The sequence below is a fragment of the Elaeis guineensis genome, chromosome 10 (genome assembly GCF_000442705.2).
Source record: "Elaeis guineensis isolate ETL-2024a chromosome 10, EG11, whole genome shotgun sequence".
In the NCBI taxonomy this organism is placed as follows: Eukaryota; Viridiplantae; Streptophyta; class Magnoliopsida; order Arecales; family Arecaceae; genus Elaeis; species Elaeis guineensis.
The window spans coordinates 26659955-26792157 of NC_026002.2; the positions used below are offsets into that span (position 1 = coordinate 26659955).

Consider the following 132203-nt stretch of genomic DNA (forward strand, 5'->3'; position numbering starts at 1 on the left):
AGATCTGCATCGACTACACCGACTTGAACCGGGCCTGTCTGAAGGACAGTTTTCCACTCCCGAAGATTGACCAGCTGGTGGATGCGACGTCCGAATTTTGACTGCTCAGCTTCATGGATGCCTTCGCCGGATACAACCAGATTCGGATGGCACCTAAAGACGAGGAGCACACCACTTTCATGACCCCCAAGGGCCTCTACTGCTACCGAGTAATATCCTTCGGACTGAAGAATGCCAGCGCCACCTACCAGCGACTTGTCAACAAGGTCTTTAAAGACCAGATCGGGCGCAACATGGAAGTATATGTCGACGATATGCTGGTGAAGAGTTTGCGGATTCTGAATCATATTCGGGATCTCGAAGAAACTTTCCGCACTCTACGACGACACCGGATAAAGCTGAACCCGACTAAGTGCGTCTTCGGGGTGACCTCGGGGAAGTTTCTCGGATTCCTCATCTCGCAACGGAGAATCGAGGCCAACCTCGAGAAGATCAAGGCCATCGTCGACATGCGCCATCCGAACACCAAGAAAGAAGTCCAGCAGTTGAATGGAAAAATCGTCGCCCTCAACTGGTTCATCTCTCGATCGGCTGAAAGGTGCCTCCCGTTCTTCAAGACTCTGAGGCAGGCAAGGGGCTTCTCTTGGTCGGACGAGTGCCGGCGGGCCTTCGAGGACTTGAAGGGGTACCTGGCTTCCCCGCTGTTGCTTGTGAAGCCGGAAGTCGGAGAGACGCTGTATCTCTATTTGGCCACCTCTCCCGAAGCAGTTAGTTCGGTCCTCGTCCGAGAGAATGAGAGTCGAATTCATCAACCTATATACTACACCAGCAAAGTGCTTCATGGTGCTGAAGCTTGATACTCAGAGACAAAAAAGATGATTTTTGCCTTGACCATCTCCGCACAACGACTCCGACCATACTTCTAGGCGCATGCCATAGTGGTCCTCACCAACCAGCCCCTGAGGGCGATATTGCGCCGACCTGACACATCGGGACGATTGGCAAAGTGGACGATGAAGCTCAGCGAGTTTGACATACAGTACCGACCGCGACCTGCCTTGAAGGCCCAGGTCCTCGCCGACTTCATCGCAGAGTGCCCGACGACCGACCAAAGATCGGAAGGCGAGAACCCCGAAGGAGCTGCGGTCTCCGAGCCTGACCTGGTGTCCACCTGGGTACTGCACATCGACGGAGCCTCAAACGTCCAGGGGAGCGGGGCTGGTTTCCTGCTCACCAACTCGGAGGGAGTGGTTACCGAACACGCCCTCCGATTCAACTTCAAGGCCTCCAACAATCAGGCCGAATATGAGGCGCTCGTCGCAGGATTAAGGTTGGCGCTGGAGCTCGGGGTCGACCGGCTCAAAGTCTTCTCTGACTCTCAACTGATCGTTGGACAAATCCAAGGCGAGTTCGAGGCGCGGGATCCGACCATGGCCAAATACCACCAAAAAGTAAAAGATCTCGTGGCACCCCTCAAGTACTTCGAGATCTTCCATATCCCCAGGTCGGAGAACGCCCGGGCCGACGCACTTTTTAGACTGGCGACTTCAGCTTACGACGCTTTGGGCCGGACGCTTGTGGAGAATCTCGAGCAGTCGAGCATCAACAAGGTCGAAGGAGTGCTGCAACTAACGACCGAACCAAGTTGGATGAATCCGATCGTTCGGTACCTGACCGACGGGATCAGTCCTGAAGATCCCGCGGAGGCCAGGCGGCTCCGATGGTCGGCCACCCAATACGTTATAATGGATGGCCGACTCTACAAAAGGTCTTTCTCCCTTCCCTTGCTCAGGTGTTTGGGACCGACCGACTCAGACTACGCACTCAGAGAAGTGCACGAGGGGATCTGCGGGAGTCACTTGGGGGGCAGATCCTTGGCCTACAAGGTCCTGCGGCAAGGCTACTACGGGCCCACCATGAGGAAGGATGCGGATGAGCTGGTCCGAAAGTGTGAACCATGCCAAAAGTACGCCAACGTGCAACACCAGCCAGCCAGCCAAATCGCTCCCGTTGTCGCCCCGTGGCCCTTCGCCTAGTGGGAGATCGACATACTCGGACCCTTCCTCCGGCATCCGGACAACGAAAGTTCATCGTCATCGTGATTGATTACTTTACCAAGTGGGTGAAGGCCGAACCCCTGGCACAGATTACTTAGCGAAAGATGGAGGACTTCATCCAGAAGTCCATCATCTTCAGGTTCGGATTGCTGCATACCATTGTCACCGACAATGGGCGATAATTTGACAACCAGGACTTCAGAGACTTCTGCACGAGGTTTCACATCACGCACCGACTGACTTCTGTCGGACACCCACAGTCCAACGGTGAAGTCGAGGTGACCAACCAGACCATACTACACGGGCTCAAAACCCGACTGAACAAAGCCAAGGGCCTCTGGGTCGAGGAGCTGAACTCCATCCTATGGGCGTACCGGATGACACCCCGGGTCCCGATCGGGGAATCGCCTTTCAGCCTGACCTACGGAACGGAGGCCATGATCCCACTGGAGATCGGGCTACCATCAACTAGGGTCGAGCAGTATCAAGAGCCGAACAACTCCGAGTGCCGGAAAGCCGACCTAGACCTCCTCCCCGAGCTTCGGGACGAGGCTCAACTTCGCATGGCTTCTTACCGACAGAAAGTAGCCCGATATTACAATGCCAGAGTGAAGCCGAAGCTCTTCCGACCCGAAGACCTGGTCTTGAGAAAGACGGAGGTCTCGAAACCCCAAGACCGGGGGAAGTTGTCCCCAAACTGGGAGGGACCCTACAAGGTAGCCGACACCTACAAACCGAGAGCTTACCGGTTGGAGACCCTAGAAGGGACGACCATCCCACGGACTTGGAACACTAACAATCTAAGGATGTACTATCAGTGAACTCTGTATCCCCCTCACTTGGAATACGAACTCAGTTTTTAAACTTCGGAGTCTGGAATGCCGACTCTTCGACTGTTGTTCGGCGCTCACCAAGGGATGCGAGTCCCCAGTGTCCCAACTCAGACTTGACGATCCACTACGAACCGACGGACCGACCGCCAACGATGCCTCGAACGCTTAAAGGACCGACGCATCTGCGGCGACGGGAGCTACACTCCTTCTACATCTAAAATTTCCGACCAAAATGATTGAACGAAACGATCGGCCGACTCACCGGCCCCGCTCCGACCGGGAAGGGTAAAGCGCCCTAGCAACCAACGTCGCATTCGCGACTGGCCAACCGGGTCGAGACCGATCGAAGGGTATTCGGCTTACCTCCGTTTATCACACGACGCGATGCAAGTACCCGATCTAAGTCTGGGTAGCGGGAACTCGACTTGCCATCGCTTTCCCGACCAAACCCGTCGACTGCATAGGATGATGTACCAGATGCAGTCCGATCGATCGCATCGAACGACATTCGGGTCATCGAGGGGCACCCGAAGGTCGGTCGACTTTCGTCCCCCCGAATGACCTTCGACTCCGCTGGCACGACCGACTCAACAGACTCGTGCCTGGAAGTCGGTCGACCCCCGACTCATGCCAGGACGATGTACGTTCGACTCTGGCATTCGGTTTACGACCTAACGACGGACGTCCGGTCCAGGTCTAAGGACGGACGATTAATGGTCGGGGTACGTCTTGCTTACCCTATGACGCACTACCGACTATCTCGACTGACAACTCGGGATATCGTAGGGTGCCCTAATGCGGTACGTTGGGACTGCGTCTCTCCGACCTTATGACCCCACGACTACAAGTATATCCTGACAGGCAAAGAAAAAAAGTCGAAAAGGAAATCAGAAATTTCTTAAGTCCTTTTAAGTCTATAAAATCGGGTCGAAGCCCGGTTACAAGTGCGCAAAGAAAAACAAAAAACAACAAAGGAGGACAAGGCCGCGATCATCCTTCAGAGTCGATCTCTTCGATTGATGAAAGCTCAGGGATGACCGACGTATCTACAATGATCGGCACTGGGTCGGTGGCCGGCGCTGGGTCGGCGGACGGCGCTGGATTGACGGTCGGCGTCGGGTCGACGGTCCGCGTTGGATCATGGGCCAGAGCTCGGTCTGGAGTCAGGACCGTCTCTCTTTCGACAACCTGCTCCGGGACAGCCTCTCCCACCGCAGCGACGTCCCCCGACAACGAGTCGGCCATCTCTTCCGTGGCTTGGTCCTCGACCCCCGGTGGAATAATACCGCTGAGGTTCAGCTTCGGGTACAGAGCTTGGACTGCATCCCGACCGTCTTCGTACCCCACCCGGTACGATGCAAAGCCGGTCTCCAGCAGCTCCTCCCGATACCTGTCGGAGCCACGAAAGTCGTCCACCACCCGACTCAGTGACTCCTTCGCCGACCTCGCCTCCGCTTCCGCCCGATCGAGAGAGTCCTTCGCCGACTCCGCCTCTGCCTTCGCTATATCGGCATCGGCCTGGGCAATCGACAAGTCCTCCTCAGCCTTGGCGAGGTTCTCCAGGCTGACCCGGAGCTGCTCGCGTTCGGCCTCGAGCTCGGTGGCAACGCCGTCCCGTTCGCGCCGCAGACGGTGCGCAGTCCGACCCTTGCGCTTGGCCTTCTTTCGGGCCAACTTGAGTTCGGACTCGAGACGAGAGACCTCGTCCTCCAGCCTTGCCTCCCGATCGATCGACTGCTTTAGGTGTTCGACCAGCGCCGCCTTGTCAGCTTCGACGGCCGTCGCCCTATCCTTCCAAGCCGCCCGGATGTTCCCGAACCTCCGATATCCGACCTCAAGTTCGGACATGGTATAAATTAGCTGCAAACATGGATGCTGCGTCAGGAAAGCGAAATAATGAGAACAGTAAGAAGGGAAGAGACGAAGTGGGACTTACCCCGACCATGGTCGGGTAGAACGAAGATAGCATCTCAGTCACCTGCCGAGACCTCAGGACCTCCACGTCGGCTGGGAGAAGGATCCCCTGACATAGCCTCCTAGCCAAGTTATGGTCGGCCAAAGTCGACAATCCTTCGGGGGCCTGAGCGCCAGGTGACGCGTCGGTACTCCCCGACCTTGGGTCATCGGCGGGGGCCATCAGGGCTTTCCCCCGATCGGTCGCCCCGGCCCGTAGATCGGGTGGGGAAGGGATGCTCGAGCTTGACTGAGCACCCCCCGTTGCAGCTCCAGACGCCGTCGGATGACGTTCGGTTCCCGAACGGCGTCCGACGCCACTCTCATCGGTGAGGCCGCCGATGTTCCTTCAGTCACTTCCCCCGTCGGCCGCTCCACCGGTTGCACCATCGGAGCCGAGAGTGCGATCACCGGCTCTGACTGTTCGGTCCCCGACGCTGCGACGATCGGCACCGCTGTTGAGGGTTTCTTCGGCGGTCGTGAGGGTCCGACCCCGGACGCCGGCCTCTTCCTTGCCGCATATTGTCTGACTTCAACGTCGGTTGGCCTCATTCTCGACGCTGTCCCTGCGATTCCGACAAAAGGATCAGTATATGCTCGAGAACAAATGCCAAATAAAAAGACAATCGAGGGATCGGGCGGTACCTAGGCGGGGGATCAGCCTCAGGCCAGCATCATAGAGGGCTTGTTCGGTAACAAGTTTTCTCTGCTTCGGGACCGACATGTCCTTGAGTCGGTGGAAGTCCTCCCGGTCATCCGCCTCAACCCGGCTGTTCTCGTTTGCCTCGGTTCGGGGCACGCCCCAATGAGAAGAGAAGCCCCAGGGAGAAGAAGAAGAAACAAAGAAAAACTGGTTCTTCCACCCGTGAATGGATGATGGAAGGCCAGTGATGAAGGAAAGACCCTTCCGGAGGTTGAAGAACCACCACCCTCGGGCCTTAGGGTGGGGTCGGAGGATAAAAAATGCCCGAAAAAGAGAGATCCGAGGGTTGGTCGGCAGGAGCTGACACAATAGGGCGAAGCTGATTATCAGCCGAATCGAGTTCGGCGCCAGTTGCACCGGACAGAGTCCATAATAATCTAGCAGATTTCGAATGAACTCCGAAATCGGAAGTCGAAGACCAGTCCGGAGGTCCTCGACGTACAATGCCACCTAGCCCGCGGGCGGGTTGTTAACCCGACCGCCGGCCCCTGGGGTGGAAAGTCGGAACTGCTCTGGGATATGATACTGATCCCGAAGCCGATCAACATTCAGCCCCGAAAGCGAGAAAACCTCAACTTTCGGAGTCGACCGAAGGTCATCGATCGGATTTTCCGACCGAGCCTCCTGAGGTGAGGTTCTGGCCATAACACCAGAACCAAGAAGAAGACAAGACCGAAGAAGAGGGAGAAGGAAAAGAAAGGGTTTTAAGGAAAACTAGAGCAAAACAGAAGAGGGGACGGACCCCGAACGAACCCCTGCGAGAGTGGGGGTGGGCGCAGCTGCCGTCGACGACGGAGAGACCGCTTGGACAGAGTCTCCGCAGCAAAACCGTCAGAAATAGAGCTTCGAGTACAAGTGGCCCCATATATATAGGGCTGTTCGACGGTCGAGATGACGCCGCACCGACCAAGACTTCTCGGATGAGCGACACGTGGCGGCATCCGGGCCCCCTTCCGATCCGGCGGTTCGACGCACCCATCCCAGAAGGGCCACATCGCCTTCATTAAATACGAAGGACATCGGCCCAACAACCCCTGACGCGTGGCGAAAAGGCCACGATTCGGAATTAAATCGCCTGCGGCAATTCGCATCCCCGATGGGATGCCTGACAGCGACCCGCGCTCCCAAAACCGGCGCCGGATGGCGGTTTGCATTCCCCAAAAGGCGCCGGACACCCGATCGCCTGACACCGGATCGTCCGGCACTCGATCATCTGACACCCGATCGCCTGACATCGGATCGTCCGGCACTCGATCGTCTGACACCCGATCGCCTGACACCGGATCGTCCGATACTCGATCGTCTGACACCCGATCGCCTGACACCAGATTGTTTGACGTCGCATCATCGAACAACGAGACACCTGACGTCGACTTGCCCGGATCATCCCTCCGTGAGATCAGCAAACTCGGTTCAGGACGCAGCAAAGAATCCACTCCTCTCGCCGCCCAACGTCCCACCCGCGTGGAGACGCGGGCCAATGCGACATCAGGCTCAGGAGTGGGAGGGCAACTGTTGGGATATACCGACCGCCTCCATCCGACCGACCAACTCCATCCGACCGACCGACTCCATCCGACCGACCGACTCCATCCGACCGACCGACTCCGCCCGACCGATGGCGGGCGACACCGACAGCGACTACCAATTGTGCCCTGACCGGAGTGGATCGGCCTAACGACCCTACGTCACCTCCGATCGCCTGAGGGCCGACCCCCCGTCACCGACTTCCTATCGGATGGGACACCGACGACTCACCATCAGTTTGGATGACTGACGTCCCACCTCTACAGACCCTCCTAGACGCCGAATGAGCGGCGTGGGCTGCGGTCCCATCAAGTAAACGCCGTACGAACGTTAGGAGGCATTATCCTGTCAGAAAGCCTGGGGCGCTGTCCTGCTAAGGACGAGAATTAATTCTTAGGACCTGTCAACTTTGTCAACGGCGTGACAACCTCCGACAATTTGACAACTCTCCAGTTGTCTACATCACCGACGGCGAAGCCATACCACCTCCTACTATAAATCGGGGAGGGCAACAGTGCTAGCGGGGGGGGGGCTCTAGAGAAAAAAATGCTCAGGCTCTCCCTCTCTCTCTCTCCCCCCGCAGAGCTTCTTGTCTCCTTTTTACTGTTGCCTAGTCTTCTCTCTGACTTGACCGTCGGAGGGTCCCCGCCGGAGCTGCCTCCGATCAGCGTGGACTTTCTTTTGCAGGCGCTCGTTCCCGGCGACCAGGCGACGAGGAAATTGGCCGCAACAGATATATACTTCATAAAACTAATAATAAACTTTGCTTATTTTAATAGCAAAAATTAAAGTAATAAAATCTAAATGTTACCGCCATAGCTCAAAACATAAGGTAGAAAACTAACATTGTGTAACTCAATCATTCATTTTTGCTTGCATGATATAATTTACAATCAAACTAAACAATGATTCATCTGATATAAAACATATAAGAAGAACTATGTTCAAGTTATTCATTTCATGACAAAGTTAAACTACACCTATGCTTGACTGCATCTCTCCCATAAAATTTCAGGCAAAATGAAACAACATGATGCATTCTTTATTGGACCAGATTTTGATTATATCATCTATGCAACTCATTAAATATATTTTCACTTCTAAAAGGTGCAAATATTATGCATTTCTAATCTAAGATGAGAATTAACTTAAAGAATTGTATAATAAAATCCAAGAATAAATATATACAACACATCAAAAGCGAATACATGTAATGCAAAAAGTTTCATATCATTCGTGGGAAGACCAAATGCAAAGCGGTTGCACCCATATTCAACATGCATCAATGACTCTAGAACATCCATTCTCAAGAATCAATTTCTCCAGCCATGCAACCTTTACCAAATAAAAATGAGGGCAGGAACCCCTTATTTTGGATCCTATATATATATATATTTGGGGTGGGGGGTGTTGTGTGGAGTTTTGCATCTATTATATATATATATATATATATATATATAGAGAGAGAGAGAGAGAGAGAGAGAGATTAATTGCAAACAAAAACGGTTCTACATGCATTTGTAGATAGACATTTCTTATTCTAGAAATTCTCTAATAGGAATCCAACAATTTTTTTCATCAATCGTAGCAAACAACCCTCTTTTTACTTGACCTTTGAAGCTTCTAACTACTTTGCTATCATTCTTCTCTATATCATTGCCTTCAAATTCAAGATATACAGAATAGTAGCGATAATGATACCAAATCTAACAACAATAGCATCAAAATACATGAATGGCTCACTAATTAGAAACTCGAAGAGCAAAGTTTTTCAGTGACAGCAAGGGAAAGCGGAGGCTTCTCAACCATGTGGGAACCAGGAATTTTGGAGACAGAGAAGGTGGATACCAACAGGGGGGAAGTCACCCGCTTCTCGATCGCGGGCACCATGCCTTCTTTCGTCTTCAACCCAATTGCTGTCGACCCTAATTGACAAAGATTAAAGAAAACAACGTACGCATATTAAAAATTTTCAATGAAATTAGACCCGATGAAAACCAAAAGATGGGGGAAATGTGCTACCTTAATAGCCTCGATAGCGTACTCGACCTGGAATAACCTTCCCTCCAGCAAGAAAGTGTTGACTCATCGGTCATACTCAGTCCTTAAATCAAAAAAATAAAAAAGAGATCAGTAGTTTGATCAGAAATATACGAAGATTTACCAAAGAAATGGGTACAATTCGAGTAAAGAGGGCTTACCTGATGAGGAACATCTCGAAGAAAGGATTGGAAGTGCGAATCCTAGAGATGGATCGAGGGAGGGGGAGAGAGAAAGAGGAGGAGCAGTGAGGGGGTTTTTTTTGATCCACCGCGCAATATGAAGGTGGGCTGCTGCTCATAGGGGCAAACCGATGAGGAGTTCGATGGTAGTGGAATGCAGATCGAGAGTGTTTTTGTCAATATGAAAAATGGAGGGAACATCGAAAAAATCAAGAAGATATGGGGCAAAGGAGAATAGAAAGATCGGAGGGGTTCCTTATCAGAGATATGTGGCGAAGGAGATTAATTTGTTATTGAGTATACGTGTTTTTGTGTGAGTTGTAGCAGTGTGAGCAAAAGAGGGTCGAGGGAAGCCATGCCGCGGTTGGCCAAGGCGATGAGGAGGCAGAGGGCGTCAGGAACGTGGTTAGCATGGGGAGGCCTGGAAGCATGTGAGGATCATATGTGTGACATCGTCTGAGATGTCCTTGCTGATGTCGGCATCATCACCGACCTTTGCGACTACGTCGGGCAGATCCTTAGGCCTTCTTCTCGTGGGGAGGACGGCAATGGTGGTGGTGGAAAGGAAGTAGCAGAGCTCGTGGGAGGAGGTGCTGCAGGGGTTGGAGAAAGTTCGAGAGAGGGAGAGAGAGGGACGGGGGGAAGGAAAAAAATGGAGAGGAGAGGAGGAAAATTCGGGGACCCCCTCACCCGTAGGGACAAATAAATGTGTGTGCGGGGTGGCAGTATGTGATGTTCATGGATGTTGGGAAGGAGGAGAGAGAAAAATAAAATATATCAAACATATTTATTATTCTTGAAATGAAGAGTCTAAAGGGTCGGAAATAATTTTTTTAATAAAAAAAATTAGAGAGATTTACAAATATTATAATTATAAAAAGATTATTAAAATAATTTAATCTAATCAATATCTAAGCCAAGGTGGATGTAGGGGAAGGTGGAAGAGGGGGAGTGCAGGGGTTTGAATTCTGGAGAGGAGCTATCATCCTCGAACATCGGCCAGTTGTTTTTGCTCGTGTTTGGAAATGACGTGTCGAGGAATATACTGGTGTAATGGAGCAATCAGAATATCAGATGAGTCTGACCGATCTATCTATTGAAATTTTTCAGTCTTTTATTTTTTTCTACTCAAACAAGATTTTTTTTTGCACGTTTGATTATATTTTTTATAGCTTTTTGATTCTTCCAGCAGTTTTTCATTAACCAGAATCATACATACGAAAGTTTTTTTATTTTATTTTATTTTTATTCATATTTTTACACTGTCGTTGGTGTTAAAAATTAAGCCTAAAGGGCCATTGTCTATACTATGAACATTTCGAAGTTATAGATTTTTATGATGTCGCCGAACTAAAGTTCACATTCTGTTGGAAGGCTTTCGAGTGAAAGAAAAATGATGATGGATGACCATAGCTTCTGCTGTCTATATGTATTATCGAGAAATTCATAAATTAAAGAGATTCTTTGATAATTTTAAATGAATTTATCATGGTATAGTAATAGCTGATTATGGACTTCTCATGAACTTTGCAACTGCTCATGATGAATAGTGAATGGTTTAACTCAATATGAATATCTGTTTCCTAACTTCAGTTCTTTAAATTTAAAATAAATAGTACATCAATCTATATCGACTATCCATCAGTAAATATAGGATACTTAGCTCCCTTTGGATTGGCTAGCTTTTATAAAGTGTTGAAGATGAGGGGACTTGGATATGCTACAAACTCCGAACCAGACAAAAAGATGTGTATCTAAATTTATGTTTTTACTTAGAATATTTGATATCATCTATGATATCTTTTATGTTACGTTGAAGTTTTAATTTATAAAAATATTATTTGAGAAAATAATTATATAGGTTCTAAGCTAGTTACATGTTATTGTTCCAACTAGGTGCTATCTACAAAGATTTGAACAATGCTTATTTTAATGCATAAAAAATAAAAACATCCTGGGGATTTTAATGGTCAGATAAAGTTGATTTGTTCTCATCCAACCACGAAGAGTCTAAATGGTCGGAAATAATTTTTTTAATAAAAAAGTTAGAAAAATTTATAAATATTATAATTATAAAAATATTATTAAAATAATTTAGCCAAGGTGGGTACTCCGCAGTAGGGGAAGATGAAAGAGGGGGAGCGCAGGGGTTTAGATTCTGGAGAGGAGCTATCGTCCTCGAACGTCAGCCAGCTGTTTTTGCTCGTGTTTGGGAATGGCATGTCGAGGAATGTACTGGTGCAATGGAGCAATCAGAATATCAGGTGAGTCTGATCGATCTATCTATTGAAATTTTTCAGTCTTTTATTTTTTTCTACTCAAATAAGATTTTTTTTTGCACGTTTGATTATATTTTTCATGACTTTTTGATTCTTCCAGAAGTTTTTCATTAACCAGAATCATACATACGAAAGTTTTTTTATTTTATTTTATTATATTTTTACACTATCGTTGGTGTTAAAAATGAAATCTAAAGGGCCATTGTCTGTACTATGAACATTTCAAAGTTATAGATTTTTATGATGTCGCCGAACTAAAGTCCACATTCTGTTGGAAGGCTTTCGAGTGAAAAAAAAATGATGATGGATGACCTTAGCTTCTGCTATCTATATGTATTATTGAAAAATTCATAAATTAAAGAGATTCTTTGAGGATTTTAAATAAATTTATCATGGCATAGTAATAGTTGATTATGGACTTCTCATGAACTTTGCAACTGCTCATGATGAATAGTGAATGGTTTAACTCAATATGAATATCTATTTCCTAACTTCAGTTCTTTAAAATTAAAATAAATAGTACATCAATCTATATCGACTATCCATCAGTAAATATAGGATACTTAGCTCCCTTTGGATTGGCTAGCTCTTATAAAGTGTTGAAGATTAGAAAACTTGGATATGCTACAAACTCTGAACCAGACAAAAAGATATGTGTATCTAAATTTATGTTTTTATTTAGAATATTTAATATCATCTGTGATGTCTTTTATGTTACATTGAAGTTTTAATTTATAAAAATATTATTTGAGAAAATAATTATATAGGTTCTAAGCTAGTTACATGTTATTGTTCCAACTAGGTGCTATCTACAAAGATTTGAACAATGCTTATTTTAATGCATAAAAAATGAAAACATCCTGGGGATTTTAACGGTCAAATAAAGTTGATTTGTCCTCGTCCAACCATGAAGAGTCTAAAAGGTCGGAAATAAATTTTTTTAATAAAAAAGTTAGAAAAATATACAAATATTATAATTATAAAAAAATTATTAAAATAATTTAATCTAATCATTTGTCCTCATCCAACCACGAAGAGTCTAAAAGGTCGGAAATAATTTTTTTAATAAAAAATTTAGAAATATATATAAATATTATAATTATAAAAATATTATTAAAATAATTTAATCTAATCAATATCTAAACCAAGGTGGGTACTCCGCAGTAGGGGAAGATGGAAGAGGGGGAGCGCAGGGGTTTGGATTATGGAGAGGAGCTATCGTCCTCGAACGTCAGCCAGCTGTTTTTGCTCGTGTTTGAGAATGGCATGTCGAAAAATGTACTGGTGCAATGGAGCAATTAGAATATCAGGTGAATTTGATCGATCTATCTATTGGAATTTTTCAGTCTTTTATTTCTTTCTACTCAAATAAGATTTTTTTTTGCACGTTTGATTACATTTTTTCATGGCTTTTTGATTCTTCCAGCAGTTTTTCATTAACCAGAATCATACATACGAAAATTTTTTTATTTTATTTTATTTTATTCATATTTTTACACTGTCGTTGGTGTTAAAAATGAAATCTAAAGGGCCATTTATGAACATTTCAAAGTTATAGATTTTTATGATGTCGCCGAACTAAAGTCCACATTCTGTTGGAAGGCTTTCGAGTGAAAAAAAAATGATGATGGATGACCTTAGCTTCTGCTATCTATATGTATTATTGAGAAATTCATAAATTAAAGAGATTCTTTGAGGATTTTAAATGAATTTATCATGGCATAGTAATAGTTGATTATGGACTTCTTATGAACTTTGCAACTGCTCATGATGAATAGTGAATGATTTAACTCAATATGAATATTTGTTTCTTAACTTCAGTTCTTTAAATTTAAAATAAATAGTATATCAATCTATATCGACTATCCATCAGTAAATATAGGATACTTAGCTCCCTTTGGATTGGCTAGCTCTTATAAAGTATTGAAGATTAGGGGACTTGGATATGCTACAAACTCTGAATCAGACAAAAAGATATGTGTATCTAAATTTATGTTTTTATTTAGAATATTTGATATCATCTATGATGTCTTTTATATTACATTGAAGTTTTAATTTATAAAAATATTATTTGAAAAAATAATTATATAGGTTCTAAGCTAGTTACATGTTATTGTTCCAACTAGGTGCTATCTACAAAGATTTGAACAATGCTTATTTTAATGCATAAAAAATAAAAACATCCTAGGGATTTTAACGGTCAAATAAAGTTGATTTGTCCTCGTCCAACCACGAAGAGTCTAAAAGGTCGGGAATAATTTTTTTAATAAAAAAGTTAAAAAAATTTACAAATATTATAATTATAAAATATTATTAAAATAATTTAATCTAATCATTTGTCCTCATCCAACCACGAAGAGTCTAAAAGGTCGGGAATAATTTTTTTAATAAAAAAGTTAAAAAAATATATAAATATTATAATTATAAAAATATTATTAAAATAATTTAATCTAATCAATATCTAAGCCAAGGTGGGTGCTCTGCATTAGGGGAAGGTGGAAGAGGGGGAGCGTAGGGGTTTGGATTCTGGAGAGGAGCTATCGTTCTCGAACATCAGCCAGCTATTTTTGCTCGTGTTTGAGAATGGCGTGTCGAGGAATGTACTGATATAATGGAGCAATCAGAATATGAGGTGAGTCTGATCGATTCATCTATTGAAAATTTTCAATCTTTTATTTCTTTCTACTCAAACAAGATTTTTTTTTTTACATGTTTGATTATATTTTTCATGGCTTTTTGATTCTTCCAGCAGTTTTTTATTAACCAGAATCATACATACGAAAGTTTTTTTATTTTATTTTATTTTTATTCATATTTTTACACTGTCGTTGGTGTCAAAAATAAAACCTAAAGGACTATTGTTTGTACTATGAACATTTCAAAGTTATAGATTTTTATGATGTCGCCGAACTAAAGTCCACATTTTGTTGTAAGGCTTTTGAGTGAAAAAAAAAATGATGATGGATGACCTTAGCTTCTGCTGTCTATATGTATTGTTGAGAAATTCATAAATTAAAGAGATTCTTTGATGATTTTAAATAAATTTATCATGGCATAGTAATAGCTGATTATGGACTTCTCATGAACTTTGCAACTGCTTACGATGAATAGTGAATGGCTTAACTCAATATGAATATCTATTTCTTAACTTCAATTTTTTAAATTTAAACTAAATAGTATATCAATCTATATCGACTGTCCATTAGTAAATATAGGATATTTAGTTCTCTTTGGATTGCCTAGCTCTCATGGAGTGTTGAAGATGAGAAGATTTGGATATGCTACAAACTTTGAACTAGATAAAAAGATGTGTGTATCTAAATTTATATTTTTATTTAAAATATTTAATATTATTTATAATATTTTTATATTATGTTAAAATTTTAATTTATAAAAATATTATTTAAAAAATTAATTATATAGATTCTACGCTACTTACATGTTATTGTTTCAACTAGGTGCTGTCTGCAAAGGGTTGGATAATGCTTATTTTAATGCATAAAAAAAAAAAAACATCCTGCGAACTTTAACGGTCAGATAAAGCTGATTTGTCCTCATCCAACCACGAAGAGCGTATATTAATGCAGAAATAGAAGGGAACGGACTCCACCCCCCTCCGCGGGCCGCGGCAAAACCGAGTTCGTCGTACGCGGCCAAGCGAGAGAGTCCCAGCGAGGCGCCCCCTCGACCTCGCGAGCGGGGCGGCGCGCGAGGTGGAGAGCGAGCGACGAACAAAGAAAGAACGGACCGGTGGTTCAGAAAGCCGGGTGTTTGCTCGCTTTCCGTCGAACGAGGAGGAGGGAAAATAAAGGAAAGTGGAGTGGAAGGGAAAGAACCGAAGAAACCCTAATCGAGGGCGAAAGGTACGTCTCTTTCTTGCGATCGGTTCGATCTCTGGTATTAAATTTCCAGGTGAGCTTTCGGTTATTGATTTCGATTATGGACGAGTTGCAAAAAAAAAAAGAAAAAAGAAAATCTTGATTGATCGACGCTGTTTGAGATAAGAATAATCCGATGGAGATGGGGAGACAGAAAGGTTTCTATTTTTGAATGTTGAATTGGAGAATTTGAGAATTTGGATGGAGAGATAGCCTAAGCCATAATGTAGTTGGTAAGAAGCATGGAAACCAAGAAACAGATATCTGTGACCCGAAATATGAACACAATATCTTTGTCTCCGAGTTTTTATGTGGTTTTTATTTATTTATTTATTTATAAGTATTTGGAAATGATGTATGTTTTGTTTGTTTGGATTACTCTATTTGATTTGATATGTTGGAAACATTCGGAGAGTTGGTCTTTGATGTGATTTTTTTTTGACTTCATCGAAGAGGGGGTGCGATGCAGAGGAGGGAGGAGGAAGCTCCAAGTGCAGTGATGACATGCGGCACAGCTGATGCTCTCTTTCTCTCTCAGTAGCTGGAAATTTCTGCCTCGTAGTGTACCCACTTCCGAGGGTGTGATCGCCCTTCAGGAACTCATCCTTGTAATCTAATCCTTGTAGTGTACCTACTTCCGAGGCATTCCCCCGTTCTTTATATGTTTGAGAGTCCCGCTTCCTTGTAACGACATCCGCATCCACTCCTGTTTTTGGTCCCTCGCCCCCACCCCCCCTCCTCTCTCTCTCTCGGTCGCTCTCGTTACTTGACTAGGTTTGGAAACTCTACTGATAAGCCAACCTGTCCATGAAGGGGTGGGGCTTGAGTTGACCTGAATTTGTCAGATGAGAGTAACTGTGAATTGGACCTGTTCTTTCAAGAGGGGGTTTCTGCAGGTTTGTGGGTTAAGATGAGAATTGCAAACCTTACTACTCATAAGATACCATAATTAAATAGATATAAACCATAACAAGCTAAAGAATTCTTCTGAATTAGAAATTCAAGTTGAAGCTTTCGTCTTTGTTCATTAAAAATCATTTCATTCAAGCTGAAACTTGTTTACTCCCACAGACCTCTATTTGCACTGTTTTACTTGCTGAATGCAATATCAACTTGATGCAGCATCAAATATTTTCAATCGATAACAATCACATGATTAAAAGAAAAATCATTTCGTGGGCATCATTCCACACTTATTCAGCAGCATTCTACAATATGATGTTACTGCTGACATGCGGTTTCATGTTGTTCCACAACCACGTAAGAACTTTAGTTTTGCTTGCTGTTTTTTTCACAAGGATTTGAATTAGATGCTCCAACTTGCCATTGCAACTAAAAGTCTTCCAAAAAGAGATAATCTATCATTCAGCTTCAGATAGATGATTAACATGGGTTCGCTTCTGTTGCGGTGCTTAGGATCATTTGCTTTACTCCAGTAGTCCAGTTGAGATTAGCCCTGAGAAATATTTCAAAAGGGGTTATGATACATATTTGAAGACTATAAATCTATGAATAAGTGTCTAAATATGTTAATAAATGGCCTTCCCAAAAATTTTTCTTACAATGATCACCTACATATTCTTCTTGCAACTTATGAAGGCCACATATAAGTACTGATAGTATGACTTTCCTACTAGAAACATTTAACTGGACTTCCAACTGATCTTTTTTCTCGCTCTTATGTCACTAAGATAGGGCATAATTAATTGGAGTCACATCATTTTTCGCTCAACTACGCTGATTGCTGCCCTTGGTGAATGTTTTGATATGGTCTTTTGGCTTTCCTCTCAAAAGAAGATACTGTTTTCTAATTCAAACTTCCAAAATACTGGAAAGGTCTTGATCCAATCTTTTATTCATTGGAATGTGCAAATCTAAGTGAAATACATTCAAATCTAATACGACCTGTCTTAAGAAATTTTAAAGGGATGCTGCTGCTAGAAAGAGAAGAAAAAAAGGAGAAAGAAAAAAGAGTGGAATGTTCAAATTTATGTATATTATTCAATCTAAATTTTGGCTTTTTATAGTGGCTGTTGGATTTTTTCTAACACGTGTGTGTTCCATCAGTACTGATTGGGATGTGTGAAAAAAGCCTTTTTTCTTTTCCTTATTTGCTTCTCTCTCTTTTTGTATATGTCTTCAGGAAAAAAACCCCTATTCCGAAGAATTGAAGAGGAGCTTTCTACCAGTATATCCTCTCAATAAAAGAGAAAATATTACAGGAGAAGGGAGAAAGAGAGGAAGAAGAGGGGAGAGAGAGATCTCAGAGCATGGGCACCATAAACCCAACAGCAAATTGGTGCTAATACCAGTACCAACACCATAAATCCAGTCATTGGAAACAACAGAAAACTTACCTAATCCTAAATTATGAAAAAAAAAAGAATCCAAAACCCCTCTAAATGATCATTAAAAACAAGAAACAGCAGAAAGAAAATTTGATGTTCCAGTGAATTATCAGGACACGAGTCTATCCCAACCTGGTCCCTAGTTGATACTGGGTTTGGGACTGTGATTTAGGGCCTTGGCCACCACAAGTGAAAATCCTACTAAATTCAGAAAAATTCAAGGAGTACTTAGAATTAAGAAAGATGAAAGGGGTAGTAATGGTTCTTTCACTTTGTTAAATCGGCAAAACAGCTAAAAGATAAATCTCATGCAGTTATCACAGAGTCTGACAATTTTTATGCTACCAAAATTTTATAATTTTTTAAAATCAATCATTCGTGTAAATGTTGAAGAGTCAAGATATTATTCCTACATGCATTGTTCAGCCAATGTTCTATCAGTGGATCATACAGGCTTAGTATAATACAATATTTTATGCTTGAAGATGCAACCATCAAAATCTTTTCAGAATGTCAAGATCTATCAGTTTGACGTAAAGATATAAGTTACTTTCAGACTTAATAAAAATAACAGAATAAAGCTGATACATGGGCCTTCTCATTTACCTAAAGTATAAATTTTTGTTAAGGGGAACTGATGTAGAGAGATTTATGCATAAAAATAATACTTTCTACCCGAACATGTCGTTGTACATAAATAATTTTGTAGCAGATATTATGTGGCATTTCATCTTAGGGGCACATATCAAATTGCTCTGCATGGAATATTATGTAATTTGTTGGTCTCTTATTTAGGTTGCTTATTCCAATGGTATGCAAGACTGGTTGTGGGAGAATGGCTGCCATCATGAGGCTTCTCACGGTTGGAAGTTGTCCAGAAGTTATGACAGGTATTTCTAATGTTCATGGGGTGTGTTTTTTTTTTTTTCTTGGGTTATTCACATGTTCCTTAGTCAAGAATCTTAAGAATAATTGGAAGCATGCCTAGAACCCTTTCTTGATTAGCTTATTTGAGCCATTATGGGAACTAGCTTGAAATCCCAATTGGAATTAAATAAGCTGCCCAATAGTAAGAAAACACAGAACTGCCATGCAACCAAATGCAATATTATTACTACTACTATTATTATTATTATTTTGACGAAGGGGCACTTTTGTCCTATTTAAAGGCTTGTACAATAACTTGACTTAATGCACATCCACATTAGGGTGAGGAATAGAAAAAAGGATTAAAAAATGGAAGTCCTAAGAAAATTTCGGTATTCGTCATTGAACCTATGAATCCAAAATTCAAACAGCTAAATGTCGCTACTTCGTCCACTTCATGCCTTATTTGATGTCCTTCACAAATTTGTCCCATTTCTGCATTATCCTATAAGAATCTGCATATCAAATTCTTTCTAACTATTTAGGGAAAAAAAAATCTTGGGGCATAGTATCCAATTTGATCTTCTTTCATCCCTAATTCACAAAGCCTGAATAAATTATCCGAATTTACATAAATGTTAACATTTGACGAAAATCATTTAAGTTCCTTTGTAATAGGACAGCAGCAAGAGGTTTATGCCATGTTCATTTTTCAATAAAAAGCTTGGGAAATAAAAAAAGGAGCCAATTGCTTCTCTTTTAGAGTTTACCACATGCAGACATATTTCTTGGGGCCATGATACTAGGTGAACACCTGCATTTTTAAGGTTAAGCTTTCACTCCTGCTTCATGAGATTGAAATATGATTCTCATTATCGATGAGAGCAAGGTTTTAAATCCCATGGGATAGAGATGTCTCAGTTTCTCTATAGAATGGGTCGCCCCACAGTCCTATCCCGTCCCGTCCCGGCAGCAGTCCTGGCCATGTGTCTCAATAGATATCCTCCATCTCTCTCCTCTTTTTCTTTTCAATCTTTCTTTTCGGTCCCTTTCCTCCTTCCTTTTCTTTACTTTTCTTTTTTTCATTCTTTTCTTACCCTTTCCTTTCTTTCTTTTTTCCTTTTTCTTCTTCTTTTTCTTTCTTTCTTTCTTTTTCCTTCCGTTCTTTTTCTTCTCCCTTCATTTCTTTCATATTTCTTCTTCTTCTTCTTCTTTCCTTTCACTTTTTTATTTTCTTCATTTTTCCTTCATTTCTTTTCTCTTTCTTTTTCTCTCCTCATGTGGACGGGTTTCGGAGTTCCAACCCCATCCCGATCCCATTTTCTCACAGAAACAGGCTAGGATGGTTGGGATGCCTCCGGTCATGCCGGGACGTAAAACCTTGGATGAGAGAAATCTTTGCATTTTTCTTTTACTATGAAACGAAAGGAAAAGAAAAAAATAAATGTTATCCATGGAAAAGTAATTGAGTAAACTGAGAATGTCACATTAGTTTTGATAAATGTTATCTAGCATTCGAAAGAATGAAAAAGGAAACTGAAAAGATTTGGAAAGGCAATTCGTGATCAAGAGTGCTGACCCACCTGAAAAGTGAAAATATTAAGGGAGATCTCTTTTTCCATTGTTTAAATGAAAGTACGAATGTTCCATAACCATAATTCATGCCCTGTCCCCAGATCTTGGGGTCAGTTTAATGGACCCCTCTTCAGTAGTCATGCAAGCTTAGGCCTTCCCTCTCCTTTTGATATCATTTGACAGATGCTCAAATATTTCTTCTTAGTGTGTCCTCCTTGGATCCTTGTTGCACACTCTCCGCCAGTATCTCAATCAGTACTCACTTATTTTTTCCTCAATTTTCAGAGTGTACCTCCTTTGATATATTTCTTCCTCACAATTCTTTTGTAACTACAACAACCATAACCATGACCATCTTTCGTTACGTAGTTCCTTTTTTTTTAGTTCATTGCTTTCTCATGGCCATGGAACAAACTCATATTGGGTCAATCAAACCTTGGTACTGTGTTGTGTTAAAACTTTCTGTATAAAAAGACTTCCATCAATATGCATACCAAGAAAGATGGAGATTTGTGTTCAGGCTGTTTTATCTTAAAGCAGATGCGTTCTGTATGTTTTTCTGGCAGAAGAGGACACAAATGAGAAGATTGCTTCTCAGACCATACGTAAGGAGTTTTATGATGCAGACGAGGCAAATTTACTTGAAGAAGAAGGTAAACTTCACAGTTTTGGTTGCAGTTGCCAATTAATCTTTTAACAGAGTTTTTTTCTTTTTGTTTAATTTATGACCCTTGTTTGCCTCCTGCCTCCTTCATGCAACTGTGTTGTGAAATTTCATACACATTGTTTGTAATACAGTTTTGCTCAGTGCACTGTAGGTGTTAGAAGGCATAGTTTTAATAAGAATAGAAGTAACATGTACTGTCTGTAACATGAGGTCACTGACTCACTGCTTCTGCTATATTCAGATACTGATTGAAGAATGTAATTAAACTATCTGCTCAAGTTATAATTTGCATATCCATGTTTACTAGTCTGGATGTAGCATGTGTGTTGTAAACTAATAATTAACAAAACTTCTACTGATTCAAGAAGGTATTTTGATAACATTGAAACTGGTGTTGCATAAACAGGAAACAAGATCATGGAAACATATTCTTGAGTATAAACAAAAGAAAACATTTAAAAGTGTTTCAATTTTCAAACTTACTCTATAAATACTCTACAAGAATGGTGGCACCAGGGTTTTATTATTCAAGGAGTGATGCCCTGTAGTTGAATACAATTGTAGACATATTTTGAATTGTTTGGCAGAACATGATAGGGAAATTTTCAATTCATCACACTTGCAAGCAAGGTTCTAGACCCCCTATTGGTACACTGTTGGTCGGTACATGCGGTATGGGAGTCGGTTCGGCTACTGATACTTGGTACCCCTCCCCCTATACGATGTAGTAATTCGATATCGATATAGCATGGTACACCTGGTAATCTGGTATGCACTGTTACGATGTACCATGCTTGCAAGTGATGTTCCTCTATGCATGTGCATATATCGCCATGTGTTCCGAAATATATTAATAGAAATAACAGTTGAATTAACATAAATTATTCTAACAATTCTTGGCATTGCATAAACTTATGTTAATTTTTTGAAGTTATTATTTACCTAGATTACATTATTTTTAAATGTTTATGTTTTCTATTTTTCAAAATATTCAATAATAGTGAATTATATTTTGTTATTATTGAGTAAATCATTTAATTTATTATTAGTGTGTACTAATTTATGCATGGAAAAGGAATTATTTAACTTGTTTTTCGAATCTATTAAACTTTAAAAAAAAGAATAAGAGCTGCAAAATAATTTTTACCATTGAAAGAGATACGTCATTTAGTACTACCTTGTACCAGTATCAACCTATTATTGTGTTGGTATGCTCAGTACGGGGGCTAGTTGGACGTACCAACACTCATATTTCCCTTGTACTGAGTACTGGTTTGGTTGATATGCTCCGATACTGATTGATACGGCGTTCCTTGATTGAAACAATAAGAGGGTGTGAAGTAGAAGCAATGTTTTCAATATAGTTGGAATTTCAAGAAGGCGTGTGAGATCAAAAAATTATATGCACTTTCTTTCTCTTAGATAATGCACTCACTAAGAGGGAAAGAACATAAGTAACCTTTTATAAAGAATATGAGTCAGGTGTGTCTTTTGCTAGATCAGCATGTGCTACCTGCTGTCTTTTTTGGCCATAGTTTGTTTAAATTTGGCCATGTCTATTGGCTGATTGAACCTAAACCCAAGTTTAAACAAATTTCAAAAATCATTGGCCATTAAGCATAGTTAAGGGCTGCAAAACATCTATTTCATACCCTTGATAGGTGCTACATTAGTCCCAACTAAATATATTTTTAAGTTTTTAACTAAATATAGATTTTCATAAAATTAATAGGAGTGTTTATAAATTAGAAAAACCATGAGTGATTAGTATTATGTGGGGATAATTTGGACATACTTGCCAGAGTAATTGCAGTATTTTTTTCATTAAAATATAAATTATTAATTTTTAAGTGATTTATAACTTAAATCAAGTCTTAGTACTCGATCGTGAACGAGATCCCAATGTCTTCACAAGGGACTAGACGTATGTGTTATGTAATTTATAGTTATTTGATATGTCTTTAAGTCTTTTCAAGTTATAGTTTATTAAATTATCTAAGTTAATTTATTAATTTGCACAAAGCATATGGTGTATGATATATTGGGATCACTATAGAATAACAATTTTTGAAATATATAATAATAAAACTCTAGTTTGAAGATTTTAGACCTTAAAACATCTTGAGAAGCTAAAAAATTGAGAAAATAGAAAAAATCCTAAATCGGTACCATACCCAATATGCTTCTACATACCGTGTGTCAGTACATATAGTATGCTATTGTACCAACCTGATTCCTAACTAGTACGATACATGACTTTGTTTTAGGGGACCTTGCACTCATCCCTTAGCCATTAAAGCTCTTCTCTTTATCTTCCCTATCCTCTCTAGCACGACCTAGCAAGGTCACTTGGCTCTCATAATGGCACCATCGGCCTCCATCCGGCAAGTATAGCTCATTTTTTTCCTGTTTGTTCATTTATTTTTGAGCAAAATAGTGGTGGAGGAGCTCCATGACTCATGTCACTAGTGAATGAAATGGGTGAAATCATTCATCTTATTTTTTGAATTTTATGTTTTGTTCTAGATAATAGGAAAGAAAACTTACTTTTTTTTTTCATTATTATAGTTAGAAATGGATGACTTCGCCACCTACAATGGATCTCAAATTGGTGTGATGGACACATGATTCACTGAACCACCCCAAACCGCTCAATTTAGGACATGCTGAACTGTACTGATAGCCAACCGATGCTGTTTTGACGTTCGATTCGGAATGACGGCGAAAATGGAGCAAGAGAGAAGGAAAGAGAGGAATAGAGAGAGGAGGGGAGGGAAGGAGATGGCAAGGCCGGTGGTGGCCCATCGAGGACTACGGAGCTTCGGAGGCCTTGACGGCCTTTCGAGGGCCTCCGCGGCCCTCCGATGGCCGTCGTCGGCATCTCTATCAGTCTCTCTCTTCCTCCCTCCTTCCCCCTCTTTCTCTCTCTTTTCCTTTTTGATTTTTTCTCGTTCTGTGTCGATTCGGGCCTGATATGGTCAAGGGCGTACCAATTTGTATCATCGGCCAGTCGGTATGGGATTCGGTTCTGAGTCAGCGAATCTTGTGTGGACATATCTTTATGTATGAAGTGGGGCCATGATGATGATACTGGTAAAGATTAGTGGCTCTTAAAGTTGGTGACTAATGAGAGAGTGTGGCACCAAGTACAAAGCCCCGTACTCGACTGGCCACCCCTAGGTTTCTATTGCTGATTGAGCAGCTTGAGTGGATCTGGAATGTGGCAGTGGTCAGCCAGTGCATCCATGGCAAAATGGTATTTATCAACATGCTGATGTGCAAAACTGCACATTATTGACCTTCAAAGATGACGTTAATGGGGCATGGTTCTCATGAGGTACATGGGCGCGAGGAGTGGCTACACTTGAGCAAGGGGAGGAGAGAAGGTAGTGACAACAACTAAAGTGGGGACAAAGAAAACAAGGTGGTGATAGTCGGCTGGGGGTGGAGAGGGAGGAGGTGGCTAGCCTTGGAAGGGAGGGAGAAAGAGAGGGAGAGGTAGGAAGGATGATAAGGAGGTGAGCAAGATAGAGTAGGAGGTGCTTGTGGCGAGCCTTGGTTGGTAACAATTGTAGGTGGATAGAGGGTGCATAGGGATATAAGGGGAGGATGGAGGGGAAGGGAGGAGATGGTACTCGGGGAGGAATGCAGTTTGAGAGTTGGGGTGTGAGGGTGGCGGGTAGAGGATAGGGATAGGATCAATGATTGCTCACTTGGAATCAGATCCCATGCCAATCGATCGATGGTACGAGTCTATATGTCCCCATATCGGGCCTAAATTGATATGAAAATGAGGGATGAATTGGAGAGAAAAAGAGAGAGAAAGAGAGAGGGGGGAGGGAGGGAAGGAAAGAGAGGTTGGCGGAGGCACCGATGGTGGCCATTGGAGGGTTGTCGAGGCCTTCGGAGCTCCACAATCCTCCACGAGAGGAAATGGGAGTAGAGAGAGTAGAGAAAGAAATGGAGTGTGGGGAATGTGACAGGGAGGCCGTTGGAGAGCTGTCGGGTGTTGCTGGATGGCCCAAATCCACCCTGTGGTCGTGCAGGTTCAAAACAGGGGCCACGCCCCTGTTTCATTGTATTTTTTTAATAACTGAAGCTGGCAAACTCATTGCTAGCTTCACTATTTATCGTGTTTTTAGAAAAACACAAAGAAATAGGGGGTGTCACCTTTGTTTCGAATTCACAGTGATTACGGGACAGGTTTGGACCGTTCGGTGGCCACCTGGCTAGTCGACCACCTTCTCCTCACTCCGCTTCTCTCCCCTCTCCTTTCTCTTCTCACATCTCCCGGAGGACCGTAGAGCCTTGGAGGTCTCATAGCCCTCTGACGGCCTCGACAGTCCACTACCAGCTTTTTCCTCTCCTTCCCTCCCCTCCTTTCTCTCTCTCTTCCTCTTTTTCCTTCTCCCTTACTCTGTTTTCATCGGCATTTCGAATCGAATGCCCGAACTGCACTAGTTAGCTACCGATGCAGTTCGACACATCCTGAACTATCAGGTTCGGGGCGATTTGGTGAACCATGGATGGGATCTTATGCCTAGAGTTTTTTTTAATTCTTAATCCATTTTCCTCTTTTCTATTTTCATTCAAAATTTTAAAATAAAATATACAGTATAGTCGTATAAAAAAATTATAAGTTGTTGTATAATAAAGTATATGTAAAAATGTAATGTATTTGATTGGACTTGGCTAGGCTAGAAAATGATGACCCGAACCTGGTCCCATTTCAAATCAGGCCTAAAAGTTGAGGCCTAGCTCTGCTATTGTGCTGAAAACCTAGGTTCAAGCCCACCTAAAATCAAGCTGGGCTGGCAAGTAGGGCTATTCTTTCACTAGTCTAGTGTATACGTGATGGATACGATGCAATATGTCATTCAAACTAACATGACATTAGGTTTTGGGTGACAACAATATTTTCCATTCACCCTCTTCGTCTCAACTACATCTTCATTGGTTATGAATCCTGTAGGGATAGATGGTATTAAAAGCATTTGTTGAAGCCCCCTCTTAAGAAGGTAACTGTATTGTCTCTCTGTTTTTCATCTATTTTGTTAGGAGTTTCTCAAATCATCAAGCTTACCAGAACATGAAAATATATGTTTTCTCGGCATATGTTGAGATCGTTCATAATGGCATAATTGTTAAAGTTTTTGACAATGACTAACTAAAATATTAGGTCAAACCATTGATATCATCCTCTTTAGGCATAAATTCCTGCATTACAAGGATAGCAAGATTCTTTTCCACGAGGTAGTCTACACAGGATGTACAAGTCATGATATGATCGTCTTTAGGCATAAATCCTTGGACTACAAGGATGGCAAGATTCTTTACACAAGGGAGTCTATGCAGGATGGACAAATCATCAATATCATCCTCTTTGGGCATAAATCCTTGCACTACAAGGATAGCAAGATTCTTTCCCACAAGGTAGTCTACATAGAATTTCAAGCATTCCCTTCATTGTCCTTTGCTAATATATTTGATTGAAGATTTCTGCATTGTCATGACTATAAGCAGGATGTGTTTCTATGTTTTGGTTAGTATTATGAAGTTCATCATAGTATTCGTATCCATAGTATTGAGAAAATAATTTTCGGAGGCATGTAATAGCCTATATGCTTTTATGTTCATTTCAATAATGACATGATTAATCTGCTAAATATAGTTCATGTATATGAATTATATGCGTACATGGGTTTCATAAATGTATGTATGTATGCATACATATATGAATGTATATATTCATTCATCTTTATGAGTGTTTGTGGATTGGTTATCTATCATGTTCAATACATGGTATTTATGCATGTGAATTCATGTTACTTTCACTTAGTGTTGAGGTCCTTTGTTTTATTTTCTTTTCATCTGCGTTTTAGAGATAAGTTACTTCTTAAGCAATTCTTCCTAAAAGATCATGGCAGCAAAGATTGGGTTCACTACAAAGAGACCTTTGAAGTCTTCAAAGGCATACTATGCGAGAATGGTTTATAGTTTGCCTATTAATACATCATTTTGAAGCTTCATAAGTTACCTTTGGTTTTCAGCCTTCTGCTCATGGTGGTTATTAAAGATGAGCATCACCACTAGCATGAGGAAAAGTCTCCAAATTTAAACTAGAACAGAAGGGCTTTGCTTTAAATCTCTTAGTTCTCTTTTGCTCTTGCACTCTTTTGTATGTGAATAGTCACAACCTGATTTCAGTTAATTCCTTCATGGAATTTGAGGAACTTGGAACTACCAATTCTACTTGTCCATTGATCTCTTGCTTCACCCATTGCCCTGGTCTCTCCTCCATGATCTATTGCATAATTCATTTTAGACCTTTTTGGAGCTTTCTTTTTTGCTCCATGGTGCTTTAAGATCATCATACATCTTTTCAATTTTTTTTCAGGTGCTGCTTGAATTCTTTCAATCCATGCAGACCCCTGAGTGTATACTTAGTCTACTTTTCTGGTGGTTCAAATCAAGATTCGTCGTTTTGGTATCTGACCCCATATTGGTATCATCCTATTTAGGTACACGGTTCAATCCGGTATGAGGCCGGTATGGTACGGTACGCTCCGTACCTGTGGTATGGGGCAGTAAGGCAGACCATGGTTTAAATAGAAAGATCAAAATTTAATACTCATATATAGGCCACCAAGTCTTTGTTATATTGCCTTTTGGGTTCTTCAATCATTTTTCATGTCGATAATGTCCTTTGCTTGTTCATTCAATCTCCTTCATGAGCTCTATCTTTGTAGATTATGGTAGGAATTTCAGTTCATTTGCATATTTTATTGCATTCTAATTTTTTTTTTTATTGGCATTGTCTTTCTTTGTTCTAACCATAGGAATTGTATGAACCCCATCTAACATCTTGTGCGGTTGACATTCCTGGTTTGTTCTAGGCTTTGCCATCCTGGCACCTTTTTGTATCTGACATTCCTTGTTTGACTTGACATAGCAATCAAATATTCATTTATGCTTCATTCATGTTGCTTAACACCTTGACAATATTTTGTACACTTAATTTTGTTGCATTTTCTAAACTAAAGGCTTTCTTTTGCTTCATAGGTAGTCTACTTATGTGTTTAGCCCTTTCACTAATAACCTAATTGTCTATTTTTTTGCTAAGCTCCCTCTTATAATCCATTTTATACCCTCATTGCATCAGTGTCGTTCTTTATCTAGCCCCTTTGTGAATTTAGGAATTGTTAGAGTATATATTGTCGTCCAATAGGAAAGGTATTTACTGCTTTACTAGGACTACATGGTTATCCATCTGTAATAACATCTATAAAAGGGGAAGATACTTCATGTGATGATTCTGAAATAATGGCTTTCCACTTGAACAATCATTTTATGATTTAGAAAGAAAATTTTGAAGGACATTCTTATTGCTGTTGGTTGATCTAAAAACATTTTATGATGTTGAAGGAAAATTATAACTAATCCTTGCTTATTAGTGTTTCACAAGGGTGAAGATAAAAATTATTTTGTTTTCATTTGTTGGCTAAGTTTTGCACCAAAGTGGAGTATGATGCTACTAGATTTAGATATTTGTTATATCATTAAACTTCATCCTTGTTATGCTGGTAACAAATTTCCATTTGTTTTTTACTCTCCTTTTTGCAGATATGCATGTATTTGATTGTAGACCACTGGTAGATCCCTTGCACCTGGTAAGTTTTCGGGGAAATTATACATAATTTGGCTATCATCAAGAAATAAAAATATTCATACAGTTTGTCATGTTGATGTTGAGTCTATTTAGTCAAGTGCAGTTTGTATGGCAAAGTTCAAGGCAGTTTCTTTCAATCTAAATTTGCGCTAGTTGGAAAATCTCACTCTTCGAATATCTGAACCAAGGTATGCTGTGCCGGTATCAAGACCTGTACTAGTTGCCGATGGTACAGTATGTATGGTACTGTGCCATTTCGTTTTGGACCCATACCTAGGGCTAGCGAGGGAGGGGAGAGGGAGAGGGAAAGAGAGGAAGGAGGGGGGGGGCGGGGAGGGGGAGAGAGAGAGGCTGAAAGAGGGCTTTCAAGCCCCCTCTCCTTCAGCCACACGAAAACAGTGTATGGTATAGCATATGCTGTGGTATCAACTTTGCTATATGTAGCTACTTCACAAAAAAGTTTTTATAATTTTACTTTGACATAATAGTTTGTTGCTGGAAGTTTTTTGCTGCCATCATCACGTATTCCTTGCAAAATTCTATGATTAAATGTCATTTCATGCTCATTGATCTTATGCAACGGGTGGATTTGACAATAGAGAACTGCTGCATGTGCAAAAACTTAGCAACAAATGAACCCTTAGAGATTATGATCTGTGAAGAACCAGGACTTGAAGTCATCTGAATCCAAAAGTATGACTATCATAATTGATTCGAATATGGGTGCAAACTCACACCAATATTTGATCATTCTTAGACAAACCATGTGATTGAGTAGAGCATAACTAGAAGTGCATCGTGAACCATAAATCTTAGTAAAGTTAATTTGCAGAGCTTTGAACATAGCCTACTCTACATAATACTATACCTTCAAAGATGCGTGCAACCAAACACAATTACGATATTCTTGGTGTTGCTTCAATAATCACTTGATCTTAAAAGCAACAGCAAGTCCATTATTAAAAATGTGCTCTATAACCCTTGATAATCACTCTAAGAAGATATATGGTAGAAAAAACAATTCATTGATTAAGCTCTACCATGGTCAAAGAATTTAAGTTCCACTAGAAAACAAATGACTTGGAATCATAAAACACAATCAAATAGTCACATAAAAATTTAGCTAAAGGTTGATATAACAATTTATAATGGAATACGAAGTCGCAATTATTTGAGAAGGTATGAGATACTTCAAAATGATCAAAACATATTTTAAATTTCAAAAAAGCTTTGATGTTTCACATAGTTTCACATTTTTTATAAAGGTTTACTTATACTTTTTAGGTCACTATATCCTCACTTTTGATGCAATTAAGGATCCTCTATCCCACTTTACTGAGATGAGGCCACTCATTATCCTTGTCGCTAATGCATGCGAAGCCACTTGTAACCTTTAGGTCCACTTATATGACTTGGCTAAATGTAAACATATATCCTCTCTAACAATTCATATGGAGCTGCTTATATCTGGCTAGGGGTCCACATGTATTTTTTAAATCTTATATTATAATTTTTAAATTTAGAAGGATACATGCCAACAAATTGGTGTAGAAGAGGTTCTCATAAGAATAGAATTTTAAGTTTGAACTTACATAAATAAGACTTTAAGAATATCGGTTTGAAGACTCACATGGTTTCATAATTTCCACATAAAACCCAAACATACTCTATTGACATAGTACTAGATTACCAATAAGGAATAATTCAAAATTATGGCTACTAATCAAAGTTTTAAAAACAACAAACAACTCAAATTGAAGTCCATTGTTGTTTATAATTTTAAAATAAACCCTTAACTTCATAAATGGCCATAAAGTTTGAATTCCAAACTAGCAGATAAGCTTGAAATTGTTCACAATGTTCAAAAGCACAAAAGAAAATTGAAATTTGGAAACTTTGGTTTTTAGAATTTAGAACAGTAGCAAGTTCAAAAAAACACAATAATTAAGTATACCCTAACTTCAAAAAGCATAGCAAAATGCCTTACAAGGAAAATCTTGAATTTTAAATAGGATAGTAAGGATTAGAATATTCAAATCATGGTTTTCAGAATCATCTCGAGCCACTCGGTTTGGGGCGTTCCGAACCGAACCGGCGGCCAAATGGCTCGGTTCGACCGTGAAAACTGGCATAAAAAAAATAAAAAAAATAGTGAACCGGGTGGTTCGGCCTTGTTTCAGACTGAACTGACTGGTTCAGCTATTTTAAGAGGGAGAAAGGCCTGCAAGAAAGCCGAAAGACTTTCTCTCTCTTATTTCGACGTTGCAGAGGCATCTTTCGACTCTTTTTCATTTCAAGAATGGCCAGAAAATGCGCGATCAAACTTGATTAGAGGCACGTATTCGATCCTAGCTCCCGTTCTTCACCTTCCCTCTTTTTTTTAAATTCGTGCAAAATAAAAAAACAAGGGAAACTATGTCAAAATTTTTTTTTTTTGTTTGATTTTAATATATATTGTAGATCTATGGAAGATTTTAATATAGTTGATTTAAACATTTTAGGATCCAATGATATATGATTATGTATTGATTTAAATATTTTTTCGGTGATACAAATATTAGTTTGAATACAAGCACCAGAATTATGGAAGTACCTCAGACTTTGTAGTTCGGATATCGCTAGTTATAGTTCGAATATCGCTAGTTAAAAAGTGATCAAAGAATTGTAAGATCATAGTTATACTTAATGAAATTGAAAGAGAAAAAGGGCTGCCAACTTGTTAGGGCTGTCAATCTAAATATCTGGCCTCTTCTTTGAATTATTTGTTACTTCGTAAAAAGGTGGCATTTTTTTTTGATACTCATGCTTCCTAAAAACACAATTTGAGATCAAAGAATAGTTTTATTAATCAAAATTTCTCAAAAAACAAAAAAAATCATTAAATACTCTTTAAAAAAAAAATTGGCATGCTGGTTTAATCGGCACACCTGCCGTATCGTGTGTCGGTACGGTACCAAACTGGTACCATACCATATCGGCCGGTGATCGGAACGGTGTCCAGTATCGGTTCAGAAAATCTTAATTCAAATAATATAAAAGGTTGAAAGTGCTTATGAGATTAAAAAACACAAACAAAACCTTGAATACAAGATGTGAATTGTAAGAGAGACAGTTTTTGCAAATAGAATTCACAAAAAACTTTTGTGAACTTCTATCTCCCCCCTCCTCTAAACGGTCTACACCTTTTGTTTCCTTTATTGGCCTTACCCTTAATGGATCCAATTAATAGGCTTAGTAGGCCAATCAACTAGGTTAGGCTGGTGGTGGGGCTAACCTATCATGGTTGATTTGGGTAGATTAGTTATTAGGTTAGATTGTTAGACTAACAAATTGCTAAAGTCAATTTTTTTACATGAATATCATTTTTCGTTTACCTACAACATTGCTTGTAAATAAGGGACTGCCTCATTTGAGTTCAACAAAAATGCAATTTTTTTCATAATAATAAGAAGTTGATTTTCCTACCTTTAGTATCAGTTCCATATTTCTCTATTGCTTGAAGACAACGAGTTTTAAATGTAAGGAATTTGTCTAATCTTAAAGGCCCATAAATTTACATTGATAAAAGTCAAAAATTTAGTAGGAAAAGTCATCTATCTTAGTCTCCAAAGCATCTCATATGATCCAACACTCAAAGTTCGCTGAATCAGTTCCAAACCAAAACTCGGTACAGTGTTTGTACCGAGTCTCAATATGCTGAACTGACCCACCTACCGGACGTACCGACACTGTATCAGCATGATATGTGTATGGGATTTAGTATTGAGATTACAAACCTTGGCAACACTAAACGACACCTAACGCTTTTGCAGAATGATTCATTTTCAAATTTTTCATACATACACATATATGTAGTTTTTCTAAGTATGGGTTGGGTTATAGAATGACGCTTACAAGAAAACACTCAACATTCTTTGTGAACGAGAGCTTCGTTGATGTGCATTCTAAATTAGCATCCTATTGAGCAGTACAATTGTAAGTTCTCAGAAAAGAAAGAAAAAAGACAAGTTAATAATCAACTATAGTAAATTGAAAGTCCACCATTACTTTAACGTCTCATAGTACTAAATTTCTAATTATGTGCACTCATTTCTTCAAGCAAGGTAACATGCCTACATAAATGGCAGAAGGATTAAAGTGATGCATAATTGACATTGAAGAAAAGGCATAAATTTAAAAACTTTATGATTTTTGGTGTATCATTTGTCACCTGCATCAAGAGTAGGAGCACGAGTGTGGATGGAAAGTCAAAAAAGCAAAAATTGGAATGTCTAAAGCACCTAGGAATTGTCTCCACAAAATAATATTAATTATTAACAATAATGAAATCTGATTCATTATATACTAAAAAATGCATTATGTGGGTGCATGAAAAAAAATATAAGGCAATCAATGGCGCAAATGTAGTAAACTAAGATTATTATGATAATGGTAGAATTTTAATAATCCATGATGAGAGGGAAGCATTAGGAAGCAAAGGTGCATGATTAGTATGAGATGCTTTTAAGGGGAAGAGCATCTTGGCTAGAAGATTCTAGCTACTAGGGCTAGTGAGAGTTGAGTGATGGTTTGGCAAAAGCTGATGTGTATTTGATGCATACTTTGCAGTGTCTTCAAATCTAATATGTCATCCCAACTAGTTAAATTTTTTGATTGGTGCTGTTTGTTTTGATGACGTGGACCCTGTATGGTAGCCACATCCCTGAGTATCTTTATATGCACCGTTGCTCTTGCTCTGCTGCTCATGAAATTGAACTGTGACATGCTGAGTGATCAATTCACACCATTGTGTCATGAGAAATTGAAATATTGTGTATCTCTGTTGTTTAGCCATAACATTTTTTCCTCTCATCAAATGTACCTGTCAAGTTGACTGAAATCCTGGTCTATGTACAATATTTTTAATGATTGTGGGGAATTCTGTTTTGTTGCTCTTGTCATTTCATAATTTTGTATGTTATTCCTGATGTTTATATATATATATATGCTGAAGGTCTGTTGCAATGCTTGTAAGAAGCCAGTCAAAGCCAGTCAATATGCAGCCCATGCAGGTTTCAGCATATATTTTATTTTCTCCAAAGACATTTTTTGTATTATCCTTACGCTTATGGCTAGTGTATGTTGTTTTTGGTATTCTCCTCTTGCTTACTGCTAGTGTATGTTGGTACTGAAATTTCTTAAACAGAGAACTGTTTATTGTGGTCTCCAACACAGACTGTTTTTACAATTTTGTATACTTTAAGAAGAAGTGGTCTCTTATTTTTCTCCATCAGAAAAAAGAGACCACCTCTTCTGTGGTGCGAATTTTGTGGAATAGAGTATGCCAAATGACTGGTCTATTTTTGTTTAATGAGAGTAATGTTGAATCCTCTTATGAGTTGTTCGAATTTGATTAATATCATGAATACTTAGTATGATGTCTTGAATGCCTGCCAAATACAAGTAGGTGAATTCATTTTTATGACCTAGCTATTTTGTAAGTTAATTTGGCAGTCCTGGTTGCGGGGGGGGGGTGCAGTTATAGGAAGCCCATTCCATGTTGATTCCACATTTTAAGAATGGCTTTATGCCTTTATGGATGAAGTTTCAAATTTATGCTCTAAAGGACTAACCTAGATCAATTTCAACAAATTTGTGGGTTTTGGTTGAACCCAAAAATATCACCCGAAAAACCATGTAATTCTGAAATTAATCAGAGAAAATATTGTTTGTTCAGGCTGATTTCCAATATGTTGTAAGGAAATGGGGAGATCCACAAGCTTACAGGAATATTTTCAAGTTAATAAAAAGATATTTTAAAATGTAGTTAATATCTAAAATTTGGTACCATGTTTCATTGCTGATATGCAAATGCTACCAAATTTTCAAGATTTATGGGTTCAATTTAAGTGATGCTCGGGTCCCACCCCAGCTAGACTCGAAAATGTCCTAAATTCTAAGTCAACTGAACAAAAGTACATTTGTTTGGTTGTTTTTTTATATGATGTATTTATGGGGCCGGTCTACAAGAGTCCTCAATTAACTAATCAATTTTATGATTATTGTAGATTTTTAAATATAATTTTAGACTTAGTTATTTATAAGATATATTTTTAATTTTAGAATATTATTTGTATAATGTTAGATAATTGCAAACTAATTTCTGAGATAGATGGTGGGCTTTCTGCAAAAAACTTATTTTTTTATTTTTAATTATTAAAGTATATATTTAATTTATCATAGAAGATATTACCTATGCACATAATTTGAATGCACTATTCAAGCGCATGAAATGAACATGCCCTTCAACCTAGGCTACAAAAATTTCTAAAAAATGTAAGAAGATCACTAAAAAACTATGGAATGTATAAGGTAATGCTGCCATCCATCATATCATAGCATGTCACTGATGATTTCTAGAAACTAATTGCATTTCAAGGGCTAATTTTAACACATAATTTAAATGTATTCTAGATTCCAAGTTATGTGTAGCTTGCACGATAAACATGCATTGTATTGACCTCAACATGCACAAAAACCAGATCTCCAGCACGAAAGTTGATATTTCCACCTTTTTTTTTTTTTTTTGCAAAAACATAGTAGTACTCAAGAAAATATGATAAGAAAACCCAAACTAGAGCTTTGAAGGCCAAAAAATGCTGTATCAAGGCTGTTTAGTCCTTGTCCATGATATCAGCATGAACCCTTGGTATGGTGTGTGCCATATCCATCCTCGATCAATACAGATTTGATCTCTAGGGTTTCGATATTTGCCTATGATTAGGTATAATCTATTATTTGTATTAAAAATCCCTATATATATCTTTGCTAATCATATTTTGATTTTATGAAAATAATACATTCACTTATAAACTCAAAAAAAAAAAATGATCCTTTTTTTTTTTGGAGGGGTGTAGTAATCACAGATGTGTACGATTTTCGACCTTTAATCATACTATTTGGCCCTTTTCAGCTTCTAGCATATTCATGGAATTGTGGGATACATAATGTAGCAAATTTGTTATTAGATGGTATACATCAATATCAGCAACTTTTTATATCCTACCTGTTATCCTTTAACGTGGTGCCTCTTGTATTATGATGAATGGTTGGCATTTAAATCTTTGCATTACTCCGGCTCAACATTGGAACGATAGACTCACCAAGCCTGCTGAAAATTTTTGCCCTGTTGGCTAAAATCATCTTAAAATATGATGCCCTTTTTTCTGGCAACAAAATAGATCTTTTGAAGCAATATCTCTGAATTTACGATCCACTTTTGTGCCTAGAATCTGTATTTCTCATATTCACATACTTTACTTAAGCGCATCTTCAAAAGTAGAAAAACTAAATTTCAATGGTCCTAAAATCTGACTAGATTCTAATGCTTTAGGCAATTATTTTTCCAAACCATATTTATCTTATATTCGATACTATCAAATAAATTAAAATTCTGAATGACATCAAGAAACTCATTGTTATGCAATATTGTAATTTTGGATATCAGGTTTTATGATAAGAAAGATATCTAATATTTGCCTTCCAAAAGATGCATTTATATACCAACAGCCAAGGTTTGCAGTGTTGTTACTGAACTATGTACCAGTGTCTGTCCATTATTAAGGTACTGGTACCATACTGAACCATATGGTATACTAAAAAACTATTTTTTTTTTGTTATTTTCAAGGTTTTTAAGCTTTCTTTGTTTATATTAAATTTACAAAAAAATATGTATAAATTGTGTAACCATCAAAAAATATAACACATGCTCCAAAAAATTGTCTGAAATATCTTTGCATAAATTTCATGAAATTTAGAATTAATAATTTTTTTTATTATTTTAATTAAAAATAATATTTATTTTAAATAAAAATCGCAAAAAAATAATTCTAGCTAATGTAGCCCTTTTATAGAAGCACCACATGTTTTTAATCCCATATTTAACACTAAACCTGATCAATCTATTAATTACTTTAAAGTTGGGTGCATTTTAGTGTCTTTCAAGCAATTTGATGGGATTGGAAGAAAGTAGAGCAATTATTGCCACATGTTCTTAGGCCTCCATAGCATTGGACAAGAATTTATCTCCTTCACTATGATTGGCTATCTCTTGATACAATCGATACACTTGTGCAATGTTATCCTTTTTCAAGTACAACTTGTGCAAGGTGTTCGAAATCTCTTTTGCAGTAGACAAGAAGATCAATCCATCTCTTACATGAGGGTCAATGGAGTTTAAGAACCATGATATAGCCAAAAGGTTGTTTGCCCCCATTCGTCATACTTTGGGGTTCTGACTTCTGGGTATCTTCCTCCGACTTAGGGATTTTTCCCATTTTCATACTCAAACTGATATTTTGCACCAACTCATATGATTGTAGCCTTGCATGAATGTAAGAAGTTATCCCCATTCAATTTCATTGGGGTAATTCAAAATTCATGGAAAATTGCAATCCTCACCATGTAATAGTGCACCTATACGTCGATTTTTAGATGGGTTTGAGAATCAATTAATATACTGAAAATTAATCAAATTGTTGTCAAAAGAAAGACATCAGATAGCATGGTGCATTGTACTAATTTTTGAATGTTACATCACCTTTATTTTTTTGTTAATTTGAATCCCAAAATTTATTTTTGATAAAAATAAACTAAATATAAAAAAAAGTTATATCAGTGCACAAATCTGACTAAAATCTACGACATATCACCAATCATACCATAATACAAATGTTGGAACGATTTTCCCATATTTTTTCAATTTCTATCCATTTTCGGGATGCCACAAAAAAAATGGAAGAGGGAATCTGCTAAAATGCCTCGCTGAATATTGGATCTGTCCTCCCTGCTCACCCTTCCACTCTCTTTCTCTCTATCTCCTCTCTTTCTCTCTTTCTCCTCTCTTGCGCTGCTCGCAAAGTGAGGCGGAGGGAGAAAAGGGGGTGATGACCTTTACTCCCTCTATTATTGAGGGGTGGGGCCAATCGGGCCCGAACGAAGCTTTTTACCAGGTGGAACAGTTCTGAAGCAAGCGGCTCCAGGCAGTTTAGCATGGTAAGGCCTGGTTTGCACAGTTCAGACCCTATTTCATGCCAAGACCACAAACTAATTCCTGTTCGTGGTCGGTACTGTACATGCCTGGCTGAATTGGGTGGTTCGTTCTGTACCACAATCCTTGCCAATAAACATTGTTAACCAATATGTGCTGTATCAAAAGATTTTATGCTTCCTCTTCTTTTAGATCCAGACATCATATCAATGTGCCATGGATGTTCCTTGTTTAAGTTGATGTTGAACTTGCACCTTTGTCCTCTACGGGTTTTTGATAGTTGTAATTCACAAATTTCTTGTTTACGAACTTAAAGCCTTTTATCCTCTTTAATGTTCTAATTATCAATATTGGTTATCGAATCATTTATTGTTAATATTGAATATTGAATCATTTATCGTGTTGCATAATGAATGTTCTCTTCTGAGCACAAGTTAAACAATTAATATATTCTCTCTTGTGATTGGTACTGCCTGCTTGTGTTACTAAAATTTTGAACTTGTGGGGTGATGCTTCATTGAATAAACATCTAATTTCTGCAGAGCGCTGTAAGTCATTAAACTATACGAAAGATCTTGTTCTGGAGCTTGATGGTGGTTCTGGTTGTAAGAAGCCTCCGAGGAAGGGGAGAAAAATACCACAAGCAACTAACGGTATCATACTTTTATTTAATATCTTAGCATATTATGTAGTGATTTGTTTTCAATTATTTCTTTTGGTAAGCATAGTAACCTTTGAAAGAATAAGGAATATGTTTTAAGTTGGTTGTTTCGCTTATATATTGTGCTTTATATATAATCAATTCCTTGTTATATATCAAGAGTTGGTTCTCTTGTCAAGTTTTGGGAGCCTTGGATAGCATTGACTAAGGTTCAGGTTTGTTGTTTGTTTGAACTGTCCCTGCTGACATCATATGGATGGGATGAAGGGGTTCCTTTTATTTAATATAACATAAGTTATGTTGATACTTGATAGAGAGCAAACAACAAAATATGCTAAGTCCTAGGAGGCATTGAAAATGCTAGCAAACATTTTGGAAATGACAATACATTCTTGAGTTGGGATGGCTCCATGTAAGTGAAACGTTCTGGCTTATAAGAGAACTAAGCATGTTATTGTTGATTTGTTAAATGGAAGTATTCTTTTGGTGCCAAAAAAGAAGTTACAACCAAGGAGAGAATCAGCAGGACTTCTATGCTGCCCAGCTTAAGTCACTACTAACATAGTAAAAATATTCTACTCAAGTTGTAGCAAGAAATGATGGTTATGTCACCATGGAAAAAGTTATCTTTGGGAATGGCAACCTCCATCGAGTACAATTCCATGATCTGCTAGGATAGTATTAAAACTTTTATAGTGAACATCCCAGCTCCATTATCTTTTTCCTATTTTAGTAGGTATGTATCAACTTTACTCCTGTGGTGAGTGAGAGCATTGATCTTTAAACTGTCTCACCGAACGAGCAATGTTAGAACAGAATTATCCTTGCCAACTCTATAATGTTTATTGGGGGACAAATATCCACAGTTTTCAAGATGGCATCCCAACTTCTAGATCATCTTTGATGGACTAGGTTTCAAGCCCCACCTTTGCAAGCCTTGATAACAGCAATTAGAGAGGAAACTCATAAAGCTTTAGACAACCATTTAAGGATGGATATGTTCGCTGGAAAGTGAAGCGTTAATTTCAATAACATTTCCTAAGAAAATATCATTCTCTTCCCTCTTTTTACATTCCATACCTGCTTCATGATAAATTTTTTCTTGATGGTAAAGTCCTTCCACCAAAACCTTGCCTTTTAAGCTTGTCAGCAATAATTCCTGGAACAATGGTAAGAAAATACACCCCCAGGTTGGCATAATCAATTTGCTCCAGAAATATAACTTTTTTACTAATAATCAACAGATCCCTGATACACTTTTACTCTTTAGGAGATAAAGAAAGTCTGATCAGTCACAGAATAGATCATAACAGAAAACATAGAAAGGCAAAACCTCGGATGCCACCTTCTGATAAGTTAAATTAGGTGTGGATTGTCCCTACTTTTGTGTATCGGTTGTTTTCTACATTGCATCTATATTGCATAAAGCTTCAATTATGACCTATTTTGAGGATCTTTAACTTTGTATTGAGAGAGAGAGACGGTAAGGAATGGATTCATTCTTTACTTTTTTGTGTGTTGTAAAGTGCTCACAAGGTCTTCTTTTACTGGATAGGTATGCCAGATTGCCAGCTATAAAAGCGCTAATTACAGGAAAAAAATATGAGAAAGGCCTTCTAATGAGACTTTGAAGAATTGGATGCTACTCTGCTCCAAGGTCCAATAGTAGAGTCATGAATGAAGATGATTTTCATTTGATTTAATCAGATCTATGGGGCCTCACTTGTGATCTGACTTGAGAGAACTTCATCTTCATATTTTATGTAATGCCTTTCTTTAAGGATGGTGCTAGATTGGTGACATTAAGAATTCATGAATCATGGCACAATTCTACCATATATCTTTCTGATTTCTGTTATTTGAAACATCAATTGAGAGTTTTGCATAAATTCATTGGTGATGCCTATGGCAAGAAGTCTTTGGTTATAGATCCTAGCATTTCCTAGATCAACTATTAACTAAGTCTATGGGTGGCAATGTTGTGGTTGGTTCAGAATCAAATTACACTAACCAGAGTGTCATGCTATCTTCACAGTCCAGATAGGCTCAAAGTATGTCTCATTTTCTCTGCCTGTTCATTCATTCTTTTTGCTTATCAAAGCTTTTCTGAAATTATTTCTTGTCTTTTTTTCAACGGACATCCTATAAATGTTGTAGATCTTTGAAGTTGTATGCATGAAATCTTGCTTTATCCTGCAACATCTAGATAATGGATGTTGTACCCTTTAATAATTTTTATCATTTTGAATTGGTCTATAGTTATAGATTACTGGTCTTTTATCCATGATAAGAGGAATTTTAAATAAAGAATAATATCTTGAAGTTCTGATAGATTATGATATGCATCTTTTTTTTATCAAGGTGGGAGTACCCAAACCTTAATATTGTGAAATGCGAATATATCTGAGTGAAAGGCACAAGGAACAACATTCTAGATGTACAGATACATCGTATCTCTATTTTCTATATTTTGTATTTGATATTTACCTAATCATATGGTATTGCATCAAGATAGTACATTTTCTACACTTTCTTCTTAAGGACTCTACTCATGTATTAGAGCCTAAATTGCTATATGAGACATTTGCATAAACTCTCCCAACGATTCAGGTCCCAATGGGACATCCCATGGGACACCGGGATGGGGTACCATCCCATATGTTGGGACAAGGCATCCCACTAGCGTCCCAACGTTTTGATCGAAATGCCTGGGGACATTCTCTATCCCAAGTGTCGGAACGGGACGGGACAGCGGCACATCCTGTTCCATGAAAAAATTGAAACAACCCCGTCCCATGGGATTTAAAACTTTGAACTCTCCTACACTTTGCTAGCAACATTTGATTCAAATATCGTGGGATGGCGGTATTCCTGTTTCCCGGAATGGAATCTGTTGCGGCTCGCCCTATCTCGGTGGCCATCTCCTTCAAGCATCCTAGTTCTTCCTTGGGACCCCCTTTTGATACTTTTTTTATTTTTAAAATTTCTCTTGGAGGGTTTAAAGATTTATTTGTTTTTAAATGTATTTGGACTTTAAAAATAATGTATTTAGGATAAATTGTCCCTATTTAGCTGACTAGAAGGTCAGAAGCTGTCTAAGTGAACCTCTCTCTCTCTTTTTGTATTCATTTTTTTTAGTTAAAATTTCAATAGTAACTTTTAATAAACTTTATCAACTACATTAGCTATTGGGACATATGCTAAATTAGAATGGTGCCTACATGATTGCTAACCTTGATTATTAAAAATGATGTAAAAAATGAAAATATAATTAACTGAATGTTGTCTAAGAAATCATTTTCAATATTACACAAATGAATTCATTGGTTTAAATTAAACATTAAACACATTGTTAGTCCCATATGGAATGTCTATAGCGCTTATATACATCCAGGTCTTGTTGATAATTAGGTCCTTGAATATAATGCTAGCCTATATGTTGGGCACATTCTTGCTGCTTATACCATCTTTGGAATGCTATATTGGGTTGAACCGCCCGCTACAGCTCATACCGTATTGTATTGGTATGGTATCTCATATGGTACCGACAATCGGTATGCCATCTCGTACCGTATCGAACCGTGTGGCAACATTGTACTAGGATGATACTGATATGAGATCCGGTATCAAGATGATGAACCTTGCTTTTAATAGTATGTCGGATAGAAGACTAGCCGTCTATGCTCAGGGTGATGGGAAGTGGCATCATACTGTGACTTTGGAACTTATCCATATAAAGGTAGGTACTTTGTATTAGGAGAACCATAATATGTGTGCATCATTGAAGCTACCCACCAAGTGTTGCTTCAGTTAGGTGACTCCACCTTCATCATCTAGCCCTCCATAATTTATATCTAGTGTGCTACTGCTCCTCCATTTGCCTATCATGCCATCGATATCCAGGTCCTACATTTTATTGTGAGGCTCCATTTGGTTAGGAAAAGATATGCACTCCCTACAATGTCAATTGCAAATTTTAAACATATATTATGATCTATTTGAAATCTTTGCTATTCAATTTGTTGTTATTTATTTAAAAATTATAAATTTCTACAATTTGTTATTTAATTAAAATTAAAGAGTAAGGCCAATATGTTGTATCCACCCTCATTCATGCTTGTAAATAAGGCTGGCAATTTATGATCCGACCCATGAATGACTTGCTGTAAGTAGGTTTAGGCTTGACGTAAATGGGTTTGAGTCATAAATGGGTCAACCTATTTAGACTTATTTATTAAATGGGTTGGATTTAGGTTTAGACCTTTGACCCATTTAATAATTGGGTTGCATCATAATCTGATTCATTTAAATTGTTTAAAACTTCTTCAACCTGTTTTTGACCTATTTAATCCGACACGCTTAACACGTTTCGCCTGTTTAACCTGTCTAACCTGACTTGACCTATTTAATAAATGGATTATATGGGCTTTTGTTTAACCTGTCTAACCTGACTTGACCTATTTAATAAATGGATTATATGGGTGGGTTGGGTTATCTGTTTAATAAATAGGTTGGTTTCAGATATGAATTTCTGACCTATTTAATAAATAGGTTGGGTTTGGATTGACAAATTTTTGATCGACTCGCATCTGACCTGTCCCGTATGTGACCTGACTGCCACCCCTACCTATAAAGTATGTGGGGATGTATCTTAATTTTTTTTCATCTACTTTATTTTCATTACCTTTTTTGAATTTCAAACAATTATTTAATCAATAATTATAATTTAGTTAGATTATTTCATGTGTTTATTAAAGTACATGATAAAATAACTGGAAACTAGCTTTAAATTGCCTATTCCATTTTTTACATTTAATAAAATTTATTATATTTTAAAATAATTTTATTTAAAAACTGAATTAGAAATCTCAAAATTCTGAAAAAAATCATTCGTGCCTTTAAATTATGTGAGGATGTATATGTATTTTTTTCTCAAGTCTGCATTAATTTTTCAAATTTTAATTTAATTTGTAACTATAATTAATTTGATTATTTTCGATAATTATTAAAATACAAGATAAGTACCTAGAAATTAGTTTTAATTTGCCTACACTTGTTCCAATTTTTTTACATTTAATATATTCTTGTAATTTTAAGTATTTTTAAAATTAAATTAAAAGACATACAAATCCTTAAAAATTAATTTTTAAGCATTTTTCTAGAAACCCCATGAGTACTATGTATTTTTTTCCCGACTGGAATAGTAGCATTTTGGCCGTAATAATTTTGAATTAGTTTTGGTTTTGATGTAGGTTGGGTGCTACCAAGTGCACTCGAAATTTTTCCTAAACATGCAAAAATTAAGTGGCATGTGTGTAAATGTCACATTTTTTTTTACAATTTTTGATAATTAATTTATCTTTACCCTTACTCTACAACTTATCACAATTTCATGCCAAATTAAAAAATATTCATGGTTTCCCTAGTTTTTCTTTGTTTTGGTCAAATTATTGGCCAAAAGAGAAAAACTCAACTTAATGAAGAGCTTCTTGGTATTGAGCAATTGACCATGGTTGTTGAAATCCTAGACCATGTAGCTCTCCTTATGTTCCTTACCCTTCCTCATTTTGTTCTTTCTTTCTATCGGTTAGTTGGTTTAGCCTTTACCTTTGGCTGCAGGGGTGGTGTCATGATGGACATCACAGCCCATGATGCATCAAAAGACGCACTGAGATATCAGATGTGGAACCAAGCCCCACTTTCCTTTGAAAAAATATTAGCACATGGGGCCTAGAGGGTGCCTGTCATGGTTTTGACCAAGGATTAGATGACCGAAGCTGGGTCATGGTTCCACCACATTACCTTCAAAAAGGGAATCTAATGATTCCCTCGCCTGAGTCTTGTCTACTGCCCACTGAGAACATCAGGATGAAGGAGCTGATTGTCCATTTCACTCCCCCTCTAGGGTGGGACAACTACGGGATGGGAGGAGTGCTCCACGTGCAAGGGATTCGGGTCGTTCTCTCCCCTCCACCCCCCCCCCCCCCCAGACCCCATTGTTTCTTAAACCATGGGCTAAAAAATTCTCAACTATTTAGCTATTGATTGCAATATCAATTTGTCCTCTTTGTGTTCATCATGCTAGAATACTTGTGTAGCTTGGGCATCACTCGCTGCCCATAAATTCTTTATGTTTTAGTGAGACATCTTAAAGAATAGTAAGGATCTTTATTTTGATTTTGTACTGGGCCTCTAAATAGTGAAATTGAATCCTATTTTGTCCATTTATGAATGGTATTTTTTTGAGAAAAAATAATTTCAACATTTCTTCCTTTTGATTGCTTTTCTATTCAATTGGTTATGATTGAACATATTTTGCTTGCTATTATGCCTCCACATCCTACTCTTTCTTGTTTTGTAAGTTTAACATTTTGACCATCCTATCTGTAGTCCTTCCAGCATACTGAGCCTACCTCAGTATTTTACATTGATTTGATTTGAGTGTAATTATTCCACTTATGCTCGTAGTGTTATGTAAATTCTCTCCTTTCTCCCATTGGATGCTCTTTCAACTTTTACTTCTGGTAAATGTTTACCTTATCCCTCTGTTGTGATTATAAAGGATTAATTGAGCTGCATAGCCTGGATATTCGATTCTTTGATGCAGCTAAGTAATCTACTTTGATTAGTTTTGTCAGCTGATCATGGCTTGTAGTTGAATTGGAACATCTTGTAGATTGCTTGCACAAATGATAAAAGAAATATTATTCTTTTTTTGGAGCCAACTCATCAAGTGAATTGCTTTTCTTGAGTATTTATGGGCTAGTCTGCATCAATTCTTTGTTATGTAGGGACATCTGCATCTGTTGATCATACCATAGTACTTGATGCTTCTGAAATTGACATTGGAGGTACACACTGTTTAGTAGATGCAATATATGCTTAGAATGAACACTCAATAATATTGTACATTTACTTTTGGTTAATCATTAGCACTGCTGCATAACCTAGAAGCTTGCCAAATTCATATCTGGCTATGTAAAAATATGTGTTTGTCCATTCAGTGCTTAGCAAGAAATTTGTGTTGTTTATATGAGGTGCACCCCATTTATAAATTCCTTAAGGGCTTGTTGTTGCTCGGTGGGATTGATCATGCAATATATCTTTCTGCTAATGCTTTTTTTTGTGATTCACTATCAATATCTTTACATGATTGTTGTCCAATGCAATGTAGTATCCATTTGAATAAATTTATTTTATAATTTAATGGAAAAGTATATATGGCTAGAATATAATTGATTTTTTCCATTTTCAATCAAATTTCACCAAAGGAAAATAAAGCCTAACTAATTTTGTTGGAAGAAAAGGGCTACTTAACTATTAAATTCGATGTTATTTGCTTTAGTGCAACATGATATAACCCCAGTTTAAATGTATTATGCTTGCTCTTATGCTCAAGCAAATTCAAACCTTCGGTTTAATATAAGGTTCGCAATCTTGGTACCAGACTTGATAGTGGTACCATGTTGGTACAATGTTGGTATGCTTGATACAGAGATTGGTTTCATGTATCAACACATGGTTCGTGCCCTATATTGAGTATTGATTTAGTACTAGTATGGGGTGGTATATGCTGGTACTGTGAACCTTTATATAATTGCTCTGTGTGACTAAAGACCCCATAAGCTATATTTATACACTAGCAATCTGTTGAACCAATACTTTTAGGAGAGGATTGGTTGCCTGCTATTTCAATTGCACTGCAGAAGTTTCAGAGTTGGAGATGCAATATTCCAAGTCATAGGTATAATCAAGGTTTGTGGAATCGATATTGGGATCCGTGCTGGCTGGTTAGTGGTACGAGATGGTATGGATTCATATCGGATCGGATCAGTGCGAACTAACACAGAAGCGAAGAAAGAAATCGGGGAGGAGGAAAAGAGATAGGGGAGGGGGAGGGAGGGAAAGGGTGGTCGGAGGAGATGCTGGTGGCCACAGGTGGGTCGTGGGCATGCTCGGAGGGCCGCCAAAGCCTCCATTTCTTTCGTCAAATTGCGGCTGAGGGAGAGAGATAGAGAGAGGGAGAGGAAAAGAAAAGAAGGGAGGAGAAGCTGGTGGAGAGGCTGTCGGAGATCCTCCCATTGGCCACCGTGATCGTTGGATGGTAAAATCATGGCCCACGGCTCCATGGGGGTGAAATAGGAGTGATCGTCCCTGTTTCATGGGATTTTTCTTAAAAAATCCGACCACAGTGTCGGCTTCACTATTCATCATCGTTTTAAAAATAATGTGATGAATAGGGGCGGTCGCTCCTGTTCTGCGGTCATGGCTTCCCATATCTTTTCTGCGGCCTCTCCATCAGCTGCATCTTCCTTCGGTACCTTTGCTTCTCTCTTTCTATCTTACTCGATTAAATATCCTATCGGGTGACACAGAGTCATGGAGGTCTCTGGGGCCCTTCGGTGGCCTTGGCGGGCCACCGTCGGCCTTTTGGCAGTGGCATCCTCTCTTTTTCTCTCCTCTCTCTTTCCCTCTCTTTAGTCTGGTGTTCTGATTTAGAGGGCCGAACCATCTCGATTTGTGGCTAATATGGCTTGGAACACCCCGAACCACCCAATTTGGGATAGTACGACGAACCATGGGTATAACCATGGAACACCATACTGGGCCGAATTGTCCGATACACCCGTACTATACTATATCGGTCTCATATTGACATGGTATCCATATCGTACCGATACTTGGTACCAAGATATGCTGAACTGGTACCGTCGGCCGTTTCGGCCGGCCGGCGGTACGGTTCGATATGGTTTCATACCGTACCGAACTGACGATCCGAACCGGAAGAAAAAAAGAGAGAAATAGAGAGAGAGAAAGAGGAAGAAAAAAAAAGGAGGGGAAGGAGCGGCGGGGTCGTCGGACGGCCTCCGACTGGCCGTCGTGGCCGTTGGAGGGCGCAGTTCATGCGCGCGGCGCTGCAGGCGTGAAACAGGGGCACCGCCCCTGTTTCGCAAATTTTTTTTAAAAAACATGATTTTAAGTGAAGTCGGCAAACGATTTGCCGGCTTCACGATTTTTATTTTTTTTAAAAATTCTTAAGTCTGCAACTCAGTTGCCGACTTCATAAGTTTAAAATAAAAAAAAAAAAAAATCGAAATAGACGTCGTCTGTTTCAAAAAAGAAGAAGGGGACGGAGCTGCGAAGGGGCTCCGCTCGCTCGACCGCCCTCAGGCCGTCGGCGTTGGCTCGCCGGCCACTGGGAGCCTCGCAACGGAGGCACCGTCCGTCCGGTAGGTTCCTCGCCCCCCTTCCGAGCGCTCTCTCTCTCTTTTTTGCTCTCTTGAGAGTCCTATCGGGCGATACGGGGCTCGAAAGCCCTCCGACGGCCGCAGCCGGCCACCGTCGGCCTCCGGCGGCTCCCACCTCCCTCCCTCCCCTCCCCTCTCTCTCTTTCTCACTTTCTGTTCTTTTTTCTTCGGTACCGCCGGTGTACCGATTTTACCGACCGAATCATGTCGGTTCCCCGCCGGTCTGGTACGAGATGGGGTGTACCGACCAGTTCGGCACGGTATGGCAAACCTTGCTCGGTACGCCATCTCGTACAGTACTGAATCACATACTGATATTATAATAGGCTGGTATCGGTACGGATTCTGATAATGAGACGGTGAACCTTGGGTATAACATTTGGCTCATTTCAGTTGAGTTTTCCAAAGTTACTAGTTTCTATATGGTTGTAGTCATGGCATTCTGAGCTTACTAGAACTCAGTCATTAGAGGTCAATGAAGTGCAAGGTTGAGGTTTTAGAGGTGTTGTGTTCGAGAGGTGATGAGAACTTTTGTGGGTGGGGCAAGGGATTGTGGCAAGTCACTTGCAAGCAAGGTAGTCCGTACTGGCCGAACCGACCGGTACACCCCGTATAGTACAGTACTGATGGGGAACCAGTCCGATTCAGGTCAAATTTTCGAAAAATGGCCTGAACCTAATCAAATCAATCGGTTCGGTACGGTATTGGCCCAAAACGCCCGATATCGGGCGGTTTGGTCTCGTTCAGTACGATTCGGAGCCGGTTCGATTCGATTTTCTTTTTTTTTTTTGTGCTATTGGGTGGGATTTTTTTTGATTTTTTTACATCCGGTATGGTATAGTACAGTATTATACAGGTCGGCAACTAGCATGAGCTTCAGTACCGAGTCTGCGAATGCCATACTAGTGTGTACCAACCCATAGTATACCGTATAGGTATCAAATCGATACTTAATATGCTTTGGGGGAGGGTATCAAATATCAATATAACAAATCGACCTTTGTACTAAGCATACCAACTTTGTACCAACATAATACCAGTACTTTGTACCAACATAATACCAGTATTGGGTCTAGTATTGAGATTTCAAACCTTGGTCCTTCACTTGTCCATTGTGCTGCATTTTGACTTGGAGACTTTTGGTTATGAGTGACTTGGTTGCAACATCCGTGCCTCTGCAAGTCTTCTTGTTGCAAGCTAGATGACTTGCAGGCAACCAAACACTGCAAAAGACCCACATGCAATTCTGCCAGCAGAAATTCAATTTATAGGCAGGTCTGCTTACATACAATATATTGTAAATGATGGCAAAAGCAAGTGTGCACTTTAGCACATGTTATTTTATTCATCAATTTTCCTTGAAAATTCAACCCAATTAAATCGGAAATGGCTTTAAGGTATGCATGAAGCCTATGTGCATGTTTTTGTTTTTGATCTTGGGATGTTTATTATTTGATTCAAAAGGTTTCCTAACCTTCTAATATAATTGCAAACTATACCTCCATAGTATATAAGTTTTTTACTCTTTTTTTTGCAAAGTCTATATCCAATATATCTGCATTTTAGGAGTAAAAATTACTGGGTAATTATCACACAAAAGAATTAGGAAAGAAGAGAGAAAACAAAAGGAAGAAAGTAGGAGGGAATTTATGAGGGACAGATGCCTCATAGAGGTTCATTTAGTGCATATTTCGAACTCCAAATTATTGAGGAACAACTTTTAAGAAATGTAGTAGAACACCAAATTTACTACCAAAAAGGTTCTCAATGTTGGTACCGAACTATGAACCGGTGGGAGACCGATGTGATCCATTATTAGTCCTGCATCATATCAAGCTATACTAGTACACAAAATCCTATTCTTTGTTTTTTTAAAACTTTTTCAAGGTTTTTAGGCTTCCTTGATTTAGTTTTGAGTGAAAATTAGGGTTTTCTTAGTTCATTTTTGATGTTTAAATGTAATATACTTTAGTTTTTTATATTGCATGCCTAAAGGGTGGTGTGACTATATAATATATGTTAAATTAACTAAGTACAATATTGAAATTCTAAAATACTTATATTATAAAACTGGAAATGCAACATACATGCATATGTTAAATTCCAAGTCGAGTGTTGATGTCCCTCATACATGTATGGGTCATGTTTGCAGTTGGGCCCTGGGACTTTACTCCAACCTTGGTATTATGCTAGCCCAGGATCCTGGTAGGCTGTATGTATCGGATAGCCATGCTAATACTAATGCTCCGTCGAGTAGCATGGCAAAAATCCATAAAAGAATTGAGCATTTTATGGCCTGACGGAGGTTGGGAGGATGATACCACTTGAAAAGTAATGAAGGATATTTAATATAAATATAATCTTGAAAAGTAAATCTTAATTATGTGTAATGTGGTCTTTGATAGGAGATACCACATATAATTTTTTCAGCCCATATTAAGCACTAGTAGCATAATTAATCTAGGAATTACTTCAAAGTTGGGCTTTTATACAAGAAGCAATGAATATACTGAAAATTAATCAAATTGTTGTCAAAAAAGACATCAGATAGAATGCTAGACCCCAAACATGATACTAATTTATGGAATCTAACATCTTTGTTTTTAATAATTGTTTATCCAAAAATGTATTTTAATAAAAATAAAATAAATATCAAACAATCAAAAAGTTATGACATTGCATATATTTGACTAAGATTACAACATGGCAAAAATGCAAAATTTGATATGCTTTCCTTTTTTTTAATTGTTGTCCATTTACGGGATCTAGCCTCTCTTTTCACCCTTCCACTCTCTACCTCTCTCTCCTCTCTTATGTCTCTCATAGGTGAAACAAAAGGAGAAAACATGTGACATTTTCTCCCTCAATTATTGAGGGGGAGGGCTTATTTGGGCCCAAATCAAGCCCATACAAGGCTGAACTGCATGGAACTGCTTGGTTCTGCATGGTTTAGCTCTACAGGGACTAGCACTGGTTTGGACCCCATTTCATACCAAGACCATGAGCCATCCTAATTCCTGGTAGGTATGTTATGATACTGACTGAATTAGGTGGTTTGGTCCAGTATTGTATTCCATGACTACTACTTTGAGACCCATAGCTAGTGATGCTTCTGTTATAACATAAAGAAAATGATTGGCTTACACACAATGGCATCTTTAAACTGGTGCTTAGAAATCCTATGTCAGGTTGACAGCCTGTCATAAAGGCATGTCAAATTCAAACTATGGAATGGGCCCATTGCATATATTCTTTGTCGCATGAACTTCATTATGCTGTAAAGGGGTGGATACGTATGTAAGTTTCTGATTATTCTATTCTATAAGGCTATGTTTTGGATGACTAGAGTTCAACTCGAGAATTTGGATCACTTGATTCTATGAAACTAGGATATCATGGTTTCTAGAATCTGTAACATTTGTGCTGCTTGATTGGCCATTAGAAATCACATTCTTATTCTCAATATCTGATTGATGTGCTTGTCTGTGCATGAATTGAATGTGAAATTAAATATTATGGAACTGTAGCAAATCAGTTCATAACAAACTTGCTTCAAGAGTTACCTAACTTACAGATCCAAATGTCCTCAGATTCACGAACCAAATACTGGATGAATTGCATTATTTGCAAATGTCCCACAAGGAAAATAAAAGAGTTATGCCTTCTACAATTTTGAAAGTTGTCAGCATAAACTTACAAGGTGAAGCCCCCTTCCATTTCTATTTGTTTTGCGTGTTGTGAATTTTAGAAGAAATAGATCAGAAAAAAGGATATATCAGCATAGCTTCTGGTGGCTTTTCATGGATAGACAAGTGGAAGGAAGAAAGAGAAGCTAGAAGGGACGAGAAGAAACCCAATAGACACCCTGACCCATTTGGGGCCTGCATTTTTTTAGAGCGATGCCACAGACAATTTCCATTGTAGTTGAATGTGGGTGTAGGAAAGAAAAGTGAAACACAAATACAATCAATATTACTTCTGGTTTTGGTAGTCACCATAGAATTGAAGCCATGATTTAAAGAAAAAAATCTCTTTAGGTTTTTCCAGAAGCAAATTCTGACATGACTTACACATGCCTCTACATCAAGGAGCATAATGTCCAAGATTTTTCTGACATAACTATAGTAATAAAACTTATGGGTCAATTGGTTACGTTTTACAAGGGATATGATCTTGGATTGTGCAAGGAGGGAGAGGAAAAGGGCTAATGTCATGGGTCAGAGGGAAGGATATATTGGCAAGACCGCAAGAGAGAGTTAGGTCACGTAGGGCGGTGTGATAGCATAGAGGAGATAAAAGGGTGGGAGGCTTTGGGTGTCTTAGAATGAGGGGAAGAAAAGGAACTTTAGATTGTCATTGGGAGAAAGATGGGTTGGGCTGTTGGTTAGGTTTTGAGGTAGATGGCTGCTATAGAGAAGATTGAAGGAACTGCACGCGCGCGCACACACACACACACACAGAGATGTAACTGACCTGATTTAGTATGGAGGGCGATAGTGCTTCGTGGATGGGACATGGTAGTGAAGTAGGAGGTGTTTATATGGTTGGAGAAGAGAGGAAACAAATTGTAGTTCTTTTCTCTGTGCTGCATCCTCATTTAGCTGGACTCTAAACAATAAATCTAAAAAAAATTTTTAATCAGATTATAATTTTGCAAATAACCTTTTTGGGTTAATATTTGATTTTGAAATTCAAAATTTTAGCTTACAGGTGTCATTAGGATTTGAATTATATAAAATTATGAAACTTCTGGATTTTAGCTTACAGGTGTCATTAGGATTTGAATTATATAAAATTATGAAACTTCTTGCTTTTTTGGGACATCCATACTTAGCATAAGAATGCTTAGTTACCCATGCCCAGGTGTCATACAAGTAACCCTTTTTAGGTGTTGAGTGCAGGTACTTTGGGGTAACCAAGGAGTCCAGTAGCATAATATATATCCCATGTGATGTTTCAGAGAAATAAGATGACACTGAAAATTCACAGGAAACTTGGTCATGATATTGGCTTAATGGTCCTGTATTATCATTATGGAGTAAATATCTATCTCTTTGTGCTGTCCACACATGGATAGAAGAATGCTTACTATGTGAATAATAACATGTGTGAGGTGTGATAATATATCTTCACTGGGCCACTGACATTAAAGTCCATCTCTAGCAGCAATATCTTCACCCACATGAGGGGACATGAAAAATTTGCGTGGTCTCTCTTTACTCAAATTTTGCATTGTATCTGAAGTTCTGAACAAAACCTTTATTCTTTTTCTTATTACCATCTTCCTTTAATAGATGCATGATATCCTTTAGTAAATAATTATTAATGGGAAAGACAACTCGAATGACAATTTAAGATATCAGTATATATGGATCCAAATGCATCATTTGAGGCTGATTTATCAACTGAGTACCAAAGCTTAGCGGAATTCATCTTTGGCTTGGTGATGGTCAAATAGTCGAGCTTAAGAACTAGTTTTGTACATCCCATATCGTTGAGCAAATTCTCTCACTAACTATCTAACTTTTTTTTTTTGTGGGATCCCCAAGTGTATTCACAAGATGATCTCCAAGCATGCATTTTCACTTGACTCTGTGGATATGCCAGCCTATTTAAATCTTTCTCCATCAACATTAGTTTATAATAATTCATGGTTTGCTGCACCGGTGCGTACCGACCGTAGTGTACCATATCAGTACCAAACTGGTATGCAGTATCGGGGGTATACCAACACTTGGTATGCCTAGCCGGGTACCGTACCGGGCATGCCGACATGGTATGGGGTCTAGTACCAAAATGGCGAAACTACTTTCTATGATATACTGGATTTTGGAGTCTTGCATGTGTTGAATTAACAGGACATGATTGTTCTTTTGTGTTCTTTCAGGCAGGGGACATCACAAGATACCGAATGCAGGAACGGAAGTACCTGGTAATGCTCTGAACAGATATCAGAAGTCTAAGATACCAAATGCAGGAACAGAAATGCCTTCTAATGCTCTGAACAGATATCAGAAGTCTAAGGAGTATCTTAGGAGGAGTAAGTCCCCTGACTTATTGTTGAAGTACTCATGTTCAAACATGCTTACAGGGACAAACAAAGCACATCAAATATATTAAAATGTTTAGTCCTAAACAATTGTGTGGTACATAGGTTAATCTTGAATATTAATCATTGAATTGTAATTTACTCTTTTGATTAGACTAGGAAATTGGACAGTACTTAGGTTTCTCTTGCTTGAAAATATTTGATCTCTTAGATAGTTTATTAGTGCTACAGGACAGTAGGTTATTATTCTTTCTAAACTGTCAATTAGCAAATTCTTAATTGCATGTCGAGTATGCATGTTTTTGTATATAGGAATGTCACTTGATTAGTCCAGGTTAGGTGGTCACCCTTGCTCTAAAAGTTTATTGCAGACACTAAACATATCCTGTCCCATTTGGTAAAGGAATTTTGCCTAACCCTTACCCTGTAAGGGCCAGCCTACCCATCTCATTGATGATAACCAAAGATATTCGATGGATTGAACTTGATTTAGTTTGGATATCCTAAGCCAAATTTTATTTCACCTTAACAGATGCTTTTTACTTTATGGTAAATGACATCTGAGCCATATTGGTGAAATGGCTGACAGACTTAGAGGGAATCCAACCCAACTTATTGACATCATTAGTATAATGTCCTGAAAATAGAATGGTTAATGCATCTTCAAATAGAGATGAATTATGTATATTTTACATGGTATTCTAATCCTTTGTTGCTTCTAGTGAACACAAGACTTGTGCATCTGGTCAATATGATCTGCCTTGCATGATTATTTGCATTACATTGAGGCCTTTCTTAGACCATGTTGTCCCATGAGTTGAACTTGAGAAATCCTTGATTTACTCTCTGGTAAATGATCAAAATGTCTTGGTCTCCGAAGATATTTTGTTATCTTCATGGCATAATGTTGCTTTACACTACTTCTCTTCCTTTTAAATTATTGTAGTTCTTTAATGCATATTTCATCCTCTTATTCCTCAAAATTATCATGATATCACCCCACAAAAAAGAAAAAAAAAAAGATTGTGATGTTATAGAGTATCTGACACCCATATTGATTTAACAATATCAGATGCTCCAGTTCCACTTGCTACCAAAATTTACCACTTGCAAGGCAACAATCATCTCCGATTAGAACTTGGCCATCTATATCGCGAGGCATGTGCAGAAAAGCATGGCGCCAGTGATTCCCTAATGCCAGAATTAATGAAGGACAAGGGTATGATGTCTAGACAAGTCTCACCTTCTAGTAAATTATTACATGAGGTAAACAGGGATGATGTTCCTCAAATGAAGGTTTAAAACAGCTCACCTTTATTTAGATACTTACTAAGAGACCAGTTAATAATTTGTTCTTTCTTTCAAGTACTCCTGATATATATTTTAATATATATATATATATTTTAAGAAGGCTGCCTTGGCCACTAGTTGTGCCTGTCTTGATGCTTTGGAATCATGTTTGACTATGGAAGGTGGGATCTGTTTATGAATTAGTATCAAATTGTTGCTTTCAATTGACTGGTTACATTTTATTTGATACCATATGTTTCATTTTCTGTATTTATTCCCTTTTTAGATTTTCCTTATATTGTTTGTTTGGGTCCGCTTTGACATTTGGGCACCACCTAGGCACCTGGCTAGGGGATAGGTGGTCTCATGCAGCTTAGCTGTTTCCTATAGTCCTCTGAGACTGGGTTCTCCAATTTATGTTTTTCAAGTCTAACTTCGAAATATGCACTTTGTTCAAAATGACATATGTACTGATGGATGAGCTGTCTATTTTGTGTGCATATATGCAAGTGTGTATATCAATGTACATAAGAAAAACTTCTGTGAAGATACCTCATGGCTCATAGATCCTCTAGAATACCTGACAGATTGAGACTATGTAATAAATAATGAGAAAGGATTATTTTATGATTGGTATAAATTCTTCAACAGTAGGGGACTATAAATTCTGGAAACTTTGATGTCTCCGTGGCAATGGATATTTTGTTAAAAGAGAAGGGCAAACAATTAAAAAAAATGTTCTTTGGTCTTTTTAAAAGCATAAACGCCTCCTCATCATACTTCATTTTAGCCTTATTTCTAGCAGCAAAATGCTTATTGGACTACTGGTGCAAAATAATAACCATAAAAAAATAAATGTATTATTACTATTCTAAGTCAAAAATTAGTTTTTGTGGTTGTCTTAGTGGGGTCTGTCCAGTCCATTGGTGTTTTTGTTATTTAGTTTCCCAATTCTTGTCAAGTCTTATTTGGAACAGATTTTGGATCACTTTGATCTCTTGGCTTATTTGTAGGAATAGTTATATTGTGGGGATTCTTGGGAAAGAAGCATGAGGTGTTGGGTGAGGTTGGTGAGCAATTTGACTTTTGAGGCAAGAAGCCTCTCCAAGAAGCCCATAGCTTTAAATGAGGACTTGAGTGGCCTTTCTGGGATATTGTTTTATGTTGTTTTTCTCCAGAGCTGCTGCTCTTCCATCTAGGGTCTCGAGTATTGGAGTGAGGCTGTTGAGAAGTTGAACCATAGTACATCTCTCTATTGCTGTATCACATGTTAGAGGTCTTGCATTCTGCCACTTTTTTTCTTTTCTAAGCTGTGAAGCTCCAGATTTCATGTACTTTCTTGGATCTCAAGAAATACCTGATCTTCATGCTCTAAAGTTGATCTTAGTTTCTGTTCTTAGTGGGAGGTGGTTTTGTTTGTTGTTCTGGAATGAATCTACTTCCATATTGTGCTGTTACTTCTAAAAGAGCCTTGTTTATCTGTTATTTAGTGGGCCAAATTCACTATTAGAAGGACAATCTGTTTATCTATGCTATCAATTTTTTGTCAACTTCTCAGTCACATCCTCTCATTTTCTGGTGGTGCCTTTTCATGTAGCATTGCTCTTTTCAAGATTTCTTTATGAAATGATTCGAGCTTGAGATTAAACAAAACCAACCTACCTTGTTGTTTATTTCTTTTTTGCCTAATAGACCTATCTTCCCTGTTTATTGTTGTCAAGGTAAAAACTTGGTCAGCATCAAATTCTTTCAGATTATTCTGCAACTACTGTCTAGGTGTGTTACACCTTCCTTTTTGTTTTTTGACCCAACATTTTATGCTCATTTTTCTTAAAATAGTTCAAATAATCAGGTGGCAGCCACCTTGTAATTTATTAAAAAACTATAACAATGATTGAGGGCCTGTTTGGCATCATCATTGTTTTGTGTTTTTGTTTCTCTAACATTTGTGAGATAGCATATGGACATGGATGTTGAATATAGCATTTGGACAAAACTTCTGCTTTTCATGCTTGTATTTTTTTATTCTCTTTTGAAAGTAATGGATCTTCTCTACCCAAAGCTCTGAACTCTGAAGATTTTAGAAACAATTTAAAAAATTAAAAAGGTTTCACCATCTTGTTCTGTCTAGTTGATAATTTATGTAAACCCTAATTGCAGGTTCATACATCTCAGTAGTCTTCCAATAAGTTGATGTGATGGCTTGAACTTCTATCTACAATCTCATTTTTAGGATTAAGAGAGGAAGTTAATGCAGTCAGACACAGTTAGAAGTTAGAACACTAGCAAACAAGAATAGGCAAAAAAAGAAAAGATGAAGCGACAATTGAGAAGATCTTTGCACTTGTGGATTTTCTTATATTATGATAGATAGGTGTGTTTTGTGCAGAAGGAGATGAAATCCAACTAATGTATATACAGAAACTGAGTTAGGAAGGAAAGAGAATATTATGTATATATGTTTGTTGTTTTGTATGTATGTATATATGTATGTATATGTGTGTATATTTATGTGAATATATGTATATATAATTGTTCATATGTGATGGTTGTAAGTCAGTCAAGAGGAAAAATGACTTCCCAAGTTCGGATCCTTTACAAAGTCCAAACAAAGTTGATCCAAAAGTTCAAAAAGATGGGTTAATTTCTACGGATTTTTTTTGTACTGTTAGTGGATGTGGGTCGGGAAGGCCCAACAAAGGGATCCAGCTGGAACAATATAAAATTAGCATTGATGTCATCAAACATTTCGATTTCAAGCAATTATGAGCATGTGGAAATCTATCAGATGACTAGGCAGTTTTAGGGTGAAATAATGCTTTTTACTCAAGTATGTTCATCTTGTTTTGTGGTTTCTACCCAAGTAAATGTTCTCATAACTCCAATATGAAAGGAGGCAAAAGATCCTAACTCCTAACAGACTTTCTTTTTGGGATATTTTATAATCAACGGTAAACGGTGAGCACCAAAATCTATCCTTATCTTTTTGGCAGTTAAAATATTAATGACACTGCAGCAAGCTAGCTTTTTTCATGGGTTTTCTCTAGATTTTCACTTTTTTTTCTTTTTTTTGGGGGCGGGGGTTGGGGGTATTTCTGTCTCCTATTCATTTAATTAGTTGGAGTTAGGGGAAAATGAAAAAATGATGCATATTTTTTTAGAATTTTTGCATGGCATTTTGTGTGAGTTAAGCATCAAGCTTAAGTATATTAAGATACATAACCATAGACTAAGCATTAAGTTTTGTCCACTTTAAGGCATGTGAAGTATGATTTTTACTAAATTTTGTAATTAAATCTTTTAAATTCTTTTTTGTGTGCTCACTTGCTATGTCGAGCACATCTTACACATCATTAAACTTAAGCAGTTTTGTTGAGACTTGAGAGTAACAACTGAAAATTTGTTTTGAAAAGATCTTTATGTCTGAAGAAAAAGAAACAAATAAAATTGCAAAACCCTTTTCAGAGCTTCTTTGTTTGTATTTTGTAAGGTTTAAGAGGAGAGGGAGCGAACTCAATTGGATGCAATTCGACAATAGCAAAACGAGACAAAAAAGGAAACAAAATGGGAAGTAATTTTTACTTGCAAATTTCCTTGGATCTTAATAGATAGATATGGTCTGTGGAAAAAGAGATGAAACCCTTTCTAAACTAGGTGAACAGGGAAAGAAAAGGTAGGAGGAACTGCTTAGTGTGGACCGTTTTAAGTCAACTAATCAAGATGGAACATGAATTTTGAGTTTTGTTTCTTGACAAATAAAGCTGATCCAAAAGCCATTTGTATCTCTTCTAATTATTTTGGTTTTTCTGAAGTGGAAGTAACATTTGCATGGATGTCAATGCATCAGGTTTGAATAATCATATCCAAAATTTTGAATAGACTAGACCGAAAGATATAGTCCGAAATATTTGGATTCGCACAGTAATAGCCAAGCACAATACCTTAAGTCTCAATATGGAGCCCTATTCCGATAACTTATTGTTACGGTGATAACCAAGATCTCTCACCAATATAACTCAAAAGCTTTGATGCAATTCATTATGATGCGAAAGGCAGGTATATATGGGTATTTATGAAAGACATCTTCCAAGATCTTTAGGCTTTCCTAATTCCCAAAAGACACAATCTATCTATAGAAAATAAAGAGATAGTAGCAAAAAATATTTTTCCAAGTATGATAGGACTTAAAACTCCTCTAACAATTATTTTTAGAAGAAATAAATAAGAAAATCTAACTAAAAATATAAGAAAAATTGCCCTTGCTTTTAAGGTCACAAATGGTATTTTTGTAAATAACTGCAACTTTGTCAGTGTTGACAGATCTTCAATAAATTGGCCATAACTTCCTCATCTCAACTTCAATTATTACAATTCAAGTTGTGCTAGAAGCCTATTTGAAGATGAAGGAACTAGTAGTGTTTCATCTTGAAATTCTTTCTATGTTATTTTCTATGCTTGTTTGTTCCTGCTACCTAAGATGCATCCCAACGCTGCAAAAGTTTTTGTTCTTTGGGTGCTCGTAAGTTGTAAGTTGAGTGCCACCACATGTTTATGATGGCCATCAATTTAAATTCCTCAGGAGTTGCCCCTTTTGCTTTGATGTTGCTGCTTTGGCCTTGGCACACATGTTCCCATGTTAACAAGGCCCTCTACTAGTAACGTATTCGATGGTATGGTATGCCCCCACAACAACACATGATAAGCACAACACCCATCATATGTAGGTAGAAGGTATTGAGCCCCTGTAATGTACCAATACCTTACTGAGTTAGTATGATATGTCGTGGTGCAGATCGATACTTAAAATCGTGGTCAAACACTCAAACATTTTAAAAGAGTTTAGCATATATGGAAGGTATGTTTGGATTCCTAAGGCAACAGCTGAGCATGTCGAGACGTGGGATGACACGGCAATTTATTTGAAGATGTGACTTATTATTTGAAATTTTCTGTTTTTTTATTAACTTTTGGCCAAACTTTTGATTCTCAATGTCAATATTGAAGGGAAAAGAAAGTCACAAATAATTTGGCTTTAGGATATCCCAAAATCACGAAAGTTTATAAAATTAATCCTTTCCTTTTATTTTGGCATTTAATAAGGCAGCGACTATATGGATGACGTGGGAGTGAGATAGGTTTTTTCTCAAACCTTTTAGTTTTGATGATTAGTGGAGAGCAAAAGGTTTCTCCCTCTTGTCTATAGACATTACAAAAAAAAAGGAGATATGAATCTTTATTGAATTTTTGCATGCATTTTGTGTGAACTAAGTCAAAAGCTAACTAATGTTAAGATACATCACTACAAATCATTAAGTTTTGTTCACATTTGACCTGTGGAACATGATCTTATTGAATTTTGTGATCAAATCTAATAGCAAAATAAAAAAGAAGAATATTTGCAAACACTTTTTGAATCTTCTTTATAGGCAAGGTCCAAAATTAATGTTAAGTATGCAAGATAATAGTAATAATATGATATAATAGAGAATAAGAACAAACAAAAGTAAAGCCTTTTTTGGGATCTAAGCACATATATTTGCTTTGCTAAGAGCTTTATCAGCACCCTCTTGTGAAATTGATGCAGCAAAGAAGCTCTCAAGCTATAACTTCACCTATATATTGCCTTGTGCTCTCCCCTGACATTGCCAATAGGGTCCCTTGGCATCCAATAGCTGCACCATCAGTTTGATCAAACTAGAGCTCAATGCCTACCATGGAATACCATACTAGGCTGAACCATCTGGTATACTCCATACCGTACCATACCGATCTTGTACCGGTATGGTGTCTTATACCGTAGCAACACTCGGTACACCATCTGTACTTTCTTGAATTGTGTATCAACATTGTAATAGGATGGTACTGGTATAGGGTCTGGTATTGAGATAACCTTGATGCCTACTATTCCCTACGAGCAAGGATTTAGGTCATGGTGGGATGGCTAGATGTCACTGTCCCAAGTGTCAGGATGTTACAAGGATTTAGATCAGATGGGATGCGACTTCCACCATCTTTAGCATCAAGACATGGCACCTCATTTCACGAAAATGTTGGGAGGGTCCGCTCCCACAGGAATTGAATCTTTGCATGCCAGAGAGCCCAATGGCTTTGATTGCAAACATTTAAATTATAAAGGAGAACAAGCCCACTTGTGCACTTGACTGCATCCTGGCCTTCAATGCCACACAAGATTGGGTGCATATGCACATGGCTGCAGGGCCAAAAGCCCATAAACATATTCTTAAGTGGAAGATAAGACTTGAGAGTTAAGAGTAACATTGGCCTTGCTCCTTTCAACTGTGGCAGAATGGGGAAGGGCTGGTTTTAATTCTTTGGTATGACACAAAAACCTCAATAAATAAATTTGGAAAGAACTGGAAATATCACTGAGAATCAGTTGAATTCTAACAGTTATAACATTATTTTTCTTAGATATCTAAATCCTATAGGGAAAATCATGATGCTTTATGTTATGCATCAAGGCTTCCACTTTTTGTAGTTTGTAGACTATCAAAGAAGTGAGTCTCATTCTTCTAAGCTAGTTCCGTTTAATTCCCCTGACTGTTTTCTGGATGGATTCATTTAGATGCACATAAGACTTTCCATTTAAAACATGTCTAGTGATGAGCATTTATTTCATGCATGTTTTGACTGATAGAACCTTGCAGGTTTGCATAACTTCTGATTATCTAGTTAAAGTCTATACCGAGCAGTGATTACGTTTCTGCTTTCTCCCATGGGAAACAGAGAGACATGTACTCCTTGGCTGCTGTCTGGAACCATGATCAGATGCTAGCACATAGTTCAGAACTATTCTTGGGAACCTCAGGAGGACTACCATCAGGAGGTAGCTTTCCGAATCATTTCAGAGAGGACAGCTTTTCAAAACCTGAAGTGGTTGGGGCTTTGTTGGGGATGATGAAAACCACATATCATTCTGCACGATATGCATATCCTGTCAACTCAGGTAGAAGATTTTTGTTTTTCCCTCCTTTTTTGTATGGTTTCCTCAATCTTTCATGATGACAACAGTGAATCTCTTGCTATGAGTAAATTTTGTGAAATCAGGAGGTACATAAACAATTACGTCTATTATAGGTATTGAAATTCCTCTTACCAACACCACAGTTCATTTCCTTTGTGGAAATTCATTTGTGCAGCAAAGTTTCACCTTTTCTCCATGCAAAGGTGTCTAATTTGTTAAGCATGATGATAGAGTTAGAATCTTTGGTTAAGTATGAATTTCATTATGAATTCATGTGTGGAGAGCCTTTGTGCACCATTTGTATTTATGATGAGAATAGCATACAAGAAAAAACTCATACCATCCTATTGTGATTGATTAATTGTGAGAAAGTTTATTTTAGGAAAACAAGAAAAGGAAGATTTAAAATGAGGAAGTGCAAGAAGAAGAGAAGATGGAACTAAGTGGTAACCAATAAAACCATTTAGAAACCTAATTCTATGTTATTTTCTATATGCTCTGCAGTTGCATGAGCTTAAGTTGTGTGACCAACAAGATTAATCTTTTACCCAACAACTAGCCTTTTTATTTCATGGTAAGCTCCTCTTTTATCCAGAGATGCCGTGGCCTGGATTTTAAGAGCTGATGATGCGAGGCTGATAGCTGGCCTTATAACATTCTTCAACTTTCCATGATCATGCATCATTCTTTAATGTTGGACCAGATAGATGACATAAAGCTTGTTAACAATAATTATGTTATATGACATTTTGTAAAGCATAGAAAAGAACTGCATGACTAAATAAAGCACCACCACCGATTCCTAAAATATGCATTTTCTTGTTTTTTTCTTGACTCATTATATCTATACAAAATACCCATCAACTTTTTGAATGATTTCGTATCTATTTCCATCTCAAACTGTGTCCTCTTTCAATAAAAGATCACTTTCTCCTCCCGGTCCCCTTATCTAATCAAAATGTCTCGCACTTCATTAAGATTGTCAAATCATGATGATTCTTTCCAAAGGATTGCTTTAGTAAGTTTTGGAATTCTAGTAGTTGAGTACCATTATCTATCCAAAGAAAATGTTCAAGAACGTTAATGGAAATCAGGTTTTAGGTCGCATTCCATGCTGTTCTATGCTGGCCATGCATATCGTACTGGGCCGGTGTTGGTACAGGCCTCGCATGTGTGCAGAAGTAACTGTGTTCTGCAGCATAAAGAGTGAAATGAAATGGTTCTGCCCTGTACCCTACCCTAAACCTAAACCCCAATCCTCAAAACCAGACCTCAAATCCTAAACTGTATACCCTGAAACAGTGCTGAGCCTGTGAGCCAGCAGGGGGTTGTTTGTTGTCTGTGGAGTACTTGGAAGATCCCCATCTGATGTTACTGTAGTTGTGACAGTTCTACCATAGTTTTAATCTACACCATCATATTGTATGATAGGGTAATGCAGTTAAACTGGATCACACTATATATAGCTTTATTGTTTAATGCATGAACCAACTTAGCAATATCATGAAATAATTTAAAGCAATCTAATCTGAAAAATAAAAACAAAATATGCTTGTGCTAATGTAATTGGTATCGTGCCCACAGCATGCAGCATGCACCATGTCAATCCCTGGTCAACATGGGCATGCACAGGTGGAGCCAGCAGGGGGGAAGGGAGGCAAGTCACCACCCCCCCTCACAACCCTCCCCCGCCAAAAAAAAAGGAAAAAAATAAATTGGTTTTATTAACATTCTTTCTGGGGCTCCACTCTCCAAGAGGCAATAATAACTTTTGTTAAATGCATAATTAATGGTTAAGATAGAAGAGGTCTCTTTGCCTTCTATAGTTAAGGTAGAAGATGTCTCTTTACCTTCTATAGTAACTTTGAAACATTTAAGATGCCAGTAGGACCTCTTATGTGTACAGGTAATTAGCCATAGTTGTATCTACATCATTTCAGACATAACATAAATATCACATTCAAATGATGTATCCCCTACCAAAAGTTGTTAACATGTATGGAATAACTTATCCTTCTGGATTGTAATAATGATGTTGGTCCAGTAAGGTTTATGGTTGGTATAAACCATGAACTGTCAACATTAAGTATGTTGACAGTTGTTTACACATATATGGAGAATGGACATACATACATACGTACATATATGTATGTGTGTGTGTGTGTGTGTAATATTTTGTGTACACACACATATATTGGGATGGATGGGAACTATGTCTTATACATTACAACTTTGCTAACATGCTTTTGGATTGTGAAACTAAGAATAATCTTTTCTTCTTTTGGCATTTTAATTTTTTTAATTTTATTTGTGTAAAAGATGTACAATTAGCAAAATCCTTTTGAAAGTGATACACGTCAAAAAATTTGGTCTTCTGAGGTTGAAGAACCTCTGTCTATAATTAACAACTTAAATCCTAAATCAATCCCAGAAAAACCCTATAAAAGACCAAAATGTTGTATAGAGTTGTATGATATAATATAGATCTAGTTTGCTATGTATCCGACAAAATTTCCTTTGCTTCATTTGATTTCCTTGAACTGTTTCAGCTGTGGATACTACTTGAGCAAAGGTCTGCTGTACATTAGTTACCTTTGCGGCATGGCCCGATCCAAATGTTAGAATAACTTTTTTATCCTTCAAAAAAAAGGACAGGATCCTAGAAAGAATCACCTTGGCAATCAACCATCTGCACTTAGGAACTTTATGCTGCAAAACCAGTGACGTTGGCATATATTATCCAACATGGTAAAATTCATTAAATGAATAAGCTAAAAGTCTAATAACTTCTTAGTTACCTAAGAAATAATTAGTGTAAACATAAAAATTTATAATTATATCCTCTTTCATACATTTAATTGTATTTAAACTAATGCAAAGGAGAAATACACATGATTTTTGTTATTTTAAATAATGACCACTGCAGGCATGATCTCTCCAGGAGAAAAACATTGTGAAAATCGGAAATGCCTTTATCGTAGCATAATGAATGGAATTACTGGCCAAGCCCTCTTTCATGTATAAATGCTAGGAGATTTTAATTATTAAGGCAGGCTATCAACTACCATGCTCTCAAATTTGCAGTTTTAAGTAGCTATTGAATTTATCACCCAATGCAGTAATTCAAAATTACTGAAGATTTTATGCCATTTAGCTTTTGAGAGCTTCAAGTCTTTAAGAGATTGATATTACTGAAAAATTTTACAGCTTGATTCAGGAGTTCTAAATTCATCAGAGTTTTTGACTTGCCTGAAGTCAAGGACAAATCACTCTAACTTGAAACACACTAGAAATCATTTGATTTGACACAACTTCATTTTTTTCATTCTTTTACCTGTTAAGCCGCCCAAGCATAGGTGGACTGGGTCAAAACAGCTGTCATGATAGGGGTCATACACAGCTTTCCCAAATTAGCTGAGTTGCATGGAGTTTTGACTTGCTAGCCTTAGAAAATGATTTAACTTGGCTCACCAAAATTCTCTTGCTTTTTTATTCCCTTAATCTTCTTAAATGGTACTTTACGTTTTATTTTTAGTTGATTATAAGATTTAAAATTTGCACAGAGCTAAATGCTAATAATCACTGTCAACTAAATGAATCCTGACAAAATATCTAATTCTTTCTATAACATGATGAAGGGGATATGTTGGTAGTGCTTCATGGAATGTACTGTACATAATTGTTATCTTGTTGCTGATGGACATTGGCTTTGTGCTTCATACTGAACTATAATTTTTGTAACCTCTTGCCTGTCAGTGGGAGTAATTTTGTTGAATTTTCCACTCCAACTTACTCTTGTCTTAATAATATTCATGCCTTTTTAAACTAAATTTGTTGCTTTAAGTTTCCTTCCAGTATAACCCTCTTTAGAAGAGAATTTCTCTGCCAATTATTTTAACACCCACTTTAAAGGATGATCTGTTTCAGGACATTTGGGGACATGAACTGAAGGATGTTTCCTAATGTTGCCTGTATGTTTTTACAGGTTTGGCTCTGGGAACAATGCAGAAGACAAATGGGAGTGTTCCTGTGGTTTATCTGTCCATAGACTGGTTCTAACAAAGGAAGGTTGATTTTTTGTACGTCATCCATATTATAGTTGGACAAATGGTGGAAGCCATTAAACGTTTTTCTTTCTTTCTTTCTTTTTTCACTATTGTTCTTGCATTATGATATTGATTAATTTATTTCATTTACAATCTGTCGGCTGCATTAGCTTATGCTTGATGGATTGCCTGTCTTCTATTTATTCAAATGTGGGTTCTCTTAATGGAATGATTCTGCTGCGGTCCTCACACAGGTCAGAATGGTGATTCATTAGTAGCTGTCAAGGCTGGACTATCAAGGTGTAAGAAATTGCTCACGAATCAATGCTCCCTTGCTGCTGGAACTAATTCTCGTGCCAATGAGTCATTTTTGGTTATTTATATCATACTCTTATGCAAAGAAAGATGGAATGGTGACTATATTTGATATGCTTCACAGGATGGCCCATGAATGGTTTCGTTGTGCATCTCAGTCAACATGTTTAGCACTTCATGAATTTGTAAATAGTTTCAACTTTCAATTATTAGCATTCTCAAGTATTCTAGATTGATAACATTAACATTTTGTTATTTTAAGGTCCAGATTTTCTTTCTTCTTCTTCTTCTTCTTCTTCTTCTTCTTTTTGGCGTTGATAAGAAAAACAGTGGGCAGTACCTCTAAGCAGAATATCTAGGTCAAACACTTGGGAAACAGGCTCCTTCCGTCACATGGCATGAGGAGATTGGCGTACCTTGGTAAATAGGATTTGGTTGAATAAGGAGTTTCCAAGGCAGTATTATGTAGGCCTTCGGAACCTTCTTTATGTATTTTCCATTGCCCCATTTTTTTTTCTAAACAATCATATTTACTTCTGCGCAAGCCGATTTTTTTGTCTACACCTATTTGGACAAACATGGATATGATGCCTTGTCTCCAATATTGAATAAATGGCAACAACGTCTGGCATGTGCATGGTAGTGACTTAGACTATCCAAACAAGGTGGAAGATAATTTTAATTACATGATGCACCTCTTCTCATAAATACTATTGAAAGAGGAGGCTTTGTGGATGATTTTTTGCAGAGCAACATTGAGAAAGTAATTTTTCAGCACTCTCTTGTACATACAGTAGGTTTCCTTACTTCATCTCCTCTTTTACTTTGCCCCACCCACCAATGTATATCAATCTTTGGTCCTATCTTGATGGGCTGGATTTTTTTTCTTTACTCCCTTTTTGAATTAAAAAATTATTTATAATGGCATTTTTTTTTTGCAATTTAAGAGATTGAAGGCTCAAAATAAATGACAAATTAGAAATTTGAAGGATAAATAGGGTTAGCTTGAAGGGAGAAGAGAGAAGGGTAATCCCCTTATCGTATTCTTTGATAAAAATTATTACTTAAAGCAACACAAATTTTATTGTAGCCCGAAGGGATAACATGGACTTTGGGTCAATGCAGCAAAACTCTCTTAAAAAAAGAAATTATGCTCTTTATTAACTTGGTGAACTTGCTAGGTCATGCTGAGTAGCAGCTATCCAGTTAAAATTGCTATCATGCTTGAAAAGTTGATTCAGAATTCGATAGTAGGTAAATTTGAACAGGATCCCAACCATGAACTTGCTGAGAAGATGAGGTTCTTTTTCTTCATGTATGCAGAAGTTTGATGGTGTCAAAAGGCACGAGTTTTGCAACATGGGAGATTGCGGTATATGGAAGCATGGGATCATGGATCACATGGAGTATATATGGACTGCACTTGGATGGACCTCTATAATGTAACTTGTTGGATAAATAAAGAGAAGACTGACAAGGGGGATGCAGACATGGTTATCAAAGAAAAGGAGCATAGAAAAGTAAGGGATGATGAATCTTTTTACACATATAAGACCGACAGGGAAAACTATCTATTCCACTTGTTCTTATCAGGTGATCAATCAAGGTTTGAATATGCATTCTTCGATGATGTGTTAGCAATCCTATGTTCCTATATGATACTATGGTCCCAAGCAAATGTAATGGTTGGATGCAAATAGATTATTCACTAGCTAAATTTGAATCAAAGTGGGCGGAGCTTGCTATCAAGCATTATCAAAGGTATAACAAGATATATATATTGCATGAATATATAATGGGAAGCACTTATTGGTAGAGTTATATCGACACATTCCCTTAATCTTGGGTCTATGGTCTACTTTAACTCAATGAGACTGAATGAAAACTTAAAACTATTTTCAAAAGACTTGAGTCGGCCCATTGCTATAGGCAGTTTTTGTCATGGCTGCAAAAAATCTATATGGTTTTATTCTTTCTAAGATTGCGAAGGGTAGACTATGTGAGGTTACCCTTTTGTTCATGGAGAAAAAGTCTTCATGGTGAGAATTCCTTTTATTATTACCATATTGATTCTTGCTAAAAATACTCGCTGGCATTCAAGTTTTCTCGATAAATAGAATAATTTGAAATAAAAAATTATTAGCTTGGTTAAGACCTCCTCCATGACAACTTGTCATCAACTCATCTTTCAAGCCATGGGCGAATATAATTCTATTTGTGTGTGTGTGTGTGTTTTGAAGTCAAATACGGATTCGGACCATGCAGGCCCAATCCCAAACCCGACACGATCTAATGATCCGACCCAAACCGGTTTCAGAAAAGTAAAACGGATTCGGGTCGGTGTTGAGTCGGTCCCGAAACCCGCAAGGGTGGCAGGACATATAAATAGTCTAAAACGCGAATTCCCTCTCCCCGATATTGAAGTCCTCCTCCTATCCCTCGCTCGCCCAAATCTCTTTCCCTCCCTCTTCGTTTCTCGACCTCTCCCCTCTCTATTAAAAAAGTTCCGATTTTTCTCTTCTTTTTCTTCCCACCCGTTCGATTTCTTCTCTTCTCTTCTCCAAGTCTTCTCTCTTTTCTTTTGCAGTCGTCGGTTTCGATTGGTTTTCGTCTTCTTCTAGGGTTCCTGAGCCGCCGAATTGCCCATTTCGAGCGTTTCCGGAACCTTAACCCTAGCCCTCCCCCGATAGATAACAAGTCGGCCACGGCAGAATCGGAGGAGTCGCCGAACGGGGCTATCTTGGAGGAGAGAAACGAGTAAATTTGCTGTTTTATTTCTTTTCTTTGAGGCGTGGATTTGAGCTTCATCGGAAGTCGCGGAAACCCTAACCCTAACTTTGGTTTTGATTTTTGGGGCAGGAACGGATGGATTGGGGCTGTTGATAGGAGCAAGGTGGAGGACGAATTTTGAGGTATTTTGACTCTTTGCTTTGTTTAATCTGTTGGCTTGTTTCGAGCTTTCGAGGATCTAGATGGTTCCAACCCTACTTCTAACCCTAACCCGAAGTTCAAGTTTGTGTTTTCTGGACGGGTGCTGGTGGGTGATCGTGGGGGAGGGGGAAGTCGTTTCTAGGTTCTTTGTGGTGATTTTCATGGAATTTTGTGCATTGCGTTGATATTTTGGTTTCTCTGAAGCCCTGAACTAACCTTAAAGGAGTATATGGGATTGATTCGTTTCTGTGCTTGTGAGAATGGGAGATCCTTTAGACCTATCTTTATTTTTAGCTTTTTTGGGAGCATTCATGGTGGTTCGTTTTCTCTGGGACAATTTGTTTTTTTCCATTTTTTAAATGTTTTCCTCCAATAAAAGATTTGGAGCAACAAGCTTTTGATTTCATAGCATCTTCTTATTCGTTTGAAATTGTTATTTTTGATTTGCTTAAACTATAACTGTTCCTACATAGAAGGGGAAATGCTATTGAGAAGTATCCATTTTTGTTGTGAATTTTAGTTTGCATTTATAATATAGTGGAATATTGGCATTCGTGATGCATGTTCTGCTTAGAAATTGGTCTATAGTATGTTGAGAAAAAGAAAAAAGATAGGTCTCTGGTAGGATTTATAATGAGCATCGGCAATTAAGGGAATTAGTGGTGTAGGAGGACCAAAATGAGAGTTGTGATTGGTTGAACCAAGATGGTGTGATAAGTAAAGATGGGAGTGTGTACAAAGAGGGGAGACGTGTGTCACTTGTCATATCTCAGGGCATGTACCGAGCATGTGATTGAATGATGTCCATGGCTATACACGGCTGGACATGAAATTTTTGCATTGTATTGGTAGATAGTAGAGATGCATCTTCTTTCTTTTCTCATTCTATTTTGACATACTTGGATCCTTACATATGTGTATTTTTTCCTTCTCAGGTTAATCTACTCTGCAAGTGATTAGAGGACATCAAGAATCGATCAGCATCCTTTCAAAAATAGTAGCTGTTGTTTGTAGATGTGACTTGGTGACTGATGGCTGATCATCAAAGCACAAAACCATCTGCCTCTGGGGCTGGTGCGTACACAATCAATCTTGAGAGTTTCAGCAAGCGTCTGAAGGGGTTTTATACACACTGGAAGGAGCACAAAGCTGATTTGTGGGGCTCTGCTGATGCTATCACCATTGCAACTCCCCCTACTTCTGAAGATCTTCGGTATCTGAAGTCATCATCCTTGAATATCTGGTTGCTTGGATATGAGTTCCCAGAGACGATCATGGTTTTCATGAGCAAGCAGATCCATTTCTTGTGTAGTCAGAAGAAAGCCACTCTGCTTGAAACCCTTAAGAAGTCTGCAAAGGAAGCCGTTGGCACTGATGTTGTCATACATGTTAAGGCAAAAAATGATGATGGGACTGCCTTGATGGATGAGATATTGCATGCTGTTCGTTCTCTGTCCAAATCTGATCCCATTGTTGGATACATTGCAAAAGAGGCACCCGAAGGGAAGCTTCTTGAAAGATGGTCCGAGAAGCTGGGTGGTTCGATGTTACAGCTCACTGATGTAACACCTGGTTTCTCGGAACTGTTTGCTGTCAAAGATGCCACTGAGCTCACTTGTGTGAGGAAAGCTGCATATTTAACTTCATCGGTGATGAAGAACTTTGTTGTCCCAAAGCTTGAGAAGGCTATTGACGAAGAGAAGAAGGTCTCTCATTCTTCACTGATGGATGATACAGAAAAGGTGATACTTGATCCATCCAAGATCAAGGTCAAGCTGAAGGCAGAAAATGTTGATATATGCTATCCTCCTATCTTTCAGAGTGGTGGTAAGTTTGACCTCAGGCCTAGTGCATCAAGTAATGATGACAATCTGTACTATGACTCAACAAGTGTTATCATTTGTGCAATCGGCTCACGCTACAACAGTTATTGCTCAAATGTTGCCAGAACATTTTTGATTGATGCTACTGCATCACAGAGTAAGGCATATGAAGTTCTCCTCAAGGCTCATGATGCTGCAATAGGTGCTTTGAAGCCTGGTAATAAGGTTAGTTCTGCTTACCAGGCTGCAGTTGCCGTGGTTGAGAAAGAAGCACCAGAACTTCTTCCAAATCTGACCAAGTCAGCTGGAACAGGAATTGGCCTCGAGTTCCGTGAATCTGGGTTTAACCTAAATTCAAAAACTGATCGGTCATTGAAGGTGGGCATGGTTTTTAATGTCTCGCTTGGTTTCCAGAACCTCCGAGCTGAAACTAAGAATCCAAAGACTCAGACATTCTCTCTTTTGCTGGCTGATACTGTTATTGTTAGTGAAAAGCCTTCGGAAGTCTTGACTGCAGCGTGCTCCAAGGCAGTCAAGGACATTGCTTACTCATTTAATGAGGAAGAGGAAGAAGAGGAGCCTCCTAGGGCCAGACCTCCAGTTAATGGCACAGGTTCCTTTCCATCCAAAGCAACACTGAGGTCGGACAACCAGGAGATGTCAAAGGAAGAGCTGCGGAGACAGCACCAAGCAGAACTTGCTCGCCAGAAGAATGAAGAGACTGCCAGGAGGCTAGCTGGTGGTGGCTCTGGAACTGCAGATGGGCGAGGTCCTGTAAGAACTTCAACTGAACTAATTGCTTACAAGAATGTCAATGATATACCTCATTCAAAGGATCTGGTGATACAAGTGGACCAGAGGAATGAAGCTATTCTTCTACCAATATATGGAAGCATGGTTCCCTTCCATGTCTCTACTGTGAAGAGTGTGTCTTCGCATCAAGATAATCGAACCTGCACAATCCGTATAATATTCAATGTGCCTGGTACACCTTTTAGCCCCCATGATGCGAACTCCATTAAATTTCAAGGTGCTATCTATTTGAAGGAGATCACCTTCCGTTCCAAGGATCCGAGGCATAGCAGTGAAGTGGTACAACTGATCAAGACCCTTAGAAGACAAGTTGCATCTAGGGAGTCAGAGAGAGCTGAGAGGGCCACTTTGGTTACTCAGGAGAAACTACAGCTTTCTAGCAACAGGATGAAGCCGATCAGGTTACCAGACTTGTGGATACGCCCCTCATTTGGTGGTCGTGGAAGAAAGCTGCCTGGCACTTTAGAGGCTCATGTTAATGGATTCCGGTATTCGACATCCAGATCTGATGAGAGAGTGGATCTTATGTATGGAAACATTAAGCATGCCTTCTTCCAGCCTGCAGAGAGAGAAATGATTACACTTCTGCACTTTCATCTGCACAATCACATAATGGTGGGCAATAAGAAGACTAAAGATGTCCAATTTTATGTCGAGGTGATGGATGTCGTGCAGACATTGGGTGGTGGGAGGAGATCAGCCATCGACCCTGATGAGATAGAGGAAGAGCAGCGTGAGAGGGAAAGGAAAAACAGAATAAACATGGATTTTCAGAACTTCGTCAACAAGGTACATGACCATTGGGCACAACCACAACTCAAAGATCTAGATCTGGAGTTTGATATGCCTTTGAGGGAGCTTGGTTTCCATGGAGTTCCTCACAAGGCTTCGGCTTTCATTGTTCCAACTTCAAGCTGTTTGGTTGAACTTACTGAGACACCATTTCTGGTAGTTACCTTGAGTGAGATTGAAATTGTTAATCTGGAAAGGGTAGGGCTTGGACAAAAGAACTTTGACATGACCATTGTATTCAAAGATTTCAAGAAAGATGTACTTCGCATAGATTCTATTCCATCCGCATCTCTAGATGGAATTAAAGAGTGGCTCGACACTACGGATCTGAAGTATTATGAGAGCAGGTTGAACTTAAATTGGCGCCCGATCCTGAAAACTATTATTGATGACCCCCAGAAGTTTATTGAAGATGGTGGATGGGAGTTCCTAAACCTGGAGGCAAGTGACTCAGAATCAGATAATACTGAGGAATCAGACCAAGGGTATGAGCCCTCTGATGTCGAGCCGGATATTTCTTCTGAGGATGAGGCTAGTGATGGTGAGTCGCTGGTGGAGTCAGATGAAGATGAAGAGGAGGATTCTGGGGAGGACTCTGAGGAGGAGAAGGGGAAGACTTGGGAGGAGCTGGAGCGGGAGGCAAGTAATGCTGACAGGGAGAAGGGTGATGAATCAGACAGTGAAGAAGAGAGGAGGAGAAGGAAGGCAAAAGCCTTTGCGAAGTCCCGTGTTCCAGATATAAGGAAGGGTGCGCCTTCGAAGAGGCCAAAGTTTAGGTGAAGCACCTGCAATTGAGCTGAACTGAAAGTTGGTAAGAATGGAAAGAGGAGCTTGGTTTTCTGAATATAGCATTAACATCAGTATCTGTAAGTTAGTCACTCTTACTTCCATTCACCTTCAGTTATTCTCTTTTTTATGAAAAACTCAGTATTCGATCTTTTTCCAAGTCGCCTTTCAAATTTTAGACAAATCTCAAACCTTGTGTTTCTAGAGCAGCCCATGCTTGACTTAATGCCAATAAGACACAGAAACCACCGTATGTATCTGTAACTCCACATTTGCTTAACTTCTTTTCTTTTTGTCTATTATATAAACTATGTAAAATTTCAGTTCAAATGACATTCTGCAAAAGTTATCTATAGAATTATTTGCTTTCCTCCAATCTGTGAGCTTTAATTATGGAAATTATGATCAAGTTATTACTAGTTTTGATTGAAGAATTAACGAGCTGTACTTATGAAAAACTTTCATTTCTCTAGTTTATGGACATGGAGCAGACTTTAGGAAATGCCGTCCATTCTAATCAAAATTATTAGTTCTGGTTATATTAAATTCAAAATGTTATTATTGACATTTATTCATGCATTTATTGATCTCCTGATTAGACTTATGGAGTAGGACTTATAAATTCTCTTTAATCTCCACTCCTGGTCAGAGGAGTCCTGATATTAGCCCGATATTATGAAGGAAACCTTCAAATTGATTTCTAAATGTAGTTTAGAATTGATCTAAAATTCACACTTTTATGGATCTGAATGTAATTTTAGATCTGAAAAAATAGAAAAGATGATAATTTCTGGCTTTATTTTGATTCCTGCAATTTCAACCTGTGGATCACGTTTTGCAGCCCAAAATTTATGGACAATCTTCCAAAGGGGAAAAATGAGAAAAATCGTTGAATTTATTTTATGCAAATAGTTCTTAAATGACAGCACAATACATTTTATCTAAAACCTTAAAACCTCTTTCAAACTTTTTAACTTGGATCCTATAAATTAGACAACCCTTTCCTTATTTCCCCTAAAAGAAAAGGAGAAAAAAATCAAAAGGAGGTTTATTTTAGACTCGGTCAAACAGGGAAGTGAACAATAGGGATTGGTAGGTTAGATCAAACCCTTGAAGGGTAAGATTGAAGAAAAGACTCCCTGAATTCTTGAAAAACTAAATCTGAACACCCATTGAACTTAAAACCTGGCAGATTGGACTAAAATTACAGCAAATACATTTGACAAAGGTCTTCATCTTCCTGCTAATAAGTGTTGACCTTCTATCTTGGATATGTCAAAATAAAAGTATGTACGGAAAGAGGACTACTAAAGCATTAGCACTGGTAACTTCTAGTAGTATTGCAGAGCAATTGCCCACAAACTATAACCTGTAATGTTCATGTTGCTTTTGGAATATCAATATAGCACTTTCAGTGCACCATAAAAAAGATTAACAGGGTATTTCTAAAGGTGTAACTTGAAGCATAATTACAATCAAACATTAAATGAATAGTTTATCTCATGTATAACTATGTAATATGCAATGTTTGTTGGTTATATGTATTTATTATTACCTATTATTGTTCCTTGATTAAATTTGAACAATTAATGATGTTCACATTGTCAACCTGAGTGCACTAGATTAAGATCTAAATGTGACTTCTTTGGCAAAAGTTGTCTAGATGCATGAGTATTAATAAAAGAGGTATAGCAACAACAAATAAAAGAAAACAATCATGCGGACCATAATTTTGTTATTTCACACAAACCATAATTTCATCATTATTTTTTTTGAAGGGTAGAAGGGATGTAGAAGTAGACAATAAAAATGAATACAAGGAAAATTGAGTTATATGCAGTGTTGTTAAAGGTCCTAGGTGCAAGGAGTCCCTCAAGCCTAGGCGCAAGGAGCAGGTGCGTGCCTGAGAGAAGTCAGGCGCCAAAATCAGAAAAACAGAGTTAGTTATAGGCAAGAATTCCATCAAATAAAAACTAGTATCCTATTATTAAAAAGTAAAAATAGAAAAAAATTAGTTATAGACAAGAAGTCCAACATGTAAAAACTAACTCTAATTCAAAAACAATCAAATAAGTACTTTCTAAATTTCTAATTGGCTAATCCTCCTCATAATCATCGAGCAAACTAGCTTCATCATTTTCTTCTTGTTCCTTTCCAATATCTTTCTTATACTTATCATCTGTCTGCTCTAATTCATTTACAAGCTGCACTTGGGATGGTGTTAGGCGACGAGATGAGATGGAGGTTCTTCTTAGGCGATAAGATGAGATGGGGTCTGATGGAGATGCTTCAGTTTTTATCTTTTGATTCTTTTAGACGATTCCAAAAGCCTCATGTAGATTTTTAAAGCCCGTTTGACTTTCAATGATGCCTTTCCAATTTTTATTTATTATAATTGACCTTTTCTATGTACTATAATTGACCTTTTCTATGTATTGTAACTGATCTTTTCTATTTCTTGGAAACTAAAAATTAATACTTGCTAGAATTCTGTGTTCGGATTTAAAATTTGGGTTGTATCATGTGATGGTCATGTGAGACAAATATCCTTGACAACACTTGATAACAAGAAAACCTCTAGTTCTAAATCATGTGATATACCGTTCCTAATTCGGCCATCAAAGGCCTTCAACTCCCCTCATCACTGGACATGGGTACCAGATTGGGCCATCCATTACATGGTCCGGTCCGGCATGAAAGCACGGCCCACTTACTACAATAACGGGCTGTGCCAGGCATGGCACATATAAGGGGGCTGGGTTGGGCTAGGCTAGGTTAGGGGTTTTGCGGCTCGTGGCCCAAGCCCGATACGACCCATAAGGGCCTGGGTTGGCACGACCCACGGATCAGGCATGGCCCGGCCTGCGTGCCAGCTCGGCCCCCTTAAGAACTCCTTTATAAATAGCCTCTTCCATTCTCACCACATCAATTCATCATTTTCTACCATACCCACTTCAATTCTCTCTATTATTATTTCTTCTATTCAATTGCTAAAGTTCTCAACAATTCGCTGCTTTTCTTTTTAATTTTTAGTTGCATTTTTTATATTAGTTATGACATCTTCTAATGATGGTAATACTTTTTAATTCATGTCATGTTCAAAAGATGAAGTCAATTCTAATGAAATTAAAATTCGGCGAGAGGATGCATCGATGCAGAATTTTAAGTGAGTAAGACCATGCAATTATGAAGAAGATTTTTCTTCAAGATGAGATTTTAGAAAATCGTGCCCCAAAAAAAGTGTGGTCCTACTAGAAGAAGAGGAATTTCAGTCAAATGAGATTGGCCTCCTGATTGTGGTCCTCGTGCAAAACAAGATTCTCATCATATTTCTAAATCATTTGGTTCTTTTTATAATTTTAAGAAATTGAGTTCTTCTCATGCGTGTAATTTTGAAGAAATTCATCATTCATTATTTTTTTCAATTTTTTTCTTTATTTTTTTTAATTTTAACATGCATTAATATTATGGATATAAATGGATTGAAGATGTAATTTTCTCATTTTATATCTCCCATCTCTCATATACTTTTATTACTTAATATTTTTTTATTTTTATATTTTTAAAATTAAAAAAAAGGTCCGTTAGGCCCATCAGGCCCATGGGCCTAACGGGCCAATGGGTTGTGCCTAGTACGGCTCGCCACCCCTGAGTCGGGTCGTGCCATGTCAGGGATTTTGTTTAAACAGATTGTGCCAGGCATGGATCGTTTATTACATGGGCCGTGCCTGGCACGGCCCATTAAACTTCTACCTAGTGGGCCTGGGTCGTGCTGGCAGTAAATGAGCCGTGCCTAGCACGGCATGTTAAATCTTCAATCCATTGGGCTTGGGTCGTGCTGTGCCAAGCACGGTCCATTGCCCATCTCTACTCATCACCCACCAATCTATCATGTCTCGATTTGAGATTGCGAGCTAAGGATCGAGATAACTGCCGCAGAACTCTCCCCACAAGCAAGAGGGATATTCCAACACATCGTAGTAGAGATAATTTGGATAATTAAAATTTAAAATTTAATTTATTAACAAATCCAACTAACAAATAAGATTTTTAGAAGTTTTACATCAAGTCAATTAGTAATCCTATAAAATCTAGTAATAAATCTAAATCTAAACATGTTGATATTATTGAATGTCACTTCTAATCTCACTCTTAAAGTCGTATTCATATTTGCAACTACGTATATGAATCTGAAAAAGAAGGTATAATGAGCTTGACAATCCAGTAAGTAAAAATATCTTAATTAGAGAATTCACGTATTAACATAGGATGTAGTATTCAAATGTATTTTATTATTAATCAATATAAAATCATAATTAATTTATTTTCAAAATATAAGTCAATAATTCCCATATTTTTCAAATATTCGTATGCATAATCATAAATTTAATTCAAAACAAATCACATTCAACTTTACGGTCTTTAACTATGATTATACTTATATGTGTGGCTAGGCTAGAAGCAAAACCGCATTTATACCATACGGATTGGGCTGGAATATCGCACATAAATCCTATGGCTTGTGCTAGAATACTATACTTATATCCTATGGCGTGGGTCCAAATATCATATTTATATCCTGTAGTAGGGCCAGATGAGCTCAGTAATTGTCAGAGTGTCAATATTTCGGACTGTAAAGTGGGGGGCAAGTGTTGGATCATATTTCGTCTACCTGTTGACGTGTCCGATTTTCGAAGATGTGGCAGACAACTAACGTCCATCACTCTGGCTCTGACAGTCACTATTCCGGCTCTGACAGGCGCTAGCCATTTAACAAACCTTCTTATAAAAAGGAAAGGATAAGGGGAAGAGGATCTCTGAATGTTACTCTTTTTCATCATCTTTTTTTACTGTTCTCCCTCTCCGACATTCTCTGACTTAACCATCGAAGGTTCTCCCGTCGGAGAACCCCCATCTTCTTATCCGACATGTACGAACTTCCTTGCAAGCCGCTGCAGCTCGGAGTGGTGCCCCATTTACTCCAGCTTAGCGGGCAATCTCCATCATCCGGCCACCTCATTACTTAGTCGGAGAGGAGCAACAATAGATTGGTCCAGAACATAGCCAGGTCAAGAGTTCAAATTCGATACATATCAAATTTTTTTTTACAGAATAACATATATATTCTATAATCCAATCAAAATATGCTTATATGATATAAGATCAATAAACAATTATAACAATAATAATCCAAGAAATATTGTCTCAAAATTTCATATCAATTTTTCATTTAAAACATAATTCATAAAATTCATAAATCACATATAAATCAATTAACAATTTATTTGATGCCAAAAATAATATTATATAAATAAAAAATATAGAAAAGGCAAATCATTACTTTGCATGAACAACGAGCAAATAAATCCAACTAATCCTAAGATTCTCCTTTAGAATCTAATATTCGGAATTATATTTTTATTAAAATTTTAATCATAAATATTTTAAGAATAAAAATTTTAAGTTCCAACACTCTCATAGGGTTGGCTAAGTGATAGTGTCGGACATCCCAATCAGTCCAATTAAGGTGATTTCATCTATTCATGCCTGGACTAGGATATAGATGGTTCAACAAAGATCATGGGTGCTCAAGTCTAATAGTGCTTGACAAGTGCCAAGGTGGCAATTGCTTCGTTGTCCAGTGACCATGGGTTAGGAGCCCCTTCACTTGGGTTGATCCAAATCACAAAGGTGGGACCCTTTGGTCCGTACAAAATTATAGTGAGAGAATAAGAAAGAGAGATACTATTTTTTTCTTTCCTTTCCTTTTCTTCTTCTTGGAAAAATAGGGGAAAAATGGAATGGTGGTCTGTGGCTGGAGGGTTGGTAATGGAAGGCGGCCGGAGGTCCGGCAATGGAGAGCAGCCGGCAACGGCGACCGATCGGCGGAACACTGCCAAAAATAGGGCCGAATAGGAGGCTTTTTTTTTGTCCGTTCTTAGGTCCAAGCCGGCTCGTGGCAGCTAGGGCTCTAGCTTTGGCTAAGGGCCGATATAGGAGAAAGGCCGAAGGCCTTGACAATGATTGTCGGGGACTGAAACAGTCGGAAAAAGGTAGAAATATCAGCCCAAAAACAGAGGACAAAATAGAGGTTTTTCCTTTTAATTGATTCTTTGGTGAAATCGAACCAGGCGATGATGGTTTAAGGCTTTTGGAAGAAGGGCAAAACTAAGAGAAGAGAGGTCGGGACTTGTCTTAGTTTTGGCGGTGTCTCCAGCCTCACAATTTCCAGCGGGCACAATGCTAGGAACCAGCGATCTCAAGAGGAAAGAAAGAGGGAGAAAGGAGTGCATTGCTCAATGGTGGAGTGTTGTGGAGGGGAAGGGGGTTTCTTCTTATAGAGGAGCCCTAAGGTCCTGGCGGCCTTAGGACTTCGGTTCCATCCCGGACTCGATGGAGAAGAAGATTTCCATTGGAAGTCTTCCCTCCTTTTTGTGGGGAAGGGGGGCTGTTTTCCAATGACTGTGCTGGACAAATGGTCCAGGCCCAGCACTTTTGTAGCCCAATTGGGTTGGGTTATCACACTGACATATCTGTTTTGCCAACCTGGATCTGTTTAAAACAAATATGGCAAATTTTAGCATCCAATTAATATTTGTATCCATATTTATATTCACCCAATAAAAGGGGATATGTATATGGAAATACTGATATGTGATTTGTAAAAAATCCATTTTCAGCCCTATTCGGCAGCCAATGAAATAAAGGCCGCTAGTCAGCACAGGCGAGAAGAGAAATGCTGACCAGCAGATTTTTGGGTTTTATTATGGATTTTAAGTTTTGTAATTTAAACACCAGCAGACTATGATTATGTTATTTACTGCTGCTTGTGATATTATGATGTCCTGTTGTTTAGGTTGTAAGTTTCTATGTTACATTTGAAGTTTTTGACTTATAATACAATAAAGAAAATCATGAATTTGGAAGGCTCTAGTACTCGAAGTAGAAATTTCCAGTTCCAATTATTTAAAAGATTTTTTGAATTTTCTCTTCTTTTTGGGAGAGAAACCCCGCCAATTTAATTAAGAGGACAAAAAATTCTAGAGAACAAGGGAAGACATATTAGAAAACAAAAAATTCTAGAAAACAAAACACCTAGTTTTATGAACTATAACTTGTTTTTTCAAAATATAATGTAAAATCATGATGCTTTTCTTGTGTACCGAGATGCACTCGTAGTCTGGATCACAAAATATGGCAAAGTTGTGACAAGTTATCTTAATTATCACTGATAATATTTTTCCTTGGTCTAATGCATGAAGTAGTTTGTTTGTGCTGCCTTTTGGATAGTTGCCTGTTTTATATGTACACCAAGTAAAAGACTCGCAGCAAAGCACTTCCACATTTCCTTAATCTGGCTCAATGAATGATATATCATTTCCTGTTTTGCAGGAGAGGTTGCTTGCATTGTTAGGTCTATCTTCAGTAGAAGCAATTATCCAGTCAATATGGTTGTTTTTCTTTCTTTATTAGGTGTGAGGAGATATTTTTAGTTATATTTTGTGGATACTTGGAACTGTAATGAGTTAACCATGTTTTTGCTATTTATGCTTCAGTCTGGACTTGCAGAGTGGCAACTTTTGTTACATTCTGATGTAGTCTTCTTTTGTTATGTTTCTATGGTGGTATGCTTTGAAAGCCAAATCTTTTTGACATCATTCAATCTGAATTTAGCTCATTCACTTGATCCTACCAAGTCTTATGTAAAGTTAATGTTTCTTAAAATTATTGGATACGATTAATTTTTGTTTTTATTATGAAAATAGTGTGAGATCTCTTCTCATTTTGCAGATATTAATGGTAATTCAATTCTAGAAATTCATTTAGATATGTTCACTAGCATTAATCATCTACTGGTATTTATGTAATTTTTTTGCATAGATCCGCCTAAGATGATCTGCTATGTCTATTATCAAGGTTTGCTTTGTCCTTGATCCAAATGGATGTCACACAGAAGATGCCAACTATACAAGTAAAATAGGTTCCTGTTTTGATCGATTTCCCTGCATCCCTATGCATTGTTTACATCGTTTTTCAATGATTGTGTTGTGGGAAGACTGAGAAGCCAGAGGTTGTTGGTGGAAACAGAGCTTGGATCATGGTGGTTGATGATGTTTGGAAGGTGATTGAGAATCAGGATTGATCTGCTGCAACTTTTCTCCCCCCAAGTTCTAAGTTCTTCATATTGATCGGATATCAGTAATTTGAAGTGAGAATCTGATAGAGTGTGGGTGCACAAGGACAGTCTAAAAAATTTAGAGTGACAAATGCTTGGGAAGCATTCATGGGAGTTATTGGAAATATTTCAATGCTGGTTTCGCCCTTTCTTTCAAAAGTTTCTTGTCGTTATTAGGACCGTTCCTATACTTTCTGAAATTACAGGTCAGTCCATTTCTCTCTTTATTGTACGGTGGTCACTATATTTTTAAGGAAATATCCGAAGCAGGCCGTGGGTTAAACTGTATTACAAAGCTATCAGAATATTCCGGTTTAAACCAATTTATATGGGTTAGGGTGGACTCCCTTCACCCTTGGTGAGAGCAGCAAAGAGAACTTTATCCCCCCTTCTTTTCCCTCTCCTGTTTTCTTCTGCGCTGAACTTCAAAACCCTCAAAATCTCTGCAACCTCAAGCTTTAATGATCAGCGTTCTTCAAGGAATCCCTACTTAAAAGGTGAGGGTTAGATGTTTAGATGTTTATTCTTTTTATTGATGGTTTTGTGCGCCTATTCGTTACCTTTTTTTGGTATAGCTACCAAAATGGGATTTTATTTTCTCCTTAGCTGTTATATTTAGTTTGGAGGGTACTATATTCCAAGAATTGCAATTATTGGCTCTTTTGTCTTGGTGGCAAACAATATTGTTTTCGGCTTTTGTGGTTCGTTGTCATAAACTTTTGTCCTGATATTTATAATTCTCTGTGAAAGCTTTCCTTATTTTAAAAGTTAGATTAAAAGTATAATGAGATTGATTTGTGTTCTTGGTTATGATAACTGAGATATGACAAATGTTGCTCATGATGTGTTTGCTAGGATGCGTTTAAAGAGTTCAAAGCTCCATGACAGGAAAGTTGGTATCAAATCATTAAACACTCCTTGCCACCCCACTAATTCCAATCGGCCCAATACCATAAATATAAAGCAAATCTTACTACCCCGGAAGTGGTACAAAGATTTTCATGCAGTTTTCATCTCGTCATGATGGTAATGACAATGACTATCACTTGTATTTATGATCAAGAAGTAATTCATAAAACTGAAAGACAGATTATTATCTACCTACAAGAGAAAAGAAAAAAGAATTATTTTTATATTCTAAGTTATTTGGAGAGTAATATTGTTTATTATTTATTTTGTATGGTTAATAGTAATTAACTATGTGGTAATAAAATGTAGTTGGTTCGGTTCTATAACCCGATTCGAATCTAGTATATTATTAGGATTTGAACCCAGTTGATCCTTTAAGTTATGATTTAAGACTTGTGTGAACAATACCTTTAATATAAAGATAAGTTTAAAATTATTTTTATGTTTTAAGTTTTTTTAAGAGTAATATTATTTATTATCTATTTTATATGATTAATAGTAGTTGGTTGTATGATAAGTAAAATGTAGTTGGTTATATTTGATTGAGATCTTATTTGGATTTAGATCGAATTATATATGGATCTGATTAGATCCAGACGATTTGTTGGATTGAAAATTTTGATCATTGATCGGATTCGATCTGACACGATCTTTTATTAAGTTGGGTCCAAATCCAACATTAGGACACGATCAAAGAATCGGTTCGGATCAAGGTCACTCATGATCCGATCTAATTCAATACATTTTCATCCTTAGTGGTATAAGACCATAGGCCAACTGGATGATAAACAGATGCAGAAAGATAATAACAATGAATCTTGGTTACGGAAAGCGAGTCAAAAGGGACATCACAACAATGAGACCTAGTGAAAATCAGTAATCGGTCAGCGTGGAGATGAATGGAATGAGAACCGAATGAGCTAGCAAAGGATGGCATATAGATTTGATCGAGTGGTGATTGAACGAGAACAGACCGAGTGGTTATATAAACTCGGATGCAGGTGCGGGCCAAAGATGAAATTTGTTGTTCGAGTCTAACAGCAGAGTACCAATCAACCGCAATCTAAGGACATGCTACCATGACAAGACATGACTGATCGTGAGAAGTTAGATGGATAGATGAAGGCTTTAATAAAAACCATCAAAGAAAGTAGACAATAGGGCAGTTACAAGGGACAAGTATCACTGTCCACTGGTCACAAAGAGACACTAAATTTTAGGATGTATTTCTATGGAAGGACCCTTGACCCATCAAACATTAATCACTTATCTTTTTTATCTTTATTTTTATTTTTGTTTACCATATGTTTTTTTATCTTAGTTTATCTGTAGTTTTTGATTTATAAATTAGATCCACAGCCCTGGCTACCTCTTCTCCAGAAAGGTGGCACTTTGATAGTGAAAGTTCTTGAAGCTTAAAGCTGTAGGACCCACTACCATCCTTTCTCTTTCTAGTTTCGGACACTTGTTGGCATGCCTCTGTAATCCATGGACCCTTTCTGCCACTGAAACAACTTGCAAATTAACAATGAAGTCACGTACTATGTGATTCTTTTCCTGACTCTGGTCTATGAAGACAAAGGTCCAGCAGTTGGTAATAGCTGCCAAAACCATTTGACCCTCCAACTTAAGAACTGTTCTCCATGAGAAAGCATCAAATATTTAAGATCGTATCATCACAGGACCCACAATGACCAACATAACATGGGACCTTCAGCATAATCTCCAACTAACCCAGTGGACACTAATAGTGCAGTGACACCACGTGTTCCACTAAATAGAAATTAGTTGGATGCTTTGTTTGCGTAAGTGCATTTTTTTGGCCAGAAAAGGGTGGCAAAATCCTATAGTTTGGTCATTGACAACCCACAAAGAGCCATTAGAATCCAACAAAAATGGCAAATAAAATATTAGAGCTCCAACAAACCAATCAGGTAAACAAATCAAAAGCCAACATCACAAACAGAAGTTGTGATGACTGGAGCTGGGTTTAAAATAAAAATCCATTGTCTTATTGCCTAACCTCAGGTACTCTTAAGGTTCAAACATCACTGAAACATCTTTTGACCTATTACCATCATGTGAATCACATGGCAAGCATGTGCTACTAGTATTGCCTAGCTTAACCATGGGTTGATGGAAAATTCTGACAGTGGGACAGCCCATGCAATGGAAAAATGGTCCTGGATCACAAGTAAAAGATTGTAGAGACATAGTCAATGATATCGATGATTCGAATGTCCATTTGTTGATGTCAAGGTATTTAAGATGGTCACAAATGTGTGTTTCAATATTTTTCTTTTTCTTTTGCTTTTTCTTTGATTTAACAAATGAGGAGTTAAAGTCCAAGCCACTTACATGGACTAGGTTGATTAATAACAAGAGCACCTAAAGGCAGATATGCATAATGGGTTGTTGGATAGGAAAAACTACATGATATAGTGTTTAGCAACCAACAAATTTATAGACTGTTTTTCAAAGAAAAACTTATTCATAGTTTATTTATTGAAGCCAAAGTTGACCACGTGTTAAAAATTTGAGAACTTCCAATCACAAAACCTTGTCTTAATTGGAGGATTGATGAAAGACATGTGACCCACTTTCCAATATCATTTGTGTTTTGTTTCAGGGAAAGGCAAAGAATTCTTAAAAAGTGTGACATCTTTTCTTTCCCACCTTATCAGATGGTTGGACTCTGCAACCTTTAACATTTTCCGTATCCAAAAAATAATAATCTATGGGGATGCCATGAGAGGCCTAATGGTTTGATGATTTTGTGTATAAGGTGTCTTGTCATTAGATGGCTTGGTACTTGGCAAAAGATGAGGTGAATTGTGAAAGCATGGGCATTTCGGAATGCATACTCAGATAAATTTAGATTCATGAGCTCATGATAAATCTAGATAAGATTTTCTATTGAATATATGATAAACCTTTGGAGAATCGATGAGCCAGGCTTGGGATCTTCTATAGCCTCGATTCCACTCTTCTAGGTTGGGCCACCAACCTAGTCTAGGTTTAAAAGTTAAATTTGCTAGGCCGACCAAACTCATCGAAATCTTAAGTTAATTAAGGCAGAACTCTGTAGTGATTAGATTATATTTAGTTATGTTTACTTGGTGAGTAAATTAACCATATAGGCAACTAGGTTATGCCATGTCAAGTTCCATTAGATGAATCATATCAAGGACCTACACCAAGGAAAGTTCTATTTGATATATGGGGCACAAGCAGGTTGGTGCAACCATCAATTCATCTTTTTGTGGCGTCATCACCATTAATTGTTCCCTACTTGTGAATAGTTGGATTAAAAAAACATTACAAATTTTTATAGACACCACAAGAGAGAATTTTTATTTTTTTGCCAAAAATTGTTTGCAAAAATAATTATTATAATCAAGTAATAAAGGTTACAATCACATGTAATGAGCAAGATGGCTGAGTGCTAATTCAAAATGGTGCATCACACTTTTTCTTTTTGAAGTGCTTAATGCCCATATTCCAATGACATATTATTTTACCTATATGTCCCTTTTCCAGAAAATTAAGTTTGTTGAAGCAATAAAATTATGTGCAGAAATAATGCATAGAAGGCTAGGGACTAGTAGATTGTAAAAAAATATAATATATCAAAGTCTAAATAATCTTTTATATCAAATCAAAATATGGAAAATCAAAGGCAAGCAATGTACTTCATGATATATTATTCTTAGTTTCTTGTAAATTAATTTTCTCTGCCTCTTTTAATAATAAGAAATCATTTGAAATAATTAGCTAGTCATAAGTTAATTACCTTTGCCTATGATCAATGCGACATTAACTTGGAGCCATCTTTTTGAAATCTCATGGCAATTATCAAATCTTAGCTAGCCTGATGATTAAGGAACAAAATTACCATAGTGCTTTCATACATGATAGGGCACAAGCTTAGGATTCTTCAATGGCTTTGGATCCTCACCATCGCAAAGGATTGTACAATCTTGGATAGCTATCATATTATCCATCCTGGAGATGACTAACTCTTCTTCATCTTGGAGAACTTATTAAGTCACCTTCATAAGAGATGTTTGTCTTCAAGATGGATGGTATGGTAGCTATTAAGAGTTATACAGCTCTCTGTAAGGCAAAACATGTATAACTTCTTCAAACTATTCGATCCTTTCTGGTAACATTATCTTCAACCTTGTTGATTTTAAATCTGACTTATGGCTGTAGCATCTCTTAAATCGCACCAAAACAAAAAAAATGTTATGAGAAGGCAATCTATAGTAGTAAGGATCATATAGGAGTAAAATAGTCATTTTACAGACAACAAATCAAATCTCAAAAATTATCTTAGCCACTACTTCCTTGTCTACTTGATTGCAGTCTTGACTAGATCTTGCTAGTATTCCTTACCACTTCGATGCCTTCTTTCATCCTTATGATTTCTCCTCATCGGCGCCTGATCTAACCAACAATGAGCTCTCACTACTAGCTAAGAGGGGCATCATGGTGATAGCCATGGATTCTCTCATCATCCAGATATTGAAGCTACACTTTGGTGCTCAATTTTGCTTCATTTTGGGTCTTATTTGATGACCATGCTCATTGATTGCCTTAATACATCAATTCTATCTCTTTTTTCTTCCTTTCTTCTTTTGTGTTGTGTAATGATCATATCTGGCCTATAACTAGCCGGCGATTGTTTTGATACTTTGATTTTTTCCTCCTATTTTCCTATTTTGTGATGTTATGCGATGATCATGGTTTGAGAGTTTTGGATTTGGTCATGAAAGCTAGTGACTGCTCTGATACATTAAATTTTCTATTATTTTCCTTTATTGTTTTGTGTTCCATGATGATTATTAGTCAAATTATGTTGCTCATCATGCTCGACTTGTTCTATGATGACTGTTAGATGATATCAAAATTTTGATAGGGATGCCAATGCATGTTATATTTTCTTCATTGACTTGTTTTATACTCTTGTATTTTAATGTTTATTTGTCACGTTTTTCGGCTACAACATGCTACAACTAAATTAGTTATTTTATATAACTATGTGTTTCTTATCTGAGGTTTGTACTATAATTATTTTAATGGGATGCAATTGGATGGCCAACAGACAACCATTGCATCCAATATTTGAGGTCAGCCTTTGAGAACATATCATCCCTCACAGCGTTGCTATGATTTTACTGCCAAGCTCCAGGTAGGACATGAATCTTATGCAGACCCAGAGATGATGCAATTTATAGTCTGAGCCATGACATTTTGTGGTGAATCTATGGGACATGGGAGGAGGGTATTCTTTTCGGATCTCATAGGATAGCTTGTTTTTGATTTTAGTAGGTGTTCAAACTCTTTGGTTTGCTATTTAATTATTTTCTCCACATAATTAATTTTGAGAATTGCTAGGATTTTTAATTACCATGCAACATATAGAATTATTGGTCTTGTACATCATACTGGGTTGCTGCAAGGCTCTAAATGGCAGCCATTTCAAATGCATATGTGGTGATGATGAGGCAATGCACTCCATTTTGGCCATGCAAACTGTGTGATCAAATGTTGATGCTCTGAGCGCACCATACTTCCAGCAAACCAAAGTTGGTTCAATCATGTAGTGCGGAGGTCAATTTAACCATGTACGATGATTGGTCAAGTCGGTGCAGAAGTACGAGATATAGGTTAGTCGGATGACAGAGACAACTCAGTGTCACCAGTTATCATTTATGCAAATGTTGGTCAGACACTGCAGGTACTTTTTTTTCTTCTTTATAACAAATAGTGCAGGCCATCCATTGTGTATGTCTCTGCATACATATACATACATATATACATATAAATGGTGTTTGATTTGTAATAAGAATTGGAATCGAAATTACCAAAACGTTCAAAATTTTTTATTCACGATCGAAACCAAAATCGAAACGAAAATTTAAATCTTTAGGAAATATTATAAATTGAGTTTTAGGTAGGTTGGAATACCCCATTCCATCTCAAAATCGAAATTGAAATAGGGTTCCTCCCAATCAAACGATTGGGATATAAATCATCCATTCTCATTTCGATTTCATACCTAAAATCCCTCCAATCAAATACCTTCATATTTTTTAATTTCTTTTAAAATATCAATATCGGTGGGCTATGGTATTAAGCTTGGTACGGACGTTTGGTGACTGTTGATATTAAGCTTTCTACACTTAAACCAATATCTTACCATTTTGGATGAGCAATTTTTTGCCCTATTGCATGATATCCCTCAAATTTATGCATACATCCAGATCCCCTGAAGGTAATAAATCTTATCTCTGCAAATTTATTTCGCTATTTTTTTGGTTTCATTAAAATTTATTCTATAATCAAATGTATCCTAACTGTTGGTAAATAATCCGTAAGTATAGTCCAAATCATCTACATTTACATCTCCACCCTTCGATATACTAAAAATAGCAAAAGATTTATTCAACTATGAACTATTCTACAACACACAAATCATTGATGATGGAGAGCTATTCTCCTAATTCATCCATAAATTGGAGAAGATCTAAACTCCAAAGACAAATGAGCATAGCCTAGTTGATTTATTCACTAACTCCAAACGAATCCAATTTATTACAAGGAATGAACTGCAAATTGTGATACAGCACCCAAATCCAAATCAACTAGTCCAACCTACACATTTACTCACTAGATTGTTCTTTGAAATAAAGTTTCATCATGTGCATATCGAACCACTTTTGAACTAAAAATAATAAATTATTTTACAGGAATATTCTTTTACAGCCAAAATCAGCTAAGCAGTGTTAGTGTAGCATCCTTTTTAATTTATAGTTGCATCATCATTCCTTGTCCCACAATGTAGCTAGAAAATGCACAAATACAACAATGAAAGTATGATACCTATAAATATATAATGTAAAATGGTGAAGTATATGAGCCTGTGTGTTTATAGTATTACTATTGAATAAATTTTTATAAATAAATCTTTTTAGATCTCTTTTCCACACACACCACGGTCCCCTCCAAAACGGCTCAACAGGGAAGGGACGCCACCTCTCAAGTCTCAAGGTTCCCATCGATAAGAGAGCTGCACCTTTTTTTTATTATTATTTTTACTATTAATAAATTTTTATTATCTACTTTAGAAGATAAATAAAGAGTTCGAGTCCTCCGGCAAAAAGCTAACCTGCCATGCTAACGGTGGAGATCTCCTCTGAGTCCACTGACCAATCCCAGCCGTCCATCGGCACCCGAGGCCTCGAGAAGGGCCAACCCCCGTTGCCTTCTATTCTGCGAGACTGCAACCCACGCCAACCCACCTTCGCTTATTTACCAAAATGCCCTTGCCAGTATTGTATCATTCCCACCCTCTACGACGGAACCCTTGAAATCTTTTGATAGTACAAAGTAATGCCCTCTTTTTTTTTTTTTTTGATGCTGCCACTGGCATGTTATCATCTATTATGTAGGATAATAATAATTATAAAAAAATAAATTATCTTTTTTGCTAGTACTGCAAAGTGATGTCATATATTTTAAAAAAAATAAAAAAGAAAAAATATATGGCTATACTACACCTTTCATGGACGTAATAAGACTTATCAATTTAGATGGGAGCAAAATTTCTTCTAGCATATAGCTTGCTCCACAAATCTATATTACTTCATTCTAAGAATGAATATATTAGTGAAGGAAGAAAAAATTTTGAAATAGTAAAGTTGCATTTCGAGAGTGTATGAGTAGAGGGCAGTAGTTGAAGTATCAATAGAATACTGTTCTACCTAATTTACTATCACTTTGGAAGTATATAATAATATTGAAGAGACCATCCTATATGGCTTAGAACTTCATCATTGAAATAGATTTTTATTTCTACTCTTAAATAGCTAGAAGTGCACTATTCTATTATTACAAAATGAAGAAGCTAGACTTCATAGTTATCACCAGCAAGCTTGACAAAAGTACCCAAATTTACTAATTATATGTTGAATTGGCTCACTTTTTATGAGCCAGCTCATGTTCGACACAGAGATTGGCTTTGAATTGGTTCATCTTTTAATAAAAAAGCCAAACTTAAGTTGAACTTTTGAGCTTGAAGTATAAGCGAGCTGTGCTCGAGCGAGGATTGATTTATTCAATTATTTCAACCTATCAAATTTTTGATATTTTTAATATACATAATAACCTTTAATTTTCAATCCACTGACAAAATCATGTATACTGATCCAATAATTGGATTAAGAACTAATGGTTGATCTCGAAAAGAGAGAAGATCTTAAAAAATGAAACTCCTAGATCCCCCCACCCCCATAATTCTTATGTCACCTCCTCTGCATCTTTTACCTTAGCTCTCGATGGATGCAAACCCTCTTCCTTCTTCTTTATTGTAGAATTGCCTTTTATTTAGCTTTAATTTTTTTCCTCCGATTTTCAATCATTGCCTCTTTGCTTCCACCATGACTTTTTGTGATCAAGCCAAAGTTCCTTTAGATCCCTTCCCCTTCTCCTCCACCCTCACCACTACTACTAGAATAGGCTTTAAAATTACATCCTCTATCACTATATCCTCTCTACCACTGCTAGTATACCATTGATCAGAAACACATGGGATTTATCTCATCTTATCCGCTCCAAAGGTCAAAACTCCTTCCCACTCTCCTCCTTCATTACCACTTAATCTGCCTTGATTTACATAACTAGAAAAATCTCTCTCTTTCTCTCTCTCTCTCATTTACCAAGTAAAATTAAGCCATATCAAGCTTTGCTTTTCAAGCTTGAGCAAGCTAAGCTAAATCTCGCTTAAGCTTGTACAAGCTAAGCTAGAACTAAATTATTCCAACTCAATTTGAGCTTAAGCAAAACTCAAGCTAACTTCTTAAAATTTTGATAAGACTTGCACAACATCAGTTCACTCATGCATATTATGCTCCTAGGTAGATATAATGCCTTATCATTTTAGTTGTTGACAGTGCAGGTATTTCCTCAAGAGTCTATTTATCTAATATTTTTTTCTTCTCTGGTCAACAAGAAAAAGAAGAAAAATTGTCCTTTACTAAGGAAACATACTTATCGAATATATATTTTTTCAATAACAATCTTTACTATAGAAACATCATAGCGGTTGTCCTTGCCACGATAACCTTGAAACTATAATAATCAACATTATACAAATACAACACTTAAATTTCATTTTAGATAAATCGTTATAACGGTCGTCATTTGAACCCTCCACCACCCTGGGGGCGTTTGGGTCATCAGACATCATGGGCAAAGTAGAAAAGTTTGTTCGGTGGAAAAGGCCATGGAGGTGGTGACGTCACATGAGGGCATTCGAGGAATTTGAACCGTCAAATAATTCGGTCAATCAGATCGGACAGTGGCTGCTGCCCCTCGTCAGTAATTAAAAAAAAAAAAAGAAAAAAATCATCAGTCCCTCTCTTTGTACTGCCCTCTCTGTTTCCGCTGTTGGCTTTTAAAGCTGCCTCCCATCCCTTGGCCCTCCTTTTATGCCAATACGACTCACTGCCGGTGACGGGATCCTTGTGAGAGGTAGCTTGCCAAGCTTACTGCTTTGGTGTACGGTAACCGCCGGTATGTGTGGGACCCTCCGCAGGTCGGGAGACTGAATGACCAATCAAACGCTCGGACTTGTCACCTCGTTATCTCGCTAAGACCCTGTTTCTCCATTCGTACCACACAAACGCACATCATGGGGCAAGTGGACGAGCAGTAAAACAATGACAGTGGCACTATAATTTTGAAGCTTGCAAGCCTTCTTCTCACTTGTAGCACCTTAAACGTATAAATATTATAAATGAACTCTCAATGCAAAATTTTCATCCCGATCTTATGTGGTCCAACTTATACAAGAACACTAAATCCTGAATAGCTTCATAATTTTTGATTATTATGATAACATAGCAAGATGAATTTATTTGAGTGGATGGATGCATCTTGCGTCAAACTTCATACGGATTCAATTCAGATTAAAAATGACACTATCATGGATCGAGCAAATGGTCTAAAGTATAGGCATGGATTGTATTGCATGTCGCTTTGATATACTGGCACTTGATTAGACCGGTTGAAAGTTACTCGTGATTATATTATATGAAAACAAATATTTACAAATTGATATGAAAAAAAATCAGGCACATAATTGGTCGTTAGTTGATGTGTAAATTTTCAATGGTCGGACCACATATTTACAAATTGAAGAAGATTTGAGTTCTAAATTTAAAACAATCTGACACATAATTGAAACGAAAGGAAATTTGATCTATCTGATCACATTAAGTGAGTGAGTTAGAGTATCAGATTCGGCCATCAAAATTGAAGTCAATTGGTATTAAGTATAAATTAAATCGAATCAAAAGCCAACCCAATCATTTCAACTGCCGTAATGGTGGAAACTAATTGCAATTGTAAGTAATGTGCATATTTTTTTGAGAGAAAAAATTGATATAAATCTTATATGCAAATGCTTAAAAGGATGGGGGCTAATGTGTTAAATGGCTTGATTGACATATTTGGTAAATCAGAATAAACTAGTGGAGTATTAAATAAAATCCGAGTTCAACAATATGACAACAGACTTGGAGATAAAATAGAATGAATAAAATATTAGGGGCCTTTTGCTGTCGTCGTGCCCCACTAAAAGCTTGTAGGGACCATCCACCTCCCTGTCACGTGATCCACCGTTCCAAACTCCAAGGGTCCCCAGGACCACCCCCTCACGGTCCAAAGATTCCCCCTCATCTCCACCGTCCAATCTTTGCGCGAATTCCGAGGACGCATCCCCTCCCTCCAGAGTTTACACCGTCGCCTACGCGCATGCCCATGGGGTTTCCAGAACGCGATTCCCATGCTCATTAGGGTTCCTACGGTCAAGAAGAGTCTCCAACTGTTATTTTATTGCAACAGTAGTAAAATAACCAATTTCAAAAGACAACCGGCTAAAACCCTCTTTTGGAAGATCTGCTCATGAAGTATGGTGATATTTTTTATATTATAATTTATGTCATGAGAATATTTATTATTAATAAATTAGATTAGATGATATTTTTTTAAAATATTTTTTATTTTATAATTATTTTGTTGAATGACATTATTATCTTATGTTCGTCAATGTCAAAATTTATTTTAAATTTTGTTGCTCTTCATGGAGATCGGTTGATTAATTAAAAAAAATTAGTTACAAATGCTAGTTTAATAAGATAAATATTCATTCATTTTAAAATTTATATGTAAACTAAAAAATATACTTGAAATTTGAATAATTTTCAATTTTTATATTTTTTATGTTTAGTTATTTGTTATTAATTTATGATCCTATTTTGATAGAAAATTTATGATAATTTAATTACATATCTAGTTACATTATTAGAGAGATCGGAAAAAAATTTAATAAAATTGACTATTCTATTTTCAATTATTTATCCAAAAATAAGATTTAGATTGATTCAATATACATTATAGATATATAATTTTTTATGATAATTATTTATATTTAACATAAATATATGAGATTAGAGCTTGAACGTATAATTTTGATCATCTACGTATATTATTAGAGAATTTTTGTATATTTTTTTGTATATTTTTTATTTATATATATTTTTTATGATAAATATATTATTTTATATAAATATTAATTTAAAAAAATATTGATTTAAAATTTATCTTTTAGAATTTGCCATATAAATGGATCCTATCATCGTGCTAATTACCAACTTTTATACTATATAAATGAGCAAGGGTGATCTAGTTCTTGGGAACCCGTAATGCCAAGCGAATTGCGTTTCCCTGTCTACATTTTTCCCGTTTCCCGATTCATCTGCCGTTTTCTTTCTCGGTCTTTCTCGCTCCCGACCATACATACATGCTTAGATACGCTCTCTGCGGTTCCGGGTCGCCGCCGCCCGTGGATAATACATCCAACGGTCAGAATTGCTCCATCTTGCCACGTCTCAACTTAACATCCGTCCATCTCGTGATCCGCGCACGCCTCAAATCAGTAAGAAAAGAAGAGATGGCTGCTCCCCCCCCCTTCCTTTTCTTGCGATGGTGATGATGATGGTGGCCTCCTCCTCCTCCTCCTCCTCCTCCTCGCCAGGCGATCCCGCCCTCTCCACCGTCCGATAACTCCCGACGCCGCCGATCCGACGCCCGATCATGCCCGCCGGTGGACGGTGGGCCGTCATGTTCCCTGACGAGGTCTGGGAGCACATCTTCTCCTTCGTCGCTGACGACCGCGACCGCAACGCCGTCTCCCTCGTCTGTAGCGGCTGGTACCGTATCGAGCGCCGCTCCCGCCGCCGGATCTTCGTTGGCAACTGCTACGCTATCTCCCCCGCCGCCGCCGTCCGCCGCTTCCCCGAGGTCCGGGCCGTCTCCATCAAGGGCAAGCCCCACTTCGCTGACTTCAACCTCGTACCCAGCGACTGGGGCGGTGGGGCTGAGGCTTGGGTCGCCGCCATGGCCGAAGGGTGGCCGCAGCTCGAGGAGCTCCGCCTCAAGCGGATGGTCGTCACCGACGACTGCTTCGAGCTCATTGCCCGATCGTTCAAGAACTTTAGAGTCCTCGCGCTTTCCTCCTGCGAGGGGTTCAGCACCGCCGGCCTCGCCGCAATCGCCGCCAATTGCAGGTTCAGCCTCTCTTTTCCCCTCTCTGTCTTGATTTCAATTTTTTGCCCCAGGAGCAGGGTCTTGGCTGGCATTTCGGTGTTCTAAGTAAGAAAGATGTGTTTTTTTTTTTTTTTTTGGGAATAAATTCGACAAAAAAGAAGAAATTTCTCGTGTTTTAGCGTCTAGAAGTCTAAATTCGTGGTCTTGCCTTAAAAATTTGTTTCGATGGTAGCGGCAGTAGGATGATTCGGAGGTGATTTAGATGGAAGTCCCATGTGCCGGACCGTGTGGTCCCAAAAGTTTGTGTGAGTTATTGTCGTTTTTTCTTAAACATTAGATTTTTAAAGTGAGTTTAGCTTCCACCATTCGGAAACAACTGGGACGCGGAAAGAACATCTGTTGGAGGAATAAAAGCTTTTACAGACCCGCAATGGTTTCAGTAATCGGATGGATTTAGGCTCATTCTTTGAAGATGGTCCATTTTGGGCCGTTTATTTAACAGAGGCAGGCCAAAAAAAAAAATCTACATTTAAAGGGCTGCTTTGACTTGAATTTTGCTAAAACTCTCTCTGGTTAGACGAAATTTGGGTTTTGTCGACTGGATTGTGTTTACTTTTGTCTCAAACTACATCCAAGGTTGGAGTGGCAATACCCTTCTCGTGCCTAAACTTGTGAAAGGTGCAGTTTTTAATACACTGCGGAACTGGTTGTCTCTCATTTTGGGATTCTATTCCTCCTTCAGATCTTTTTTACCCGGTTCTGATTCATTTGATTTAAAATGAAATGAAGAGGGAACAAGGGAAGTTCCCTAGGTAATGCATATCTTGTAGGCTTATACCGAAATCCTGTCTCCGTTGTTCCTTTTCTTCCCACCAAATTAGCAAATTTATAAAATCCTTGATAATTGTTTCCATGAAGTTGAATTTTGTGCACACATTTCCTCCCTTTAGTTATGCAAGATAAAAGTTGGAAATTATGAATGAATCTGATAAGAAATATTCTTAGTTCACTAAGAGATGATTGAATTCTCTTCATGCACGCTCCACCACCAAAAAAAAAAAAAAAAAAGGCTGTGCATTATAATCTGGAAAGTTGAAGCAAAAGGCAATGGAATGCAAAAGATATGGTAGCTAATGAGCTGAAATTAAAAAAAAAATCATGGTAAGTGTAATATTGGAAATATAAAAGATTTCTATTCATACTGCAAAAACAGAATTTTCGCAAAATATTTTACTCTTTTTTTTTTTTTTAAAGTTTCTCTGATGATCATAGGCTGGTTTGGCTGCTTTTATATAGAAATGCCTAGAATTATTCAGATTATGGGACATATCAGAATCCTGCTGTGTTGAATCTATTAGTGCTACTCTGCATTGGTAGGAAGCTGCTATGCGATAGTGCATGACTAGGATGCTTACTGTAATAAGCAAACTGGTTCTCTGTAGATCCTGTATGATAGCCCAAGGAATGATGTAGTCCATATGCACTTGTGCAATGCTTGAAATGAATGCATGTATTGGACTATTAGACTGGATGTCTAACAGGAAAGGCCAATCTTCTTGCAATATTAGAAATAAAATACCAGTCGTCCCCCACATCTTGCCTGGTTTCTATGCTAAAAAAACATTAGGTGCTTAAATATTATATTTTCATTTCTTTTTCTGTGAAATAGCAGCTGTCTCTTGTAGCTCGTCTCTTGCTATGTCATGACATTAAACTAGGTTCAATCAGTTGTCATAGAATTATGATCATTATGTTTGTCAACTTTGTATTGATCATCAAAAGCCTATGTAGTTTCTGAGCACCACTTCAACATAAATATTTATCATTAGCTTAATTTTTTTAATTTATTTTTTGAAAACCATTCTTGCATATGAAACATAATTTTTTGCAATTCATTTCTTAGAGCTATCAACTTCTGGTGCTAAATGTAATTCTTGCATGAATCAGCTTATACATCTAACTTCTGCATGATAAATAAAGATTCTCCTGAATCTTTTGATGGATCATGTTCATTATTGCAGAAATCTAAGGGAGATTGACTTACATGAAAATGAAGTAGAGGATAATTCTGTGCACTGGCTCAGCCATTTTCCTGAATCTTTCACTTCTTTGGTAAATTTGAACATTGCTTGCTTGGAAGGGGAGGTGAATGTCTGTGTCCTTGAGCGCCTTGTGAGCAGATGCACCAACCTCAAGACCCTCAAGCTCAACCATGCTGTGCCTCTTGATAGGCTTGTCAACCTCCTGCACAGGGCCCCGCAGCTGGCTGACCTTGGAACTGGCAGGTTCTCTGCAGAATATCGTGCAGAGCTCTTCTCCAAGCTTGAATCAGCCTTTGCAAGCTGTAAGAGCATGAAGAGCATATCTGGGATCTTCGAAGCTGTTCCAGCATATATCCCAGCAATCTACTCAGTCTGTAATGGCCTCACATCTCTGAATTTAAGTTATGCTACCATTCAGAGCCCTGACCTCATCAAGCTAGTCAGCCGGTGCAAGAATCTCCAACGATTATGGGTAAATCTGCATCACTTCCCATTCCTTTTATATTGTAAAATGATCCCCCTCCCCTCTCCCACATAAAAAAGAAAAGAAAAAACATGTTCCTTTACTCTTATGGTCCTTAATTACATTGACAGTTAATATTCACAAAGCTGACCTATCATTTCCACTTAACCAAAGTTAATTTTGTTGATTGCCCTAGGATCACCAATTTTTATTTCTGTCATTTTTGTCATTGTTTTTGAATATAGTTGCCAAGACCATATCATTTGGATGCTGGTTAGCCTAAAACTTCGGGCAAAGGTCTGATCATGGCCTTTTAGTTTCACATATGCTGTTTATCTGGTTGTCCTAGTTAATCTGTGTTTGCTTTTTATATATATACTTATTATGAAAGAATTTGCTTTTTATATATACTTATTATGAAAGAACATCAACCATTAGGTAATGGACTTGATTGAGGATAATGGTCTAGCTGCTGTGGCATCATCTTGTAAGCGGCTTCAAGAACTGCGTGTCTTCCCTTCTGATCCTTTTGGTGCAGCACAGCCTGTTTCTCTCACTGAGCATGGCCTTGTCACTGTCTCTGTGGGATGTCCAATGCTCCAGTCAGTCCTCTACTTCTGCCGACAAATGACGAATGCTGCTCTCTTCACTGTTGCCAGGAATCGTCCCAATCTTATGTGCTTTCGTCTATGCATCATTGATCCCCACACACCTGACTATAACACTCTAGAGCCACTAGATGTAGGCTTTAGTGCCATCGTAGAATCTTGCAAGGATCTCAGGCGTCTCTCCCTCTCGGGTCTCCTCACCGACAATGTGTTTAGATCCATTGGGGCCTTCGCAGATCGCCTTGAGATGCTCTCGGTTGCATTTGCTGGGAATAGTGATGCTGGTCTCCATTACATTCTCTCAGGCTGCAAGAGCTTACGAAAGCTGGAAATCAGGGACTGCCCATTTGGAGACAAGGCTTTGTTGGCCAATGCTGCTAAGCTAGAGACAATGCGATCCCTTTGGATGTCGTCATGCTCTGTGAGCTTGGGAGCATGCAAGTTGCTGGCCCAGAAGATGCCATGGCTTAACGTGGAGGTTATCGATGAGTGGAGAGGAGGGTTATGGGATTCACGGCCCGATGATTGCCCTGTTGAGAAGCTCTATGTTTACCGGACAGTTGCTGGGCCAAGATCTGACACACCACCTTGCGTCTGGACGGTATAAGGTGCTTCGAGATGATGTGGAGGTACTGATTTCTTTCTTTGATTGTCGTCCACTTAAGTATTCATGTTGTTTTGCTCAATCATTTGTTCAAGTGATGAGTGCATGGTTGGGCACCACATGGAGCTTGGATCAGGTTATGATGCCTTCACCGATTTAACTGCTGCAAAGTAGCTAGAGTCTTGAGGTTGTACTGTCAATAAGAGAAATGAATGGAACTATATATTCTATCTTCTATAACATGTTTTAGTGAGGACCACGGAGGAAGCTTTGCTTGTTAGGTGTAGTTATGTACATGAGGGTCTTTTATTTCCTCTCATTAGTGCATCGGCAGCTTTGTATTTTATGAAAATTTAAATTTTCGAGTAATATGCTAACTTCTTATATGTGTGAAGTTTGTGTGAAATTTAATCACAATGCTTAGCTGCTAAAGTTGCTGCAGATAATTACAATAAGCGGCTTTTACGTGACACTGGATAATTTTGGTAAAGCTTGGTTCTCCTATAAGGTTGTCCGAATCGTTCAGCATCATTACATGATGGTTCGTGTCACATAATTACGTGATGGTTCTGGCCTAATCTTGCATGAATTGTTGGATAAATGATTTGGTGGACTGTGGTCTGTGGATGTTTCAGTTACTGTTAGTTGGTCGCCTGCATTCATGAGTGGAGTACCAATTCTTTGTTTTTTCTCAACTTGATTTCAAGAGTCTGGAGACAGTTGAGTACATATCCGGCCATATAATCCACCAGACTGGTAATACCAGCATGAATCCATGTCTGTAGAAACTGTCTGAGTTGTCTGTCCCTTGCGCATGCGATTCGACAAGATCATTGTATCAAAATCCTCGGCGTGAGCCGCTCCGGACTTTTGATCTTGTGAATGCTTCCTCTTCCTCGTGATTTGGGTGCTGTTGCCAACTTCTTGCAGGTTTTGTTGGCTTCTGAAATGCAGCATACTTTGCTGGTTTGTATTGGAGTGGTACTGCAGTGTTGTTGTTGTTTATCCTGACTCTTTTATCTGATGCATCTCCTGGCTGTCGTGAGATGACAGACCAACCAACTAGCACCTACAGTGGGAAATAATTTTCAGTTTAAGTTTAGATTTATGCATTTCTATTTGCACATGTTGATGGACTGATTCCATGCCCATGATCTCTAGGCCACAATGCAGTAACCTTACACTGGAGGTTTGCCTTCTTAAGCTTCACAACACTGTATTTCTTCCGACCTCAAATCACTGCCTTTCAAATATTTTTAGGAGCATCAATGAATATAATACAGTGATCCTTAAAGAGGAAATGGACAATATAATGATAATACAGAGATCTTATACAAGGAAATGTATAAATTTTTTGAAAGTCACATGCGAATGCTCTCTCTTTCTCTCTTTGGGATGGACAAAGAACCTTTCTGCCTATATCAGTTTAGTTTCATTTTTATTTCTTTGCTTGATACATCTCAAGAAAAATCCTGGATTGGATCCGAAAGACAGGGTTGGTTTGAGCTTGTCCATTCAGTCATGCACCCTTTGAAAAGGTACTTAGAATCTTGGCTAGAACTAAGAATGATTCTTGAAACTTTATTAATCTACATTGAAAGTTTGAGAGTGAGTCTTGATGCAGTGGTAAGATTGTTCCACTCCTGGAGATCACGAGCAACCCTACTATTAATGTATTTGTGTCCGTTTACAGTTCAAATCATGGACTTTTCAAAAAGGAGAATGCTGTAAAAAAAGAAAAGGGAGAGAAACTAAGAGGAAAACCAGAGAGAGTGAAGTATAAAAGTGGCTTTCTTGTTACCAGCAAAACTAAGTGACCTTGACGCATGCTGCGTGGGTCCTATGTCAAATACTCATTGGGGCCTACACACCACTGGGAAGGACATTGTACACAGCTTGTTTAGCTGATTGCACCCTTCATGTAGTACACAGATGATTGTTCCGACTTGCACCTTATGACATCCAGATAACTCATGCCTGCAGAATGGCTGCCCCATTTGTCGCCCATTTCTCACCGATACTTATTCACTTCTCATGCAGGCTGTTCTGAGAGAGTGACTGCCTAAAATTTCTCAATGATGTGACCTTCTTGAGTGACAGTAGCTACCTCTGAAATTTCTAAGTTTTTCTTCCCATGGACTATTTGTCCATCGTACCTTGGTTGCAGGAAATAACTGTTTACTGATGCAAGAAACTAAGGATAATAAAAGCAATACATGTTTTGAGTTACAATATCTTTACGGTCGATACGACCATATCTTCGTTGAGATCTCCGATATCTAATGTGGCCACATTGAAGCGAACCATAAAATTCCTTAATATCTCTGTCTCACCTTATTTGATGGAGAAGAGACTGTCTGATGTCCGTAGCACCTTTCAACTAGTACTGAAATGGATCACGAAAGAATGCTCGAGCTGCTTGAAAGAGTTTATGCTCTCCGACTGCAGCTCAGAATATCAGACTCAAGCAGCCTTTCGAATAGTTATCAAAAAGTCAATACACGTCGGTTGTCCCTTAGATCATCATGAGAGCCTTGTAGTTCTGCAGATGATCAATTGGGTTGGTGGAGCCGTCGTATGGCTCCATTTGCGGCATCTTAAATTGAGACGGAATCGGTTCGTCCAAGATGCACTGAGAGAGAGGTTAAGCAATGTGAAAATCATAGTCGTTGGATGACTCTCGATCTTCCACCTGATTAAGAATTCTCAAGTTTATTGGAGTTTCACTTACCCTCCTGTTTAAGAATTTTCAATTAAGTCCCTTAAGTTTTATCCATCTCCGTTTATCTGATCTCGATGGATTGCGCCATGTGATAACTTTAGGACTAAAGTTCTATAACATTTCAATGCATCATCCCATTAGCTAGATTCTTATGCTATTATAAGTAACTAGCACTAGTATGGCATGTCATGATTCAATTATTCCCTTATAAATTACAGCTATTTTTGTGAATCGTTCCAATACCCTTGACAAAATAATGTGTCACTGTTACATAATCTGACTCTCTCAATGACAAATTTCTAACTGCTCTGCACCCCACTGAGTTGGTTAATACTGGATATCATAACAGTCACTTTTACCGTTGCAACTTTTTTTAATAAATAAGGGCAGGGCTTTCTATTTTTCTTTATAATGGTATTAGATACATCATTTTTTGGATATCTCACTTATTAGAAACCTTGAAGAAGGTGGATTTATGATTAAGAAAAGAGTTTCTGTTCAAATAATTGGTTTGGGAAACCATGACCGGAGAATGGGTCTCAGGCTGACAAACATGCTGGGCAACCCGACAATGATGAGCTCTTGTTCTTTCTCTTTGGAAGATCTTTTAGCCACACAGGAATGCCACTGAAAAGCTAAAATCTTGTAGTGACCCCTTCTCTTCCATAATTCCACATACATCCAAATTGTGTGAGGACTTGGGGGGTCAATGTTAAGTAATTAAGTGAATGTAATGTTGTGAGTCCCCTCTATGGTGGGAGGAGCCATGCAGAAGTCTCAACTAAAGCTATTTGGTTATTACATGACTTGTAGGCTTATGCTAAAGATCCAAGAGTTGTGATATGGGGTGCCTCTCAGTTGCCTCATCAGTTCCTCATGCCAATGCGACATGAAAAATTGTTGTGATTCACATGGTTGGTTTAGTTTATGATGGCTCGATCGGATCACAACATTACTGGGCGCACACCATGTTCTCCAAAGAAATCAATTGGCTAGCTTAGTGGTGCCCTGTTGTATTTGTTAAGGATCTCATTGTTTTTAAGAGAACAACATGTTTGCTGCATCAACTCTGGATATCAAACGACTTATGTAAAAGAATCCCATGTCATGTTCCTGATGTGGTATTTCACTACCACCCCAGCGATCAAGGAAGTCCAATGGTTGTTAAATGAGGAAAATTTGTTGTAAGAAAAGATAAAAGAGAGTGACAGTGCTTTGGAAATTACATGAATCACATGGTATAACATGCAATCTATTATCCAATGTCGCCATTTGTTATCAACAAATGGTACTTGAGTAGTAAAACTTGTGAGAGGCCAATGGTCTAAGGTGACCTAGCTGTGCTACCATAAAAATATGGAGAAGGTTTTTCAAAACTATTCTTTCTCAAGATGAGGGAAGAGGAGAGTATGATATGTAATTACAAGATAGGTACAAGTTCATGACAAGGATTCATTGATTGGAGGATATCCTTTAAATATTGATTTAACTACAATTATATGAAGAATTCCTTATCACCAAAGGTGAGCTTCCAAAATAAATATACAAAAGAAACATATGAAATGTCGTAAGAGGCAACAGATCAAAACATGGGATGACACAGGAAGATATCAGTGCCAACATGTCTCAAGTAAATTAATCTTCTGCATCTGAAAAATGAAGCTGAGTTGTAATTATATGGGCTCACATTTTCTCATGGAGTAGTTTTAACCTTAAAAAAAATCTAGAGGAGGAAGCCACAAATGGATAATTGGATCAATAGTAAATCATTAGGATTTGCCTTGTCACATGTCACCATAGCGGTCCCAAATTGAAGAGCAGTTGGTCTCTAAAGAACTAAGGGCACATTTGATTCATAATCGAAATGAATTGGAACGGAAGTCAGAATGGTCATATCACCTGGTATCTTTGGTTTGTGATTGGAATCGGAATAGAATTTGAATACTAGGAGAGAATAGGGATAGAATATTGAGGGATTGGGGCATATTCATTCCTCTTTGAATCGAAATGGGAATGGACTTCCTTCTAACCACACGGCTGAAATGGGAGTTGCTTATTCCTATGTCCATTCCAGAATTCAACTCCCCCTAACCACATATGCTCTGAAAAAAACTTTAGTACTTCCTCATACTGCTGTCCATCTTCGTGTGCTGCAAAACCTTGCAATGCTCAATGCTGAGACCCCTCTGGAGTTACCAACCATCCCCTTCCTTTGGAAGACGCATACACTCATGTATAGAATATGGAGATGGGGAGAGAGAGAGAGAGAGAGTATAGGTTGGCAACTGATCAAAAGGGAATCTCAGTGTTTTCAGGTTCAGATACTGACCTTTTCTTTGACTCTTTGAAGAACAACATAGTAAATGGTTCTCCTCACCAGTCCATGAAAGAGTAAAACCGTAATCTTTTCATATCATTTCCTTTTCCAATATATACATACATACTATCATATTAGGAACTTCCATTCCCATGCATTTGTTTCTAACTCGTCAACTCAACTAAGCCTTAGTCCCAACCTAGATACATCTGCTATATTTTTTTTCTTTTTTTTTTGAAACAAAAGGAAAAGAAGGATAGGTGTGGAAGCTAGTCTTAGGATTATATGATCATGAGGTCTTTTTTAATCCTCTCCACAGCCTCTTCCCCCGACACTGTTGCAGTGACCATTATGGAAGCATTTCCATCATGACATGGAACAGTAGAGGACATAACCTCAACCTTGTGCTTCTCAAACACCTCCAACACTTGTGTCAATAGCCTCGGTCGAGACCTAAGGCATATTCTAAAGAATGCTATGTTACAAGAGGCAGTAACATCGATCGAGGAATTGCTTTGGGTGGTTCGTAATGCGACAGATTTGCTGGATGCTTATCTAGCCACCTTCTCTGCATCAAGTGTTATGATCACTTCATCGAGAGCTTTAATGTGCGCTATTGTTTCATCAACAATCTTTGCTATGGTTGCCTACATTTTGATTCCCATATTTGAGATGTCAATCCTGTAATTGATTCTTAAAATTCAATTGGAATGAATACTAGTTAGTTATATAACCATATAAATTGCAGCAGAAGAATTACAGTTTTCAGACATGAGTGTAACAATAATAAAGGGATATTCAACTTTGTAATATTTCTCTTTACTTTATAACACAAGTAATAGCTCAGGGGAATATTTATCTTACCAACAAATTGTATATTTGTCCAAGTTGCGCAAAATGCAAGCAACAAAGCTAATCCTTTCATGCAACGTAAATTTTATGTAACTGATGCAGAACATAAGAATAACTATAAATCAAAACCAAAATGCCTTGCTAATAAAGTTATAACCAAATGATAGCATAATAAAAAAAAGAATGTGTCAACCTTGGGCAAGAGATTGGGAACCATGGACTGCAACATGGTGTAGAACTCATTCATCTTCTCCCTTTGGTTGTGCTCGATGTAGAGCATGTCGTTCTTGCTGTTCATTGATGCCTTCTCTCTCGAGGAGCTGTCCTCTAGCAAATTGGTTAAGGAAGCCCTAAGAAAGTCCCTTTCCATTGCTTGCTCTTACGAATCCCTATAATCTCAGCGACTGTTGGCACTAATACCTACAAAGCGGTGAAACTTCCTACTACTAACTCTTTGGATGGGGTTGGAAATTAAGGGAGAGATGGGAGGGTTTGACATGGTATGATCTAGTCTTTTAAGTTGGAAGGAGGTGATGATGGTGGTCCAAGGGTGTGATACCTATCGAGGAAACCTAGTCTCATAGTATCTGATAACATATTTGTCTAGAAAACAAAGGAGAATGTTTGAACATGCAGGGCCTAGCAAGGGTGCATCACTAGCCTATTTTGATTCTTCATGTAATCAACTATTACTTTTTAAGATTTATCATCCCTTAAAAAATACAACATTGATTTAGATTGAAAAGAGGCCTTTATAATATTTTACAACATTGATTTAGACTGAAAAGAGGCCTTTATAATATTTTTGACCTCTTTTTTTTGTCCGAGCAAAATATATTTCAAACAAGGTAATTGAGTCTATACTAAAGGTTCGGATCTTTTGTGGTGTCCGTTTTGCACCACATAGGGATGTACGACCTTGGACACATATCAAGTCATCTATCTTACGGCTATCTTGTCTCAAGAATTCAAGCATTTACGTTCAATATCTAACAAGATGCATTCGAGAGTTAAGTGATAACCATCTATCAACCATCCATCTCTAAGATGGATGATATGGAAGCTATCCAAGGTAATAACTCAAAGGTAGCTCAATCTAGTATCAAGCAACACAAACTTAAAAATAAGGGCCAAAATAACATCATAACACCTTCTTTGTAAGTACATCGCATATGAAAAGGAATATGTATTTAATAGCCCGTCTTTTCATTGACCAGCCTACAGATTTTATAATCCATCCTAAGTTTTGAAATTTCTTTAATTCTTGATCCCTAACAATCTTACATAGTTATATCTCAAATATGTGCATAGTTACCACTATTTATGTTAATTCCAAATATAAATGCATATAAGGATAGTATAATTGTGTATAAAAGTTATTATATATACAATATTAGCATGCGGTGTGATAACCCGGCCTGTTGGGCCTAAAGCCCATTAAGCCCATCCAGAAAAAAAAAAGGGGAAGAAGACTCCCGATCGGAGTCTTCTCCTTCCCCGATTTCGATGGAAAATCAGAGTCTTAGGGCCATTGAAGGACTCCAGGATGAGTCCTATAAGAACCCCTCTCCTCTCTTCTGTGAGAGGACATAGCAATCATCGACGATCGTCGGTGTTTCCTCTTTGATTTTTTCGATTGAAGTCGCGGCCCCTCGTTTCGTGCTCATCGTGATTTCTCGCCGACGGGGTCACCGGAGGCTGAGGTAAGCCCTTCTTCCTCTTCCTCTCTCCTCTCTCTTTTTTTTCGTGCCTCTGTGCACAACTACCGATGACGGATGTCGTCGGAGAAGGGACCCCCTGTTTGGTCTCTTCTTTTCTTTGATTTTCCAACGTCGGCGATCACTACCGACCATCGACCTTGGTCCCTTCGAGCCTCGGGAGAGTTGCTCTCTTGCCGTCGGCCACCACCGTGCCGGTTGTGGTCCCTGATCGACCGACCAAAGGGGGGACCACACGGTTCTTATTTTTGCCCAAGTGAGCCACGGGAAGAAGGAAGAAAAGAAAAAGAAAAAGAAAAAGAAAAAAAAAGAAAAGAAAAAGAAAAAAATAAAAAAAAGAAAAAAAGAAAGAAGAAGAAGAAGAAAAAAATAAAAAGAAAGAAAAAAAAGAGAGAATTTTCTCTCTCTTTCCTCTCTTCTCTCTTTACCTTCTCTCTCCAGTTTCTCTCTCTAAATTCTCTCTCTAGACCTTTTATCTTTTTTTATGAATTTTGTCTTTCAAGAGTAATTCTCTCTCTCTGATTGCTTTATAGACCCTAGGATAAACTTGAGATGAAAATATGATGACCTGAGATTACTCTGAAATTCGTGCAGTAGATTGGATCCCGATCCGATCCTTATTCGAAATTTAATAACATCGATCATGGTTAATCCATATTAAGTCATCCTGATATGACCTCTGATGATCTCAATCATGATTGTCACTTTTGAAGGTTACGAAGATTATCTCTCCACTTTTTCTCTCTACTTTCTCTCTCATGATTGACTTTTTCTCTCTAAGAAGGTCTATGAATCCTGTATCGGGTCATGCCTTCATCTTTTAGGGACTCATATTTACTCTAACAAGATGATCTGAAGTTACTTTGATATCCATGCTGTATGTCAACCTCATTTGATCATATCAAGTATCTTTCAAATTCATGATTAATGAACTCTATTGATTAATCTTGATTTAATCTGTGCTTCACAATTTTTTTTATCAAGTCACTTAAATCTGACCCTCAGATCAGAGACCCTGACTTGCCCTGGTATCTGAATGGTCCGACACATCCGGACAACAGTCATCTTTCCTTATGATTTAATCTTATTATATTCATGGAATAGAAATTGATGATGATTTGATATTTTAAATAGAATTAGCTGATTCTTCTAACGAAGTCTGAAGATCTAAGATGAATGAGGTAAGTGGGTCTTATGCTCCTTATTTATTTTTAAATGATCATATTTTCATGCAAAGAATTGTTATTGATGAAATCATATTTTTAATAAATTAAGGATCAGCATATGTGAAGTCAAAAATCATGTTTTATTATGAGCATTGATTTCATGATGCATTTTATAAAAATAACATGATTATGAAGTATGAATTTTATTATTTTTCCATCTATGTATATGTATGCTTTAAGAAAAAAGATATAAGGATTTCAAAGGCTCTCAGATAGCTATGAACGAATTCTTTCGGGAAGGTCGACATCCGGATCTAGCATCCACATTAAATATGGCTCCGTCAACGGAATAAAGTTGGCACATGAATCAAAAATTTTATCGATTAAGAAACATGACCCTGTCACGGGTATAATAGTGACCTTAGCATGAATATCTGAGAGCAATATTTTAAAACTTGACATGAATACATAACAAAGATGATTTATGATTCATGATTGTGAAATATATATGATTTTATGCATACATGATTGGTTTATGACTTATTTTATTATATACTCTATGAAATACTTTATTTTATATTATCTGTTATTTTCTAAATATTACATTATCATGAAAAATTTATACTTGATCCGATAAAGAAGCACATGTTCTACTTACTAGGCTAGTGTTGCTCATATTCTTTTTATTTTTTTTCTTATACAGAAAAATAGCTAGGACCGGTGAAGAAAATTCAGGCTTAAAGATTTGCATAGCAAGCTTGAAAATTTGGTAGCGAAAGTTTAGTTTAATTTATGATCACGGATTTGTAGTTATTTATGAATATTGAGATTCGGGTTGGTACTTGCTTTTGGATTTAGATGCTCTGAACCAATATTGGTTCAATTATTTGATGAATAAAAAAATTAAATCTTTTTATTTAATAAATTTTAGATGATTATGATAGATTGGCTTTGTGTTATCGTGGGCTCCATCCCTCGGTAGCATGGCCGTGTTATGTTCTGAATTTGGGACGTGATATTTTATGGTATTAGAGCTTAGGTTATGATCATTGGGGATTATGATATAAATGATTAGGATATGATAGAATAATATCAAAGCTTAGGTTTAAGATCACTGAGATTATGAAGTGATATCAAAACTTTATGTATGATCAAGCGGATGTGAGAGAGTGGAGTATGATGGATAATATCAGAGCTTAAGATTATGATCATTAATGATGTGATAGAATGATATAAAGTTTAGGTTATGATTATTAGAGAATATGACTTAAGTGGTATTTGAGCTTAAGGTTATCATTATTCGGGATTGTGACTTTAGTGATATTTAAACTTGAGGCTAAGATCATGAGAAACATGATAGATATAAAAGAAAGGATTCAATAATTTAATTTCGAATCAATAGATATTATGATGAAATTTATGCATAAGTGGCATATGATGTCTATAATAGAATTGACGAGTTATATCTTGGATTTTAATTAGCAGGGTTGACCTGATTACGAGAAGTGTTGATCCTGGAATGAAGTGGGAGGTACTGATATGTTATATTAGATATATTCGATGACATTGGAATGCTAAACCTATATGGATAAAGGATATGATAACTTTGCTGATTTTGATGTTAATTTTTTCACAAAGAAAGGTTGGTTTGAAAATTATCTAAATGATTGTAAGGTAAATCGAATGTTAACTCAAATTAATTCTAGACATATTGGATTCTTGAGGAGTGGTGAAGTTTATGTAATAAGTTCAAATATAGAAGGTGGATGAAGATTTAATTTTGATGTGCTATGCCTAAGAGATAGTAATGATAAAAAAATTTTAAATTTTATCCTAAATTTTATATGAAATCTGAAAGTTGGATCTATCTTTGATTGATTTAACATAGAAAGATATTTTTATAGACTTAGATAATTTGGTAAGTTGAGGTCAGAGTGCGCAGCAAAAGCGTGGTGGTCTGAATTGATTAGAAATATTAATTCTTTAAATCAAAAGATATTATGAAATATGTTAGTTATAAATGAGGAAAGATTTTACTGATAACAAAAGGATACTAGAGAGAAAATCTATCTGATCAAGGAAAGACTCAAGGCAGGATAGATAGAAGAGTTGGACAGATAAAAAAAGAAGAGAATTAGAATTTCAGATCAGTGATCATATTTTTCTAAAAGTATCACCTACAAAAAGTGTCATGAGATTTGGGAGACATGGCAAGCTGAGTCCGCGATATATTGGACCTTTTGAAATTTTGAGCCGAGTAGGAGATGTTGCTTACGAACTCTCTTTACCATCGGATTTATCTAAAGTGCACAATGTCTTTCATGTTTCACCACTGAGAAAATTTGTATCTGATCCAAACAATATGGTAAAGTATGAGCCATTGCAAGTTCATGAAGACTTAACTTATGAAGAGTTTTTCCTCCGAATTGTTGATCGAAAAGAGCAAGTGCTAAGACGATGCATCATTCCATATGTGAAGATTCATTAGAGTAATCATGAGGAGAGAGAGGCTACTTGGGAGCTTGAAGATGATATGAAGATGAGATATCCACACTTATTTGAAAATAAAGGTACGTTAAATTTCGAGGATGATTTTTTTTTAAGGAGGGTAGAATGTGATAACCTGGCCTGTTGGGCCTAAAGCCCATTAAGCCCATCCAAAAAAAAAAAAGGAGAAGAAGACTCCCGATCGGAGTCTTCTCCTTTCCCGATTTCGATTGAAAATCAGAGTCTCAGGGCCATTAAAGGACCCAAGGATGAGCCCTATAAGAACCCCCCTCTTCTTCTCTATGAGAGGACATAGCAATCACCGACGATCGTCGGTGTTTCCTCTCTGATTTCTCTGATTGAAGCCGTGGCCCCTCGATTCGTGCTCGCCGTGATTTCTCACCGACGGGGTCATCGGAGGTTGAGGTAAATCCTTCTTCCTCTTCCTCTCTCTTCTCTCTTTTTTTTTCGTGCCTCTGTGCACAACTGCCGGCGACTGATGTCGTCGAATTCCGTCGAAGAAGGGACTTCCTGTTTGGTCTCTTCTTCTCTTTGATTTTCTGATACCGGCGATCACTGTCGACCGTCGGCCTTGGTCCCTCCGAGCCTTGGGAGAGTCGCCCTCTTGCTGTCGGCCATCACCGTGCCGGCTGCGGTCCCTGATCGACCGACCAAAGGGGGGACCACACGGTCTCTATTTTTGCCCAAGTGAGCCACGGGAAGGAAGAAAAGAAAAAGAAAAAGAAAAAGAAAAAAAAAGAAAAGAAAAGAAAAAGAAAAAAAAAAGAAAGAAGAAGAAGAAGAAAAAGAAAAATAAAAAAAGAGAGAGAATTTTCTCTCTTTCCTCTCTCCTCTTTTTACCTTCTCTCTCCAATTTCTCTCTCTAAATTCTCTCTCTATTTTCTCTCTCTAGACCTTTTATCTTTTTTTATGGATTTTATCTCTCCAGGGTCATTCTCTCTCTCTGATTGCTTTATAGACCCTAGGATAAACTTGAGATGAAAATATGATGATCTGAGATTGCTCCGATATTTGTGCAGTAGATTGTATCCCGATCCGATTTTTATTCGAAATTGATAACATCAATCATAGTTAATCCATATTAAGTCATCCTGATATGACCTCTAATGATCTCAATTATGATTGCCACTTTTGAAAGATACGAAGATTCTCTCTCCACTTTCTCTCTCTACTTTCTCTCTCATGATTGACTTTCTCTCTCTAAGAAGGTCTATGAATCTTGTACCGAGTTATGCCTTCATCTTTTAGGGGCTCATATAGACTCTAACAAGATGATCTGAAGTTACTTTGATATCCGTGCTGTATGTCAACCTTATTTGATCATATCAAGTATCTTTCAAATTCATGATTAATAAATTCTATTTATTGATTTTGATTTAATCTATGCTTCATAATTTTTTGATCAAGTCACTTAAATCTGACCCTCAGATCAGAGACCCTGAATTGCCCTGGTATCTGGATGGTCCGACACATCCAGACAATAGTCCTCTTTCCTTATGATTTAATTTTATTATATTCATGTAATAGAAATTGATGATGATTTGATATTTTAAATAGGATTAGCTGATTCGTCTAACGAAGTCTGAAGATTTAAGATGAACGAGATAAGTGGGTCTTATGCTTCTTATTTATTTTTAAATGATCATATTTTCATGCAAAGAATTGTTATTGATGAATTATATTTTTCATAAATTAAGGATTAGCATATATGAAGTCAAAAATCATGTTTTATTATGAGCATTAATTTCATGATGTATTTTATAAAAATAGCATGATTATGAAGCATGAATTTTATTGTTTTTCTATCTATGTATATGTATGCTTTAAGAAAAAAGATATAAGAATTTCAAAGGCTCTCAGATAGCTATGAACGAATTCTTTCGGAAAGGTCGACATCCGGAGCTAGCATCCATATAAAATATGGCCCTGTCAATGGGTATAAAGTTGGCACGTGAATCAAGAACTCTGTCAATTAAGAAATATGACCCTGTCACGGATATAATAGTGACCTTAGTATGAATATTTAAGAGTAATATTTTGAAATTTGACATGAATACATAACAAAGATGCTTTATGATTCATGATTGTGAAATATACATGATTTTATACATACATGATTGGTTTATGACTTGTTTTATTATATGCTCTATGAAATGCTTTATTTTGTATTATCTGTTATTTTCTAAATATTGTATTATCATGAAAAATTTATGTTTGATCCGATAAGGAAGCACATGTTCTACTTACTGGGTTAGTGCAGCTCATATTCTTTTTATTTTTTTTCTTATACAGAGAAATGGCTAGGACCGGTGAAGAAAATCCAGGCTTGAAGATCTACAAAGCAAGCTTGAAAATTTGCGGAAGTTTAGTTTAATTTATGATCACGGATTTGTAGTTATTTATGAATGTTGAGATTCGGATTGGTACTTGCTTTTGGATTTAGATGCTCTGAACCAATATTGGTTCAATTATTTGATGAATAAAGGAATTAAATCTTTTTATTTGATGGATTTTAGATGATTATGATGGATTGGCTTCGTATTATCGTGGGCTCCATCCCTCGGTAGTATGGCCGTATTATGTCTCGAATTTGGTATGTGACATGCGGTACAAAAATCTTGTATATGGAGGACTAAATATTAGATGCTAATGATCATGGAACCGCATCTTAAAATCCAAACAAAGGAAGGACTATCAGATGTTTCTGTATATTTCATTAATTTCTTCTCTTAATAGTTCATATATTCTGGTTGGAAGGTTGAGATCGACTAGAAGAACCAATTGTTATCTCACATAATACTTTAGGTAGTGGTGAAAAAGAAGTTAAATAAATATCAAAATGATGGCGTATTGTTCTTCCCTTCCATAAAAAAGAACTATAACACAAATGGGAGTGACATCTTTAAAGACCTCTCATAGTGCACCAGCTATAGGATAGCAAAAGGCTCTTTTGCTTTGTTACTATGATATAAAAAGGCTTGTTTTAGCACTTTCCTGTTCTCCTGGTTCAAATCAATGAGCCTTTTTATCTTATCTTCTATCTCCCTTCCACTATGTATTTTTTCACAGCCCCTTCCTATGAAAGCTCCAGTCCCATGTATGTCCTATTTACTACACCAGCTTAATAAACATATATAATAAATCACTTAAAACTTGTTAACCATGTATCGATGCTAACTGATGTTATCTTTAAAAGAGTTGGTTTGTGCTGGTGGAGACCTAAGATGATGGGTTTTGGCGGAACCATAAGATTACTCTATTATGACTTGAGTATCATAAATTTGAAACACAAAAATAATCTTTTGACATGCGGAGATAAGATTGTGTACATTTGACCCTCTCTCTCTAGATTTTGTTGTGATGGAGGTCTTGTGTGCTAGCATGCTTTTTTTAATAGAAAGGGAAAAGTGTTACAGTAAGAGAGTTAAAGGAAGGAGAAGAAACATGAGAAAGAACCTTGGAAAGATAGGGTGACATATGGTGGAAAGAGGAAGAGGAGGATGGGAAAGAAGGGCTTTTTGGTTGAAATAGGGGAAGCAGGAAGGTTTACTTGAAAATTAAGTTACCATTAGGAAAAGGGAAAAAGAAATTAAGAGTCACATAGTTTTGCATGATATTCGATCCTATTTTTTCTCCTAAAAAGAGAAATAGTCAAAGGATTTCAATCAAATTGGAAGCATTTAACAAGAAGTATATATTTATAAAATATCTTAAGTTCATTTTATGATATACTTAGAGCTATTATTATTTTCTTCAATTATATTAAAAGTAATCGAAGACCCGTGCGTTGTGCGGGGCCGGATATACGAAAATAATTTTCTTCTAAATCTGATCAAATTTAAAAAAATATAAATAATAAAATAATATTCATTTAATTATTAGGATCGCTTCATATTCTCAACTACTTGTATAAATAGGCTTTAATTGTAAGAATATAATAATACCATACATTAATAACATAATTTAATGTGAATATGTGTTCTTTTCAGATAGCATAACAAAACTCATTTGAGAAGCTGAGTTGGTAATACTCCTTCATAGAGTATTGTTTTTTATATATATATATATATATATATGTATATATATATATATATGTATATATATATATATATGTATATATATATATATATATATATATGATGGTATATATAATAATGGCTGCCATAGGACTACTTCACTGCTTATTAAACCAATAATGTTTATTTTGAGAAATTCACCCATTTTTTAGATTGGAGGGTGTTGGCATGGATTCACATTTTCAAAGTCATATAGTGATTTGAGAAATTATGTCCTTACTTTTCTGTTATATTCTTCCATTCCATCATAACAACCACAATGATTTCATTCCTTATAAAAGCTTCTCTTTTTCTTAGAAAACATTGCAAATTTTTCATGTTTTTATCCAAAAAGGAATCAATCAACAGCTGAACTAGGGCTCCCCTTTTTTTTCCAAAATTAGAAGGGATCATTTCCACCTTTTTCTTGCGTGGGGTGATACCACCGAGCAAGAAGAGGGAAGTCTAAACAAAGGTTTTTTGGTGGGATCCTTGTTACTGAGATAACAGAATTACATTACAAGGAGTGGACAAAAAATTGTAGGAAAGTGGGGAAACAGAAAAAAGAACAATGTTTAATGAGTCAAGGAGATATTGTGCCATGTCCTTCAAATATTTAATTTTTTCAATTGAAGGCATGGGAATGGAGAATTGGGAAGGTTTACAATGAGATCTAATAATAGAAGACTAGTTACTTGAGAATAAGATGACACAAGGAATTGGGAAACATAGGTTATTTCAAGAGCCATTGGATCACTGATCTATCTTCTATAGAAACTTATTGTAAGATCTGGATTTAGGTGCTGGCATCTCGGAAGGGCTTGATAAATTAGAACATGAGGTTTTGCTTTAGTAGTTATGATACTTTTTAACTAAACCAAATGATTACAATTGTTTGTGATAGAAATTGTTTGCAATTTCATACCATTTAAGATTTACATTACGGTTGGGCTTGGCATGGGTCTCAAAACTTCAAAATATTTTAGCTTTAAACCCATCCATGAATATGGATGCATGAAATAAGAACATACCTTTCTCACCTTGTGGAGACCTTCTTAGCCTAACTAATCGAGATATTGAATTTGATAGTTCACCTTGAAGTTTGGATCCTCTGCAGCAAGTATTTTGCACCAGAGAGGGTTGTATAGCCCTTGATAGTCGCCATATTATCCTATTGTGGAGACAGACAACTATTGTGGCAATTGTTGTGGGTGAGTATTCATAGGACCATGAAAGTCCATTAACATGTCCAATTGCACCATTTGAGTGCTTTCAATTGCATTATAGTAGATCCCAACTGGCTAGCATGACATGCCGATCACTCTAGATAAGAGAAACATTGCCAACAATCATGTGAAAACATTCCAAAAGTTCCATGCTTGATCGTAGAATGGAACTAACACAACCTTGATATGTGGAAAAGTTTCACAAGTTGGAATTTTGAACATGAGGGCATCAAATTGATGCTGGTAATTCGCGCTACTCAATCTTTGGCATACACAAGCTGGAGCACATAGAGATAGATCAATTGTCTATTGTCTATGATCACATACATCATATAGAACATCAACATTTCTCTTCTTCATTTTATGGAGATCTCTTATGTAGGCTAACTATAGCAAGCAGGACCAGAAGAACATAGGCCAGAGCTCCAAGCAAGGACGCAATGCTAGAAACTGCGACATGGAGACAGAATTTATCGAACACATTGCACACCTTTTGCCATTTCACATGTGAGTTGCCATACTTGCCCAACAATCCAAAGGTCAGTGCAGCTCCATTGCCTGAGAAGAGGAGAGCCACCATTGCTATGTCGATGATGGATAACGATAATCTCAATTTACTTTTGCTAGCCCTCTTCATAGTTGATGTCCCTAATGAGATTGCAGCATACACACATGCGATCACGTTGGCTATGAGGAAGTATCTGTAAGTAGGGAAATAAGTTTGATAATTTCTAGCTACTTCTCTCAACTTGTTAGACTGCTTCATGATATAAGCCAGCCTCACAAGCCAGCAATACAAGACATATTATCAGACACAAAACTGAGCTATATGTTGTTTGAGGGTAGACAAGTCAGTTGCCACAATGTGTGGAGAGGGCATATGCAATGCAATTTAAGGACCAGCCTGGGCCACTAAGTTGTCTTAATTCATGAACTAAGGAACTGTACTTCATTTTTCTCTTCAAAAGAAAAGGAGGAATTAATGTAGTATGGTAACATTAGCTACGGACTAGGCCAATAGGGTCCTTCTCAAAAAAGAAGGGTAATGGTAGAGTGCCACTCCCTAACACACGCCTCATACCAAAAAAGAAAAAAAGAAAAGAAAGAAACAAAAAATCCATGCCTCATGAATGGCCCAATTCCAATTTGAAAGTGAAAATTGACATAAATTCCACATCCCATAAAATGTGAAAAGCAAGATTTTAAAAGTTGATGAGATCCTGGACAAATAAATCAAGACTTTGGACAATCTAATTGAAACTAATGAATGTGTGTGTGCGTGCATGTGCGTGCGTGCGTGTGTGTGTATATATATATAGGTTTGGATTCGGATCTTGCAATAATTACTTGAGAAGACCGAGTTACATGCCTACTTAGCAACGGGTTTGTCATGCTTAGCATCAGCCATAAAATGATGTGCCATGGTAAAAAAAAAGTTCCAATCTTGCATGATTTGTTAAGAAGTAATATTCCTTGTGCACAATGGTGATCATGTCCATTCTAAAACATAGTGTTATCTTTGATAGACCCAAAAAAGAAAAAAGAAAAAAGAAAAAAAGACCTGCGTATATATCATATAGATTTTTTTTCTTTTTGTTCTTTTCAATTGATTCATTTGCTCCTAATTTGATTATTTTTCTTCTCCTCTTATTCCTTTACTGACATTAAACATAATGAGTGTATTGGTGAAGTCGCTGCATGGAGTTACGCATTACTACCATTGTGCACGTGCATTACATGTTACCTCACATGCAACCCATCCAGAGCACAAGTATGCATTCCATTTGGGTTATACAAAATATTAAATAGATTATAGTAAAAAACTATAACAAACCCCAATAAATTTAGTAAATTTTAATGAATTATATTTATTAAATAAATAATAATAATAATTATAATTTAATTATAATTATACCTATAATTATTAATTATAATTATATTATTTAATTATATTAAATAAATTATATTCTTTTGGATTATAATTTATTTACTATATTATATTATATTTAATTTAGGTTAGTTGCAATCAAAGGCTTGTGGTTCGAATTGGTCGATTTTTGCTCTTACATGCATGAGGTACTGTCCACTTCGATATTTGGCTCATGGCACAGGGTCTTACGATTTTGTCTCTGTGTGAGGGCGTCTCGCGAAGAGAAGGGTGTCGTCCTAGCTCAGCCGAAGGTATTGTCCATTTTTGTCCGTATCAAGTACTGCACGATTTTGTTTTATATGAAGGTGTCTCGTAGAGGAGAGAAGATCTCATTTCATAAGAATTAAATTTTTTCTTAACTTACAACTGATGTGAGACTAATAATGCCATCCTCCCATAACATTAGCTCTTCCTATCAAGGGGGAGCTTGGCTTATATAGAACAAGGTTTTATCTCCCAAGTGAGGCATCCTCACGTGGAACAAAACCATGTGGCACATGATATGGGTCAAATCAGACAATACTTCCGACTGAGCTAAGATGGTATCCTTCCCGTCGTGAGGCACTCTCACACAGAGACAAAACTGTAAGGCCTGATGCCATGGCTTAGAGGTCAAAGTGGATAATATTCCATACACGCTGGAGTAGAGACCAATCCATATGAGCTACAAGCCCTTTGAGCTCACACAGGATTATATCAACTAAGTTACAGTGCAGTCCAACCTTAGGATGGAGTCCATTTGTCAAACCCCAATTATTCATATTATAGTAGCAGAGAGATATAAAGATGGAGATGGAGAAAAAGATTGTATTAATTGAGGTTGGATGGGGAGAAAGTAGTTGGTATTTAGTTTGGCGTGGAACAAAGGGAAAGGAAATGCAGAATTCCATGTTCCCTAGCTCCACATGATATAACTATTACTAGCTACTACCATGTAACGTCAAAGTCGTTGCTTTAAATATTGAAAACGCTCAGAGACCTCGTCACAGTAAACATGAAAGGAGCACTCATCACATTAGACGCACGTGAGGAGCAGAAATTTCGGATGTTCATTTTGCTAAAGACAACAAATAAAGTTCATTTTCTAAAATAAAATAAAGAAAAAACAACAGAAAAAAGGATCGATAAAGCATCCAATATTCCTTTTTTTTTTAATTTCATGTTTCTATATTTTTGCAAAATCATGATTAGATATGAGGTCTTGTTTCCAAATTAACTGGGTTTTCTTACAAAACTTGGTTGATGGCCGAGATTTTTCGGTAATTTAATTTCTTAATCACAAACCTTCTGCTAGTATTCCAAGGACTTTAGAGATATCTTCAGGACTCACCATCCTCAGTCTTTTTTTGAACAAGACAAAGAAATAATTTTGTTTAACAATATCTAAGACGGTATTATTGTCAAAATCTTTTTATGTGATTATTCTGTGAGACTACGGCCAGCTTGTCCAATTGAGGATGCTTATGTGCAAAGTTGCAAGCATGACCTATGGGCTTATGGTAGAAAATGGCATGTAAACATAGTGCTCGGGTTCTCTGCTGTGCACCGCACGGTGCGGTGCACAGCGCACCATCCATCGCATGATGGATGGCTGCGTGTGGATGCACGTCCATTGCATGCGGTCGTGCACGGCTGTCCATCGTGTGATAGATGAAACACGTTATGCACTATATGATGCGGTACATAGTAGAGTATCCGTATGAACAAGCATATACATGATAGTGAATTTTGAAGTAGAAGTGGCTTACACAAACGCAGAGGCATAAGATGTTTTGGCCACCGCCGAGACAGGCAACGGCGGCAGAGTTGGAGCCACCTGAATATTCACCGTCTTTACCTGCTTCGCTGTGCCGATCACGATTGCTGCTACGAGTGTTGTGGCAAGGGCAACCAGGCGGAGGATCATGTTGCCTATCCTCACCAGTCCGGGCATTCCAGCCTCATCATCCTTCACTTGGCTCCTTGCCCCTTGAGTTCCATTCAAACCAGGCTTCACTCTGGACTCCATCGTGCGTAAGTGAGAGAAAGAGAGAGAGAGAGAGAGAGAGAGAGAGGAGAGCTCTTCTGTAGTGAAGTATGAAGACGTGCAACTATTTTTGCACATTAGATCTAAAAGAGAATAGATGACCTGAGGGGTAAGCTTACCTTCCACCATTCCATCAAACTGCACCAATGGATTGGATTGTAGAGGAAATGGATGAAAATTATGAATAATATTATGAGAGAGAGCTTCTCCATAGTAAATACATACAAGTGTATTTGTATGTAGAGTCAGAGAAATGTAGATCCTCTTAACACTTGCAATAAAAAGATTTGAATAAATTACCTTAACCCCTCTCAAGATTTGGGGTACTTGCATCATCCCACCCAACCTTTCACATGACCCCTTGGTCAAATATAAAAATTAAAAAATATTAAAATAAAAAATATAAGATACTTTAATAGAAAGATAATGATGATGTTAATAAGGTCATTAGTTTGATTGCGTCATGACGCTGGAGGTGTTGATGTGGCCGAAGGCGGAGGATGATATGGATGCCGGGATATCAGACCGACATGCAAAAGAAGCCCACTTGCACTGGAGGTGGGGCCTCCGGTGGGAGATCCTCTGATGACTAAGTTAGTCGAACTTGAGCACAGATAAAGAGAGAGTATGGGAAACTAGTGGTAACTCGGATTTACTTATTAGAGCTTATCTTTAGTGTCCCTTTATTACCTTTTTATCTAGAGAGGTGTCGAAGTTGGTTATGCTTAGGCCATAGGCCATCAGACCTAAGCCCATAGGTGGTTGGTCGTGGATTTTTGTTATACCCATGTGGCAACGTTCCAAAAATTTATTAGGAAATTCTAATAGATTGTCCATATATCCCGATGAGTCGATGGATTGGCGCTGGTCCGTGGTCGAGGCACCGCTCTAATCAGGTTCGTGTCAATGCGGATTGCGGGATTTTGCCTTTGGTGATCAGTGGAATCCTGATCCAGAGGTCGGGGCCGGTCATAGGCTTTGTTCCTTCTGATCATGAGATGTTGATCCAAAGATCTAAAGAATCCCAACTCGGGGGTTGGCTAGAAGTTGATCTAGAGATTGGTGAGAGTGATGGATCCAAAAATTTTACTTTGTGAGATCAATATAATAAAAGAAACAGAGGAGCTGCGAAAAAAGAAAGAAGAAAGAAAAAATAATAAAATATATAAAAAATGATAATATGCAATACCTTAAATATCTTTTACAATAAAAAATAAATTGATACGATTCTTTTAGAATATAAAAAATAAATTGATGTAGGATTTAAATATAAGAGATGGACGGATGGGATTGAGATGGAGTATTAAAAGATAAATAAATAATTAATTAATAAAAAAAGAGAAAGAAGGGGGAGAGAGAGATGTCAAAGTGATGTGAAAGAAGAAGAGAGGAAAAGAGAGGTAAGACATGTGAGTAATTAAAAAAAAAATATAGGTCATAATTACTCATTTGATGTGATCTTTTTTATCCTTTATTTCTTCAAAATTTTATATGAGATATAGAATTAATTCATAAAATTATTTTGGCTCTTTTTTTTTTAATATTGTAGGGTCAATTTTGATTTTTTCATTGCTTTTCATAGTAATAGTTTAGTATATAAATATATGGGTCAATTTTTTTTTGTGGGGTCAATTGACCGCACATTTTCTCTCTTGCATCCGTCATTGTCGGTGAGCATTAGGTGTGGTCATTTCACCTTAGCTTTGTTTGATGGATTCGATGGTACTCTTTCTTGCCGATCAGAGATTTTCGAAAGTGAGCCCCGAGATCTATGATTGAGATGGTATGACTCCACAACAAGTTTATTTAACAAAAAGATATTTTTAGAGGGTTACGTGTTATGTATATGGTAAAAATTAGATAGTAAAATATATATTTTTAAAATATTAGATGAAAATCTATAATTATTTTAAAATTTGAAAAAAATAATTATAATTTATTTTAAAAAAATTATCTTAGAGATACATGATATTTTTGATAAATCAAAAAAGACAACTGTGAGAATTTTCTGGCGAGAGCAAAGAGGATTCAAACCTTTTAATTATTATCGTGCATGGGTTGGTTCACGCACTCTTTAGAAAAGAATGGAATGCCGCATCTTATCCGTTGTCATCTGAGAAAAGGCATACCGCATTTGAGTTATCCTCACGGGATGGTGAGCATATCCAACTACAAAGGTGGCAAGGATGAATGGGCGTGGATTTGGGCGGCGGATGGTTATTCCGGCATTTGACGTGAGAGTGCGGGTTAGGCGTGAACCCATACCAGCCTTAAATCTCTCACTGCTGTTGGCCCGTCTCTTGTCGTGGCATGGACCCAGCCAGCAAAATTAGTTATGACAACAAAACTATAGGTTATATGGTCGATATAGTTGGTGCTTGACGTATGTGGGAGTTTGGGTTTAGTTGTAGTACATTTAATTCATCTACATGAATGATGTCCACCATTCAACTACTATTTACTGTGGAGATAATGGATTGAGAACAAATTAGAAGTAGAAAATAACGTGACCTTGAGGCGTATGGATCGCTATCCTTAAGGTGTTTATTGCCCCCACTACGAATATTGCTGCAAGTTAGGCAAAGCATTCCATGATACAAGAAAGCCATAGAGATTTGTAGGCAGCAATTCCTAAAAAAACAAATCTCCCAATGGCTTCTCAAATAAATTATGTAATTTATGTAGATAGACAAGAAAATAAGATAATCGAATGTTGTATGTAACATTGGAGTTTTGTGCTTTTTAAATCTCTGAGGCGTAACCTGCTATTTATAGAGATGAAGAGTTGTATTCAAAAGGTGTATTTCTTCATGAAAAAATATGTCTCTTTGTCAAAACTTACATCTTTTCGTAAAGAGTTCTATTCAAAAGTTATCTGTTCATAACTCCTTTTCACCATCTCATTACAATCTATCCAACATTTACAACACCTTAGGCTTAGAGTTTTAATAGAGGTCACTTGTACATACAGAAAAATTCTGTATCTATGTTACTATTGGGTGATCTTTCCTTCACTTGGAGTTTCTTGGCAATGCATCATCAAAATGTGAAAAGATTTTGCATTTAAGTTACGTTAGAGCTGTCTTCATGTTGGTTCTACTCATTGACATGTGTCATTTTTAGTAGAGTTTAATAACTTGAGCTCAGATCAATGATCTGAACATTTACAAGATTGTGAGGATGCAAAGTTAATTGCAGTGCCTAACAACATTTGCAGCATGATATTCAATATTTGAGAGAGATAATAATGAAATTGGATTCAATTGAGGGAGACATGAGACAACTAGTACGCTATTTATAGTTTTTAATGTATATGTTTTTAAATGTGTGAGGAAACATGGTTGATTATGTTTTCGCATGATATCCAATATTCGAAAGAGATATTAATGAAATTGGATTCAATTGAGGAGATATGAGGCAACTAGCATGTTATATTTATAGTTTTCAATGTATATGTTCTTTAATGTGTGAGAAACCATGGTTGATTATGTTTTCATGCATGTATTACACATGAAGGCTATAGTTTAGGATGGGCAATTGGTGCAGCAAATAGGTTGATCAACAAAGATGAGTGGATGTTCTGAAGAGTATTAGCTAAGGGAATACCATTCGATATGAAGTCATCGACACCTATGAGGAACTGATAGATGCTGAGCCAGTTGTTGATTTGTGATCACTTTTAGTCACTCGTGATACCAATGTTTGAATAGGATATTTTGAGTTATGATATTGGCTCATAGGTTCTCATCACTGTCCAAATGAGTAGAGGGTGGATTGTTGGTTTGCATTGATTTGGTGTGTGCCTTTTAGCTTGTTGATGGCATAGGATCACAGGTTCCTATTCCTTCCCAATGTATAATGGGTTGAATTTTGGGTTATTTGTGTTGATATAGGTTCCTGTTACTTGCGTTATTACCATTTCTAGTTGCTTGTAGCACTTGTGTTTAAATTTGCTGTTATGAGTGATAGTATTTGTTCATAGGTTCCTACTTATGCCTGATATGTAAAGGATAAGTTGTTGGCCTGTCTTATAATTAACAGAGCTATCTATTACTTATTATGACACAGATTTGTAGGTTCCTGTCCTTTTCTATTGTTTGGGTTTTATCTAATATATACTTGAGCTTCTTTTTGATAGTTCTACATGACAGGTTATTTGACTTCTGTAGTTCCATGGTTTCGTTTCAAGGGTTTTACTTATAACATTGGTATGATAAATTTTATAAGTAATATTATATTACATTGATGTTGTGTTTTAATCTTGTATAACTATTACCTACTATGACATGGACTCATCGGTTCCAATCCTTTTCATATTGTTTGGCTATTCATTAATATGTACTTGAGCTTCTTAATTTTTGATAGTTGTACAAGATTGATTATTTAACTTCTATATTGTCACGCCCCAAATTCAGGATATAACATGGCCATGCTATCGAGGGATGGAGTCCACGATAATATAAAGCTAATCAGCTAAAATTTATTAAAAATAAATTATAATAAAAGATTCAATTATTCATCAAGTAAATAAATCAATATTGATTCAGAACGAATAAATCCAAAAGATAATACCAAATCCATATACAAAATTCATTAGTAGTTGATTATAAATCCATAATAATCCTATAAATTTAATTTCAACTGCAAATCTCCACACTCACTGACGTAGACCCTCCAGCTTAGATCATCCTTACTTCCTAACTTTATTTGTCTGGACAGAAAAAGAAAAAAAATGATATGAGCTATATCAGTTCAGTAAGTAAACCTTACACTATCTTACCCAGATCAAGCATAAGTTTATACATACATCAATAAATCATTTAGAGAAGATGATTATCATTGAAATAATTTTTTTTTATAATAACAAAATATCATAAATCAATGATGCTCTTGTATATGTATAAATCATGTAATTTACATAAACATAGTTTTCAATGTATAGTATAAATAAATTTATAAATTATGTCAACTTTGTATATAAAGTCATAAATCATTTGTCGTTCTTTTCATATCATGATTCTTAATAATTTTCTCAGACTAAATACTAAGGTCACTATTATATCCATGACAAGGTCATAATCATGTACCAATTACTATTACCCATTGACAGGGTCATATACCAACTACTATTACTCGTTGGCAAGGTCGTATGTCAATTACTACTACCCATTGATAGGGTCATGTGCCAATTACTATTACCCACTAGCAGGATCATATATAGCTATCTGAGGGTCTTTTTTCATATTTCTTAAGATAGGTATTCTTAAATCATATTTCATCAAATCATATTTTTTTAAATCATGCATAAATAAGATACTAGATAATTTCATAAAGTTCATAATCCATAAATAATCTTTAACAGTAGAAGAATCATGAAATCATTCCTTTTATAATGAGGCATATATTTCATAAATATGGAGTTTATATTTCATAAAAAAAATTATTCATATTAAAATATTCATAAATCATTATTTTATGATAAATCATGAATTTTACAATGCATATGCTCAATATTTATTTTATAAAAATATAGAATAATTCTTTTCATGATCAAATAGTCAATAATTTCAAAAGTAAGTAAGAAATATCGGAAGTACTTACCTTTTTCGTTCTAGCCCTTCAAACTTTAATAGATAAATTTATCAAACCTATTTAATATATTAAAAATATCATTAATTTTTATTTATTAATTTAATGATAAAAAAAGAAGACTGTAGATCGGAGGGTCAGTTCAACTGGCAGTCCGAATGCTAGGATAATTTAAAATTTTTTAGACGAAGATCAAATCTAGGTGACTCGATCAAAAAATCATAAGGCGTGTATTGGAATCACCATTCTTAGGACTCCGGTGGTCCTAGGACTCCCATTCCTTTCGGGATTCACCAAAGAAGAAGACTCTTATCGGGAGTCTTCTTCTCTTTTTTTTTTATTTTTTGTTTTTTTTCTTTGGCTACTTTAAGATTTAGATTATCACATATGTTTTCATGATCTTGTTTCAAGGGATGACTTATAAACTTAAATTCTACAAGAAATATTCTATCACATATCATGCATGTTTTAATCTTGTATACATATTACTTCTTGTGACATAGTTTCACATATTCCTATACCTTCCATATTGTTTGGCTTTTGATCTTAATATATACTTGAGCTTCTTGATGATAGGTTTACATGACAAGTTATTTGCCTTCCATGGTTCCATGGTCTTGTGCCAAGGGACCACTTTATTTGACTTCCATGTTTCCATCGCATTGATGTCGACTTCTAATCTTGTGTTTTTCATGTATGCTAATCACAAGTTCATTCGTCCTATTATTGGTCTACTGTTGTTGGTTGCAATTGGATGGCTCTTCCATAGTAACCATCGTAGCCACTAATTAATACACCATGATGATCCATCCATCTATATCCATCAATTGATCAACCTATTCATTGATCCATCTATCTATCATTTTATCCATCAATCCATTGATCTACATCCATCGATTGATCAATCTATCCATCGATCTATCGATCTATCAATCGATCCATCTATCCATCATTTTATCCATCGGTCCATTCATCCATCTATTTGTCTATCTATTTGTACGTTTGTTGATCTATCTATCCATCCATCTCTATCTATTTATCCATCTATCTATCGAGCCTGTCATCCATCTATCTATTTATTTGTCCATCCATATATCCATCCATCTATCCATCTATCCATATATATATATATCTATCGATTTGTTTATCGATCCATCCATTTGTCTGCCCATCCATTCATCTATCTATCTATCGATCCATCCATCCATCTATCTGTCTATTTATCCATCTATCCATTGATCTATCAGTCTATTTGTTTGTCCATCAATTTATGCGTCTGTCCATCGATCTATCTGTCTATTGATTTATCTATCTGTCCATCAATCTATATGTCTATCCATCGATTTATCTGTCCATTGATTTATCTATCTATCTATCCATTGATCGATCTATTTATCGATCGATCTGTCCATCTATCTATCTATTTGCCTATCTATTTGTCCATCTATCTATATACATATCAATCAATCTATTTATCTATCTATTGATTTATCCATCCATCATCCATCCATCCATCATCCATCTTCTATCTATGTTTACCTATCTATCTATCTGCTTGTTTGTCTGTCTATCGATTTATTTACCTATTTGTTTGTTAGTCTATCAATCAATTTATTTATATATCCATCTATTTGTCCATCCATCCACCCATCTATATATCTATTTGTCTATCTATCTACCTACCTTATCTTTGCCTACATATCTTCTATTAATCTATCTATCTATCTGTTTGTCTATTTATCTATCCGCTTATTCGTCTATCTGTTTATTTCTTTCCATCTCTTTATCTACTTATGTGTTTGTTTTGCAATGATAGCCAAAGATTGTTAATCTTTGCTTCTATCTAAAGTTAGTAAGTTCTTGTTTTTCCTCTTAATTCCTAATTGCTTTTCCAATGTTATCAACATTAATATGCTGTTGATTTATTCAATCCAAAGTTCTTGTCGATTTCTAATGTTGATTAGCACTAACTTAAAATAGTTGAAACATATTAAAAATTGTTAAAATACATAACAAGGGTAGAAGGATCCATTTTAAGGTGCGATGTCTAATTGCTTGATTCATTGAAGTTGAGACTAGTTAAGTGTGTTAAACATATAAGTTCTTGCTTTTGACAAAAATCTAGGGCATGGCGTATTTATCTTACCTTGTGAACTTTCTAATGTACATGAATCCTTGGCCTTGAGAAACAGCCATAATTTTTCATTGGTTTTTAGTTGCATGTGAATTGTTTGCTTTCATTATATGACCACCTGGCACTTTCAGGCAGACCTAAAACTGAACTTATTGGTTATTACTTTACATACACTTGATAGGCAAATATATTAGTAATTAATTATACATTTTTATATCTTTGACACTTTGATTATTTTCTTATCTAAAATTATTTGCTATTTTTTTCTATATCTAGATATTGCACATTTTACTCATCTAAATTTAAAGGCATTATTATAATATTTAGCAACAAGTTAAAATCTCACAAATCATATAAGTCCATCAGATGGATATAATCAAAATCAAATACATATTCAAGAAATTTTCCACTTATTGATACAAAATTGTCGATTTTTGCCATCCCCAACCAATCTACAACAAAAATTAATAATTCAAAGTAAAGTACGATCAACATTATAATGAGCTTCACGATCATTTGACTCTAGATTCAGTCATTGAATCGGCACATCTGTAACGATCTGCACCTAAAAGAATAAAAATTTGCATTTTTGATAAAAAAAATATTTTTTCTATGATTTTTGAAGTTAATGCCATGAAATAATGTACAACTAATGTTAAACAAATGAAATAACACTGTCAAATTAGCCAGTCCATCTCCATAGGAATTATGATACAACTAATGTCCAAAAGATCAATAGAAACTAATTAAGAAAATATCAAATTTTAAGAGATCAGCAAATACTATACCAATTGCAACTGCCTACAACATACTGATAAGCACAAAATTCATCTAGTAGAGTGAGAGCTCAAATTACAAAGTAAAAAAAGAACATAATTAATAGCAATATCTATGAAAACCTCCAAAAGCCTCTGGGAAACAAGACAGATAATCATGCCTAGCATGCTGTATCTGTAATTTTTTTTCCTTGTATGTTATACCTTCTCTTTCTGCTAGTTCCCTTGATTTCTTTGCTTCTACAACTTCTTCAATTTTTCCTTTTGCTCTCCCCCTTTTGCTTCCCTATTTCTCCTGTGACCTTGCTTCTTACCTAATAATGGTGTTTGTGTGTGTGTGTGTGTGTGTGTGTATTAGACAGAGCTAAATAATGGAGCAAGTAGGTAAGATCATCTCAACCATACAATTCTGTGATGGGGAAAAGGAGTCAAATAATCATAGTTGAATCTCATATGATGATGTACCATCACCATGGGAAACCTAGAATAGAATGCATCAAAAATAACCATTTACTGCAATACACCAATATGAGACATTAGATAAAAATAAGCTAACTTAACACCAAAAAGATATAATACAGGCATCACAATTTATTTGCAAATATATGATGCAATAAAAAATGGCTTAATTGCTTTTCTCTCAAATCATATTCCAGTAGAAAATAATTGCCATGAAATGTTTTCTTTCACATCCATTTCATCATGTTCTCCTTAAGTGTGAAAAGGGACATCATCTGCGGTTGTTGTGCCCTGCAAAGGAAGAAAATACAGCACCCTATAAATTCTACCCACAGAAACACCTTTTTTTTTTTTTTTTACCAAGAAAATGCCAGTGAAAGCAATAATCCAAAATTGCAGAAAGAATAAAAAACGAATAATAGGACTTAATAATAATAAAAAAAAATAGATCTTTCATTGAGCTTGTTTTGCATGCTAACAGTATTTATAAGCGCAAATTCAGAACTAAAAGAGCATCCTTATCCCTTCATTTGAAAATCAAAAAAATAATGTTTTATAATCAGTAGCTATCAATAAGCATTGTGATTTAAATCTGATAGTTGCAGCCTTCATAATCATTTTCCCATTAAAAAAAAAACCAGCAAATTTATCAAAGAAACGTATAACTACTCAAAATATAAAGAAACAAGCAATCTTAACGATATATAATGAAGTTAAAAATAAATCTTTTCTCACTCAATCAATCGCAAGATCCAAAGGACATAAATGACAAAAAATTGTGCATACATTCAAGTTGGGAGCGAAGAGGCGGCTGTTGGAGTTTCTCCATCACCTGCTGCTGGTCCATCTGAAGTATCCTCAAATCCCTTGAGAGTTGCACCAGATCCCTCCGGTCTTTAAGATAAGGTCGGGAGATGAGACATCTTTGTACTTTTTTTTTTTTTTTTCTTATACGAAAATTGTTATTAATGAAGTGAAGCTTTTTGAATTTGTGCTGCTCTTTTTTTCTTTTGTTATTTTCCGAATGTCACCTAAATCCATCATTCTGTATCGAGAACACTATCAGGTTTCACTGCAGACACGTACTGGGATCCAAGAAGCGGCCACTTCAACTAAGAGGTTAGAATTGGAAACCAACCACGTCTTCTCGTCTTATGAGTTATGATCAAAGTTGTTCATCATTGCATCACGCCATATCCAGGGATGAGACTACGAATTTTTACTGCCTGCCCATTTCAAAGGTAAAATTCCAGTGCTTCCTTTACTCTAGTCCACTGTTTTTAAAAGCAAAATAATCTTGATTTAAATGGTGTGATCCCTCAGCAAAGCATTAGAAAGTGATTTGAGGGACAAGATACTGAGCTGAAGTAACATAAAGGTTCATCTTCACGCCCCTTACTTCTTATCCTGGCTAACTGATATGGATATACTGAACCTACAAGTTGCATGACTTGTTACATAAATTTATGCTTTTCTACTCCTGGATGAACCTTACATCTTTGGATTGTTTTAACTAGCTTACGGGTATAGTCGCAATCGTAAAGTAGATATCTTTCTACCTGGCGTACTGCTTGTAAATAAAATTGTATCTATTATGAAGATCTTTTTCCTATGTATCACATTCTCCTGAAGTTCCTTTTTTATTGTGGTATAATATGGTGTGTTGATTTTTGGACAAATAGATTCGAAAATATATGTTTTTTTTTTTTTTTTTTTTTGTTTATGCGTATTTTAAACCTTAATATCATATTTAATGGTTTAGATGATTATTTTGCAACAAGGTGATTGAATTTGACTATGGATGCAAATCCTCTCTTCACTCCTTTTACCTTGTGTATATTATACTAGCCCCCATTTCATCAGTTTTCTTGAGAAAAAAAAAGAAAAAAAATAGAAACACCCTCTTTTAAGAATTTGATTTTTTTTCTTAACAAATTTCAATTTTATGATGTTATTATTCTACAGCCTTCTGGTTTAGTTCTTCCATTTAAATGAGCAAACATCATTTCTAGCAATATTGTGAATGTCGTAGCCTTGGAAGAAAATAAAAACGATATTGTGGAAATGCTTGCTGGCTGTTTATGGGACAACTATGACACCTCATGAAAAGAAAAATGTGCTTCCTTTGCTTTTGAATTTTAACTTTTTTATGGACCCACCTGATATCGTAAGCGAATGCAAAAGGTGATGCCAACATACAGGTCCAACAATCCATCGAGCCAGTGGTGCTCGGTTTCTAATATAATATTCTGTAAAGAACGGCATGAAACTCACACTTTTGTATCCAAAAGATCGGGGTATTTCTGAAGTCCGCTCTGAATGTGGGCAGATTGTTGAGGAAATATCAGCGATGGTAAGAAAAAAATCAAGCGACAGGCTTAGTTTAGTTCAATTGAAAATTACTTTAGTTCAATTAATGAAAGTTTTTGATTTATAAATTGTGATAGCGATCAGTGATTCCAAATTAATACGTTTGTTGTGCAATTCGCGAGTTAGATAAAATAATAATAATAAGAACCATGTTGTATAACTTCATTTAAAAATTAAATTATATTTAAATAATTTTAAAAATAAAAAAAATTAGATTTGAAAAATTTTTTGATTTTGATCAGATCTTTTTCAATAAAAAGATCTAATCCATTTGGGGGACGAGCAATCTGGTATTATCTTTTACTTATTTTTTTTAATTCATTGGATTCAGTACATTAATAAATGGTTACATGGTGTCTCAAATGAGAAAAAAAAAAGTGCTCTATAATATATCGAAAATGATCTATCAAAAAACTTAAACCTTTTCTTTCATTTTTATTCTTTTGGGAGGTCCGACTTGATTCAAAGACGAACAGCTTCGATTATCCTTTTATGTTCTATATTCATCATAATTAATCAAATTAACCAACGCAAATGTTAGCCCCAGTTAGCTATTCAGATTTAAATGACGCAATAAGTAAAAGATTCCATGCGGTCGGTCCCCGACCTAGTGATACCATGACGTAAATCCCAGCAGATTTTACTGCTCTTTTATGGAACAAAATATAGGGTGCATCTTATTGTTCCAAATTCAGATTTAAATTGATAAAGATTTAATATTAAAAACAAAACATGGTTCTTGAATCTGCATGCAGATCTTTTTATTCGTCCATCTTTAATACTACTTAAATTTGTTGTGAGTGCCGAACAGGGAACGTAGGTTGGCTCTTCTGGTCGCACCCAAACCATAGATTTAAAGGTGAAAATCAAGAATGAGATAAACTAAGGATTACATGCAATGCCAATGCACTTGATGCTATAGTATATAGTGACGAGTGCACTCTACCAGATGGCTCTGGAACTTCATCCCAAATAGACGTAAGTATACATCTAAAAAAATGTAAGTGAATCCATCAATGTACCATTAGAAATTCCCATGTAGATAAACCAAGCATTGCAATATTAAGGATGAAGAAGAATCAAAGATAGTGTATCAATCTAAAGGCCAGCTCCGGCAAAAATTTGAGTTCTTAAACAAGAGGCTGTGGAGATACCATTAGACTTTGGTGAAATTCTTTGTGCACCGTGGGTAGTGTAGAAAATCCGATGTGGAGCGCACCATTTTATCCAATTGGTCCATATAGTTATCTCTTTCCGACATGTATTTAGTACTTGTAGATCGACTTTTTCGTTTAAAAATTCTGTATGACGAAAATATCTCTGTCTTTTGAAAAAAATTATGACTTTCAAAATCATATTTTGACCTAGGATGTCATAATATGGAAAGAGTATTTTTATCCAATCACTTTTCAACACGCATTTAATGTCTATAGATCGACTTTTTCATTTAAAAATTTTGAATGATGAAAATACCCATGTTCTTTGGGAGAAATTTGTAACATCCGAGATATATTATGACATTCGAGTAGATCTGTCAACGAGTCAGATTTGGGTCGGAATCTATATATCTAGATCCGAACCCAATCTTAGTT

General features: G+C 37.2%; 4 protein-coding genes across 23 annotated transcripts; 3 read left to right on the forward strand and 1 right to left on the reverse strand.

The window, feature by feature from the left end:
* The first annotated feature begins 15174 nt into the window (after window positions 1–15174).
* LOC105059946 (uncharacterized) lies at window positions 15175–66484 on the forward strand. 19 transcript variants are annotated; one of them, XM_073244440.1, is made up of 13 exons: window positions 15175–15437; window positions 15906–16060; window positions 18596–18690; window positions 20783–20895; window positions 28533–28579; window positions 33572–33629; window positions 38150–38260; window positions 45060–45119; window positions 53404–53556; window positions 54638–54831; window positions 61603–61822; window positions 65826–65919; window positions 66141–66484. In XM_073244440.1, exons 2-12 carry the CDS (start codon window positions 15971–15973, stop codon window positions 65897–65899), a joined length of 1215 nt encoding a protein of 404 aa, XP_073100541.1. In that variant the 5' UTR covers window positions 15175–15437; window positions 15906–15970; the 3' UTR covers window positions 65900–65919; window positions 66141–66484. The 19 variants fall into 19 exon arrangements, 18 of the variants coding, with proteins under 18 accessions (XP_073100541.1, XP_073100542.1, XP_073100540.1 ...); XM_073244441.1 differs by having other exon boundaries at window positions 65826–65908; XR_012134828.1 differs by having other exon boundaries at window positions 54638–54784; window positions 61524–61822; window positions 65826–66484.
* A 2118-nt stretch (window positions 66485–68602) lies between these two features.
* Window positions 68603–81033, forward strand: LOC105059947 (FACT complex subunit SPT16). Of its 2 annotated transcripts, none has more exons than XR_834350.4 (4): window positions 68603–68958; window positions 69061–69113; window positions 70068–73426; window positions 80739–81033. XR_834350.4 is itself a non-coding variant. In XM_010943490.4 (4 exons), the coding sequence occupies exon 3, from the start codon at window positions 70164–70166 to the stop codon at window positions 73338–73340; it is 3177 nt and encodes a 1058-aa protein (XP_010941792.1). In that variant the 5' UTR covers window positions 68603–68958; window positions 69061–69113; window positions 70068–70163; the 3' UTR covers window positions 73341–73371; window positions 80739–81033. The 2 variants fall into 2 exon arrangements, 1 of the variants encoding a protein (XP_010941792.1); XM_010943490.4 differs by having other exon boundaries at window positions 70068–73371.
* Window positions 81034–94289: 13256 nt separating this feature from the next.
* Window positions 94290–99149, forward strand: LOC105059948 (transport inhibitor response 1-like protein Os05g0150500). The gene is made up of 3 exons (XM_010943491.4): window positions 94290–95066; window positions 97068–97560; window positions 97990–99149. Exons 1-3 carry the CDS (start codon window positions 94594–94596, stop codon window positions 98764–98766), a joined length of 1743 nt encoding a protein of 580 aa, XP_010941793.1. The 5' UTR covers window positions 94290–94593; the 3' UTR covers window positions 98767–99149.
* Window positions 99150–115463: 16314 nt separating this feature from the next.
* Window positions 115464–119329, reverse strand: LOC105059950 (CASP-like protein 1E2). Its single transcript, XM_029260432.2, has 2 exons — window positions 119006–119329; window positions 115464–116028 (listed from the first exon to the last, which is right to left on the reverse strand). The coding sequence occupies exons 1-2, from the start codon at window positions 119263–119265 to the stop codon at window positions 115689–115691; spliced, it is 600 nt and encodes a 199-aa protein (XP_029116265.1). The 5' UTR covers window positions 119266–119329; the 3' UTR covers window positions 115464–115688.
* Between the last annotated feature and the right edge of the window lie 12874 nt (window positions 119330–132203).

Coding starts and splice junctions, on each gene's coding strand:
- LOC105059946 (XM_073244439.1), top strand. CDS start 15,971: ATGCTCTCTTTCTCTCTCAGTAGCTGGAAATTTCTGCCTCGTAGTGTA. Junction 54,832..61,602: donor CTAGTAAATTATTACATGAG/GTAAACAGGGAT, acceptor CATGGGAAACAG/AGAGACATGTACTCCTTGGC. Junction 61,823..65,825: donor TGCATATCCTGTCAACTCAG/GTAGAAGATTTT, acceptor ATGTTTTTACAG/GTTTGGCTCTGGGAACAATG.
- LOC105059947 (XM_010943490.4), top strand. CDS start 70,164: ATGGCTGATCATCAAAGCACAAAACCATCTGCCTCTGGGGCTGGTGCG.
- LOC105059948 (XM_010943491.4), top strand. CDS start 94,594: ATGCCCGCCGGTGGACGGTGGGCCGTCATGTTCCCTGACGAGGTCTGG. Junction 95,067..97,067: donor GCAATCGCCGCCAATTGCAG/GTTCAGCCTCTC, acceptor TCATTATTGCAG/AAATCTAAGGGAGATTGACT. Junction 97,561..97,989: donor AGAATCTCCAACGATTATGG/GTAAATCTGCAT, acceptor ATCAACCATTAG/GTAATGGACTTGATTGAGGA.
- LOC105059950 (XM_029260432.2), bottom strand. CDS start 119,265: ATGGAGTCCAGAGTGAAGCCTGGTTTGAATGGAACTCAAGGGGCAAGG. Junction 116,029..119,005: donor TCTTATGCCTCTGCGTTTGT/GTAAGCCACTTC, acceptor CCCTACTTACAG/ATACTTCCTCATAGCCAACG.